We start from the raw sequence: 143,483 nt of genomic DNA on the forward strand, positions 1-143,483 counted from the left end.
TATGGGTGTGCCTGATGAAGGGGGGTTGGGGGTAGGAGTGCTGGACGGAGTTCAGGACAATAGGGGCGCTGCAACCATTGGCACACAATGCCTGGGAATCCCTGCTGGTGCTGGGATCATCCCAGTGAGCCCTGGGCAGGAACTGAAGACCCCCAATTACCAATGCATCTGTTTTCAAAACCGACGGGGGCGGGGGGAGGGCATGCCTAGGTTCAAGGATATGTGCAGGCTTGGATGACTCCGGGCCCTTAGGGAGCCTCTGGAGCATCTGGATCCTCAGACGGGCCTGATGAAACGAGCTCCTGATTCAGCAGGCCTGGGTTCGGGCCTGAGAACCTGCGTCTCCCGCGAGTTCCCGGGAGGCACGTGCTGCCGGTGCGCGGCCGGGAGTTAGGTTTCGTTTCTGAGCTCGGAGCCGCCCTCAGCACGGGGTCTGTGAGTTTCATTTCTTCGCGGCGCGGCGCGGCGCGGGGCGGGGCGGGGCGGGGCGGGGCGGGGCGGGGCGGGGCGGGGCGGGGCGCCGGGTAAAAGCGGCGGAGCTAGAGGGGAGGCCGCACTCCCGCACTGCGCAGGGACCGGTGAGTGCAGCTTCTGGGGGCAGCGCCCAGAAACCGCGCTAGGAGCGCGGAAACGGGCATTGGGAGAGCGGCTTTCGTGGCGGAGACTAGCACTCCGGAGCACGGGCACGGCGGGGGCATCTTCTCGGCTGCTAGTAACTAATATCATAATAATAATAGCAAGGGCGCTGATGGGCGGGCTCGGAGCACGCCTGATTCTGATTTCCACCAGGCTGCCCAGGCTCCTGATGACTCATCAGACACACCCCCCCCTCTAACCCGCGGCCTTCCTGCAGGAGAGGTTGGGAAGGGTTGGGGGACGGGACTCGGGGGAGGTTTCCGAGGGACTCTAGTAAGCGGGAAAGGGCGCCGGGAAAGTTTCAAATCCACGGCTGCGCGGGCCACGAGCCCACCCGAACGCCGACCACCGCTTTCCGTCGACTTCTGTTTCCTGCGAACGCGCCAAAGCAAACCCAAGTCAGAGTGCGGAGGTACCTGGGGAGGGAAGGTTCAAGGAGTCCTCGTCAATCCTGTTGAATTAAGGGGTTCCGAGCTGGGCCAAGATGGGGCCTGCGCAGGAAGACCGCTGCCCCCTGCTCCCCCGCCGCAGCTGCCCCAGTGGATGCGATGCCTGGGGCCTCCCCGGCGCGTGGGGCCGACGCACCCTCGGGGTCCAGCGTAGTTGGCCGGGGTCGTGGAGTGGGTGCGGTGGACGAAGGGAGGCAGGACAGTCCCGGGGGTGGCAGAAGGAGCCCGCGCACAGCTGAGACCTGCGCCCCCACCCTATCAACACTAACAGCGGGTGACTGCGGAGCTGGGCAATTGGGATGGCCCAAGTTATTTGGTCAAATTTTAAATCACGTTTGTTATTGGGAAGTGGAGTGGAGCGATGCTAACCACGCGTCTACCTCCACCCCCGGTGTCATCAGTCCCAAAGGGCTCCTAAAATGGCTCTGTCATCTTTCAGCCTTGGACCGCAGTTGCCGGCCAGGAATCCCAGCGTCGCCCTCGCGCCCCTGCCGCCCACCTGCTCACCCAGCTCAGGGGCTTTGGTAGGTAGCAGTGCATTCGGTCTAAAGTGCAAGATGTTCTCTCTTTTATTCATAACAAATTTAAATGCTGGTGGGGTTTGGGGGAAAAACGCTTTCAGAAGAAAAGGTGAATGTCAGTCATGCAAGAGTTAGTTTTAAAACTAGACTGGATTGGCACATGTATTACCTATGTAGCAAACTTGCACGTTCTGCACATGTACCCCAGAACTTAAAAGTATATGAAAGAAAAAACTAGACTGGATTATGTTGGGAAAGTAGTAGACTCTTGCATCTTAGGTATTTCCTAGAACGTTGGTAGTAGGTGGTGCTTATTAGGGGTTTTGGGAGAGGGAGGGGGCTGAATCCTACCTCCCATCCCTGCTCCTCTATGGGGTCTGAGCTGAGGAAGCTTCCCCACAAGGAGAGAAACCCCCTGGCAACCCTGGATGCCACCTCCACCCTCACTGCAGGAATTCTGTGGCCACACTGCTGGGAGATCGTTTCTGGGTCTGGAGGCTACAGGAAAACTCCTGCTCCCTGAACTCTGGAGTGGAGAAGGCCGCCATCCAGCCACCACCATTCCAAGAAACAGCAGAAATGAAGTGGGTTGTTGGGCTTTTTTTTTTTTTTTTTTTTTTTTAATTTGAGACAGGGTCCCACTCTGTTGTCCATGCTGGAATGCAGTGGTGCCATCTCAGCTCACTGCAACCTCCGCCTCCCAGGTTCAAGCGATTCTGGTGCCTCAGTCTCCCGAGTAGCTGGGTTTACAGGCACACTTCATGACACCTGGCTAATTTGTATCTTTTTAGTAGAGACAATGTTTCACCATGTTGGCCAGGCTGGTTTCAAACTCCTGGCCTCAAGAGATCCATCCACCCTGGCTTCCCAAAGTACTGGGATTACAGGCATGAGCCACTGCACCCAGTCAGGTTCATTTTAACTGTTAACCAGGTTTCCTCCAGCTTTGTGCTGTCACTTTCCCAAAAGGTTTCAGGATGACCCAGTAGGCAATGAGTGATTCTCAAATTCAGGATTTATTGTGAGAGATTCACACACACAATTGAGCAGACATTCACAGTGCAATGATTAAAGGGAGTGATTAGGGTAAGGACCCACAGTGGAGGCTCTGGAGGCCAGCCCACTGACAGCCACTCTAGGGAATCGGAAGTCCCTCTCTAGTGCTGGGTGGTGGAGGGAAATCTGTTCCTCCAGGGGCCTCGTCTTGGGCTGCCCAGCTGCCAAAGTCAGGAAGAAGCTTTCCAAAATCTCACTGCCAAGATTCTCAAAATGCTTCAGACATTGCCAGTCCCTTGCTGCTTTTGCGATCCTCCGTGGGTGTGCGTGCCACCGGGTCCTTATCCACTGGGGTCTCTGGTGGCGTTGGGCCACAGCAAGTGTTCCCTCATCCCCTTAGTCTACCACACACATGCTTACCACTTTGAAGGAAAACTCCCTTTACTAAGAGCGAAAGTGAGAAACATGTATGTTTATAGTTTCTAAAGAAAAAAACCTCCTGTGGGCTTAATGCCACCTAATACAAGTGCCTCCATTTTGAGACATTAGAGTCACAAGTCATTATATGTCATGGGCACAAACTTGCCCTGGGCAGGGATGGAAGGAAGCCCTTGCACAGGGGCAGTTGCTCAGGATGTGAGAAGAGCCTGGTGCATAACCCCATCCATGCCACCTAACACCTCAGGCTCTGACCAGTGGGGCTGTGCAGTGGCGAGTGGATGGAGGACTGGAAAAGAGAGAGGTGGGAGGCATGTCCAGGCTCCCTGCAGCCTCCTCTGCAAACACAGGGTGCAGCCGAGACATTTTAGGAGCATTTTGGGATGGAGAGCTAGGAGTCACCACCTCTTGGCTCTTCCAAGGCCAGAGCTGGTTTAGTTTGAAGACTGCAGCTGGATGCCGAGCTCCATGGAGGAATAAGAAACCAGTTTGAACTCCCGAGACTGCCCTGTCCCTGAAATCCAAACTGATGTTTCGAACGATCAGGGAAAGGTACAAACGTTTATGGTTTACAGACAAAACCCATAAGGTTTAGCTTTCAGAGAATCTCAATTGATGAAACAAATTAGGGAAGGGAATCTACTCACCAAGTCCTGTTTCAGCTGATTGAGTGGAGCCCGTGGTCATGAGGTGCAAGTCCTGGTCTCAATGATGCTCCGTATCTGGCTGCAGAAAGTCCAACTGAGGCAACCATAGCCCAGAAGACTGGCACTTCTGAGAGGCAGATGAAGTGGTGGTCTTTGGTATGGAGCCTGGGATGCCCTGGGCACATGATAATGGGAGTTTTAGGGAATACATTTCCAGATTGTCAGACTCTAGAAGTACTGTTTACAGTGGATTGCCTTTTGTAACCATTCCACTCCTACCTGACAAAAGAGGCAGGCGGATCACAAGGTCAGGAGATTGAGACCATCCTGGCTAACACTGGGAAATCCCATCTCTACTAAAAAAATACAAAAAATTAGCTGGGCGCGGTGGCGGACGCCTGTAGTCCCAGCTACTCAGGAGGCTGAGGCAGGAGAATCGCTTGAACCCGGGAGGTGGAGATTGCAATGAGCCAAGATCGCGCCACTGCACTCCAGCCTGGTAACAAAGCAAGACTCTGTCTCAAAAAAAAAAAAAAAAAAAAAAAAAGGAATACATCCCTTCCTTCCCATCCAAATCAAACAAGGATGCCTGTCCTGGAAGCGTTTAAACCCGGGGAAGGGAGACAGAAAAGGATAGTTTTAAGTATTGGCGTCAGGGATGTGTTCTATTAGCCAAGGCAGCATGAACCTGTGGCAGCGCTTCCCGACCTTCCTGACATGGGCGTTTCTGTGAACTCCAGTGTGACAGGAGAAATGGCATTGGCTCAGGTATGCAGCTAGATATGTTACAGAGCAGGGCGACCAGCAGAGGTGATGAGTTTGTTTTAACCTGTCCCTTCAACCCCCATGATATTGACAAAGATCATGTGGCTCTCGGGGAAGGTTCCGGTGAGGAGAAGCAAGGAGAGCATCCTTACATATTATTGATCTGGGCAGCAGATTTGCAGCAAAGCTCTGTGCTTTATTCATCTGTTAAAATAGTTAAAATAGTCAAAACATAGGGAAAGGATTCTGGGAAATCGGAATCGGCTTCAGACCTCCTGCACTTGCACGGTTCTCAGCCTTGGGAATGGGACTGGGTGGGTGGGTACTCTTGGGTGTTCTGCAGGTTTGGGTCTTACTTGTATACTTTGCTTGATTTCAAGGAGGTGCAGGAGAACAGCTCAGTGATACCATCTAACTTGTTGACGTTACTTTTATTTGAAGAAACGTATATTGGAGGTAAGTTGGTGCATGCTATTTTCTATAACATTTATTTTGAGTCATAGGAGAAAGATTTTCAGTTACTTCTATCCAAGATTATTAGACACTGTAAAATTTTGTATTTAGACACTTGTCCTACAACATTTTAAAAACGAATTTCAAATACATGTGTATTTGTAGTGCGGACAAGTATAAGGCAGTTACATGCTTTCGAGAGTAAAATGAATGACATTTCATTTCCCCCACTTATGGGAGAAAAAGAATGAAAATGTGAAGTTGATGATCCAAAGAAAGAGCGTAAAAGATTAAGAGCTCACATGTTTTTTTAAACTAACAGTTTGGGTGTCAAATTACCATAATATTTGGATTCCCTTGGCTACGCTGGAAACAGTTCTATAACAATTTTATTTTTAAATGTAAAGTTTTTGTTTTTGTTTGTTGTTGTTTTTAAGACAGAATCTTGCTCTGTCATCCAGGCTGGAATGCAGTGGTGCGATCTCGGCTCACTGCAACCTCCACCTCCCAGGTTCAAGTGATTCTCCTGCCTCAGCCTCCCAAGTAGCTGGGATTACAGGCATGTGCCACTACTTCAGATAGTTTTTATATTTTTAGTAGAGATAGGGTTTCACTATATTGGCCAAGCTACCTTCGAACTCCTGACCTCAGGTGATCCACTCGCCTTGGTCTCCCAGAGTGCTGGGATTACAGGCGTGCGCCACCTCTCCCAGCCTTTAAATGTAAAGGTTTGAATTGTATTACAATTGCATCAGAAATTGTGTCCTTTGTTATCCTATTCAAATTTATACTGAAAACATTTTTGAAATTCAGCCTAAAATTATGACAGGAGATACATAGAAAATCTTTTGGGGAACAGAGGCATATTCTTTATTTTTATTTTATTTTTTTATTTTAAGACGGCATCTTGCTCTGTCACCCAGGCTGGAGTGCAGGAGCACGATCTCAGCTCACTGCAACCTCTGCCTGCCGGATTCAAGCAATTCTTTGTCTCAGCCCCCTGAGTAGTTGGGATTACAGGTGCCCGCCACCATGCCCAGCTAATTTTTTTGTATTTTTAGTAGAGACGACTTTCACCATCTTGGCCAGGCTGGTCTTGAACTCCTGACCTCATGATCCACCCACCTCAGCCTCCCAAAGTGCTGAGATTATAGGCGTGAGCCACGGCGCCAGGCCTAGAGGGATATTCTTGAAGCGTCTTGAGCGGGGAGGCAGCGTGTGTCTCCATCTGACCTCGGCTTCTTTGGGTCCCTCTGTTTCTCTTTCTGTTAATAAAGAGTCCCAGGCACTCTTCTAGGCTCAGGACATCACCAAGAACAACTAGTCAGAGTCCCCGCCCCCAGGGGCCTTCCCTTCTGGTGGTGGGTTTGGTTCCATGGTTGAAGACACTCAGCTGCTTATCTGTTGAATAGGCATCTGCTTTATTTTAAGCTTAACTTTAGAAAGAAGGAAGATGGTTCTTTCTGAAGTGGACGTCGTAAAAGCTGATCCAGCTGCTGCATCCCACCCTCTATTACTGAATGGAGATGCTGACGTGGCCCAGAAAAGTCCGGGCTCGGTAAGTTGCTCTCTGAAAGTCGCTATCCATGTGGCGTGAGCCGTGTCCACTCGAGGCTGCCCTTCTCTACAGAGCTGCTGCTGCTGCCCCAGAGATGCCTGCTCTCTCACCTCTCCTGTGCCAGGACGCAGATCCTGACCCTCTACTTGCCAGCTTACAACCAAGTGTAGACTCATTGCCTTAGCCGACTATGGGTGGAGGTGCTGCTGGGGTTGGGGCCACCGGCTGAGCTGTTGATGGGTTCATGTAGGAATTGGCCCAGGCCCTGGGTTCAAGGAGCACTAGGTTTGTTTCTCCTGCCCACATCATGATTCAGTCTCAAGCTACAAACCGTGGGGCATCATTAGGATATTATCTCTGTAGGGAAGCCACGTGGTGCATTTTTTACCCAGAATTGACATATTTTTGGTGGGAAGCAATCATGGCCCCCGGAATCAGTCCAACCTGAGTTGGTCCCGACGCTGACACTCCCAGCTGTGTGATCGTGGGCAGTTATTCCTCCTGTTACAAGCCTGGTTTTCCGTATCTCAAATGAGAATAATAGGCTTTGCTTTATATGGCTGTTGAGAGGAGTAAGTGCAGGGAGTGTCCAGGCACTCAGAGTGCTCAGTTTCCTATTACCATGGATCACTGGTCTGTTTCAGGCTGACTCTGTTTTCCTAGGCAATGTTAAACAATTTTTCAAACAATATTTTAAAAACATTGAATCATTTAGGAAAAACACAGAGGACCACCACCTTTCCACCACCCTGATACCACTGTTGACATTTTTCTGCATTTCCCTCCCTCGTGCATCTCTTGTCTGGCTGTAAGAGATGTAATTATGTCAGGGTGTGGGGCAGGAGGAACTCTCCCTCACTCATACTCGCCTGCTTTAGAAGCAGCTTGGCCTTTTCCAGTCAAGGAGAACACAGTGTGTCTTGTGATCTGACAGTTCCACTTCTGGGAATAGACGGTGGTTCTCAAAGTGTGGCCCGCAGACCAGTCCATCAGTATCACCTGGGAAGTTGATTGAAATGCAAATGACCAGCCCTTCCTCCCACTCTCAGACCTGGTGAATTGGACACTCTGGGGCAGCGCCCACCCCCTGTGCCTTACCAGGCTCTCCAGGTGATTCTGCTGCATGCTGGAGTTTGAGAACCGTGTGTAAACTCCTGCACATCCCCCTGGGAGCCACCTGCATCGCAGCACTGTTTATAACAGCAAAACCCGGACTCTGTCCATGTGCCTGTCATGGTGGAATAGATCCTGGGAGTGTGGTACGTTCATGTAGCAGAATTCTATGCAGTAGTAAAAAGGAATGAACTAGATTTTTAGGCATCAAAATGGCTGCATCAAATGAACAATGTTGAACCAAAGAAGTGAGTAACACAGGAAATACACAAAATGATTCCACTTATATAAAGTTCCCAAACAGGCAGCGATAAGCAATACACCATTATGGGAAAAACGTATAGGTGGCAAAACTAGAAAGAAAAGCAAGATGTGATGATTGCAAGCCTCAGGGTAGAGGGACCCTCTGGAGGTGAGGGAGTAACAGGAAGGAGGTGACCAGGGAGGTGTGTGCAATGTCCTAAGTACTGGGAGTGTTTGTGTTCTTAACCCAAGTGGTTAGTACATGCGTATTTGCTTTATTATGTTTGACACACTTTTGTAAGTAGATAGTATAAAGAAATCAAAACAAAAAGTTGCAGAAGACCGAGGCTACTGATGGTATTCACGCATTTGGTAAGGCTGTGGTTCTTACTCGGGCCATTTTGCTCCCTGGAACTTGTGGCCAGGTCTAGAGACATCTCGGTTGTCACAACTCAGGGTGAATAGTGAATAGAGGCCAGATATTTGGCTAAACCTCCTACCATGTGTAGGGCAGCGCCTGCAACAAAGAATCATCTGACCCCAAATATGAAGAGCTTCTTGTCCTGATATAAAGAAGCTATTCTAGTGAAAACTCAGGTCTATGTTGAAGCATGCACAAAAATAGTCATTAAAAAGAGGTAAAAGATGAGATGATTTTCTCATATTTTCTTCCTGAACCCCAATCAGCCCACATTTGGAAAATTGTGCCCAGCTGCTGGTAGGTGGGCAGGATGAGTGTGAAGTCTGCTGCTTTTTCTGTTTTTATGCAAGTACTTCACTGTTTTGATTAACTTGATAGTAGTTATGGAAATTAGGTAATGCTAGTCCTCTGACTTTCTTCTTTTTCAAAGTCATTTTGACTAAGAATATTTAGATCATTTATATTTAATGTGACTGATAATATAATTAGGTTTGAGAATATCATCTTACTATTTGTTTTCTATTTATCCCACCTGTTCTTCATTCCCCCTTTCCTCTTTTTCTGCCTTCTGGATTAATTATTTTTTATGATTCCATCATGTCTCCTTTGTTGTCTTATTAAGTATAACTCTTGGTGTTTATAGTATATATCTTTTTTTTTTTTTTTTTTTTTTTTGGGGATGGAGTCTCGCTCTGCCGCCCAGGCTGGAGTGCAGTGGCCGGATCTCAGCTCACTGCAAGCTCCGCCTCCCGGGTTCACGCCATTCTCCTGCCTCAGCCTCCCGAGTAGCTGAGACTACAGGCGCTGCCACCTTGCCCGGCTAGTTTTTTGTAGTTTTTAGTAGAGATGGGGTTTCACCGTGTTAGCCAGGATGGTCTCGATCTCCTGACCTCGTGATCCGCCCGTCTCGGCCTCCCAAAGTGCTGGGATTGCAGGCTTGAGCCACCGCGCCCGGCCTATAGTATATATCTTTAATAAGTCAACCTTCAAGTGATAGTCTGTCCCTTCATGTATAGTGTGAGAACCTTAGAATAGTGTACTTCCATCTCTCTGCTCCCAGCCTTCCTGCTACTTCTATCATGCATCTCACTTTTGCATACATCATAAATCCCACAATATTGTTATTATTTATGTTCAAACATTCAATAAAGATAGCAAAGTAACAGGAAAAAGTCTAGTAGTTACCCCTTCTAGTATAGACTCCTTTGTGTAGATCCAGATTTCCATTCAGTGTCATTTTCCTCCTACCTGAAGAACTTCTTTAACATTTCCTGTAGTGCAGGTCTACTGGTAACGAATTAGTTAAGCTTTTGGATGGCTAGAAAGGTCTTTGTTTTGCCTTCATTTTTAAAAGATATTTTTGCTGGGTATAGAATTCTAGATTGATGGTGTTTTTCAGTACTTCAAAAATACTGCTTAACTGTCTTCTCACTTATTGTTTCTGAAAAGATTTACAGCAGATTTCTCATTTGTGTTCCTCTGCTCACACTATGTCATTCTCTGGCTGCTCCTCTCATTTTCTCTTTATTACTGGTTTTGAGCAATTTAACCCTCTTAATGGCTTGATGATGTTTATGTTTGCTGTGCTTGATGTTTGTTGAGTTTCTAGGATCTTTGGGTTTATGGTTTTCATTAAGTTTGAGGGAATTGTGTGTATTATTTCTTTGAATTTTTTTTATGTCTCTTCCATTATCTTTTGGGGATTCCAGTAACCTGTGTATTAGACTTACTGAAGTTGGCCGTCTTTAATGGAGGGTATTGGTTTGTTTTCACACTGCTATAAAGAACTGCCTGAAACTGGGTAATTTATAAAGAAAAGGTTTAATTGACTCACAATCCACATGGCTGGGGAGGCCTCAGGAAACTTACAATCATGGAGGAAGGCATCTCTTCACAAGGCGGCAGGAGAGAGAATAACTGAAGGAGGAACTTGCCAAACACTTATAAAACCATTAGATCTCATGAAAAGTCACTATCATGAGAACAGCATGGGGGAAACTTCCCCCACAATCCAATTATGGGCTCTCCCTTCATACGTAGGGATTACGGGGATTACAATTTGAGATGAGATTTGGGTGGGGACACAGAGCCAAACCATATCATGAACATGATCTGCAGGCCATGAAGAATTCTCCATTTTCGCTTCCTCCAGGTGGCTGAGAACAACCTGTGCAGCCAGTACGAGGAGAAGGTGCGCCCCTGCATTGACCTAATCGACTCCCTGCGGGCTCTGGGTGTGGAGCAGGACCTGGCCCTGCCGGCCATCGCCGTCATCGGGGACCAGAGCTCGGGCAAGAGCTCTGTGTTGGAGGCACTGTCAGGAGTTGCCCTTCCCAGAGGCAGTGGTAAGAACTTACATTCTATATTAGTCTGCTCAGGTTGCTATAACAAAATACCACAGACGGGCTGGCTTACACAACAAAAGCTTATTTTCTCACAGTTCTGGAGACTGGAAGTCCAATATCATGGTTTAGTTTCTTCTGAGGCCTTTCTCCATGGCTTGCAGATGGCCACCTCCTCACCGCTCCCCCATGCGGCCTTCTGCACACAAGCATCTCTGCTGTCTCTTCCTCTTCGTAAGGGCATCCGTCATATTGGATTGGGGCCCACCCTAATGACCTCATTTAACCTTAATTACTGCTTTAAAGGCCTTATTTTCAAATGCAGTCCCATTAGGGGTTAGGGCTTCAACATAGGAATTTGGAGGGAACACCATTTCATAACACTATCTCATTGCACATTTTTTTTTCACGTAAGTAATATGTAATCTGCAGTTTGAGGAGGATCTGAATAAATGCATTTGGGTCCCCCAGTTCAGAACTAGATCAGTGAGTGCTCAAAGAGTTCAGGCCTGGGATGGGTCTTGCAATACAGGTCAGGCATGGTAGGTAGAATATGGAAGGAGTTTACAGTAGGAGTACAGTGGTAAGGTGGCCTGGTGGCAGCAGGATACTTTCCTAATGGGGGTAGAGTGTGTATGTTGGGAGGATAATGGAAGATGTTTGGATGAGTTTGGGGGGTTTCCCCATGTGGTCTGCCACCTGAGCTCATGGCAGAACACTGGGATGAGGCAGGAAGCCAAGAGTGGTGGCTTTCAAGCGTTAGTGAGCAAAAACTCACCTGGGTTACATATTCAGAATGCATGTTCTTGAGGTCACCCAGACACAGTGCGATGTCCCCACATATCTGGGGAGACATTTAAAACTGGAAACTTTCTGATATGTGGGGACATCGCACTGTGTCTGGGTGACCTCAAGAACATGCATTCTGAACATGTAACCCAGGTAAGACCAGAAAGTTTCCAGTTTTAAATGTCTCCCCAGATGAGTGTATAAAAGTTTGAGAACCATGAGCCTAAGGCACTATGTAGGTCTTTTAAGAGCAAAGTGGAGCACTGATGTGGGCGTGGCCTCCTAGGGATGGTGACTAGATGCCCGCTGGTGCTGAAACTGAAGAAACTTGTGAACGAAGATGAGTGGAGAGGCAAGGTCAGTTACCAGGACTACGAGATTGAGATTTTGGATGCTTCAGAGGTAGAAAAGGAAATTAATAACGGTGAGTACCCCCTGTTTGGATGCCTGGTCAAGCCTTCTGACATGCCTGGGGTCAGTTTGTAACTGTTTCTACTCCCACCTCCCTGGGCCTGTGCTGTTTCCTTAGGACCCCTTTCTCCTGCACATCAGGCCCCAGTTCCTTCTACTTCTTTTACCTCATTATGACCAGCATGCTTGGATATCAGCATCTGATAGCAATAATTTATTTCTGGCCGGGCACAGTGGCTTGTGCTTGTAATCCCAGCTTTTTGGGAGGCTGACGCAGGAGGATTGCTTGGGCCCAGGCGTTCGAGACCAGCCAGGGCAACATAGTGAGACCCTGTCTCTTAAAAAAAATTAAAATAGCTGGGTATGGTGGCATGCACCCGTGGTCCCAGCTATTCTCAGGAAGCTGAGCTGGAAGAGTTGCTTGAGCCTGGGAAGTCAAGGCTGCAGTGAGCTGTGATCTTGCCACAGCACTCTAGCCTGGCAATAGAGTGAGACCCTGTCTCAAAAACACATCTATTGCTTAATATGTGAGTATCTAGAATAATGTGAATTTTGAAATGTAAAACTTGTCCCCATATATGGACGATCTGTCCTTTAATCAAGGGCTTCCCTACTTAGATCTGGCAGAAGAGGAGCCAGATGTGAGGGTGAGGGAGCCTCCTCCCCTTCTTCCTTTGTGCAAAGAGCTCCACATTGTGGACTGGATCGTCACTGAACCCCACTCAGAACCCGCACCCTTTTCCTAAGAAAGGGGAGTGCCTGGGTTTGCATAATCCTAGCTTAGGCTAACTCATGGCAGGCCTCCATAAATGCAAACCACAAGGATCAATTTGAAGTTGTCTGCAAGGGGAAACAACACCAACAGTGTAGACAGGGCAGAGTAGCTGACAAAGAGCAGCCACTGTGAGATGCACAGATGACATCTTCCTGTTGACCTTTCTGTTTTTCTAGCATGTCACATGATTAAGTTTCATTCACACTGGGAAGGTACTGAAGTGACATGAACTGATGCCCAGCAGTAGGAAGGACAAGTTTAGCATTTGTAAAGATGGAGCATTAATCACATTTGTTGACTGTTTACAGAAAGATAATGTTACTGACAAACCATGATTTTGAATTAGTTGGGATTAGGTTGGCTGCCTGCAGCAGAACACTCAAAATAACTGTGTGTGTTAGTCAGCCCTTGCTGTAAAACAAACCCATCTTAAAACTAATGGCTTAACCACTTTGATTTCTCATGATCTGATGGACCAGCTATCTCTGGGCTAGCTGGGCTGGGGCTGGTGGTCCAGGATGGCCCTTGGCTGGAGTGACCAGGCCTTCTGTCTGTGTGGCCTCTCCCCTCCAGAAGGCTAAGCTGGACTTCTTAATTTAGGTGGAGGGGTTCCTAGCAGCAAAAGAGGGCAAGACCCAGCATCTAACACCTTTCAGTCTCTCCTGGCGTCGCACTGTGTAACATCCCCTTAGCCAGAGAAAGTCAAGTGGCCAAGCCCAATTTCAAGGGACAGATTCTCTCTCTCCATGGAAGTGACAAAGGCACCCTGTAAAGTAGCGTGCATACAGGGATGGAAGGGAGTGTGTTGCTAACACAGTGGTCTAAACAATGCAGAAAGTTGCTAACACAGTGGTCTAAACAATGCAGAAGCTTTCTGTCCCTCTCATATAAGTCTGAAGGGGGACAGACCAGAGCTGACTGGGGATTCCAGTGTCAGGAACCAAGACTTATTCTGATCCCATTTCTTCATTGGGCGTGGCCTCTGTTTCCAAGGCCTCCCCCACCACTGTGACTTAGTCAGCAAGTCCACTTTGAAGCCAGCTGGACCATGGCAAGGGGCATATCTCCGCCTTCATAAGCACACTTTCTGGAAGTTGCACATAACATTTTCACATGGCCTACTGGCCAGAACCTGATCTCATGACTTCATGGCAGGTACATGGATACTGGGGGAACAATTAGTGGACCATAACCACTGTTATTTCCTAAGTTCTAAATTGATATTGAACATCTCAAAAAGACATTCTAGATGTAGAAAAGAGGAAAGTGGTGTTAGCCAACAAGTTGATGAAACAAATTCCTGTCCTAAAATTCGTGATGGAGGAAGGAGCAAAATAAAATCTTATTGGGATGTTAACAGCCAGTGCTTATCTTAGCTAAAATAAGCACATTTCCCCATATGATTTTCCAGTTTATATTTTAGGAATTTCCATATAGTTTTGTTTTTATTTTGCTTGGTTGCTGATTTCCTACTGACATCAATGAGAAGGATTTAGGAATACTACCAGGAAGAACTTCTTGCCTCAGCCCAGCTTTGAACTGGTCTAAGTGGGTGTCACTCATGGTGATGTTCTCACAAGGTCTCTGTACACACAGTGCTGGCCAACAGCAGGGAAAACACTGAGTTATCCTTTGAGATCTCTGTCGTCCCAATCACAGAAAATTGAACCTGCTCCAAATACGCTTTTATCCATGACTCACAGAGAGGAGAAGATGCTTTCAGAGCGTTCACTGTAATGAGATCCTTTCATCCTAAGCTCTGGGTTTGATTTTCCCTGCTTCTTCTCTAGCCCAGAATACCATCGCCGGGGAAGGAATGGGAATCAGTCATGAGCTAATTACCCTGGAGATCAGCTCCCGAGATGTCCCAGATCTGACTCTAATAGACCTTCCTGGGATAACCAGAGTGGCTGTGGGCAATCAACCTGCTGACATTGGGTATAAGGTCAGACTTCAGACCCATTCTGACCTTGGCGTTGGTGTGGGGATAGGGGGTGTGTGGGAGGGGTGGGAGGAGAAAGGGGGTACTGTATTAGAGTAACCGTGAGTCCAGAGCTGAGTTGGTATTTGGAGGTGTGAGTGGGGAATTTAGAGAGCCCATTGGTCAGTCTCTTCTGTCAAGTTGAATGGAAGCTGCTTTGGAGAAAGTGAGGCCAATGGGCCCAGTTGGAAACATCTTCTATGTATTTGTTTTATGTTTTATGCAATGCCATATCTAAAGTGCTGTGTATTAGGAAGGGGTCTTATGTGGGAAGACAGCGTTAAAAAGAAGTATAATGGGCCACACACAGTGGCTCACTCCTATAATCCCAGCACTTTGGGAGGCTGAGGCAGGAGGATTCCTTGAGCCCAAGAGTTTGACAGAAACCCAAACAACAGAGTGAAGATCCCCTTCTCTATGAAAGAAAGGTTAAAAAATTAGCCAGGTATAGTGGCGTGCACCTGTCAACTACTGGGAGGATTGCTGGAACCAGGGAGGCTGCGATGAGCCATGATTGTGCCACTGCACTCCAGCCTGGGCAACAGAGCAAGAACTTGTCTCAAAACAAAAACAAAACAAGCAAGAAAGAAATAGGTATAATGATATTTTAGTATCAGTGAATCTTACTTTACAGATTAAAGATTTAGGGGTGAAGTGGTGTTTTTTGGCCACCATTTTTCATTGTGACCATCAGATCTATGGTCTTGGGGGTTAATTACCTGAAACCTCGTGGTTTTCCCTGAGCCTACAGCTCTGTTTCTGCCCCAGATAATTTATTTTCTCATAATTCCAGCTTGGTAGGTACCTCCAGGGTTGCGTTTGTGGGTTCATTTCTCCAAAGTTACTTCTTTTGGGGGAAATACCCCTGGGACTCTCAGGGCCTGAAGCAAGTACAAGGTCAGGACCTGTCTCACCTCTCACTTGCCTTTGCCATACTCATGAGTCACCTCTCATTTCCTTACAGATCAAGACACTCATCAGGAAGTACATCCAGAGGCAGGAGACGATCAACCTGGTGGTGGTCCCCAGTAATGTGGACATCGCCACCACAGAGGCACTGAGCATGGCCCAGGAGGTGGACCCCGAGGGAGACAGGACCATCGGTGAGAATGGGGAAGCCCGCCTGTGCTCAGTGGTCTGCCAGTGGGCAAGTGTCCCTCCAGTCTCCATGGGCTTTGCTCAGTGGGGACCTGCCTCCACTAAGACCTGCTAAGGGGGCAGGTTTGGTGCCCACCAAGGCCAAGCGAAATGAGCTGCTTTTGACTTTCACTGGCTAGGTTACCTTGTAACCCTTATCTATTTGCTCAGAAAGGCACAGTGGGCTCAGAAGCAGGGCAAACTCAGGAAGCACATGGTATTCATTAAGAATGTGTTTGAGATGGGATGTCCATAACTCAAGGGACAAACAAAATGTGGTGTGTTCTACGGTGGACCCGGGTGAAGGAGCTTGGGGAGAGCCACACACAGTTCTGGGAGGCATTCCTGCCTTCATGCGGCTTGCCATGGAGTTCTTTTCTGGAGCGGGGCTCCACTGGCCCCATGGTTCTGCAGGGCCCATGGCCTGCCCTCAAGCAAGGATGGGAGGAAACCCTGGGAGACTGGGAGCGTGAGTGGTTGTTCGTTCACCTCTGCCTCGTGACTGGGCATGTTCTCTCTCCAAATACATCTGGCTCGCAGGAATCTTGACGAAGCCTGATCTGGTGGACAAAGGAACTGAAGACAAGATTGTGGATGTGGTGCGGAACCTCGTGTTCCACCTGAAGAAGGGCTACATGATCGTCAAGTGCCGCGGCCAGCAGGAGATCCAGGACCAGCTGAGCCTGTCTGAAGCCCTGCAGAGAGAGAAGATCTTCTTTCAGGACCACCCACATTTCAGGTGCGCTCGCCTGGGTTTCATCACGGATCAGTCCAAGCCCAGGATGTCAGGCCTTCCTGGGGAAAGTGGCAGCCATCCCACAGATGTGTGGAGTGTGTGTGTGACTATGCTTGTTCCCCAACAAGGACTATGGAATTCAGCTAGAAGAATAGAAAGGGGATTACAAAATACTGCCAAAAAAAAAAAACTTAAAAACCAATCAAAATGAAAATAGGGAGAAAACAATGTACAATAATTTAAATAGTATGGTGCTAGAACCATATTTTATAAAAACATGAATAGAAAAAAAGTAGAAAGCCCAGAAATAGACCTGGATGTATATATTTGATACATGATAAACGCAGCATTTCAAATCAAATAGTGGACTATATCAGCTTGGTTATCTATTAATGGTGTGGGGCTAATTAATATTTGGGAAAAAAATTAAAATACTGCCCTTACTTACCTCATTATACCAAAATAGTTAAAGTTTAAAGTCAAATATTAAAAGGAAGCAATAAGCATCCCAGAAGAAAAGGTAGGTGAATAGTTTATAAGGCCTTTCTATCCCTCCTGCCAAAAGTGACATTTTTTAAAAGGAAAAGACTGATAAATTGGTAAGATTTAAAATGATAGGACTATGTAGAGTTGTAAACATTCTTGCATTCAGTTCTCCCAGAAGCCTACAGAGAGCCATTACTCAGAATTCCAGAAATATCAGAAACTTACATGCTGTTCTGCACATTCACAATAGCCAAAAGATGAGATGACTCAGTGTCATTGATGGACGGATGCAGAAAGCAATGTGGTCTGTACAAAAACATGGAATACTTTCAGCCTTAGAAAAGGAAGGACATTCCGACACATGCTACAACATGGATGAAGCTTGGGAACGTTCTACTAAGTTAAAAGAACCCAGTCATAAGAGGACAGATACTGTCTGATTCCACTTAGCTGAGGTCCCTGGAGTAGTAAGATTCATAGAGACAGAAACAATGGTGGGTGCCAGGGGCTGAGAGAGAGAGAAGGGGGAGGTAGTGTTTAATGGGGCCATTGTTTCAGTTTGGGAATATGAAAAGTTCTGAAGACAGTGGTGATGGTTGCATAATAGTGTGAACGTACTTAATGCCACTCAAGTATACTCTTAAAGATGGTTAAATGGTCAATTTTATGTTATATGTATTTTACCACAATCTAGAAAAATTGACAGAGAAACTGAAGCTTAGGTATGAGTATACTCTCACAAAAAGGTACAGAAACTCATGCTTCGCTGCTTCCTTTATCCTAAAATGTCCCATAAAATGTGGGAAACCCTGTAATAACTCACCCGGGGAGCACAAATTTGGATCGGGTGAGAAGATGCTTGACTTCCTTCCTCCAGGCAGCCCATGGTTTAAGTTTTTATCTTGGACAAGATATCTTGTGTCTCTTCTCAGTGTTCTGCTACCTATTTATCTCAGTAGGCTTCAGTGTATTCGTATGAAGATATGCCTCTATCCATTATGATTACCTACACATATTACACATAGAAGGGGGTATGTGTTACATAAACGTGTCTATACATGCCTGTGTATTTTTGTGATGACCAAGTCTATAGTCAAATACCATGATACACATTTATTATATCAGCTGGAAGGGCTCATTCCATATCATTGTTGAAATATGCTAGATTGCTAAAATTCAGTCATAATCCGATTCAATCCAATTCTGAGTATCTGTTGGGTACCAATTGCAAGACATTCCATTCAGTTGTAAACAACTGAAATTCACCTTGACTTTTCCCAACAGCAGAAGGCAGACATGCATGTTCTGGCTACATCAAGGTGGAAATCAATCCTGTGTTCTCTTCTAGGGATCTGCTGGAGGAAGGAAAAGCCACGGTCCCCTGCCTGGCAGAGAAACTCACCAGCGAGCTCATCGCACACATCTGTGTAAGCACGGGCGGAGCTGTGGGTTCGTGAAAAGAATACTATGAACACAGAGCTGAACCTTGCTGGCTGCTTAAACGTCGCTGTACACACAGATCTTCTGAAGATCTTGTTAAGATGCAGATTCAGATTCTCTGGGTCTGGAGTGGGGCCTAGGACTCTGCATTTCCAGCAAGCCCCCAGACGATGCGGATACTGCTTTTCAGGGGACCACAGTCTGGGGGGATGCTGACAGACTATCTCTACTGGGCCAAAATAAAAAGTAAAATCTTATGCACAAGCTACTAACTCTTCCTTTCCCATTGACAACCACTATTATAATGTCTTAGTCATTCTAATGAATGTATTTTTTAACTTCTAAAAGCTTTGTTAAAGCTCTGTGGTTCTTTTTAAAAATCTGCCTGAATGTAGTCTCTTCCTTTTTCAAATTTTCTTTTTCCTTTTTTTTTTTTTTCTTTTTTGAGACAGAGTCTCTTTTTTTTTTTTTTTTTTTTTTTTGAGGCGGAGTCTCGCTCTGTCGCCCGGACTGGAGTGCAGTGGCCAGATCTCAGCTCACTGCAAGCTCCGCCTCCTGGGTTTACGCCATTCTCCTGCCTCAGCCTCCCGAGTAGCTGGGACTACAGGCGCCCGCCACCTCGCCCGGCTAGTTTTTGTATTTTTAGTAGAGACGGGGTTTCACCGTGTTAGCCAGGATGGTCTCAATCTCCTGACCTCGTGATCCGCCCGTCTCGGCCTCCCAAAGTGCTGGGATTACAGGCTTGAGCCACCGCGCCCGGCCCGAGACAGAGTCTCTTTCTATTGCCCAGGCTGGAGTGCGGTGGCGTGATCTCGGCCCACTGCAACCTCTGCCTCCTGGGTTCAAGCCATTCTCCTACCTCAGCCTTCTGAGTAGCTGGGATTACAGGTGCACACCACCATGCCCAGCTAATCTTTGTGTTTTTAGTAGAGTCAGGGTTTCACCATGTTGGCCAGGCTGGCCTTTTTCAAATTTTCAACTCAGCACCAGAGTGCAAGGTCTTCCACGTGGTCCCCAGGAATGTGGGTGCAGAATGGGGTTGTTTTCCAGCTGACTGTGATGAGCGCAGAGCTCTTTGGGGTCCCATTGTGTGCAGAAAAGGGATGCTTCCTTATTAGATTCCCCACCTCGAGCAAGCCCAGGGGGGTTTTTTGCCATTGTACCAAGTCAGGCACGAAGTCAGGCTCAGAGGTTCATGTTTGAGTTGTCTTACCTAGACAGATGCCCTTGTGGCTGGGATAGGCTCCATTGCTGCCTTCTTCTTGAGCCCCTCCCTGGCCACTGTTACTGGGGCTGGCATCTGAGTACCCCTCACTAACTTGTCAGTCCACTGATACGTTTTAAAGGTATGGCTTTCACATGTCAGCCGGCATTTTTAGATGTTTGCTATGGAAGTGTGAGCCAGCATATGGTGTCAACCGTATTGTTAAAAACAGAAGTCTCTGATCACTGTTTATTGATTGCAAACAACATAAAAGTTGTTGAATCTCCAATTGCTCCAAATGCCACTTCTTCAGAACCTACTAAACAAGTGGGTCTCTCCAGTCTCCCTCCAGAGAGTTTACCTAATTCAACGACAGGAGGAACTGCCCCTGGGTCGCTCTACCAGGGCCCAGCACCCATGCACAGTGGGTGCCTCATTGCTGCTCATGAGGCTGCTATCACAGGAGTGGGGAAGGGGGAAGACCTGGGCAGAAAACAGTGCCCCTAGCGTGTGTCCTCCTGCCCCCCAGGTCTGGAAAAGCTTCCTTTTAGAGGAAGCCAGGAAGTCAAACAGCCCACTATGTAGAGGGAGCTCCTATGTAGAGGGAGGCCCAGGACTTCCTTTTCATTCGCTGTTCATCTTTATAAATTCCCATTATTTTCTCTCCATTTTCCTCAGAAATCTCTGCCGCTGTTAGAAAATCAAATCAAGGAGAGTCACCAGGGAATAACAGAGGAACTACAAAAGTATGGTGTCGACATACCGGAAGATGAAAATGAAAAAATGTTCTTTCTGATAGACGTGAGTGTTGCCAGCTGCATGGAGCTGGAGAAGCACATGTCATGGTCAAAAAAGGGACCCTGGGCCTTATGCACTTCCTTCTTCACTCCCCCAAGGCTGATCCAAAGACGTCTGGCCTGTAGCACTCAAAGGGTGGACAGGGCTGAGGGAGGCAGGGCAGGGAGTGCGGGTGCGTCAGCAGTGAGGGATGCTCAGGCTGCATTGTGCCTGTTCTGTCATGATCATTGCCCAGATCCTTAAGGCAGTAAGAGGTGGGATAGGATTTTCTGGTGCCAAAACCTCTGCTTTCTTCTGATCCACAGTGTCCCATAAGGAAGCAAAGAATGATTCCCCACCTTCCACACAGGCACAGCCTCCAAACGACCTTGACCTTGGATTTGAAGTCTATCCGCTTATACTGATGTTTTTCTTCTTGACAGAAAATTAATGCCTTTAATCAGGATATCACTGCTCTCATACAAGGGGAGGAAACTGTAGGGGAAGAAGACAGCCGACTGTTTACCAGACTCCGACATGAGTTCCACAAATGGGGTATAATAATTGAAAACAATTTGCAAGAAGGTGAGTGTCTTAGTCCCTTCTTTGAGCTGCTACAACCAAATACCTGAGACTGGGTCATTTATAAACAGTAGAAACTTACTGCTCATTGTTCTGGAGGCGAGAAATCCATTCTTAAGGAATCAGGAAATTTGGTGTCTGGTGAGAGCCTGTTCCCTGCTTCAAAGATGGCACCTTTTAGCTGTGTCCTCTCATGGGATAAGGGACGAACAAGCTTCCTCAGACCTCTTTTTTTACAGAGATACCAGAGGCATACCTCAGAGAGATTGTGGGTTCAATTCCAGACAAAACGAATATTGCAATAATGCAAGTCACATAAACTTCTTGGTTTCTGGTGCATAAACAGTTCGTTTATGCCATACTGTAGTCTACTAAGTGTGTAATAACATTAGGCCTAAAAAATATGTACGGACCTTAGTTTAAAACACCTTATTGCTAAAAAAATTGGTGATACAGAAACAAAAAGTAGCATGTGCTACTGGAAAAAATGGTGCTGATTTGCTTGACATGGGGTTGCCACCGGCCTTCAATTGCAAAAAATACAGTATCTGAAGTGCCTGGAATCCCATTCGTGAGGGCAGAGTGCTCATAACCCAATCCTTCCTAAAGATCTCCTCTGTTACCATCACACTGAGGATTGAGTTTCAACATAGGAATTTTTAGGGGACACCAACATGTAGACCATAGCAATGAGTCAATAGCGTGGTGAGCCTGATACGTTGGCTTAAGACGGAGGAGAGTGGGGCAGTTGGGGAGGATGGTCAGGATAAGGAGCTGGTGACAACTAAAGCCACATTTGTTCTCTTCTATATCACTGAACCCAAATGACCATCCGCTGATGAATCGATAAACTAACTGGCATGTGTCTGTGTGTAGCAGTTGGCTCTGGCTGCCAGAACAAAGTCCCACAGACTTGGTGGGGGCTTAAACAGTAGAAATTTATTTTCTTACAATTCCGAAGGCTGGAAGTCCAAGATCAAAGTGTTGGTGGAGTTGGTTCCTTCTAAGGCCTCTCTCCTTGCCTTGCACATGGCGTCTTCTCGCTAGGTCCTCATGGGGTTGCCCCTCTGTGTGTGTCTGTGTCCTCATCTTCTCCTACAAGGACACTAGGCAGATGGGATGAGGGCCCACCCTAGTGACCTGATTTCAGTTTAATTACCTCTTTGCCTGTCTCCAAACACAGTAAGAGTCTGAGTTCCTGAGGGTTAGGACTTCAGCATAGGAATTTGAAGAGGTCACAACTCAAACTCAGCCCATAACACCAAGCCCTGGAATATTTCCAGCCGCAGACAGGCACAGAGCACTGGTCCACAGCACCCCATGGATGAACCTTGAAAACATCATGCTGAGTGAAAGAAGCCAGCCACAAAGGCCACATATCATATTCTTTGATTCCATTGATAGAAAATGGCTAGAGTGGGCAAACCCAGACAGGCGTAAAGCAGAATAGTGGCTGCCAGGGGCTGGGGAGGGAAAAGTGGGAAGTGGTCATTGATGGGTGATGGGTGTGGGGTTTGGGAGTTATGTTTGGGGATGGTTGCACAACTTGGCGAATATACTAAAATTCACTCACACATACACTTTTTTTTTTCTTTTTCTTTTTCTTTTTCTTTGGAGACAGGGTCTCGCTGTGTCGCCCAGGCTGGGGTGCAGTGGCTCAGTCTCGGCTCACTGCACCCTCTGCCTCCCGGGTTCAAGTGATTCTCCTGCTTCAGCCTCTGCCTCCCTAGTAGCTGGGATTACAGGCACCTGCCACCACACCTGGCTAATTTTTGTATTTTTAGTAGAGATGGGGTTTTAGTGTTGGCCAGTCTATTCTTGACCTCCTGACCACAGGTGATCCACCAGCCTCAGCCTCCCAAAGTGCCGGGATTATGGGCATGAACCACCGCGCCTGGCCTGAACCATATACTTTCAATAGAGTGAATTTTATACTATATAAATGATATCTCAGTAAGAAAAATCCTGACTGAAAAAGGGTACTGGATTACCATTCAAAAAGGAACTCAAACCCTCTGAACTTCTGATGGGGCTAACTCTCTCTAGTGTGGACTGTTGGGAGTACAAACAATTCCAAAAGTTTAAAGAAAAATGCAGCATCTTACACAGTGAACAGTGCTACTGTATCACATTCATACAAGTTGATGTACCTGGTTTACTCTGTTATCCCATTTGACTTGTAAACACTTTCTACACATGAATATATGATATATTGTTAATTCCAGAAAGTGTTCATGCTCACTTCTAATGGGCATGCAGTTGAGGGCAAGGAATGTGTTATGGTACAATTTCTTGGGTAAAACTAAAATTAGGTTCACAACAGTCCATACTTAAGTACGTTTTTAAGAAGGGGTCTTGGCCAGGCACAGTGGCTCACGCCTGTAATCCCAGCACTTTGGGAGGCTGACACAGGTGGATCATGAGGTTAGGAGATCGAGACCATCCTGGCTAACATGGTGAAACCCTGTCTCTACTAAAAATACAAAAAAATTAGCTGGGCATGGTGGTCGGCACCTGTAGTCCCAGCTACTCGGGAGGCTAAGGCAGGAGAATGACATGAACCCGGGAGGTGGAGCTTGCAGTGAGCCGAGTTTGCACCACTGCACTCCAGCCTGGGTGACAGAGCAAGACTCCGTCTCAAAGAAAAGGGGGTCTTACTCGAAGTTTCTGCATGTGCAGGTTCCTGACATTGTACCTGGCTCTGCACTCCCCTTCCTGAGATGACTAAGGAAAATTATCTTGAGATCTGGCTTTTTTTGTGTGTGTGCGATCCCTGAATATTTTTAGTTTACCAGTTAGATTTGATTTGATATCACTTTTTCTTGCCATTTATATTTTCAGAAAATCTAGAATGGTATTATGTTTAGAAAAATGTGCAAGATTATTTTTGTAAGATAATTTGGTGTTATTTTTTTCCTGCTATAGGCCATAAAATTACGAGTAGAAAAATGCAGAAATTTGAAAATCAGTATCGTGGTAGAGAGCTGCCAGGCTTTGTGAATTACAGGACATTTGAGACAATCATAAAACAGCAAATCAAGGCGCTGGAAGAGCCAGCTGTGAATATGCTACACACCGTGACAGGTGAGTGCTCAGTTTCACTTCTGGGCATTGATTTCTAAAGAAGGGAAAGGTTCGAACCAAAGCCAGCACCAGACTTCAGCACTTTCCTCCTGGGGCACATCCCACACCACCAAGCAAACCTCTGATTCTGCAGGTGTCAGGTTGGTGTTCAACAATTCAATTCAATTCTGACACTGCCCTGAGTCTGTATGGTTCCCATAGCTTAAGGGCTCAGTGCCCACAAGACTGGCCCCAACTGCAGACGCCAGTCACAAGTCCCAGACCTCTCATTCTTCTGATGGACTGTTTATAAATCAAGATTCTTGTCACCCGTTCCTCAGGTCAGCCAAGAGCTCTCGAACATACTTCACTAACATTTACTGGTCTATTAGAAAGGATTTGATAAGGGGCACAAATGAAGCTGTTGGAGAGGCACATAGTAGGGGCGTGAATACAAAAGCTTCTGTCCCCATGGGGTTGGGGGCACCACCCTCATGGCACAGGGACCTGGTCATCAACCAGGGAGCTCTTAGAACCTCACCACTGAGAAGGGTTCATGGAGGCTTCATTGCGAAGGCCTGATGGATGATTGACTCAATCTCCAGGCTCTCCCTCCTCTGTGGAGCTGGAAGTTCTAAGTTTCTAGTCAAGGCTTGGTCTTTCTAGTGCCCGGCCCCAATCCTGAAGCTATGTAGGGCCCCACCGGGCATCATCTCTTAAAAACACGAGATACTCTTAACAAGCCAGACATTCTAAGAGATGTAGGTTCTTCTGTGTTAGGAATTGGTGACAAAGACAAAATATTTCTATTTTTCCTATCACACCACACCTCCACCCTGTTCACTGCTATGCTGGCTTCACACTCAAAATTCACACTCAATCGGCTGTTTATTTGAAGTCTCCAAGGAGTAAAGCCAGTAGTTAAATAACTGCACATGTAGACGTGTTTGGAGCATTTTAGAGTGCTGTAGGAATCTAGGTGTGTCACAGATAGATAGGAAACTATATCCCACTGTGGATCCACTCCCTTCTTGAAATGCTTTGCTTTCTTGGTTTTCCACACGTTATTGAATCTCTTTTCTTCATCCTCTCCTTGACTGACAGCATCCTTACTCACACTTCAGCTGTCTCATCTTAGGAGTAATTAATAATCACTCATGGATCCATGAACTAAGGAGCTGGAGATAGCCTCAGAACAGCTCACTCAGAGGTGTATTTCCAGTAAAATTGACCTTTTAGCCTTAATCATCATATACCAAAACTTGCAATCATGTTGTTTTGGTCCATTGTAGACTCTTAACTCACTCCAGAGGAAAGTCTGTAATACTTAGAGCCTTATAGTCATAAAAATCAATATAGATATACCTACTTCTTTTTCAGAAATATATGACATGGAGATCAATAAGAAGTTTTCAGTCATAAAGATACTATATGCTGTATTACAATAAAATTCTGTGAGGAAGTAGAATAGAAATGAGTTTCAAAAATAAAAGATAAATAATATAAACTTTTAAATCTAAAAGCTTGTCGTATTTTTTTAAATGAATAAATTATATCAATGGAATTTGAATGTCTACATTGAGTGATTTGACTTATATTAAGAGTTGTATCATAAAATATTAATATTTATAATTTAACAGAAATTATATGATTTGCAACTGTTTAGGATAAAAAGCTTAAATATCAAATAAATGCATGCCAGGGGTCATCTGCTTTTAAGATTCTTCCAGCAAGTTATTAAGCAAAAAGAGCCCGCCTTCCTTTTTCATGGTAAAGAGAAGAAGGGAGGGGGGAGAGGGGAAACTTGACTTCATATCATTTGATCCTCATATTTTTTTTGCATCTTAGAAGAAAACAAATGATCCTACCAATATTGAACTGTTTTTCTCTCTTTGATTAGATATGGTCCGGCTTGCTTTCACAGATGTTTCAATGAAAAATTTTGAAGAACTTTTTAACCTCCACAGAACCGCCAAGGTAAAACCAACCGTATGTTATTTTTAAAAAAAAAACTAAGCTTGACACTAGAAAACAGATTTCTTGGATGAGGATTCTTTCAGTTTTATTGTGTACATTTAGAGCAGCAAATAACATCACTCACTAGTGCTTCTTCTGGTGTTACCGGTGATGTCTGGTTGAAAGCAATAAAGGAGAGAGTGCTTAAACACATAGAACAAGAGATCCACAGTTAGTGGAGAAGATGATCACATCTAAAGGCAATGGCTCCAAATCCAGAAACTCATTGAGGAAGCTACGTATAAAAATAGAATCTTTCTGGCCCGAGTGGGCACGATGAGTCTGTAATCCCAGCATTTTGGGAGGCTGAGGCCAGTAGATGACTTAAAGCCAGGAGATTGAGACCAGCCTGGCCAACATGGCAAAAACCCATCTCTACTAAAAATACAAAAAAGGAGCTGGACATGGTGGTACATGCCTGTGGTCCCAGCTACTTGGGAGGCTGACACTTTAGAATCGATTGTAGTGAGCCAAGATTGCACCACTGCACTCCAGCCTAGATGACGGAGCAAGGCTCTGTCTCAAAACTTCCCAGAGTGAAGAAAGAGCCTACAGGAAATGAGCCTGGGGGACAGACTGGGCCAAGAGACCAGACTTAGCCACTCTTAGAAATGGGCATCCCTGGCACAGATGAGGAGCCCGGCCCCATCATTCACCAGCTGGAAGCCTTGGGATGTGCCACTTCCAGTCTGTGCCCCGACTCCTCATTCATAAAATGACACTAATAAGGCCTTCCTCAGAAGGTGGAGATGGATATGGAGGAAGATGTTTAGGATGCACCTGCCACCATGCACTGTGCCTCTCATCAAGGCCTGGAGGGTCCATGTGTGAATTTTCTCCTCCTCAGGTTTTGACAACCAGTTTCTCTAAACCCCAGGAACATACAACAGAATTTGTCTGACTTAAACTTGGCTCCCCTGCTCATCCCTGTGGATTATCTGATATGACAATCCTCACCATCAGATATAAAAGCTGCTAAAAGAGAAAGGAAAGAAGCCGAGTTATAGAACCTGAAAGCAAAGCCCATGCAGGTCCCCAGGCCCCGGGATGGGGGTCTGGCCCATCTGTGGTTCAAGCCTCCTGGGAAGCTCTGACCCTCAGCCAGGGCTAGAAACCCACCTCAGATACACCCGGGCATGGCCCAGAGGGCTGTTCCCAGGAAACGTGCTGTTTCACTCACGTCGGGTAACCTGGTATTTATGGACTTCTTACCTACTTTCCTGTGACTCGGGAAACCGAGTTGTGTGTGTGTGTATGTGTTTTTTTTTTTTTTTTAACTGTAGTCCTAAAATCGAAGACATTAGAACAGAACAAGAGAGAGAAAGTGAGAAGCTGATCCGCCTCCACTTCCAGATGGAGCAGATTGTCTACTGCCAGGACCAGGTATACAGGAGTGCATTGCAGAAGGTCAGAGAGAAGGAGTTGGAAGAAGAAAAGAAGAAGAAATCCTGGGATATGGGGACTTTCCAGCCCTCCCCGACAGACTCTTCCATGGAGGAGATCTTTCAGCACCTGATGGCCTATCACCAGGTACGGCTTCGCATGGTTCAGGATGGCAGCTTCCCGTACATCTTCGTGTGGTTCAGGATGGGAGCTTCCCTTACGTCTTCACGTGGTTCAGGATGGCAACTTCCGTTCTTTCCTTTTCTTCTAAACGCCTGTCTCTTTAGTCTTGCTCTCTCTGTAGGTGACATTGGTTAGCTCCGTCATTCACCTCCTTGTTAGCCTCCTGCATTAGTTCATTTTCATGCTGCTGATAAAGACATACCCAAGACTGGGCAATTTACAAAAGAGAGAGGTTTAATGGACTTACAGTTTCACGTGGCTGGGGAGGCCTTCTACCATCACGGCAGAAAGCGAAAGGCACTTCTTACCTGGCAGTGGTGGCAAGAGAGAGAATGAGAGCCAAGTGAAAGGGGTTTCCCCTTATCAAACCATCAGATCTCGTGAGACTCACTCCCACGAGAACAGCATGGGAGAAACTGCCCCCATGATTCAATTATCTCCCACTGGGTCCTTCCCACAACATGTGGGAATTATGGGAGTACAATTCAAGATGAGATTTGGGTGGGGCCACAGCCAAATCATATCGCCTCCATAGAAGCAGCTCAACCTCAGACAGAGAGGTGGTGGCTTAGAGCCACTGACATCTGGTTTTGATGGCTGTCTAGCTCTGGCCAAGTTACTTAACCTCTCTGAGCCCCAGCTTTCTTTGTAAAATGGTGTCTCCTCATAGATTCTAGTGGCTATTCCAGGAGACAAGTATGGATGATGTTAATTGCTTACTAATGGAAAAACCAAACTCTGTTAAAATATTTGAAAGAGGTTTATTCTGAGCCAAATATGAGGGACCATGGCTCTGGGAATAGTCTCGGGAGGGCCTGAGGCTGTCAGGATGCGGTTTGATTTTATACATTTTAGGGAGGCAGGAATTGTAGGTAAAATCATAAATATGTGGGGGAGATGTACTTGTCCTCCCTAAAGAGGCAGGACACCTTGAAGGAGGGGGAGGTTACCAGTCATAGGTGGGCTCAGAGATTTTCCAGTTGGCAATTGCTTGAAAGAGTTAAACTTTGTCTACAGACCTGACATCAGTAGAAGGAAATACCTGAGTTAAGGGCAGTGTTGGAGGCCAAAGGTATGTAGATGAAGACTCTGGGTAGCAGCCTTCAGAGAGAATAAATGGTAAATGTTTCTTTTCAGGCCTTAGAGGCAACAGGTTCTCAGTTAATCTCCTAGATTCAGGGAAGGCCTAGAAGGGGAGAGGTCTGGCTGCATTAATGGAGATTCTTTACGGTACAAATTCCCCCCCAACAAAACATGGCAGGGCCATTTCGATCTGTTGGTCCTGTAACAGCCGTTTCAAAATATGTCCAAAAAATGTATTTTTAGGTAAAATATTTGTATTTCCTTTAGGGTCTGCTATCTGTCTTGTGATGCTATACGAGAGTCGGGGTGGAAAGTAAGCCACATTATACCGAGTTGATGAAAACCCATGCAAGGAGATTTTATGGTTTGTTGGGCACGTGTGACTTAACCCCTGCCTCGCATGACTTTATAATCTGGTGTCTTACTGCCACAGAGTCTTGTTTGCCAGTCTTATCTCAATTTCAACCTAAACTCCAAAAGGGGCCTGGCTTCTCTGCCTGTTAGGGCCAGGAATGCAGATCTTCAGGTTTCTCTGGGGTCCACTTGGCCAAGAAGGGGGTCTGTTGAGTGGAAGGCATAGGATTTTATTTTTGGTTAACAGGTTCCTTAGTGCAGCATTGGAATGCAGTGGTAGCAGACTAAATGGAACCTATCTCATAGACACACGCTTTGGGTGATACTGCACGATTCAGATAACCTGAAGTACCATCTAATGCATCCTGGGGAAGGAGGCAGTGAACACAGGCACAACTCAGGTAGAGCCCTTGGGATGTATAAACACCTGAGGAGGTAAAGCAAATTGTAATCTCTCGGTTTATCAGATGTCCCATTGCCTCACTATTTGGATGTTTTAAAGCAGTGCCTCTCAAACTTCACCCAGCACAGGGGCCTCCGGGGGATCTTGTGGAAATGCAGATGCTAATTGCAGATCAGGATGAGGCTGAGACTCTGCATTTTTTTTTTTTTTTGAAACTGAGTCTGTCGCCCTAGGTTGGAGTGCAGTGGCACAATCTCAGCTCACTGCAACCTCTACCTCCTGGGTTCAAGCAATTCACCTGCCTCAGCCTCCCAAATAGCTGGAATTAAAGGCACCTGCCACCATGCCTGGCTGTTTTTTGTATTTTTAGTAGAGATGGGGTTTCACCATGTTGGCCAGGCTGGTCTTGAACTCCTGACCTCAAGTGATCTGCCTGCCTCGGCCTCCTAAAGTGCTGGGATTAGAGGCATGAGCCACCGTGCTTGGCCTCTGCATTTCTAACGGGCTCTCAGGGGTCCCCATACTACTGGATGGAGACTGCACTTTGAGCAGCAAGGCTCTAAACCAAGGGTCAAACTCCGTTCCTCCAGACACTGGGAGCTGCACACACGTGAGTGAAGCCAGTTAAGGGGTAGACAGGCATGCACGTCGGCTTCTCCTGCAACCAAGCTCACACCTGTCTGCTGCTTACACTGCCTTCTAGAATGAATAGTTACCTTGAGAGTAGGTGAGGCATATACGTGCACAGAATCCAAACAATAGGATGAGTGACAATGGCAAAGAAGTGTCTGAGCCAAGCAGCTCCCCAGACAGAAGCAGCCCTTCTCCAGGTTCATCTCTGTCCTCCGAGGGCGACGCATGCATTCAGAAGCTCCCATGCATATACATTTTGTAATGGTTTTTACACAAAGATGAGCAGACGAGTAGACGTGCTGCTCTGCACCCTGCCTCTTTTGCTGTACCTGGGAGATTGTTCTGCCTCAGTTCTGATGGGGCTGCCTTGTTCTTTTCAATGGCTGCTGAGTATCCCACTGTATGGTTGTGGTGTATTGAGCCAGCTCTTTAAGCGAACAGTTTGTTTGCATCTGTTGCTAATGCAGGCGTGTTGCTGTGAATAGGTTTGTTTGTATATCATGTGTGTGGAAGCATCAATTCTCAGAAATGAGATTCCTGTTATGTTAGGATTGTGCAGGGAAATAAAACCACGGATATATGTATGTAAAGAAATGTATTTTGGCCAGTCATGGTGGCTCACGCCTGTAATCCCAGCACTTTGGGAGGCTGATGTGGGTGGATCTCTTGAGGCCAGGAGTTTGAGACTAGCCTGGCCAACATAGTGAAACCCGGTCTCTACTAAAACTGCAAAAAAAGCAGCTGGACATGGTGGCCCATACCTGTAGTCCCAGCTACTTGGAAAGCTGAGACACGAGAATTGCTTGAACCTGGGAGGCAGAGGTTGCAGTGAGCCAGGATCACGCCACTGCACTCCAGCCTGGGTGACAGAGCGAGACTCAATCTCAAAAACAAAAAAAAAAGAAAAATATATATTTCAAGGAATTGGCTTCTACCATTTTGGGGCCTGGCAAGTCCAAAATCCCAGGGCATGCCAGCAGGGAGGGCAGACCAGAAATTGCAGCAGGAGCTAAGGCTGAGTCTACAGGCAGAATTTCTTCTTTTTAGGGAAACCTCATTTTTCTTAAGACCCTCAACTGATTGGATGAGGCCCATCCACATCATCGAGAATGGCCTCCTTCACTTACAGGGGGTTACACGTTACCCACGTCTACAGAATACCTCCGCAGCAGTACCTAGATTCGTGTTTGATGGAATCACTGAGGACTTGAGCCTAGCCAAGTTGACACATGAAACAGACCATCACAGCTGGGGAAAGGATGGCTTGTTTTAGACTGATCAAGATTACCCAGAGAAGGCCTGCTTCCATCCACACTGGCCAGTTTAGTCTGCACTAAAGTTGCTGGGGTTTTTTTGTTTTGTTTTTGTTTTTTTGGTGACAGAGTCTCACTCTGTCGCCCAGGCTGGAGTGCAGTGGCTCAGTCTTGGCTCACTGCAACCTCTGCCTCCTGAGATCAAGTGATTCTCCTGCCTCAGCCTCCAGAGTAGCTGGGACTACAGGTGCGTGCCACCACACTCGGCTAATTTTTGTTTCTTTTTTAGTAGAGACAGGGTTTCACCATATTGGCCAGGCTGGTCTTGAACTCCTGACCTTGTGATCCATCCACCTCGGCCTACCAAAGTGCTGGGGTTTCAGGCATGAGCCACTGTGCCCGGCCCAGACAGCCTAATAGATGAAAATGATGTCTCATTATAATTTTAATTGGCACCCTCTTATGACGATGAGGTGGTGCATCTGTGTGTTGAGAGTTATTTCTATTTCTTGCTCAGCAAACAGTTCATCCAGGAGGAGTGTCTCGGCATGGCGAGATAGTAGACATCTGCGATTTCTGATGCAGACGCTCTGCATTTTGTCATTTGCTTTGTCATTTTTGTCTACGGTGGTTTCAGACTATGCTCAAGTTTTCTAGAACAGAAAATTTGAGCGGGATTTGGGCTTCAGTGGTTTTTGTCATACTTTAAAAGGACTTTGTCTCCCTGAGATGATAAATGAGGTAGACAATATTTTCTTTAATTTCTTATTTTAACTGTTACATGATATCTTTGGTCCATTTGGAGTGCTTTGATGTCAAGAATGAGGCAGGATCCAGATGGCAGCAGAGGTCCCAGTCCCGTCCTGGGAGGGTCGTCTAGTTCCCTCTGGTCCGCTCCGGCACTCGCTTCCTCTCTGCGTTGGGTCCTGTCTGCACCCTGTCTTCAGCCCTGTTTTCCTTCTTTTCATCCGTCAGTGTCACCCAGGTCACACTGGTACATCCCTATCCCATGTTTCACCGTCTAGTGCAGCCAGCACCCCCACATCACCCTCACTTTTTCTTTCGTTAAATTGTGCAGAAATATTCATCATGTCTATTTTATCATCTTAACCATTTTGGGGTACATAGTTCAGTGGCATTAAGTACATTCATATCGTGCCAGCATCACCAGCAGCCACCTCCAGGACCCTATCACCTTCCCACACTGAAACTCGGTCCTCATTAAACACATTCTCCATTCTCTGTCCCCGAGTCCCTGACAGCTACCATCCTACTGTCTGTAGGACTGGCTTATTTCATGTAGCATGATGTCCTCATCCAGGTGGTAGCAAGTGTCAGAGGTTCACGCCTATTTATTTATTATGAGACAGAGTCTCGCTCTGTCCCCCAGGCTAGAGTGCAATGGCATGATCTCAGTTCACTGCAGCCTCCCCCTGCCTGGGTTCAAACAATTCTGCCTCAGCCTCCGGAGTAGCTGAGATTGCAGGTTTGTGCCACTACGCCTGGCTAATTTTTGTATTTTTAGTAGAGACAGGGTTTCACCATATTGGCCAGGCTGTTCTGGAATTCCTGACTTCAAGTGATCTGCCCACCTAGGCCTTCCAAAGTGTGTTAGAGACAGGGTCTCGCTGTTATTGCCCAGGCTCGAGTGCAGTGGCGGGATCCTAGGTCGCTGCTACCTCAGTCTCCCAGGCTCAAGCCATCCTCCCACCTCCACCGCTCAAGTAGCTGGGACCACAGGCATGCACCACCACACCCAGGTGATTTTTTAATTTTTCGTAGAGACGGGGTGTCCCTGTGTTGCTCAGGTTGGTCTTGAACTCCTGGGCTCGAGCAGTCCTCACCTCGGCCTCCCGAAGTGCTGGGATTACAGGTTCACTTCTTTTTAATAAAGGCAGAATACTGTTCCGTTGATAGACACACCACATTATTTTTACCCATTTCTTGTATCGTGGATACTTGACTTGTTTCACCTTTTGGCTGTTGTAAATAGTGCTACTAAGAACATGGGTGTCCAGTTATCTGGGTTCCCACTTGTTTTTATGTAGAGATGTTTTGCCTCTTTGTGTTTGTTCAGTTTCAATATGAATTTCAGAATTAGTGTATCCAGTTTCTCATGAATGAGGAGAACTGCTGCTGTATGTACTGGGATTGCATTCACTGCATAGCCCTCTGTGGGGAGCGCTGACGTTGTGCTGGCATCATGTCTTTTTCCAAGAACATCTTGAGTCTTTCCGGTTTTTTATTGATTTTGTTTTGTTTTGTTTGAGAGAGTCTCGCTCTGTCGCCCAGGCTGGAGTGCAGTGGCTCGATCTCAGCTCACTGCAACTCCCATCTCCCAGGTTCCAGTGATTCTCCAGCCTCAGCCTCCCAAGTAGCTGGGACTACATGTGTACACCACCATTCCCTGCTTAAGTGTTGTTGTTTTATTGTAGAAACAGTGTTTCACCGTGTTGGCAAGGCTGATCTCTGTCTCCCAGGCTGGAGGGCAGTGGCGCAATCTCAGCTCACTGCAAGCTCCGCCTCACCGGTGCACGCCATTCTCCTGCCTCAGCCTCCTGAGTAGCTGGGACTACAGGCGCCCGCCACCATGCCCAGCTAATGTTTTTGTATTTTTAGTAGAGATGGGGTTTCACTGTGTTAGCCAGGATGGTCTCGATCTCCTGACCTTGTGATCCACCTGCCTCAGCCTCCCAAGTCTTTGTTTTTAAGGCCTCCTTTTGCCGGGGCCTCAGGAATATTTTAAAGTTTTCTTTGTATGAGGTGCACATCTCTGAGGTTTATGCCTGCATGTTCTCATTGTTGTGTACTGTAAAGCGGCTTTTCTCCCTCTATGTCTCCTGTTTGTTGGTGTTAGATGCGATTGTGATATATGAGCTTTAGATGTATCAATGCCACACCTCACACCCGTCCTGACTCTGTTTGTAGCAGTTTTACAGCTGATTCTCATCAGTTCTTCTGGTGAGTACTCACACCGTCTGCCCCGTCTGGGGCTCCAGCATTGCCCTGAATGCCTCAGCCTGGTCCTGTCTCCTTTCCCCCATTTCCAGGTGGTGACCGCCCCGCCTCTTGGTCACTCTGGTCACAGAACATGGATCGGGAGTTCCGCCTCAGTCTCACCAATATGAAGTGCTTATTACATGCCTGGCATCTTTCTAAACTTGCATCTTTCTAAAATTTCATCTTTTAACTCCTTTAATATTTGTAACCACCCCATGAGACAGTGCCTCACATTAGCCCTGTATTATAGAGAAGATACCAGAACCTTGCTGAGGGACCAGTACACTGCAGCTTCCTGAGATCCACCCATCCTGGGAAAGAAAAAAGTTTTGCTAATAGGTGGGACTTTGGGGAGGGAGAAAGGAAGTGGTAGAAACTGTCTATATGCAGGTAGCTCAGACAGCTCCATTCCGTGGCTTTTGAAAGCCCAATTTTTTTTCTGAGTCACTTGAGTGTTGATTAAAAAGAAGCAGTAGCCTTCAAATCTCTTTGGCAGGCTTGTAAATAATTTGGAAATGCAGTTTTTCTTTTTTTTTAATTTTTTTTGAGATGGAGTCTTGCTCTGTCGCCCAGACTGGAGTGCAGTGGTGCAATCTTGGCCTCTGGGGTTCAAGTGATTCTCCTGCCTCAGCCTCCCGAGTAGCTGGAACTATAGGCGCGTGCCACCACACCTGGCTAGTTTTTGTATTTTTAGTAGAGAGGTGGTTTCACCACATTGACCAGTCTGGTCTGGAAGTGCAGTTTTTGTACTATCTGCCTGCTTACCTTTATAGAGCATATTTTGCCCCCTTCTATCAGAGGTACCCATTTAATGGTCAGGAAAAGCTGGTGGGAATATGACTCATAGCTGGGACATTCTCTGCACTGTGCATCGTTCCTCTCTGCCGCCACCATGGAGGAGATTGATGGGTTTGAAACCCAGGGGAAGGTCCTTGCCTTGCGAGGATGTCCCTCATTGAGAATCTGGATCCTCTGATGTGCACCCGGTGAAGTCAGAGTCCCTTCCTCACAGTGTCCCCTTCCACCCTCCCATAAACTGTTCTTTCCTTCCAGGAGGCCAGCAAGCGCATCTCCAGCCACATCCCTTTGATCATCCAGTTCTTCATGCTCCAGACATATGGCCAGCAGCTTCAGAAGGCCATGCTGCAGCTCCTGCAGGACAAAGACACCTATAGCTGGCTCCTGAAGGAACGGAGCGACACCAGTGACAAGCGGAAGTTCCTGAAGGAGCGGCTTGCACGGCTGACACAAGCTCGGCGCCGGCTCGCCCAGTTCCCTGGCTAACCATGCTCTGTCCAGCCCTGTAGATGTGCACTCACACCAGTCTGCCCCTGTTCCCAGGTAACTACTGGACAGACTACTTGAGTGCTCAGTAGTCAGACTTGATAGTCACAGTCTCTGCTTATCCATTAGCCCATGGCAATTTAGCAAGAAGCTGTGAGAGCAGTTTGGTTTCCAGCATGAAGACAAAGCCCCACCCTCAGATGCACATGAGCTGGTGGGGATGAAGGATGATGTCTTGGTACTGGGAAAGGGATTTTCAGCCCTCAGAATTGCTCTGCCTGGCAGCTCTTCCCCTTCTCTGTATTCTTTGACATGGGCTGAGCATCGCAGAAGCTTATTTCCTGGTTTTTGTAATGTCCCTACACAAACCCAGTGTTTTAGGAGCATGAGTGCCGTGTGTGTGAGTCCTGTCAGAGCCCTGTCCCCCCTGTTTGTAATAAACTTATTTCTAGTGGACACCGCTCTGCCATGTTTTGTATTTTGGGGAGAAGCCTGAAACTAGCAGGTAGGACACAATGGAGCAGTCGGCGCTAAAGCTGCCCTCCATGGCGGGGCCAGGTAGGAGCGAGCAAAAGAACAGGGTCTGATGATTTCCTACAGACTGGAGGGAAATGGGGGAACACACTTTAAAAAAATGAAACAGAATATGAAGCCCGTGGTGCTAACTGTTAATGTACATTGATCAAGTGTCCAATTTGTTGAGTCACTGGGTACCTAGCATGGAGTTGAAAAGCACAAGGCCCAGTCAAGAAGAGGTTGCCAGGCCAGGTGCGGTGGCTCACGCTGTAATCCCAGCACTTTGGGAGGCCAAGGCAGGTGGATCACCTGAGGCCAGGAGTTCAGGACTAGCCTGACCAATATGGTGAAAACCCGTCTCTACTAAAAATCCAAAAATTAGCTGGGTGTGGTGGTATGTGCCTATAGTCCCAGCTACTCGGGAGGCGGAGACAGGAGAATTGCTTGAACCCAGGGGGTGGAGGTTGCAGTGAGCCCAGATTGTGCCACTGTACTCCAGACTGGGCTACAGAGTAAGACTCCATATCAGAAAAAAAAAGGTTTCCCAGTGGGCCTTTACCTGCAGAGGCTGTGGCCAGGGGAGTGGTCTGGGAAGCAGAGAAGGCAGAACCCGACTGAAGTTCTCTTTGGTCTAGCCTCGTGGGGGGAGACTCTAAGCCACACTCTTACGCCCTGAGCCTGAGAACCATGACTGCCAATCAGTGCTGCTGTTGGGCCTCCTCACCATGAGGCCAAGGCAGGCTCAAGGGCAGGAAATTGAACAGTGGACTGGATGGATGGGGCAGGAGAGGACCAAACACTGTGTCCCTTAAGGGGAGAGATGAAGGATCAGGATTGCCCGAACTTAGGAAAGAGAAAGAGAAAGACCGGCCTTGCCTCACCTTGGTCCTCTGACCAGCAGCCTCAACATCACCCCCTTACAAGGAAACGGAGGCTGGTCCTACTCACCATGCAGAACTTCAAAGATGCAGTAATTACTCTGAAAAAAAATTGCATAATTTATTTGCATGATACTCATTTTCACAATTGAACTTTACAGTTTAAAAAAGATACAAAAAAGACAAACGGTTGCTCACATAAATAAAAAGGGCAATAAAGAAGGAAGACGCTTTCACCATTACAACACCTTTTAGGATGTGTCTCGGGGGGCAGGCACCTTATCGTGCCACCTGTTTCCAAGGTCCCTGGGAATGCTGCTCTCTACAGAGGCGCGTGCACAGACGGATCCTGCAAATGGGATTGCATGACCTTCCATTTCAAGGTTAAGTCCTAGCAGTAGAATCATTCATTTCATTGCTGCAAACCAGCCTGCTTGGCCAAGAGGCAGAACCATGTTAGAGTAGTGCTCATGGCTACGGCACTTGGTAATACAAGAGGGACCCTTCCCCTGGTTGGAAACCCACAGCATTGGAAGGAACCACAGAGAGTCCAAAACAAAACACATCTTTCTCTTCTTCACCGCCACCATGGGCACTTTCCTTCAGCACATTCATTTATAGAACGTTAAGTCAGAAGCCAATCATTTTGTCAAAGTATCTCAAATAGGCCACCACTCAAACTTGGCAAAAAGATGATAGTTTCAAAGAGTTAAATGTAGGTGGACTACTTGGAGACATCAAATGCTAAGATTCCAGGAGCACTGAGGTAGCAATGTGTAGAAACATAACATGGAAACAGTGTACCTAAAACTGAGCATCCTTGATTTCTCCCATGGACCTCAATTTCCAGTGACTAGTAGGCCTGAAGAGGCCAACGTGGTGCCAGACTTGGTCCCCTGCCAGGACCAAGGGGCATGTGCAATCTCCAGGGTGCTGGCAGCAGGGTCGGGGAGGATGAGGAGGAAGGCTGAGTCTCCCTCCCAGGAGCCCCACCCAATGTGCAAGTGGAGACCTGCACCAGGAGTGCTTAGGGCAAGTTCCTCCGCAATTGCTTCCCTTGCACCAAGGGCACTGTCTACATTCTCACCCTGTAAAAACAAAAATGTTTCTGTTGCCCTTACAAGTGACTACCATGTCACCACCCATGAAGGGCTGGTTCCTTTCTTTATTTCCAGCCACCATCCGGGGCTGCTAAGGCACTAAGAACCAATCATCAAAAACCCCCTATGGAGAGCTAGGCTGGGGACACTACCCAAGTGGCCCCAGAGGGCAGCCGCTGCAGGTGCCACCTGGCTGTCTCCCTTTCCATGTCTCTCCTTTTCCATCTCAAGCCATCCAGCAGCTGAGAGGCAACAGCTCCATGCTCATCCAAAAGTGGCCCCTGGAAAGGACTCAAAAGGAAGATCTCAATGGGGTAGCCTCCACCCTTCTCGTTCACACTTGACCGCCAGTGTCCACAACCAGCCGGCCATCACCCCCACCCCTTGTGGACAAGGGGTTAGGGAGAGCAGGCTGGGCAGTGGAGCCACTGCAGACTACACAGAATGGCAGAGAGTGCCAAAGCCAGACAAGTTCACTGTTTAATAAAAATGAAGTGACCTCTGAATCATCTGTAAGAGTAAATCATGCACGGGGAAGCAAAACCAGCCGCTTTGTTTTCTCGTAGAACGACGTCAAGGACAGAGATCAGGAGGATGAGTCGTCTGCCTGTTCAAATAGGAAAAAAAAAAGTATTATTTTCTTAAGACAAAGGTGGAAAATAGTTTTTTTCCTCTAGGTTCACATGAAGCACTTAGAAACCAAATAAGCAAGCTTAATAGCACAAAGGATCATTTTTCTCTCCAGCATGGAGGTCAGAGTTAGGCTGAGCATGGTGGGGCAGGAGCTCCTGGAGGAGCAGGCAGCATATGTGTAGGCCAGCCCGAGGGACATCGCTTCAGCAGAGTCTGGGCTTCCCCCAGCTGTTCTCCTCCCACACAGTCCCTCCCCGCACAGCCACACGGACCCACCTGCAGCCGCCAAACATACCCGGCTCATTTGCTAGCTCCATCCTGGCGTGAGTCCGCCCCTCAGCCTGGCTGACTGTCCCAGCCCTGCCAGCTTCCCTCCTGCCCTGCCTCCCCTGGGATCATCTGTTTCCAGCACTGGGCCCTGTGCCAGGCGAGGCCAAGCTGGGCCCCATGGTCATGGGAAGGCCCTGAGTCCTGCGTGTCATCTGAAGGAGACACAGGTCGGGCCTTAGCGGGAAATGCCCCCTGGTTCTGCTGCTCCTCCAACAGACTGGGCATCTGGGAGACTTGAGAGGACACAGAGCATTTTCTTCCACTAGTAGCCCAGCCCTGGAAAACAGCAATCTGAGAAAACTACAGGTCTGAGGCCCTGGAGATGAGAAGATCTGGTTCTCAACCTCTATCCGGGCAATGCCCAAGGCCAGGGCTCTGCTAAACAGAGACGTCCGTGAGGTTCACGGGGAACCCCTGGGACCTTCCCTCGTTCTTGAGTCTGGGGCATCAGAGAACCCTGGCTGCTCCTGCACTTCCTAACCTTGGGGGCTGCCCAGGGGCCACTCGATAGCCTCAGAAAAGGATGGGCACAGTCGGTTCTTCCCTCTGCTCTCTATAAATCAAAAGCTTTATGTGAGGCCAGGCGCGGTGGTTCACGCCTGTAATCCCATCACTTTGGGAGGCAGAGGTGGGTGGATCACCTGAGGTCAGGGCTTCGAGACCAGCCTGGCCAACATGGAGAAACCCCCATCTCTACTAAAAATACAAAAAGTAGCTGGGCGTGGTGGCGGGTGCCTGTAATCCCAGCTACTCGGGAGGCTGAGGCAGGAGAATCACTTGAACCCAGGAGGCAAAGGTTGTAGTGAGTTGAGATCGTGCCACTGCACTCCAGTCTGGGCGACAGAGTGAGACTCCATCTCAAAAAAAAAAAAAAAAAAAAAGTTTGATGCGAGGTGGCCTGCGTGGAATAACTGAGTCAGCTGACCCAGAACTAAGTGTGGTCAGCAGAGCACGAAGGAGTTTCACACAAGCCGAGCCCCAGCGCTTTTCATCCAAGCACCAGGGGAAATACGCAAGTGAAGTCAGTGAGAGGCAATGAGCAATGGGTGGACACCAGGGGGACGGGGCTGTGGCTGGAGTAAGTGGAGTTTGTTTCATGCTGACCAGTGGTCAGCAGTCAGTGTCCGGCAGCAGAACCATGCCTAACAGATGTCTGGCTTTGGCTTGAGGAATCAGAACACAGTCAGAAGGAGGACAGGATAGTTACCCTCATTTGTCGATAAATCCAGTCCGTGAATACGGTCACATTCCCGTACACTCCTGGTCTGTAAGCTTTGGCACAGCCAGATCCCCAGCTTGTATCCCCGATCAGCCACCAGACATCATTCTTCAAAGTGACCAGAGGCCCTCCACTGTCACCCTGGGGGACACGGCAAGGTACAGAGAGCAGAAAATCAAATCACAATCCACTGCACACCACTGACCAGGCCTAGAGGAGGTGGGGGTGTGTGTTGCAGTGTGAGTTACAAGTGACTGTGTGGGCTTCAAGTCTCCACCATCAAAGGGTGACGGTAACAGAGATGTAACCCCCAAAGAGACAGCCCCCACCCTGAATTTTAATCTGTACAAGCTAATAGTTACCAAATAAATTGCTGTTCATAATTTAAAATAGTCTAAATACTTGTTTCTGTTCCACTGGCACTTTTACCAAATAACAGTTTTTCAGAGGGCACGTGTGATTTGCTGTTTGTACTTGCTTCTGCCACCAGAAGTGTTCACACTGTTTGTGGCCATCACTTCCCATGACTGCCCCGAGCTGGCTCCATGTCACTGCGGAGGCTCTGCTGACCCCAAGAATGCCCTCTCTCTCATGGGGGGTTCAGTAGGATCTGGTAAGGGTCAAAGGTAGAATAAAAATGTTGAATTACCTGGCAAGAATCAACGGTCCCCTGCAGGAAGCCGGCACAGATCATGGCTGGTGTGATCAGGCTGTCATAGACATATTTGCTGTTGCATCTCCACGGCTCAATGAGAGGCACCATGGCAGCATTCAGCACGTCTGAGGTCTTCCCTAAGGACAGGGAGACTTGTTGAGCTCCCTGTGTTGCCAGCAGCTATGGCAGGGAGAGCACACTTCCCTCCCTGAGACCTGCACACACACTACACAGATGGTCACAGCTCTCTCTCCAGCCCTGTCCCCGTCAGCTCATCCTAGCACCAAGCCCTCTCCTGGGAAACCTGGATTCTCCTTACAGCTGGCAGTGCCTGTGCTGAATGCAGCTCTGGAGTTCAGCTTTAGGGAAAGAACTTCCCAGTTCTGAAACCACAGGGTTCTATCAGTGCCGTGGAATCCCCCTCTCATTCACCAAAGGCTTGGTTCTGCCAAACCAATTTCCCGCTCCTCACTGAACACTACCCAGGACACAGGCTCCTGTTTCCCCTCTGGCATGCACACACCCTTCTGGAGCACCCACAACCCTCCCTAGGCCGCCTGCTTCTTGGCTCCCCTGCACATTAGAGCTTCTCAAGACACGGCCTGCACTTGCTACCTCTGCATTTCCCACTCTCACTTCGCCTCCCCTTGGGTATCTTCTGGGCACCGTGGGCTTAATGTGCAAAACCAGAACCCTCCATCACAGCTTCTCCCACCCCAAATTCTCACCAACCAATATTCCCTGGCTTGGAAGATGGCAACACCCGCCACCCTGGGACTTCAGTCAGAGCGGAAAGCCATCGTCCCTGACTTCTCACTCTCTCTCCCACAGACGTGCAACCCATCAGCAAGTCTGGTGGCTCTAGCCCAAATGTACCCTCATCTCTCCACAACCATGCCCACACTCTGCTATGAGCTGCCTTCCTGTCTCAGGGAACCATAGCAATGGACTCGTCACCATAATCCTCATCTCCATCCATTCATCTCCACTCCCCGCACAACTGCCAGATCATGGCACTCCCTGGCTCACGATCTCGCTACCTCAAGCAGACGAGAAGCTGGTGTCTTCACCATAATCTATAAGGACCTATGCAATCTGGCCCCAGCCCACCTTCTTGGCCCCTTGACCACACCTTAAGATACACGCACTGGCCTTTTTGATGTGTACACATTTCTACCATTTGAGTCTCAGCTCAAATGCCACCTCTTCCGACAAGCCTTCCCTGACCACCCCTCCAAAGTAGCCGGGACCTTGCTCCCCACCCTCAGATATTTGGAAGTACCTCACTCAGTTGTTTGTCTTCTGTCTGACCACACCTGCCCCCCGCCCCCGGCCCCCACATCCACAAGAGGTAAAGCTCCTGACAGCAGAGATGTTTGTCTCACTCTGTTCACTGCTGCATTCCTGGCACCTGAGTAGCACTCAGCCCGTACTAGGTGCAGGTGTGCACGCATATTTGTCGCTATTCCCTTCATCTTGGATTCCATGAGGCCTTTTGCCCAGCTTGTGGCTCCACTGCAGTAAGTTTCTGCTGATGAGGAGCCAGGATGCCCTCCACTACCTTCCCTGATGCTCTCCCCAAATCACCCAACCTTTGTAGTTCTCCCCTTGTTTGAACGGATTTGCTGTCTGTATGGCCTAGATGCTTTTGAGAAGGATGTAAACAATATGTAAAATGAACCTTGGTGCCTGCCACTGAGCTCTTCCAACCCTCCATAAAAATGAAGCAGCCAGGCTCCTTTCATTTGAAAGACTGTCAGAGAGAAATGCAGATTGCAATTGAAGGGGGCCGAGACAGCCTCGCTCTGTGGTTATCAGGGCAGAGGACAGGCTTAGATGTGGCCACCACAGGTCCAGGATGCCCGTCCTCACCAAGCGCCCTGTCACTCAGCCATGGAGGCCTTGGTGGGATCTCCAGGGCAGCTCTAAACTCACAATGTGTGCAGCACAGGAGATCCTGCACCTCTAAACGCGTATGACCCAGATACCTCAAAAGCCATTCCACATGCTGCTCCGTGTGATCGTAATAAGAACACAGTGTATTAGGTAGACTGGGCAGGATTTCTCCTATTTAGCAGATGGAGAAACTGAGGCACAAGGACTGGGGGAATCATCCAAAGTCATCCAATCATTGAGTAGTAGAACTGGGATTAAAACCTGGCCTCCCACTTCCGAACCCAATGCTCCATCTGTGGGCCCTGCAGTCCTACATGCCCAGGAGCCTCACCTTTCTCCTGGGTGGCCCCCCACCCAGAAATCCAGCAGTGCTGTTCTGGCTCCAGCATCATGCCTGGGTTGGGCAGACATACTGGTTTCACTAACTCTGTTTTAAGAAGAGAAAACACAGTGAGCCAGGCTGGTATCACCCAAGGCCTCGGGCTATGTCTCCACCTGGCCTTCCCACATGCAGGCTGCTGGGCCTGGCACCCCGGCCACCCTGCCCAGAGGACCCTGCATCCCAACAAGTCCCACATTCTCACTTTCTCCCCCTGCCGGACCCCTCCTTCTGGCAGGCAAGAAGTTATGCTACTTATAAGTAGAATTATTTGCTAACTCTGCTTCTAAGAGGAATTATTTGCTAGCTCTGCTTCTAAAATTACACTTCTCCAGGTGACCAAGATGGGAAAGACACACAGGAAGCAACAGCCAAAAAGCCGATGGAGTCAGCTTTTGCCCCAGAGGCACCACGCCGTTGCTCACGTGTTCGCTCTTCTCTATGTGAACCCTTTCCCAGTGTGAATACAGACACGTTGTGGGGAGGGCTGAGGTTTTGCTTCTTCTCCATCCACATGGGGCTAGAACATTCCAGACCATTGGATGGACCACAGTGGGACCGAGTAAGAGGCTAAGAGAAAGCATGTTTGTCCTGAATTAAGCAACTTGGTTTTAGAATGTACCTTTAAAAATCAAGGATCTTTACACATCTCAATAGTAGTTCTCAACTGGAAGTGAGTTTGCCTCAAAGGGGGTGTTTGGCATTGTCAGCAGACAACACTGGTTGTCACAACTTGGGAGCTACTGGCCTCCAGTGGGTAGAGGCTGGGGGCGCTGCTAAACATCCTACAAGGCACAAGAGAACACCCAGAACAGAGAACCACCTCAGATGTCAAGAGTGCTGCAGTGGGAAAGCCCTGTTCTAGCCTTTTCCACCCCTGGCTTGAATCATCACCACTCAGTATAGTACAGAACAGATGTGGTGGCTGCTGCCTCCCCCCAAATGCGGCAGGTGCTCTTAGCCTCTGTGAGCCTCTCCCACTGGCCACCCACTGCACACCACCCTCGCTCAACGCAAATGCCTCCCTTCTATTTGGCACAGCACAAGTGTCATTTCCAATCAACATCTCCTTAAGATTCTGCCAACTTGCTTGCCAAGCCTGAGCCACGTGTACCGTTGAAAGTCAGAGGCGTATGCAGCTTCATCAGCGCTATGTCATTGTTCTTGGTCTTGGAGTCATAATTTGGATGAGAAATCACTTTTTCTACTCGGTGTCCTTTTTCATAGAGCATGAAAGATTGTCTCAAAATCCCCGCAAATGCCGTCCATTGCCACGGATTGTTAAGAGGTCTGGGAGAGAAGAAGGACTCAGTATATCAGAGCCATAAACACGGAGCTCTTGGTGGATGAACTTCCAACATCAGAAGCTGGAGGCAAGACACCCAGAGGCGGGATGATTCACCAAAAACCACACAGGGAGACAGTGGAGGAGGGGCTTGGCCTCCCCTTCTCCCCCACACTCCCTCCACTCCGACTCCCCACCTCAGCCCCCGACATCATCCCTCTTTCTGGCTCTTGTGTCACCTTCAAGGAATCTGCAGCACCCACCATGGGGCCGACATCCCTCCCTGGGGTTTCAAGGCCATTTCTAGCAGGACTGGCCCTTATTTTCCTTTGTATGCCAAAGCATTTCCTTGCACATAGTAGGTGCTTAATAAATGGGTACTGATGAACAGACTTGAAGTCCAATATCAATCAAACCATTTCCTTTATATCCAGGTGTTTCCCTTTTAAGATAATCCCAGCTCCTAGTGGACCCAGAGCATTTGGGAGTAGGAAGAGGGGGAGAGAAGGGCGCACCCTTGGGTAATAGCCCTTGAGAGAAACCCAGCTCCTAGAGGGCCTAGAGCACACAGGGGTGTGAAGATGGGCAGAGAAGGGAGCACCCTTGGGTAACAGCCCTTGCTTCCTTGACCTTCATAACAGCCCGAGAGGAGAAGGGCGTGCCCATCTTATAGCTGCATGCACCATGGGTCAGATGTTGAGTGAATCTAAGGCCACGCAGCCAAAGAGGGCGGGGCCAAGAGTCAAACCCAGTTCAGCCTCTCTCTAAGGCAGAAAAATACATCCGCCGAGTGAGGCCTCCCCCAAAGCAGCATGTGACCAAACGCACTATGTGTTTAAGAAAAAGGAGGGGGTTAGTAGCTTCCATAAATGCTAACACTGTCACAGCTAGCCTCACCCCTACCTAGCCCTTTGCATGAGCAATGCTGTGGCCAAGAACACTTAACCCCAGGGACTTTCCAGCAGGGCAGCCTGAGGCCCCTGAGCCTGTCTGAGTGTGTCCTCCCCTGGGACTAGTGTCCGGGAGAAAGGAGACCTCAGGGGGCAGGGGCTTCACTCAAGGGCAGGACAGAGCTCAGAGGACAGTGGCTGAAAGGAACGCTGGTCATGGCGACATCGTGGAGAATGTTCCACCTGCACCCTGTGTCCCGCGTGCAGGGGACACTCAGTGCATACGTGCTGAAGGATGACACAGCCATATGCTGCCCGGCATGAGTGCACCTGGTGCCCCACGAGCCTAGGAAGCAGGCGCAACACTCTCCCCATTTAAACACAAGGACGCCCGGGCTGCAAGGGTTGAGATCCTGCTCAAGGTCACAGGGTGACTGGAGGCCAGCCCGGAGATCCCACCCAGCCCGCGCCGCCCCTGGCATACTTTTCCACGCAGTGGGCAGCTGTCACGATCCACTCAGGGGTGATGATGGAGCCTCCACACACATGGATGTTCTGGACGTGCAGGCTGACCTGCCAGGGCCAGGCCCCCGGGAACGCGTTCTGGCCGCCCACGATCCTGCTCTGGAGGCTTGAGTTTGAGCGGACCCCACAAGCTGAGGAAGATCAACAGGAGGCCAGTGGGGTGAGGTCAGCAGAAGCCGCCCAGCCACCCAGCGCCCTCCCTTCCCGAGGGTCTCCCAGGCTGCAAGGACAAGGCAGATGGCACCGGCACCACTGCTGGGGGCAGACTCAGGGGGCTCCTGGGGGCCTCCTCTTGCTTGGAGAAGGGAGGACGCCCCTTCAGCCCACCCAGACCCAGGAAGCACCATATCCCTGAACACTCTTGTGTCTCCTGGGACCCAGGTCGGGGTGTTCTGGATAACAAGGCCCTGGGGACTCCTTGAGTATTGGAGGGACTGACACCACTCAAGGGCCCCAGATTCTCACACAAAGAAAGGTAAGATGGGAGGGGCAGGCTGGGAGTGAGGGGGTGAGAAGACGAGCGGTGAGTGAGACGGTGAAGGGGTGAGTGAGTGAGGAGGTGAGGAGGTGAGGTGGTAAGTGAGGAGGTGAGGGGGTGAATGAGAAGGTGAAAGGGTGAGTGAAGAGGTGAGTGAGGAAGTGAGGGGGTGAGTAGGTAATTGAAAGGATGAGGGAGTAATTGAGGGGGTGAGGGGGTAATTGAGAGGGTGAGGGGGTAATTGAGGGGGTGAGGGGGTAATTGAGGGGGTGAGGGGATGAGTGAGGGGTGAGGGGGTGAGTGAGGGGTGAGGAGGTGAGGGAGTAAGGGGGTGAGTGAGGGGGTGACAGGGTGAGTGAAAAGGTAAGGGGGTGATTGAGGAAGTAAGGGGCTAGGTGAGGGGGTGAGTGAGGAGGTGAAAGGGTGAGGGGGTAAGGAGGTGAGTGAAGAGGTGAGGGGGTGAGTGAGGGAGTGAGGGGGTTGAGTGAGGAGGTGAGCAGGTGAGTGAAGGGATGAAGGGGTGAGTAAGGGGGTGTGGGGATGAGTGAGGGGGTGAGTGGAGGTGAGCGGGTAGGTGAGGGGGTAAAGGGGTGAGTGAGGGGGTGAGAGGGTGAGTAAGGGGGTGAGGGATGAGTGAAGGGGTGAGGGGTTGAGTGAGAAGGTGAGCAGGTGGGTGAGGGGGTGCGGGGGTGAGTGAGGGGGTGAGGGGTGAATGAGGAGTTGAAGGGGTGAGTAGGGGGTGAGTAAGGAGGTGAGGAGGTTAGGGGTGGGTGGGGGTGGGTGAGGGAGTGAGTGAGGGGGTGAGGGGTGAATGAGGAGTTGAAGGGGTGAGTAGGGGGTGAGTAAGGAGGTGAGGAGGTTAGGGGTGGGTGGGGGTGGGTGAGGGAGTGAGTGAGGGGGTGAGGGGTGAATGAGGAGTTGAAGGGGTGAGTAGGGGTGAGTAAGGAGGTGAGGAGGTTAGGGGTGGGTGGGGGTGGGTGAGGGAGTGAGTGAGGGGTGAGGGGTGAATGAGGAGTTGAGGGGGTGAGTAGGGGGTGAGTGAGGAGGCGAGGAGGGGGTGATGGAGTGAGGGGGTGAGGGGGTGAGTGAGGGGGTGAAGGGTGAGGGATGAGGGGGTGAGTGAGGAGGTGAGTGAGGAGGTGAGTGAGGGCTGAGGGAGTGAGGGGGTGAGTAAGAGGGCGAAGGGATCGGGGTGAGTGAGGGGGTGATGGGTGAGGGGGTGGGGGTAAATGAGAGGTTGAGGGAGTAGAGTAGGGGGTGCGTGAGGGGGTAAGGGGTGAATGAGGGGTTGAGGGGGTGATAGAGGGTGAGTGAGGGAGTGAAGGGTGAGTGAGGGGTGAGGGGTAAGTGAGGGGTGAAGGGTGAGTGAGGGGTGAAGGGTGAGTGAGGGGGTGAGGGGGTGAGGGGTAAATGAGAGGTTGAGGGGGTAAGTAGGGGGTGAGTGAGGGAGTAAGGGATGAATGAGGGGTTGAGGGAGTGATAGAGGGTGAGTGAGGGAGGGGTGAGTGAGGGGGTGAAGGGTGAGTGAGGGGGTGAGGGGGTGAGTGAGGGAATGAGGGGTGAATGAGGGGTTGAGGGGGTGATAGAGGGTGAGTGAAGGGGTGAGGGGTGAAGAGGCCTGCTGCCTTCCCTGCTTCCTGTGTGCGAGTGTCTTCTCCACCAGGAGGTGAGTACATGGGCAGAGGGCAGGGCGGGTACCACGTGCCCTTGGAGCTGTGCTGGACCCCAACTCAGGACCTAAAGAAGACCTGAGCCAGCCCTGCTGAGATGACTGTGTCAGCGCTTTCCACCTCTTCAAATGAAAAGCTGAGCTCAGGACCATGGCCCCACAACAGCACTGTGCCATCCCAGAGGAGGAGGGGACGGCGGCTTCCACATTTGCTGTAAGCACTCCAAACACAGAGATGGGTACACCCAAGTCTAAGCCACTGTCCAAAATTCAGGAGAGAAGAGGCAAGAGCGCTGTTGTTCTCCGGGTTTGTCCCTCTTCCCAGGTCCCACTGGCTGATGGGCGCCTGGTGGCCACACCATGGTGCTGGACCACAGCCCTGCAGATGCTCCAAGTCCACATTAGGTGGCTGCCAGGGCTCACTAATGCCACTCCCTTCACTTTCTGGAGAAAGAGGCCTGCTGCGCCTCCAGCTCATGGGTGGCATAAGGCGTAAGGCTTTGTCAGCTTCCTCAGTGTGCCTGACCTCAGGGGGTGTCCCTTGGACCCAAGGCTGAAGGTGTCTACAGGCCATGGAAATCCAAACCAAGAGCTCCTTGGAAAGAGTGAGAGGCCGCTGGGCACATCCCAACCCATGACCCCACCTTCTTCCTTCCCACGCCCCCAGAGACACAGGGAGTACTGTTCTGAAAGTAGAGAGCCCCCTAGTTAGAAGTATCAAAAGGGGGACTCCAGATGGACTTACCTATACAGCGTAAAGAAACCACTGCTTTTGAAGAACAGGCATCACTACAAAAAGAACAAGGGAAATTCTGGTCACGATACTGAGGAGTCACCTGCCTCTCGCATACTCAGAAATCAGTCATTTCTTCTGATGTTCCCTCTCCTGTCTTCTGAGACGTAGAAGGGTCTGCGATTTACAACCCCAACAAGGTAAGTAAATCCATATAGGGACAGTGGCAAAGACCGACACTGAGCCAAAGTACATATCCCCACTCATATCCCCACTGTGTGACCTTGGGCAAGTTACTCAACCTCTCTTAAAATTGTACCAACTCCTAAGGTGGTTGTGAGGGTAAGCATACGATAACGCTACTTTTTCTTTTTCCTCTTGGAATTTAAAGTCATCTTCTAATTTTGTAAGGAAGCCATTTGGAAACTTCTGGGCTGCTATGACCGCTTTACATTTGTAGTGTTGAAGGCAATATAACCAATAATTTCCCTAGAATTAGAAGAAACATAGGAGTTACTCATTTGGGAGTCAAACATCCCAGGTTATGGATGAAGAGGAAGTCATTGATGCCTTCTGTCCTTCAGTGAATTCCCCCGGCTATGCTGAGAAGGAAAGTCACAGCCCGTGGCATGCAGAGCTGGCCCGCCCCGCCAACTGGGCCGTGTGCTCTGCGGAACATAAACAATTTCACTGAGCATCAATATCGGACTAGGCTTCCCATGCCCGAGATGGGGCAAGACACAAGGAGCCTCCTCTGAAATGATGTCTGAACAGGAACCTGGTGGTCAGAACCACAAAATCACGACCTGAACTCTCCTCCTGTCCTGGCTAACTTGAACGATGGAAGTTTGTTTACCAATCATAGCTTTAGCCTAGCCTCATTCCAACCTCCTCCTAGAAAAAAAATAATAAAGCAGCCATCACAGAATTACCCCTGCTTCCTGATAGCATGCAATCCAGAGCAAAGCCCTGCTTCCTCCAGCCGCCCCTAAACCACCTCTCAGGAGCCCAGGCCCTTCCTAACACCCTCTTACTGACGCACAACCCCCGGGTTCCCAGTGACTACAGGTGCATTCCAGGTGGACTCTGGCTCTGGGGCACTGACACGGCCAAGCAAAGACATGTTCTCTTCAAGAGAAGACATTTCCTAAGAATCCTAAGGTCGGTAGAGATCACCCTGTGTGGTCACAGCGTCAGGGCACATGTGGCTATTCACAGAAGCCCAACAGAAAACAAGCCAAGAACTCAGGCATCCAAGGGCAACTCCTGCACAAAAAGAGGAAAAGAAATGCCTCCTCCGCCCACCACCACCGCGGAGGCAGAATAGAGCCTACCAGACAATGGCCTTCTCTTCTTTCTTCCAAGCCCTCCAGCCTCCTTGTGAGTTCCCAAGGCTCTTGCCAAGGGACGGCAGCACCTCCTCCCCTCCCCCAGCCCTGCCCAGCTGGACTTGGCTCCCTGATTCTGTGTGTAACCCAGGAAGACAAAGAACCACTCAGCATTTACAAAGTGCCCAGGCAGCTGTGTTTAGCTTCTCCACAGGGACAAACCGCAGCCCTGCTGTTTTGATGGGTGCACCTGGCCGCGCACAGCCCTCCCCACTGGGCTTGCCCTGCCACATTCCCCAGGACAGCAGGCTGCGGTGGAAGTCAGGCCCCCAGACACCTCTGCCAGCGGCCACCAGGAATGCAAACATGCCCCAGGCTCCCACTCAGAGGAAAGGTGGCACAGGGTGATTAGTTCATCCTCCCCCGAAACGCAGCACCTGGCACCTGGCGGGCAGGGAGGTGATGCCTAGACACCAAGCATAAGCCCTGGGGACCTGGGAGGCAAGGAGAGTTCATGGGCATAGGACACTGTGTATCTTTCACGTCAGAAAACATTCACATAACAGCAACAATCGTAGCAAACATCTTAAATATGTGCAAAGCAAAAGGAATAGCTAAGTCTATCCCCTCTTCCGCCCTCCCAGTCAGGTCAGCCACTCATCATGTGACCTGTGGCTTGTGCCTACTTCTACCCCCGGACACACACAACTCATTCCCAGGCCGCCAGAATGCTGCCCACCCCTCACAGAGCACCGTCTGGCACTGCTGTCCCAGGGTTGGGGCTAAGGGGACCAGCCAGCCCAGCTGCCTGGAACAGAGTAGGACTTTCCTTGCACAGTGAAGTCCCTGGCAAACTGGGATGAGCCAGTCACCCCGGCTGGGACACCGAGATATTCTCTTGGATTCCTAGAACCACGCTCTGACACAATAGTACATCTCTAAATGTCTGAAGAGCAAAGGAAAATAATAGAGTTGAATGTCAGTGTTCCAGTGTTATCCGGTACCACCGAGGGCAGACGGTAGAGGCTGAAAACGAAATAGCAGAGAAACCTCAGCCACTTCTTATGAATAAACCAAGGGCTGCTTAGAGTAACCAGGCCTCGTCAGACTCTAATCTCCTCCCAATGCAAAACCCATCCAGACCGAGTATTGCAGCTTAGAGAAATGAGACTCAGGACAGCGATTCCCCATGGTGTCTCCTAGTTGATTTCATTCCAAAATGTTTCAAAGAAGAAATCACTGCATACCTGTGGTACAGTTTTTTATAGATATCAACATTGCCGGCACTTGTGTTCAGTTTCATAAAGCTGGTGGCTCCACTGTTATCCGCTATTCCTTGGCTAGAGTAAAAACTATTCCTAAAAAAGACAGAAAACCTTATTTATGTAATGGTTAAGGCATAAGCAAATACAAATCCTATACTATGTCATAATACCTCTCATATGACATTCAAAATAAGAGGGAAAAACCTTAGCATTTAGGGAAAAAAAAATCACACATTCTAACCAAGTGTAACGATTTTTCGGTTCAATAACCCTAAAGTGTCAGGTAAAATTTTTTCATTGGTCGTGTTTCTTATCCAGGTTAGGATCAAGAAACTATGAGAAGGACATAGCAGTGTATAATCACACATACACTTAATCTTATGAAAGGTACAGATGTTAAAATGTCCCCAGTTATCAATTCCACCAGGTTCCTGGACTGTGACTGGGCGCTTTGCTGTGTAATTCACTCTTGCTGTTTAGGGATGGCGGAGTGACTAGCTAAGATGCCAACTTTCTCATCAAGTTGTAATTCATTCTGAAAACTGGCATATTGAATACCCTAAAGTTGCATAGAAATCACCTGGGGACCCTCCCATGGAAAATAAAGTGGCAGTAGAATCCTACCACCCTTTCCCCTGATGCCTGAGGGCGGCCCTATCTCCCCAAGCAGTGCTGGTCAGTGGTAATCGCCGCCCCCCAACCCCACCCCGCCAGGAACCACTGGCAAGGGACACAACCCCCTTAAGCCTTCCCACCTTCCCCTAGAGCTACAAGCAGGAATGACATTTTTTAAGTATAAATCTGATTGATTGATTCTCTCCCCAGCTCAAAAGCCTTCCATGGCTCCGAAATACAGTGAAACTGGCACAGGATTGGTCTCTGCTGCTCTCCCCAGCCCAACCCTCCTCGCCGGCTGTTCTGGCCCAACCTCTACCGAGCGGGTGAATGGACCCTGGCTGAGAGGCATCTTGGAAAAAGAGGCACCTAATGCCCTCAGCCTGCACCCCTGACCAGATGATCACAGCACTGGGCACTCTCGAGCAACTAGAAGTCTATAGAGGCCAAGGAGGAGGCAGGGCAGGGTGTCAGTGAGCCGAGGTCCATGTGCTGGGCACAGCCCTAGCAGGACAAGTTCCACCTGCTGGTTACAGGGCTCAGCTTTTGGAAGGTGACAATTGTCCCCAGCACTCATGTGCCAGTACTTTCACGGCGAGGCAGAGAGAGGGTCTTCTCATGTTTCTGCTGTCTGTTCCCATCACCAGGCGGGTGCTGCCCCGTACTCACTTATAGCCCATGTCCCTGCAGGCCACCCGCCCGTAATTCTCATTCCAGTCGTCTCGGCATACAGGGTGCCACGACTTCCTCTGAGATGAGTACACCTGAAGGATGAAGTTTGGTCCATAGAGGCGAACTGCACGAGAAGGAGGATTTTCTGTGAGTTTCTTCCTTTTTTTTTTTCTTTTTTTTTTTTTTGAGATGGAGTCTCGCTCTGTTGCCTAGGCTGAAGTGCAGTGGTGTGATCTCCACTCACTGCAGCCTCCACCTCCTGGGTTCAAGCGATTCTCCTGCCTCAGCCTCCTGAGTAGCTGGGATTACAGGCGTTCACCACCCCGTCCAGCTAATTTTTCTATTTTATTAGAGATGGGGTTTCATCGTGTTGGCCAGGCTGGTCTCAAACTCCTGACCTCAGGTGATCCCCCTGCCTCAGCCTCCCAAAGTGTGGGAATTGCAGGTGTGAACCATTGCACCACGCTTTGTCCCAACTTGTATTGTTCTAGCTGCTACCCGAGCCCTGCGCTCCTCGAGACTCCGGAGGTGGCCGCATAGAGTTTACTCTTTGCGAGGCACTGACCACACACAAAGGGAGCCCACAAACTATTCTTTTTCTGCAAAAAGTGTTCTCTACACAAAATAATGGAAACAGACATTGGGTCAAAAACTTGTACGAACGTTCACTGCAGCCCTCTTAAAACAGCCAAAAGGCAAAAACACTCCAAACGCCTACCAACAGCTGGGTGAGCAGAATAGGATATGTATATCCAGAATAGGATATACAATGGAATATGATTCAGCCAGAAGAGGGAATGAAATTCAGACCCAGGCTGCAACCTGCATGAGCCTTGAAGACTTTATGCTCAGTGAAAGGAGCCAGACGTACTGCATGAGCCCACATATTGCATGATCCCACTCACATGGAATGCCTACAGTAGGAAATCTATAGACACTAAGTACATTAGTGATTGCTTAGGAGTAGGAGGGATGGGCTGGGAGGAGGGATACGGGGTGATAGTTCAAGGGCTTGGGGTTTCTTTATGAGCTGATGAAAATATCCTAAAATTGACTGTGGTGATAGTTGCACATATTCATGAACATATAAAAGCCAGTGAATTATACATTTAAATTTGATGGTACATAAATAACATTTCAATAAGCTTTTTATATAAAAAATTATATCTCAATAAGTTGTTTTATATATATATAATGTTTGATATATAAAAGCACTGAATTATATACTTGAATTTTATGGTACATAAATTAGATCTCAATAAGCTATTTTTAAAAATAAATAAGATAGGCCAGTCATGGTGGCTCATGCCTGTAATCCCAGCACTTTGGGAGGCCGAGGCGGGTGGATCACCTGAGGTCAGGAGTTCGAGACCAGCCTGACCAACACGGAGAAACCCCATCTCTACTAAAAATAGAAAATTAGCCAGTGTGGTGGTACATGCCTATAACCCCAGCTACTCGGGAGGCTGAGTCAGGAGAATCTCTTGAACCTAGGAGGCGGAGGTTGCGGTGAGCCAAGATCGTGCCATTGCACTCCAACCTGGGCGACAAGAAAAAAAAAAAAAAGAAGAAGAAGTGTATCTCATTTCAGTTACTTTTAAGAAAGTGAACAGACACATGTGTGTGTGTGTCTGGGGTATAAGGTGGGGGATGGGGGTAGATAAGTAAGGAGAGCAAGGAAAAAGAGATTTTTCACAGCATATCCTTTTGTACTTCCTTGATTTTGACCTACCTGGGTGTACAACTATTAAAGTATTTAAATAAATACGACTTAAATATTGAGAAGAGAGCAACTCTTCAGGCAGCATAAGGACTTTGTTGGTGTTTTATTCACCCACATGTGCACACAGGAGAACATCAAAAGCCAGGTGCTATGGTTCACGCCTGTAATTCCAGCAGTTTGGGAGGCTGAGTTGTGAGGATTGCTTGAGGTCAGGAGTTCGAGACCAGCGTGGACAACATCAACGAAACTCCATTTCTACAAAAAATACAAAAATTAGCCAGGCATGGTGGCGAGCCCATGCAGTCCCAGCTACGTGGGGGGCTGAGGCTGGGGGAATCGCTTAACCCCACGAGGTTGAAGTTGCAGTGAGCCGTGATCATGCCACCGCACTCCAGCCTGGGCAACAGAGTGAAACCCTGTCGCCAGGGAAAAAAAACAAAAACAAAAACCACGTGCTATCTTAACTACAAGCTACTCAAAAACTCCCCACTTTATTTAAGAAACTAAATAAAGCAAAAGAACTATGTTTAATCAGCAAATGCATCATTTTCAAGTGCAAACCCTTCTCTGGGAAGCAAGGCTGTGCTGGAGGAAAAGTATCAAGAACACAGAACGCTTGGGCCGCTCAAGACCGGCACAAGGGCCGAGCTCCATGGCCCAGTGCTCCTCACCAGGAAATTCCACAGCCAGGACTTACCATGAGGGCGTAACAGGAAGCCAGTCCCCACCAAGGATGGCCCTTAGGAGAGGGGGAATTACTTTAACACAGAAAACTCTGTGTAGAATTCTCAGCCAGCTCGGAGGCTCATGGTTTACAGAAAACCCCAGGAGGTTAGGACTGCACTTGAGGGAGGGGAGGAGAACTACCTAAGAGATTTCTGGTAAGTCCTCTGACTCTACAATTCTGAAATTTCTATTTCTAGAAAAAAAAAAATGGTTCTAGTGTAAACATGTCAGAGTGATCTTAGCGGAAATGTGAGAGCACACACCACCACCAACGCTGATCCGCAAGCCTGGAATACGTGGCAGTGCTTGGGAAATCACTTTTTTTTTTTTTTTTTTTTTTTTGAGATGGAGTCTCGCTCTGTCACCCAGGCTGGAGTGCAGTGGCACAATTTCGGCTCACTGCAACCTCCGCCTCCCAGGTTCAAGCAAATCTCTTGCCTTAGCCTCCTGAGTAGCTGGGACTACAGGTGTGCACCACCATGTCTGGCTAATTTTTGTATTTTTAGCAGAGACAGGGTTTCATCACGTTGGTCAGGCTGGTCTCAAACTCCTGACCTCATGATCTGCCCACCTTGGCCTCCCGAAGTGTCAGGATTACAGGCGTGAGCCACCGCGCCTGGCCGGGAAATAAGTTTTAAAAGAAGAGGAAGAAAGTAAAAGGCAGCCCTTGAGAAATGAGCCAGCTCCATGCCCCCTGCTGAGCCCCGTTCAGTACACAGCGGGCAGGAGGGGGATGATCAGCACAACCCTCATACTCAGGCTCCTTTCCCTGTTACAGCCACTAACTACCCTTGAAATCACCCTCAAAAATTCATGAAAAATACAAATAAAAATGCAAATGAAAACCACAATGAGGTATCATCTCATACCTCTAAGCATGGCTACTATCAAAAAGATGGAAAATAACAGGAGTTGGTGAGGATGTAGACGAGAAATGGAGCCTTTGCACCGGGAGTGGAAGTTGCTACGGCCATTATAGAAAACAGTATGGAGTTTCCTCAAAAGGTTAGAAACAGAACTGCCATGTGATCCAGCAATCTCACTGCTGAGTTTATCTCCAAAGGAAAGGATATCCGTGTGTTGAAGAGACCTGCACTCCCACGCTCACTGTGGCATTTTTCACAACAGCCAAGATATGACATCAACCTAAGTGTCCGTCGGTGAATGAATGGGTAAAGAAAACGTGGTGTATATGCACAATGAGATACTATTCCGCCATAAGACGGAAATCCTGTCATTTCCGACAACACAGATGAAGCTGGAGGACATTACGCTAAGTGAACAAGCTAGACAGAGGTACAAACACTGCATGAGGCCACTGACATGTGGAATGTAAAAACATCAAACTCGCAGAAGCAGAGAGAATGGCAGCTACCAGAGGCTGGGGGCGGGGGGTGATCACACTGGGGAGATGTTGGTCAGAGGTCACAAAATCTTAGTTAGACAGGAGGAGTAAGTTCCAGAGATCTATTGTCCATCATAGTGACTGCAGCTAATAAACTCTATGTTGCATATTTGAAAATCACTAATGAGAATAGGTTTTATGTGTTCTTCATAAGACATGTATGCGAGGTAAGGCCCATGTTCTAGCTTGACTTGGCCATGCCACAGGCATACACGTATCCAAACATCATGTGGTATGCCATAAACAGGTGCAATGCCTCCTCGTTCATTAAAATAAGTAAATAGATAAACCACAGAAAATAAAGTAAAACAGATGAACCCACTCTGTGACAGGAGATAGAATTTTAAAGGCAGCTTGTTTTGAAAATAACATAGTGCATCTCCAACTTTGTTTTTAATTAATTAATTAATTAATCTTTTGAGACAGAGTCTGGCTCTGTCTCCCAGGCAGGAGCAGTGGCATGATTTCAGCTCGCTGCAACCTCCGCCTCCCAGGTTCAAGTGATTATCCTGCCTCAGCCTCCTGAGTAGTTGGGATTACAGGCACCTGCCACCACACCTGGCTAATTTTTATATTTTTAGTGGAGACAGGTTTTCACCTTATTGGTCAGGCTGGTCTCAAACTCCTGACCTCAGGTGATCCACCTGCCTTGGCCTCCCAAAGTACTGGGATTACAGGCATGAGCCACCATGCCTGGCCTGCATCTCTAACTTTATAAACAGTTTGCTCATCTTAACTGACTTCCTGTGGCAGTTCAGAGCACGTATGGTTCCAATGACGCAGTCCTCAGTGGCCTGTCATCTCCCTCCCACCTGCTGTGTGAGGTTGGGCCAGAAACACAGCCCCTCTGAGCCCCAGGGCTCAGCCTGGAGCAGGAATTCAATGGCATCGTGTGTCAGCGTACTGGACACAGGCCAGGCCCAGCCACCCAAAGGCCCCTGGACCCGGCTGCTGTCTCTAAGGTGAGCAGAGCAGTCCCTTCCCAAGGCCAAGGCCGACTCACCACACCGGTTCTCGTCCTCCCCGCTGGGGCAGTGTGACACGCCATCGCACCAGTTAGAGGAGCTGATGCAGGTACCTGAGGAGTCGCACTCTATCCCAGAGTCGGAGCACTTGCTGCCCACTTGCAGAGAAAACAGAAGAGAGGTGCCCATCAGGCTGAGAAACCCAATGAGCCTCATGGAGTGAGGAACACAGTGGCATTACTGTAGCTCTCTGCAGCCTCCAACTTTTTTTTTTTTTTTAGACGAAGTCTCACTCTGTCACCCAGGCTGGAGTGCAGGGGCACAATCTTGGCTCACTGCAACCTCTGCCTTCTGGGTTCAAGTGATTCTCCTGCCCCAGCCTCCCAAGTAGCTGGGATTACAGGTGCGTGCCACCATCCCTGGCTAATTTTTTGTATTTTTAGTAGAGATGGAGTTTCAACATGTTGGCCAGGATGGTGGTCTCGAACTCCTGACTTCAGGTGGTCCACCTGCCTTGGCCTCTTAAAGTGCTGGGATAACAGGCGTGAGCCACCGCACTCAGCCAATCCCCCACTTTAATAAGGAGGAGAAGTGTCCTTGCCACCAGCAAGTATAAGTGGAATTAGCACGGGGGCACCTTACTTCCGTGGGGGCAATGGGAAGGACCCTCTCAGTGTTTGCGTTTGGACGGCACTCACACGTCCTCTCTATCACACAGGTAACTCCAAGGATCCACAATGGCGCATGGGTCTGCACCACCCCAGGCTAATGGGAAAGGCTCAGGCTGCAGTTGCAGGAGGTAGGACAGGGAGGGGCGGGCCTGGCCCCCAATGGCCACTGCTGTGCAGTGAGATACAGGTAACTGAGTGTGGCCCCAAGGTAGAAGAACTTGTGCTCACGGTGCTGGGTGGCACTAAGCACCCCAAAGCGCTGGATACATTCTAAATGCTTTCCCCATGATGTGTCAATCTCATAGCTGAACAAGAGAAGGGAAGAGAGACAGCCTCGTTATGGAAGAGAGGAACCTCATGGAGGGCCTCGGAGGTCTCAACAGCCCAGAGAACAGGGTCTGGCTCAGAGCACTGGGGACTGCAGGAGCACATGGTGGGAACGAGGCTCCCTGCACTTACTGAACTTCCAGAGCAGGCCAGCGGCCAGCGCAGCTCCCACGAGGACGGCCCCCAGGGTCATGGCGACGCACAGTGCTTTCTTAGTCTCTGGAAGAAGGAGGAGAGTGCAACGTTCAGACCAGAGTTGTTTAGAAGTCATGCTCTCAAATGTTATCTATTATTTTTATACACCATATTAAGAAATAATTATTTCTTAAAAACGTGACTTTTAATTTTAAGAAATATGATGGATGATTCTGCTTCTTCCATAACACTAAACCTTATGCAATTTGGAGACCAACAGGAGGAAGCTGTGATCTTCAGCAAAGTACACAAAGGTTAGGCTCTTTAAAAAGTATGGTATGCGTGGCCAGGCGCGGTGGCTCACGCCAGTAATCCTAACACTCTGAGAGGCTGAGGTGAGTGGATTGCCTGAGGTCAGGAGTTCGAGACCAGCCTGGCCAACATGGTGAAACCTCGTCTCTACTAAAAATACAAAAATTAGCCGTGTGTGGTGGCAGGTGCCTGTAATCCCAGCTACTTGGGAGGCTGAGGCAGGAGAATCACTTGAACCTGGGAGGCAGAGGTTGCAGTGAGCTGAGATCACGCCATTGCACTCCAGCCTGGGTGACAGAGCAAAAACTCCGTCTCAAAAAAAAAAAGTATGGTATGCTAAAAGAGGATCTTAAAATAGGCAGATGATTAATGTAAAAAGAAAGAACTAAGACCTCATCCTAGTAATTACAAGCACAAGCAAAATAATAATACTGTCCTCAAAACTATCATCACTCTGTCAGCGGTCCTCAAAGCAGAATAAGTTGTCTTACCCAAGGTTGTTTAGCAAATGGATGCTACTGTCCCATTCTGACATCCACCAGCCACATGTGGCTATTTAATTAATGTTCCATGGAATTAAGTAAAATGATGTAAATTGAGGTGCTCAGTCATCACATGTGGCCAGTGGCTACCATGTCAGGCAGTGCAGTGGTAGAACCTTCCCATGGCGTCCCTAAGTCCTGCTGGACAGCACCAGCATAGGCCCTTTGATCCAAGGGCAGAAATACCAAACTCAGAGGAAAGGCACATTTCAGATAAAAATTAAGGAATTTGGAAGAGGTCACTGATTTTCTCTAGTAAGACATGGCATTGTGGTCAGAGGGTAAGCCAAAAGTCACACAGAGTTCAGAGGATAGTTACAGGCACCAGAGAGGCATGGCAGAGTCAGACGCTGGGCTCAGCCAGCTCATGGGCCAGGAGGGAGGGCGTCCATCCCCATCACCCCACTGATGCCCGGCAGCCCCAGGTCCAGGAGCTCCCGGGAGCTTTCCCTGAAGAAGGGTGCAGAGGTGGAGGAGAGAGGAGGAGAGGGCATTTGAACAGACCCTCCTGGGCTGGAGAGGTGGCATGGCAGCCTGGAACTCCCGCACCTGGCCACACCTGTGCCTCCGGAGGTCTGCCAGTGAGACAAGCTCAGAGCTGACCCAACTGCTGAGGGCTCAATGCCACGCCTCTCACTTTGTGACACCATTCTGATAATCCTACAATCACTCTCAAACTGTTACAGGCTTAAGAATTACCTGGAGAATGTGGTGGTTCCCATCACCAGAGATTCTGTTTCAGTTGGGGATAGGGCATGAATCTGCACTGCTTTTTTTCTTTTTTTTTTTTTTTTGAGACAGGGTCTTGCTTGTTGCCCAGGCTGGAGTGCAGTGGTATGATCATGGTTCACTGCAGCCTCCACCTCCTGGGCTCAAGCCATCCTCCCACTTCAGCCTCTCGAGTAGCTGGGACCACAGATGTGCGCTGCTCTGCTGGGCTCATTTTTGGTAGATGAGATTTCACCGTGTTTCCCAGACTGGTCGCAAAATCCTGGGCCCAAGTAATCCATTCGGCTCAGCCTCTCAAAGTGCTGGAATCACAGCTGTGAGCCACCGCGCCCGACCTGAATCTGAATTTCTAACAGGCTCACAGATGATGCCAGCACCACTGGTCTGAGGACCATGCGCAGGCACACAACGTTCTCATAACTCAGCTGCAATGATTATATATGATGGAGGCAAGCTAGGGCCAAGGTAGTTCATGAGAGAAATTCCAGATGGCCTCTCTGGCCCATTACCAAGGACACTTTCCTCCACAGACGGCTTCCCGACTGCCATTTTATCCAAGATAAAATAACTGGTCTGAGTTGAGGGCTATTCACTTAGGTATCCTGAACCTCACACTCAGCATGTGCTGACCTGTACAGGTCTCACCAGAAGCGTGTGCAAACCTAAGTTTACTTTGCTGGACAGGCATCTGTAGTCAGCGCATGGACAGTAACAGACACCACTGGGTCCTGGCTTGACATGGCTGCTGTTGCAGAGTTTAATTATACCCCACCGGCTGGGCACAGTGGCTCATGCCTGTAATCCCAGAACTTTGGGAGGCCAAGGCAGGCGGATCACCTGATGTCAGGAGTTCGAGACCAGCCTGGCCAACATGGCAAAACTCCGTCTCTACTAAAAATACAAAAATTAGCTGGGCGTGGTGGCACACCTGTAGTTCCAGCTACTCAGGAGGCTGAGGCAGGAGAATTGCTTGAACCCGAGAGGCAGAGGTTGCAGTGAGCCGAGATCGTGCCACTGCACTCCAGCCTGGCGACAGAATGGGACTCTGTCTCAAAAAACAAACAAACAAACAAACACGCACACAAAACCCACTACGCATTTCCCTCAATCATGACCAACTTAAGGTAGTCAACTCAGCCCTATGGTTTCTTGCGTTTAACTGCTTGTTTCACACACACATTTGGAGGACTTTTGACCTTCAGTTCCCCAAAGCCTAAGCTTTAAGCTGTGTGTCTGCTCCTATTCAAGCATCAACCTTCTATGGCTGTTGCTAAAGCAAATAAATACATTAAGTCTAGAAAAAGTTCCTTATACTCCTGATGCATGCTTCTGAATGTGTGCTACTCAATAACTGGGAGAAGAGTTTCAAAACCAAACATTACACTTTCAAAATGTATACATTTCTATATATTAAATGCCAACAGTGTTTTCTTAAAAATAATACCAGCGTAAGTTCAATTACTAAATTATTTTTGAGTTTATGAATTTTATAATGCGAAATCATACATGTAGGTTCATATTCTTCCCTTATGAAAGCAACTGATAAGGGATTGATATAACCTGCCCAACTCTGTCATCACCTAGTCTTTCCCTGGGAAAAGTGGAAATGTGTCCATCAGGTGGGCCAGAGGTTCATTTGCCCTCCTGGGTTTGGCCATCCCTGGTGGGAACACCACCGTCTGGAGGTGCTGACTTCAGGAGAGGACCTTCATGCTGTTTCTTTGGGAGGTAGCTCATACAGACAGTTCCTTAACCCTTTCACCCTGGCTTCCTTCCATCCCCATAATGGACAAAGACCAGGAGTTCCCAATCTCCACACTAAACGATATTTTGCCTGGAGCATTCTTTGCTGTCGGTGGGGGGGTTGTTTGTGCCTTGCAGGAGGTTGAGCAGCATCCCTGGTGCTTACCTAGGAGCAGCACCCCCTCCCCACTTGTAACCTCCCACACTGTCTCCAGACACTGCCAATTGTCTCTGGTGGTCCAAATTGTTCTGACTGAGAACCATTGGCTTTGACCTACCCAACCACCCCCAGAAGCAGATCAGTGCAAACACAAGTACTTGCTTGGTGGGGGGCATTGAAAGGAGGGAAAGAGAGAAACAGAGAAGGGAGAGGAAGAAAGGGAGGAAGGCTCATGAAAGGGTAGAAAACTCAGAGACAGGAGGTGGCCAGAGAGGAACAGGGTGGAAGAGCCATTTGTGAAGGGTGAGGGGTTGAGAGGAGGGGCAGAAACACAGGAGTGACAGCACTTGTCCTGAGTGGGGGAGAGGTGGGGACAGACAGAGCTTCACAGAGTACTGGCATTAATCACGTCGATGACTGATTATGTAATGGTGGACCCATGGAAATTCACATTCTGACGAATCTCTAACTGTAGAAGTTGTAGAGACAGGATGCACATTTCACAAAATAAAATAAAAACACTATCAATTAAAAGATCAATGTGAAAGATCTTTGGTGTAGCCGCTGCTGTGCGATTTCCACCTGGGCAATTCTTAGCACTGAAACTAGCCTGAATTAAAAACTGGGAGGCAGTGCAAGAGGGGGCGGTCTGGAAAGACACGAGACCAAACGAAATGGCAAAGAAAGGAGATGAATGGAAGGGTGACGAAGAGGAGGGACTGAAGTGACAATAAATAAAATGTAACCTCCAGTCCTTCCACGCTCACTCTGGCCTGCTCCAGCCACCCGCAAGACCCTGAAGCCCACTGAGACAGCTCAGACACTTCTGTGCCACAACCACACCAGCCAGGTCATTCACTAAACACAAAGAAACAAGGAGCATCTTAAACATGACCTGTCATATCCAGGGGACTGTGTGACAAAGAAAGATAAGATAGTTGATTTCTGCTCTTGGAAGCTTACCAGTTATTCAAGAGCAGCCATCAATAAACCACACACCCAAGAAACCCAGAGAAGGTGATCTCAAAAGCCTATGCTGAGTAGAACAGGCAAAGCTGTACAGGAGAGTTAACGGCAGACAGAGGCCTCTCTGCAGGCCCTGGGCAAGAGGCTAGAGCTGGTGGCGACAGCTTTGATCCAGCAGGAAAAGAGTGGAAAGCCATGAAGACAGACTGGCTCCAGCAGATGGAGGAGAAGGGTCAGACCAGGAGAGCTGGCGACAGTGGTGGTGGGAGCAGAGAGCCCCCTGGGGAAGCTGACCCAGGACCTCGGGTTTATTACAGGAAATAAACACAGAGAATCCTACTTGAGGTGCACACTGTCCCCGACGGGGATTTGGGCTGCGTGCAGACGGTGGGGTTGGAAGCATGCGTCAGGACCCTCGGGGTGTACTGGGGTACGGGGTACAGGTAGTACTGAGCCGGATGCACCTCGTAGACATTGGGGGCCACAGTGGGCTGTGCAGGATAGGGGTTTTCCGGTTGGTATCCACGGTTTTCATAGTAAGGTCCAACACCTGGCGGTGACCCCTAAACAATTGAAAAGAAGATGAATAATATAAAACTCTTATTTGCACTAAAGGGTTAAATATAAACTATCACATCATATCACAGCTGTACCAATGATCTTTTAAATTGATAACTGTTTTTGTTTTATTTTGTGAAATTTGCATCCTGTCTATACAACTTGTACAGTTAGAGATTAATAAGAAAGTGACAAGTTATTAAAAGGTACTACAAGGCTGGGTGCGGTGGCTCATGCCTGTAATCCCAGCACTTTGGGAGGCAGAGGCGGGTGGATCATGAGGTCAGGAGATCGAGACCATCCTGGCCAACATGGTGAAACCTCATCTCTACTAAAAATACAAAAATTAGCTGGATGTGGTGGCGGCGCCTATAATCCCAGCTACTCGGAAGGCTGAGGCAGGAGAATGGCTTGAACCCTTGAGGCAGAGATTGCAGTAAGCCGAGATCACGTCACTGCATTCCAGTCTGGGTGGCAGAGCAAGACTGTCTCAAAAAAAAAAAAAAAAAAAGTAAAAGAAAAGGTACTACAGATTCTCCCTAGGTGTCTACAACTATGTCAAACATTGAACTTATTTACAATAAAAACTAACCAGAACTTTCAATTACCAAAGTTTTTTATTTCGGTTTGGTTTTACTATTATTCCTTTTTTCTTACATGTCCATTTATTAAACAGGAGTTCCTTCATGACAGTTTAATACAATATTATTCATGATTACAGTTGAGAAGATTATTTCCCTCTACATACAAAAATACAGATTTGGCTGGGCGCAGTGACTCATGCCTGTAATCCCAGCACTTTGGGTGGCTGAGGCAGGTGGATCACCTGAGGTCAGGAGTTCGAGACCAGCCTGGCCAACATGGTGAAACCCCATCTCTACTAAAAATACAAAAAATTAGCCGGATATGGCGGTACGCGCCTGTAGTTCCAGCTACTTGGGAGGCTGAGGCAGGAGAATTGCTTGAACCTGGGAGGTGGAAGTTGCAGTGAATGGACATTGTGCCACCGCATTCCAGCCTGGGTGACAAGAGCGAAACTCCATCTCAAAAAAAAAAAAAAAAAACACTACGAAAACAATCAAGACAAGCACCATGAAAAGTCGGTCCTTCAAAAGAAAGAGGGAAAATTGAGGTCATTGTGAGGCTTTGTCTGCTGTTGGGGAGAAATCAACGGCAGCAAAGCTCTGGGGCCCCTGACCCACTCCAGACGTACAGACTCAAACTCGAGAACCACACAAGCCAGGGCATACCCACCCCAGGGCTTTCCGCACCTGCTGAAAAGCCAAGCACACAAACCCAAGTTTGCCCAAAAGGCTATGTATTCTTTGAAATTTAAAAAAAAGTGGCAGACATTGGGATTTAGTAAAATATAGTAATAATTTTAAAAAGTTGTGTAGAGTCTGGGTTAGAATCCATTAAGCCAAAATCCTATACTTTTAATTCCTCTAGTCTTTTCCTTGAGTATTGATATACAAAATTATAAACTAGCAATACCATAATTATAATGGGAAGAATAATAGCTAACATTGGAGAACTCAGCAGCTGTCAGGCCCCTGTACTCATAATCCCCTTGAACACTCACCATAACCCTTCCCGCTACCAGCAAGACTGGCACAGGTATGAATTAATACAACCATTTTGCAGGGAAAAAAAACTGAGTGAAGAAATTTGCCTAAAGAAGCATACTCTCTGTGTTATCCTGAAAATACCTCTTCCACATCCTCTTCTCTCATATAAGGAATGTATCATCATTCATTCACCATCTCTTATTAATGGACATTTGAGTGGTTCACAATGTGGGCTGTTAGCAGCTGTGCTGCAAGAAACGTTCTTACAAAGCACATGCATTTTTGTGCAGAGGGCAGAAATGTGTAGCTACATCCCTTTAAATGAAATTTCTGGGCCAGAATGTGGCCATACATAAATGTGAAAGGAACTGCCCAGAAGTAACATTTTATTCTCAGCTCCGTCCTTCAGTTGGTGCCTATCTTCTTAGAATGTCCATCTCCCCTTCCTCAGCCTACTTAAAAATTGCCTTCCCAAGGCCTACCCTGTCAAGACTCGCCCTGAACAGGCCACTGTGGGCCCCACCAGCCCACATCTTCCCCTTCTTTCAGTTCTCCCCAGTTACCTGTTGGCTGGGCCACTCTGGGAGGCCACATTTTTCCTCTTATCTGTATCTAAGGGCCCTCATGCAAAACTTTTACCCATTCATTAATTTCTGCCCCTTGTCTCTCTCACTCGCTCCTTTTTTCTTTTAGACAGTATTTCCCTCTTGTTGCCCAGGTTGGAGTGCAGTGGCATGATCTTGGTTCACCACAACCTCTGCCTCCCAGGTTCAAGCAATTCTCCTGCCTCAGCCACCTGAGTAGCTGGGATGACAGACATGCGCCACCACACCCGGGTACTTTTTGTATTTTTAGTAGAGACGGGGTTTCTCCATTTTGGTCAGGCTGATCTTGAACTCCCAACCTCAGGTGATCTGCCTGCCTCGGCCTCCCAAAGTGCTGGAATACAGGTGCGAGCCCCCGTGCCCAGCCTGCTCCTTGTCTCTTATTGACCTCAGAGAATGACAGCAAGTTTGTACTCAATGGACAGGTGTTCTGAAGAGGCAGCATAGCTCTTAGAACTTTAAATGAGGCCTCCAGGGAAGTTGATTATCATGGAATGAGCCAAACAAGGCTTGCAGAGTTCACCTGCACTTAATAACTCACTAATGTTATTCAAAAGTCCGAAGATTACAACTCTGAACCAGAGCGGCACACAGAGGGAAAATACAAGGTAATCTCTCATCTAAATGAGGGAGCCAGAGGCTGCAATCTCAGCCATCTAAGAATTCGCCATCCACTAGCAAGGAGGTTTGTCCCTGAAAATTCCTGAGCAGTGGACTTGAAATTAAACACAGACCCAGTCAAACATGAAGATCAGTAACAAATAAAGGAGAAAACAAGGTCTGTTTTCCAGATATAGAATCTATGAAGTGTTTCAAAACTCTTTACTAAGTGCACTTACTTTAGGTAGAAGGCACTTAGTAAATGGGTCAGTTACAATGGGGAGCAGAGATTAGCCACATTTGTCTCCAAAGGCAGTGGGCTCCAGTGAGGGGGAGGGGGAGGGGGAGGGGGAGGGGGAGGGGGAGGGGGAGGGGGAGGGGGAGGGGGAGGGAGAGCCCACCCATGCCTCATGCAGTTATGACTTTTCCTAGTCCTTCAGTTGGGCGTCAATAGGATCCCACATGGGTCTCTTCCCTGGAACATACCCCCGCTATCGCCATCCTGCCTCATCTGTCCCCACTCCTTGTCCCTGCCCTCTGCCTCACAAAGCAGGAAGGGACGAGGTTAAGGTGAGAATGCATATCACTCATGTCTACCCAACAGCCATGGCTTTTGCCACTCACCTGGGCAGCTGTGTGGCTGCGCCCCAAATCACTATTTCTAGAGGGTGCCTTGAACAGCATCCGCATGGCCCAGCATTCCCTACACATAGCCCTTGCAATTGCTGACCCATAAACACCATCGGAAATAACAGAAGGGACAAGGGAACAAAGAAAAGGCCAGGAAGGTAATAATTAACCACTTACTGAGTTCAAAGCCATCTTGCTTTTATCAACAGCATCGAGTAATGATAGGTATCTGGAATGTTCAGTATGACCTAGAACAAAGAATTACAGCACTGTAATATTTCCATATCAGTTCGTTTTTAGAAGATAAATCCAGAAAGAACTAGAAGAATCTCTAGATGAAGATTACCTAGAACAAAGGCCAGTGCTGCCTGCTGACCTTTGGCCTGCATCTTCACCACTGCTTCCCCACATCCCTCCATATTTGAGGACTTTGGGACCCACTTGTACCTTAGAGGTAACAGCAGAAGCACTCTCCTCAGGGATCAGAGTGGGGAGGAGGATGGGTGCAATTATAAGTGCTGCGGCCAGGACAGCCTGACCGGGAAGAAGAAGGAACCCACTCAATGACTTAGACATCCATTGGGAAGGACTCTCAGGGGACTGCCTGGGACTCAAGGCCACCCACAACTCCACTGCCACTAAGCCCAGGCATCCTGCTAGATTTAACCCAGTTCTCACCAGGCAGCTGTGATTTCCCCTGTACAGGACATCTACTCAAGGGAGACTGCATGGGATAAAAATGCTGAAGAAACACAACAAGGTGACTAAACCCATCAAGGTTGACAGAGGTTAAGGACAAGATGGGCTCAGGAGGGAAAGGCCTGGGCCAGTTCCTGGCAACACAGCTCCCTGGAAGTGTCATGGGTGAGTTACTGAACCTTGTTGAAATCTCAGGGTCCTCAGGGGAAAACGGACAGAGCAATCGCCACTGTTGTGTTAAGCTGAGGGTTCCAGGAGAGTGGGGAAGGAGTGCCTCACAGTACCAGGAACTAAGGAAGAACAGGTGCAACCAGACTGTCTTTCCCAGAGAACATCCACAGGCACTGCCAGTAGCCGCCCACCGCCCAGCGGGTGGTCCAGGGCTCAGCACCAGACACAGCTCAAGGTTGACGTTTTAAAGCTGGCCATGTGGGCCCTCTCAATTTTTAATAGATACATACATTTAAAAGAATCCATAAAACATGTCCATAGTGACTCCATTTACTACCCCAAACCCAAAAAAGAAAGAAATTCAGAGCCAACCATTTTGACCATTTCTTTTTTTTTTTTTTTTGAGACGGAGTCTAGCTCTGTCACCCAAACTGGAGTGCAGTGGCCGGATCTCAGCTCACTGCAAGCTCCGCCTTTCAGGTTCACGCCATTCTCCTGCCTCAGCCTCCCGAGTAGCTGGGACTACAGGCGCCCGCCACCGCGCCCGGCTAGTTTTTTGTATTTTTTAGTGGAGACGGGGTTTCACCGTGTTAGCCAGGATGGTCTCGATCTCCTGACCTTGTGATCCGCCCGTCTCGGCCTCCCAAAGTGCTGGGATTACAGGCGTGAGCCACCGCGCCCGGCCCATTTTGACCATTTCTAAGATTAGCAGTAATGAAAAGAAAGCTGTGGGCCATTTCGTTTGCTGTCCTTTGTGCACAGTTAACAATAATAGCTAAAGATGCCTTCAACACGAAATGCTTTATAGTAAAGCCGCATTCTGACATCACTCTCCACAGACAAAGATTCTTTGCTTGATCAAACTTACATCAGGCTCCTGAACCTTCTAGGCCATCTGTGCATTTCCTTGTAAAATCCGGCTTTAGCAAAAACACCTTGCTCAGTCAGTTAAGCCGGAACCTCCCACCCTCGGTATGTGATCACTCTTGATATCTGATCGGGTTCCTCAGCTGCCGCCATGCCACAGGTGATGTCTGATCACCCAGCCTGTCTTCAGCAAGAATCCTGTTTGGTTGGTTTAGCCAGAATCCCCCTTACCCTTGATGCTTTCTCTTAGTGATTTTTCCACCAACCCCACCCTGATCTTTGGTTATAAATTAACTCCCACTTGCCCATACTGTGCTCAAGTGGATCCCAGTCTCTTTCCCACGGCAAAATCTGCTGGCTGTGATCCCTGTACCTGTCTCCGTGATCCTGAATAAAGTTGGCCTCGCCATCTTTAACAAGTGTCATTGAATGATTTTTTTTTTCTTTAACAAGCACTTCGTGAGCAAACAAAGGGCTTTTTTCCACCCCTACCCACTTGACTTTAAATGACCAAAGAATATTTTAAGAAACGGGGTTCGAGATTATCCATCCAGAAGACCATGTTCCCAATGAAAGAACAAGAGCCTGGAGGAGGCTCTGGGCTTTGGAGCTGGCCAGACCAGGGCCCACTCCCTGTGACATGCTCGCAGAAGAGTATTTCCTGCCTGCTGGCACACAACTGGTGCTCAAACAGCAGCGGGCAGCACTGGGCAGTGGTTCAGCCCCTGACCTCTGAGACCAGACTCTAGATCCAAACTCAGGCTCAGCCATTCAGTATTCATGACCTGGAGGAAGCTATCGGTTCGGTCCCTCAGTTTCCCCATCTGCAAATGCGGATAATAGTAACACCTACCTCCAGGGCATTAAATGAGTTAATACTAATGAAGTGCTTCGTGCTTAGCATAAAATGAGTACTATATAACTTTCCATTCAATAAGAGGAATTATAAAGCTGATAAACATTTAACCACCTGCTGAAGGAAAAGAGGGCTGTCTTGATTTGCAGGTTTGCATTCGGTAAGTATTCCCAGGCTACCAACATGAAGCTCACCATGGAGCCAGGTACGGGGGGCTGGCTTCAGCACACCATTGCTTTCCTATGTCCTAAGCAGAACTAGCTCCTGAATCATTAAACTACAAAACCCCAACAACCCGCCATGAATGAAAATGAGTATGACTTTTTAGTCTCCAGAAACCTCACCAAACAGGTCACAACAAACAGACACTGATCATTTATTTACTCTTCACGTACAGATAAAAATATAAGAACCAGGTCATGTCACAGCTTTGGGATTTTTTCTAGGATTAAAACTAAAGTTCACATCTTTCTGGGTATGAGGAAAGGAAAGTGACTAATATACAGGTGGGAAGGATCACCACTTAAAATATATCAAAAACGTTTAAGCCTTTTAGTCACATCTTAATAGACCTTACCTATGTCTGCTTTGTGAAGAGAGAGGATCCTCAGGCCCAACGTCAACACAATAAATCCCGCATTCTTGTCTCATAAGCAGGAAAGAACTCGGTACCGTCCTAAGATCGCTTTCAAAGAGTCCTGCCTAACCAAACACATTCTCACGCCTCTGGTTTCTCAGCTCTCCTATCTCCCCAGTTATAGGTTTGGTTGAAGTTTCAGGAAGTGAAAATTCGATCCCATTGGCGGCTCGCCCAGCTCAGAAGCCCTCTGAAAGCAATGAAGAATCAATGCTCAAAACCCACACTTGCTTTTCATTCACGATCCCTAACAAGGAAGCCAGGGAAGGAAGGAACACCGGGAGCCACCACCATTAATTGTCAAATAAAAGCCACGGGACCCAGAAGCGGTGGCAGGATAATCCTATCTCTTCCAGCAATCAGAACATGATAAACAAAAATATTCAGTGTGCCCAAATCAGCTACCATGGACTTTGGAATAGAAGACCAGAGTGATGCTGCCAATAACATTCTCCAGCTGGGTCGGGCGTGATGACTCACACCTGTAATCTCAGCACTTTGGAAGGCCAAGGCGGGCAGATCATCTGAGGTCAGGAGTTCAAGACCAGCGTGGCCAACATGGTGAAACCCCATCTCTACTAAAAATACAAAAATTAGTTGAGTGTGGTGGCGGGCGCCTGTAGTCTCAGTTACTCGGGAGGCTGAGGCAGGAGAATCGCTTGAACCCGGGAGGCAGAGGTTGCAGTCAGCCAAGATCAGGCCACTGCACTCCAGCCTGGGCGACAGAGAGAGACTCTGTCTCAAAAACAAACAAACAAAAAACAGAAACAAAAACAACAAACAACAATAACATTCTCCAGCTGAAGAGAAAAGAAGGGGCGAATGTCCTGCTCTGACATTTGATCTGAGAGGGGAAGCGCTGCTGTCCTGAAAAGACCCGGAACTCCCACTCAGTCCTGTTCATCTTTAAAACAGACATTTCCTCGTTCACACAAGCTTGTACATCTCATTAACTAGTTTCTGAAAGGAGCAAGATGTAACGTAGATGAGGAGAGACAATGCTGTTTAGCGAGTGCTTACTCCTGTCATTTAAAGGACTGTGATGACGGCTCTCAATTCTGGAAAGCCAGCCATCATGAGCACTTGGGGAAATTTTCCTTTAAGTGCAAAAGAGCAACAGCGGGTGGCCCTCAGGCCCCATTCCTGGATGGCAGGGAGCTCCTTCTTCAAAACAGACAGTGTCAGCCACTTGAATCTCACAATGGCACGCAGCTGTCCTCACACTGTTTTGGTCCATCCTGGGCTGAGAGTTGAGTCAGCCCATGAGTCACCTGCCTGGCCACCATGCAGCAGGACGATGCTGTGATATCATATCTGCATCCCATGACATGATGAAGTTACTGCCAAAACAAGAATCATTTCTCCTAGTTTCTCTCCTCTGGAGATCTCAGGACACGTTTGCTGGAGACTTACTTTCCAAATAACCAAGTCAACGCGGATGAAGTCAGGCTCACAGACACTGACTCCCACCCAAGATCCAGGGGTATTCTCTGCGGTGAAGTCTCCACTGACCTCACCATGCACCACTGTGCACACACCTGCTCCTTCTCGAAGCCCCCACGTGTGACTGGTACTGTTCGAGTTGCTGGAGGTGTGAGAGGGAACAGACAGGCCAGCCTCAGACTCAGTGACCCTTCTTCAAACTCCAGACAGCACTATCACCATCCACGGACACGTCCCAGCCAATGACCAAATGATCAAAAAGAGCCCCTTCTGCCAAAATAACCGCACTAACATCACATTATACAACGGGATGTTCTATCTTCTTAAGGATAGAATGCACAACCAAATGAAAGTTAGCCAACAGTGGATTTCAGTGGCTGTTGAGCAGACACTTGTTTACGTGTAATCAGGTAAATTGCATACACAATGATTGGCACAAGAGTTCTACTGAGAGAGAAAGGCTGAGCGAGAAACAGAAAGATCACCTCAGGAGAGGTACTGCCTGCATCATCCAAGTTTCTTTTCTTGTGAATGACTCATTGTCCCAAAGAGATTATAAACTTTTTAGGGCAGAAATCAGGTCTGGTTCTCTCTCTCTCTTTGTTTTTTAAATCTAGCTTTGTAGCTTACAAAGACAGTATTTAAATGTTTTTATGGAGCTCCTACCACCTGTACCTCAAAAACTATTGGGGAAAAAATTAATAAGCATGTTTGACAAAGTTGAGGGATACAAGATCAATATAAAAATCTATGTGTTTTTATACACAACAACAGATGATTGGAAATGTAAATTTGAAATACAATACAATTTGCAGGAAAAAAATATATTTTCTCAGTTCCAAAGGCAAAATGAGTACGATGAAATTTAGCAGAGGGAGATGAGACGCCCACTCCCAGACAACACCAGCACCCCAAGTCAGGACAGTGGGTGACCTCCCAGGAGTCCAGGTGCCCCAAACTGAGTGCAGCCTGGCGTGACAGGCAGGCAGGTGGCAGAGGCCCCCAGGTCACTCCAGGCAGAGACCTCAACACCACACACAAGCCACTGGCTAAGGTTTAAAGAACTTGTCCAAGTCAGTCTGTAAAATGGGGATGATACAGAAATAGGGTTGTTGCGGGATTAAGGGAGAAAGCAAGGCCGCAGCTCAGTGCCTGACACATGACGAGCACTCAGTAATAACATAATGATGGCAGATAAGATTTATCTTCCAACACCTAAGACCCGGCTATGTGGAGAAGGAATTCAATTTATTCTGCGTACATCCAAAGGACAATACCAGAATCATGATCAGAATTTCCAGAAGAGTAGACTTGGATTCCATCTGGGGAAATCAAGTTTCCAACAATTAGAAAGTTCAAATGCAACCTGAGGCTGGGCGCGGTGGCTCACGCCTGTAATCCCAGCACTTTGGGAGACCGAGGCGGGTGGATCACAAGGTCAGGAGATCAAGACCATCCTGGCTAATGCAGTGAAACCCCATCTCTACTAAAAATACAAAAAATTAGCCAGACGTGCTGGCAGGCGTCTGTAGTCCCAGCTACTCAGGAGACTGAGGCAGAAGAATGGCGTGAACCCAGGAGGTAGAGCTTGCAGTGAGCTGAGATCACACCACTGCACTCTAGCCTGGGTGACAAAGCGAGACTCGGCCTCAAAAAAAAAAAAAAAAAAAAAAAGGAAGTTCAAATACAGCCCGAAGCTACCTTAGAAAGTACCAAATTCCTCAAACCTAAAAACATATGTTTCAAGATTCCTCAAACCTAAAAACGTACGTTTCAAGACTGGAAGATCATTTCTCTAACATATTCCAGAACAGAATTAGGCTTGAGTGTCAAGACCAGACATGGTGATCTCTCAACATTGCTCCCAACTCCTTATAAATGCATCACCAGTGAACTTGAAAATGTCAGCGAATTCTCTGTCAGCAGAAGCTTGCAGAAAGAACTCTAAGCCCATTGTCCCTAGAAAGCATGCTCTCCCATAACCCCTGGGCTGTACCGCAGTGGGGTCGGGCTAAGTGCCCTGCCAGGACAGCCCCTTGGAAAGCAATGGCCTTAAAGGGAATTTGCCACTGCATTGTGCACCTCGGACAAACAAACAATAATAAAAAGCCTCAGCTTAGTTCCATCTGCCAAGTCAGACCTCACTTGAACATATTTTTCTAACAAATCCAATGGTCATAGCCTCTCTTCTGAGTTCCACTTGACAGCCTCAATTTTTCCACCTAGTCTGCCCTTGAGTGAACTTCCAGACTTCTGCTGCTGCAACCACAAGCCAAGGTGCCCTTCAAACACTTCCTGCTTTCTTATCACAGTTCTGTGCCCTAAACCCCTCCTGCTCTCCTGCCATCGATGCCCAATGGCTCAGCGCTATCCACACACAGATGTTGGAGCCCTCGCTTCCCTCTTGTGGACTCACCTCCAGGAGGATGAAAAGCCTGTCTTTGAGTTTTTTGCCCTCTCAAACTTCACTCTGTTAACAACAAAAGTAACTACCCACACCCCTGCCAGAAAACCAACCTTGACACCCAACCAGTGCATTTCCGCTCATTCAGTTCCTCTCTCCTGACCATTGCCAAGCGACCAGGAATAACCAAGTCCCAGGTCAGGCTCTGCCTCCTCCTGGAGCCCAGTCTCTGTTCTAGGTCATCCTGAAGAGCTGCCTGTGTGCTCAACCAAGCTGCTACCCTGTCACAGATCCCCTTTTGCTTCTCCCTGGGTGTCCATAGGCTAGGTGGGGCCAGGGTGGTCAATGGCCATGGGGACATCATAAGCCCCCTCCTTCACATGCAGGCCCATATCTAACTTGGTGCTTGCAAGTCAGGGCCTTCCAAATCACCCTTAGGGCCAGCAGGGGCCCCACAAAGGCTGACCCCATTCAGGCCTCAGCTCTCAGGTACATAATGCTCCTGCACCCCAGTACCGAGGCCATGCAATGCATCTAGTATTGGAAGACCCCCTGACAGGTGTCCTGGAAAGTAAGGCGGGGCCGGGAAGAGTAGCAAAGGCCTGGTGACTGCGGGATGAGGGACACTCAGGGAGTGCAGAGCAGGAGGGACCAGAGAGCAGAAATGCACCTGGGCCTTCAATGCCCCTGGGCTCTCTGGATCCCCATAGGGAGTCTCCCTGGCCTCACTCTCCTCACCAGGAAGGCCACTTTCCAAGTCTTCAGCAACCAAAACTGAACAACCACTCCATTGACCATTCACCTTTCCTTTCTATCTCAATGCTCAAGGCTTAGATCTGCTCAGTGCTCCCCAAACCCAGAATTTTCAAGAGGGCTTAGAAAAAATAAATAAATAAATAAATAAGCTTCCTGGGCCCCATTCTCAGAGTCTGATGCAGTAATGGGGACCAAGGCAATGATCCCACATTATTATGAAGATCCTCTAGGGAATCCTGCCACAGATTCAGGTGGGAAAGAGTAGGCGTTATCAGCCAGACTTCTGGTGTACATTTCCTGGTAGGGCCCTCACCCTTAGGTTGGACCCAGAGTAGGGGGACAACACACTCCCATGATGATGATGGTGGTGGTGGTGGTGGTGGTTACTGGCATAATGTACTGCATGCATCTACCTTTTCACCTACAGGACATGTGCACCAGCGTCTTGTCACTCAATGCCCCCATGGCCCAGGAGGTCAGCCCTCCGCAGGCCCCCTTTCAGAGTTCTAGGCACTCTGACCATGTTATACTGCTAGAGGGGGCAGCACGGAGCCCAGGTGGGGCTTTGGGCAGGGACTAGGCTTTCAGGTCAGGGAGAACCAGAGCCTGGCCCAGGAACAAGCCCTTTTCAATCAGGATTCCAGGTGCGTTGTTTTCAGCTTCCTTCCCTCCTTTTCTCCACTTGCTGGTAACATTCCAACATCCCGGAGGGGGGACCCAGGGAAAGAGCAAAAGGAATCGATACTGTGCAGATTGTCACTAAAGCCCCTTCTAGGCATCCTGTGTCTCCGACTCAGAGCCCAACACTGGAAGCCCTGACCTGTGGAGCCAGATAGGCTGTGTTTACCCCCAATTCTGCCCCTTACAGGTTAAAGACCTTGGACAAGCTACCCAATCTCTCTTCCCCAGTTTCCTTACAATTGAGTTAAGTATATTATAAAGGGTTTGCAATGATGCCTGGCTGAAAAAAGAAAGTGCCACATCAATGTCTGTGGTTATTATTATAATGCCAGTGCAGCCAAATGTACTCCTACAATTAAGGTGACTTGAGTTCAAGATAGAGTGGCCAAGGGTGTGGGGCAGGCCAGCACCTAGCAACCTGGGAGGCCTTGCCTGAGGCTCCAGCAACAGCACAAGCTTGTTGTTAGAAGGTTGTCCTTCCCGGGTGGGAATAAGGGAAGCTGCTGGGGACCAAACAAATGTCCAGGCAGAGAACAAAGGCCCAGCCAGTTCACCAGCTGATCATCAAAAATAACCAGAGGCCGAGGTGCAGATGGCCACCTCCAGGCAGAGGTCTCAGCCCATAGGATGCACCCCTAGCTCTCCAGCCTAATGTGTCCTTAGCTGAAGGTGTTGCTAGATTTCATTCTAACCTCATCTGTCCAGTAGTCCCGCAGCGAGCAGGGCAGGTCCCACTTCTTCAAAAGCACTCAGCAAAGGTGGGGAGGTCCCGAGCAACCTCCAGTGACTTTCTGGGGGAACTCCTGGTTACCTGGCCCACCAGGCCCTCCCTTCACAGCAGCAGCTAAGGAGCCAGGACTGACTTAGCTCCCTCCCTCCCCAAGTCTCTTTGCGCTGGTAAACGCTCCCTGCCACACTCCCAGGCCCCGTCCTTCCTGCAGGGGAGCTGGCTCCATCCCCACTTCCTGGAGTACCTTCCCAGACTCCTGGGACAGGTCAACAGCCATAGTCTCACTTTAGGTTTTTCAAACGCCTTGTGACTGGGCTGCGTAGCCTTTGTAATTTTCCATGATTCGGGAGGTTCTTGCGGTGAAGTCAGGCATTGCCTTGGGCGCGATGCGCTCATCTTTCCTATGGGACCACCGCACAGGTTCGCACCGAGGGGAGGGCTGCGCAGCCTCGAAGTCAAGCCCTTGGTGTCCCCTGCCCAACAGGCTCACCTCGGGCCGCCGTGTTATCCTTTCCTTCCCAAACAAGCCACCAGGATTCCTCGTGACTAGGCCTGCCATCAGGGCGTTCTGAACAGGACTTAGGGCCACCGCGCTGTGCCCTACCGCGGAGCGGGCGAAGGCCCTCCTCTACCACAAGCGCTCAGGGCTCTCGGCGCACAAACTTTCTGGACATGGCGCAGTTTTTCATCTGGACCCGTGCTCGAGCAGAGCGCCCATTGCTAGGCTGGAGCACTTGACCACTCAGGGTGCCACTGTGCTGAACCCGGCAGGACAGGTTGAGGTGGACCGAAGCGACCAGGTGCCCCGCCTTCCCCCCAACCCGGCACGCAGCGCAAGCCAAGGAGCCTGACGAGTTCCTCCCGGGCGAGTAACTGCGGGTGCCAAGTGTCCAGGCGGCCCCGGCCCTGATCGCAGCCAGCGGGTCACCGCAAAGGGGCCTGAGTCGCGAGCAGTCCCTCCCCGGGACTGACGGGCAGTTCGCGCCCAGCCCGGAGGCCCTCCCGGAGCCTGGCCCAACGGTCCCCGCCGCGCGGGCCCTATCGTTCCCGGCATCTCAGCGAGTTTCCAGTTTCTCCCTACCTCTGTAGGGAACCAAGAAGCAGAAGGAGTTCAGGTAACACTGCGGGACTGCAGAGATTTCTCCCAAACAAAGAAGCCAACGGACAGCACTCCCGGTCCTCGTCCCCAAAGAGAAAAGGTTTACCGGTGCTCCCAGGCGAGGGCCTTGGGGGGCAGGCGGACGAGGAGCCAGCTTCGGGGACCCAGTAGGACCCTCTTCCACCGACTGGCTAGGGACTCGCAGGACCACCTGCCCCAGCCTCGCGACGCCAAGCCAACAGGGGCGGCCAGGGCTCTCGGTCGCACGCAAGGAGTCCCAGGCGCCCAGCACTCTCCCAGCGCCCCTGGAGGCGCCCTGCCAGGCTGACCGCAGTGCTCCACCCTTGGGCGCACTCACCTGCCGCGCCGCGCTCCTCACACCCGCTTTCACCTCCGGGCGGGGCAGGGGGCATCGGCGGGTCCCAGGCGCCCAGGTTCCCCTCCCCAGCCCCACTCCGAGCCGGGACCCCGGTACAGGCGCCGCTCACCTGCCGAGCTCCAGGCGGCGATCCCCGCCCCTCGCCCTCCTCCGCTGCCTCCTGCTTAGCTCGCGCCTTCTCGACCCGCCCGCCCTGGCTCTCACTTTAATCTCAGGAGGCGGCGTCCCAGGGCCCAGGGCAACACCCCCAAATGCGCGTCGCGGGTCACCCCGGGCGGGTGGGGGCGGGTGCGGCGGGAGGAGGCGTTTCCCAAGGGAAGCTCGGGACGGGTTCCCAGTCTAGCTCAACCCCGGATGCGGCGGGACCCAGGAGGGACTCTGGGGCACTTCCCGGGCCCTGCCCCAGCGGCCAGCCTGCCCCACTCGGGTCCGCGGCGCAGCGCTGCCCGAGGGCTCGAGTTTGGGTTAAGGAGGGGGATTCCGGGGAGCGCTCCTCGAGTCCTGGGTAAGGCCCCGGAGCTGCTACCTCACGAGCTCCTGCAGGCGGCCGGCCCCGTCCTGGCCTCCGGGGAACCCACTGTGGCCTCTGTGCAATGACCCAGGAGTCAGCCTTGGGGGACCGCTGGCCCAAGCACGAGTGGCGGGGACACAGCGCCGGGCGCCCAAGACCCTCCCCAGTCCGCCTAGGCTGGCCTTTCTTGGCCCCCACCAGCGTCCAGTGGAAAGGGCTCCCCAGGAGGGTCCCAGGTCTCTCTGCACCACTGTCCAGGGCGGGAGTGAGGAAGCAGTGGAACACACCTCAGCTAGGAAGACGTGGCCGTTCCCGGGCACTTCAGAGGTTCTTTCCAATGTTTGCAATTGCGGGGGCTCAGAATTCACCAGAATTTAATAGGACTGGAGGAGACCAGAATTCACCACCCCAAGTAGGACTGGAGGAGACCAGAAGCTGCTACCCCAAAATAGTCCTCTTTGGCACACTGATGATTTGGAACTGGTTATGTTGAGAAACTGCAGACACCGGAGTACCTCTGAGAAACTGCTCTTTTGTAAAGGAAATTTGCACCTGTAAAGGAAATGTTCATTAGTCAACATATCTGTACCAGGAAGAGAGCTGTTCCCGACGACTTCTGTCACCTGGGAAACTTTTATCTGCCTCACTGGGCAACCTGTGTTTGCCAGACACCTCCTCTCCTTACGCTCCCCTCACTCCTCCACCACTCCCCAGAAGCCTCAAACCCCCATTTCTTTGTGTCACTCAGAGTGACAAATCATCTGGCTGCTGTACCTTTTTTTTCCCCAGAAGGGGTCTCACTGTGTTGCCCAGGATGGAGTGCAGTGGCTCAATCATGGCTCGTTGCAGCTTCAACCTCCCAAGGCACAAGTAATCCTCCCACTTCAGCCTCCCGAGTAACTGGGACTAGAGGCGAGTGCCACCACACCTAGCTAATTTAATTTTTTGTAGAGATGGGGTCTCCCTATGTTGCCCAGGCTGGTCTCCAATCTGGGCTTAAGTGATCCATCTGCCTTGGCCTCCCAAAGTGCTGGGATTACAGGGGTAAGCCCTGGCACTGGACCCCCCAATCACCTGGCCTGCTCTTTAAGTCTCATATTCTTGTGGGATTCCCATCTGTGAGTACATACATTGAAACAGCTTTCCTCTTGTTCATCTATTTGATGTCAATTTAATTTGTAGACTTCCTGAAGAATCTGGAAGGGTAGAGGGGAAGCATGTTTTCTCCTCCCTTGCATTATATACAAATCAACATGATTTGCTTTAAAATGAGGTGAAAGCAGAAAAAAGCCCCATTCGGTCCCATCCCAGGCTGCCTTGGCTCACTGTTCCCTTCCTAGGAAGCTCTCCTGGAAGTCTCTTGTCTGGCAGGACTTTCCTAGTAAACCCTTCCCTCTCACTCCCTCCTTTGGCACCTTTTGTGGTCTGCTGGTGGCACCCACAACAGGGATTGTCCCAAATATGCCCCAGCCCTCCCCATCCCCCACACTGCCCTGCTCTCCTGTCTGCCCCAGTGGGAGACCCTCAAAGACCCCCTCCAGCACACAGGTCAAGTCCAGTTGTCTTTCAGCAGCAACTCACTTATTTCTGTCTTGACAGTGTGTTTGGTGCCTGCTAATTCCACCCACAAACCAGGGAGTAAGTGCTGCTACAGACTCAGACCTCTTGTAGTGGTTGTTCAATCACGGTTTATCTTTCCTTTTATATTAACAACCAGGGTTCTCCAGAGAAACAGAAACAACAGGAGATATACAAATATTTACACACACATATATATGCACACACATGTATATACACACATCTATATTTCCATATATTATTTATAAATATAAATATCTTATATATTATAGATAAATACATATAAATAATATACACATAAACATGCATATTTATATGCATAATATAATACAGATATGATATATATTATACATAGCTTATATGTAATAAATATTATCTACAATATATATAAAGATTTATTATAAGTAATTGACTCATACAATTATGGAGGGTGAGAAGCTCTACATTCTGCCATCTATAGACTGGAGACCCAGGAAAGCTGGTATTGTAGCTTTCAAAGTCCTGAGAGCCAGAGAACTAGAGAGTAGATGGTACAGATTCCAGTCCAGGTCTGAAGGCCTGAGAATCAGGAGTGCTGAGGGCAGGAGAGGATCAAAGTCCAGCTCACACAGTCAGGCAGAGAGCAAATTCAACCTTCCTCCCCTTTTCTGTTCTGTTCAGGCTCTCAACAGATTGCCCAAATTGAGGGCAATCAGTGTTACACAGTATATTCAAACATTAATCTCTTCCAAAAACACCTTCACACACAGATACCCAGAAATAATGTTTAACCAGTTACCTGGGCATCCCATGACCAAGTCAGCTTGACACATAAATTTTTTTTTTTTTTTTTTGGAGACGGAGTCTCGCTCTGTCGCCCGGGCTGGAGTGCAGTGGCGGGATCTCAGCTCACTGCAAGCTCCGCCTCCTGGGTTTACCGCCATTCTCCTGCCTCAGCCTCCCGAGTAGCTGGGACTACAGGCGCCCGCCACCTCGCCCGGCTAGTTTTTTTTGTATTTTTCAGTAGAGACGGAGTTTCACAGTGTTAGCCAGGATGGTCTCGATCTCCTGACCTCGTGATCCGCCCGCCTCGGCCTCCCAAAGTGCTGGGATTACAGGCTTGAGCCACCGCGCCCGGCCTTGACACATAAAATTAACCATGGCTGGATGCAGTGGCTCCCACCTGTAATCCCAGCACTTAGAAGGCTAAGGTGGGAGGATCTCTTGAGCCCAGCAGTTTGAGACTAGCCTGGACACTATAGCAAGAATCTGCCTCTACAAAACGTTTTCTAAAAATTAGTCAAGTATGGTGGTGTGCACCTGTAGCCCAAGCTACTTGGGAGGCTGAAGTGAGAGGATCAGTTGAGCCGAGGAGTTTGAGGCTGCAGTGAGCTTTGATTGTGCCACTGCACTCCAGCTTGGATGACAGAATGAGATCTTAGTTTTACCTAAGCATGAATATATATATATATACTGCCATAAGTTGACCCCTTGTCAACTTCGCACCCATACATCTCCTTACACCATACTTTATCTCTAAAGACAATAGCAAAGTAATAATTTTGCCTAATGTGATAAAACTCTTCTGCATACAACCAAAAAATGCACTAAGCCCTTCCCCAGAAGTGGATGTAAAATTCTCAAGTGTTTACACTTCTCCTTGGTATTCCATAACTTAAGCACCATAACGTAAAATTAACAATACTTAATACAATGATATAATGTCAATACACCTTAAGTTATGTAATAAGGGAATATGAGAGAAAAGAAAACAGAGATATATACTGTATATACAAATATGTGCACAAATGTATTTAGAAAAAAATGAGAAAATATTCATGACAATCTAAGGCTTTGTAACAGGTTGCATGGGCAACAGCTGGTGTTTGTAACTGTCTTCTTCCACTACCCACTCTGCGTTCCCTCTGCCTTCGGAAAGCATGGCAACTGGCCATGGTTCTTAACCTGATGGAGTGATAAAACTTGCATTCCTTAAGGGTCTGGGCCATTAATAGCCCTGCCTGGATTGTGTTGTAGTTTTCCATTGGCTTTAATCACAAGCATGGTAAAACTAAAAGATGCCCTAAGGAATCATTGTATTCCACACACACTCTTCCTTACCTTCCTGATAGAGCAGTAGTAGTCTAGCTTCTCCTTGGTAGTCCAGATCGGTCTCCCCAGCCAATGCCATAACTCTCTCCTTGCCTGTTGATTCAGAGGCATGTGGAGCTCAATGTGGCCAGGTGGCAGTCGTAAATTCTAGTTTAACGGAATCACTGTTGTGTCTCCTGGTGGCAGCATTCCTCCCTCTGGAACTAAGACGTCTAGGTCAGCAGAGCATAAAGTCACAGAAACAGGAAGCAAAAATTTTGCTAGTGGGCCACTTGGAGTAATAGTGTGTGGTGCCACTCCCATTTCCACCCCTTGATTCCTGGACCCGTGAATCCTGGCTATGGGAGAAACAGCTCCGCATATTGGATGCTGATTTGGAGCATACACAGCCTTCTGGAGAACCTTGCCCCAGCCTGCAAAGCATTGTCACCTAGCCGGCACTGTAACTGTGTCTTCAAAAGGCGATTCCACCATTCTATCAAGTCAGCTGCTTCATGGGGGTGGGGAATATGGGAAGATCAGTCGATTCCATGAGGATAAGCCCATTGCCATGCTTGTTTGAGAAGTCAGTTCCTTGGTCAAAAGCAATGCTGTGTGGAATACCATGATGGTGGATGAGGCATTCTGTGAGTTCCACCAGAAGCACTGTGTGCAGGGAAGACAAATCTGTATCCAGACTGTCTATTCCAGTAAGGACAAAATGCTGCCCCTTTCATAGTGAAAGCGGTCCAATGTAATCCACCTGCCACCAGTTGCTGCCTGATCATCCTGGGGAACCGTGCCATATCAGAGCCCTGGTGCTGGTCTCTGCTACTGGCAGATGGGCACTCAGTTGTGGCTATAGCCAGTTCAGCCTTGGTCAGTGGGAGTCCATGTTGCTGAGTCCATGCATAATATCCTTCCCTGCCACCGAGGCCACTTTGTCCATGAGCCCACTGGGTGATGACAGGAGTGGCTGGGGAAAGGCTGACTGGCATCTACACAATCGGTCATCCCATCCACTAGAATTTTTTTTTTTTTTTTTTTTTTTTTTTTTTTTTTGAGACGGAGTCTCACTCCGTTACCCAGGCTGGAGTGCAGTGACACAATCTTGGCTCACTGCAACCTCCACCTCCCAGGTTCAAGCGATCTCCTGTCTCAGCCTCCTGAGTAGCTGGGATTACAGGCACCCCCCCCCACCATGCTCAGCTAATTTTTTGAATTATAGTAGAGACGGGGTTTCACTGTGTTGCCGAGGCTGGTCTCAAACTCCTGAGCTCAGGCAATCCACCCACCTTGGCCTCCCAAAGTGCCAGGATTATAGATGTGAGCCTCTGCACCCTGTCCCACTTGATGACTAAAGTCCTCTCCTGGCTGGGTACGGTGGCTCACACCTGTAATTCCAGCACCCACGAGGGGGTTGGATCACCAGGTCAGGAGATCGAGACCAGCCTCAGCCTCTAAAATCCAAAGATGCCCCCTAAGCATTGTGCCTCTGTTTTGGATTTCAGAGGCAAAACAGTTGGATGTGTTACTCTGGCCCACTTACTGAGCGACCTGAAAAGGTGCTAGTTTTGAGCAGGCCCCAGAACAGAAGAAGGCTCTACAACAGGCCAGGCTGCTGTGCAACCTGCTCTGACACCTGGGCCATAGGACCCAGCAGATCCAATGGTGCTTGAAGTTTCAGTGACAGAGAGAGATGTGATATGGAACTGTTGACAGGCCCTGGGGGTGAATTGTAGCACAGGCCCTTAGGATTTGAAGCAAAGCCCTGCCATCCTCCACAGATAAATACTTACCTTTTGAGAAACAGCTCTTTGCCCAGGTACCAGGCCTTAGTAGAGATGGAAGACTTGATCGTGGGCCAACAAGTTACCATGTGACCTGAGCTCTTGTCATGGACTGGATGTTCCCTGCCCCACCAAGCCATAAAGCTGAGGATGCACAGCAGCACTCCATCATCAAATGAAATGCAGCATACTTCTCTATGGGTCACACTTTGGACCTCACCTTTAGGAGCCTGTTATAACTTGAGTTCGGTTACAGGTCTAGAGCAAAGGGTGGTAGGATGGGTCTTCAGGGGAATCAGGATTGTTTAAAATTACCTGGCAGAATTGCAGAGAAAAAAACTAAAGAGACATTCTAGAAGAAAAAAGTTGAAAGTTTTCAATAGCTGAAGAGGGAATCAGTGATATGGAATATAGACCAGAAGAAATTATTCAAAATTCACCTAGGAAGACAGTTATTTTGTTTTAACATGAGAAAGAGCTTAAGTGGTATGAGGATAGAGTAAAAAGATCTAAAATATGTCTGATTAGTTGCTTGGAGAGTGATCATTGAGATAATAAGGCAGAATCAATATTTAAAACAATAAATGATCAGGAATTTTCCAAAATTGATAAAAGTCAGAAAGTCTTAGATTACTGAAGCACAACAAATCCCAAGCAGAAAAGAAGAGGAACCTGTAGAAACACATACTAGTGAAACTGCAGAATCCCTGAAGTGAAGAGAAGACCTAAAAAGCATTACGGACCTGATGTGGTGGCACACACCTATAATCCCAGCTACTCAGGAGGCTGAGGCACAAGAATCACTTGAACCCGGGAGGTGGAGGCTGCAATGAGCTGAGACCATGCCACTGCACTCTATCCTGGGCAACAGGGTGAGACTTTGTCTCTAAATAAATAAATAAATAGAAATAAAAAGCATTATAAAACAAAAGACTTGACAACATCCAGATGGAAGCTAGAATATAGTGGAATAAAATATTTAAAGTCTTGGGGGAAAGAGGCTGTCAACATAGAATTAATTTATTAATTAATTTATTTATTTCTATTTTTTGAGACAGAGTCTCACTCTGTCACCCAGGCTTGAGTGCAGTGGCTCGATCTCAGCTCACTGCAGCCTCTGCCTCCCAGGTTCAAGGGATTCTCCTGCCTAAGCCTCCTTAGCAGCTGGGATTATAGGTGCCTGCCACCACGCCTGGCTAATTTTTGTATTTTTAGTAGAGACAGCGTTTCACCATATCGACCAGGCTGGTCTCAAACTCCTGACCTCCAGTGATCCATCCATCTCAGCCTCCCAAAGTGCTGGGATTATAGTGTGAGCCACCACATCAGGCTACATAGAATTTTATATCCTGCAAAATATACTTCAAGAGAGGGAAAAGACATTTATAGGCAAGACAAAACAGTGTTGACCATAACAGAAAAACTTCCAAAGGATATAGCTCAGGAAGAAGGAAAATAATCCCAGGAGAAAGTCTGACATGCAAGAGAAAATGGTGAACCAATAAAATCCTGAAAATGTGGGTAAATCTAAGCTAATATTTACAGCATAGAGCAACTCCAGTAGTAATGTTTAACTTGTAAAAGAGCAACAACAATACCAACAACACAAAGATAGAACTGAAGTCTCGGAAAATCACACCGTGAAAGCCAGTAGTGCGATGAACACAATTAAAGCCTTTTAACGGTTGTATTATTCTGGTGGAAAAAAGACTTACTCATTAACTTTAGGCTTTGTTGAGTATGCTTACTAAAAGCATAATTACAAAAGAACAAAAGAAGCCAGGCATGGTGACTCTCACCAGTAATGCCAGCTACTTGGGAGGCTGAGGTAGGATCACCTGAGGCCAGGAGTTTGAGTTGGATGTGTTACTCTGGCCCACTTACTGAGTGACCTGAAAAGATGCTAGTTTTGAGCGGTTCTTAGAACAGAAGAAGGCTCTACAACAGGCCAGGCTGCTGTGCAAGCTGCTTTGACCCCTGGGCCATAGGACCCAGCAGATCCAGTGGTGCTTGAAGTTTCAGTGACAGAGAGAAATGTGATATGGAACTGTTGACAGGCCCTGGAGGTGAATTGTAGCACAGGTCCTTAGGATTTGAAGCATATATAATAATAATAATAATATGATGAGCATCCAAACCCAAATAATTAAAAAATGGGATGAGAGGAGGGAGGAGGAGATGACTCAGTGAAACCAAGCAAAAATAAAGCAAAGAAGAATGCCTAAATCTGCAACTGCTCCGCCTTCCCCTGGATGTTCCATCAGCTCGTCTGATTCCAGGGCCAGGTGTGTACGTTCAAGATGATGAGCTCCTGCCCCAGGCCCAGCTTGACCCTCTTATCACTGTTACAGGCAGTAGTCTGGCCTTGTGGGCTCCAGCTCATGCTCATTGGTTCCAGCTTGTCCTTGGTCTTCCTCGTTTTAGAACCTTCTTCCCTTCCCAAATGCTTGCCTTGTGGACTTCAAGTCCCAACTTCAGATGCAACGACAAGAGCCACTGAGAGACCACTTAGTCAGATCCCACAGTTTGACCCAGAAGGCCAAATCCTCTAAGCAATCCCTTTTAAAGACACACACACACTCACATACACACCCCACACCACATCATTATAGCAAGTGGAACACAAAACCAAATGAGTGCTCAGCGTGGAGGAACCTTGAGGACACTATGCTCAGTGAAATATGCCAGTCACAAAAAGACAAGTACTGTATGATTCCACTATTATGAGGTCCCTAGAGAAGTCCAAAGTAGTTAAAAAGACAGAAAATAGAATGGTAGGTGGCAGAGGCTATGGGGTGAAGGTGGAGGGTTGGGAGTTAGTGTTTAACGGGTAGAGAATTTCAGTTTGGGAAGATGAGAATGTTCTGAAAATAGATGGTGGTGATGATTGCATGACAGTGTGAATGTACTTGATGCCACTCACCTGTACATTGAAAAATGGTAAAAATATAAATTTTATGTTATGTATATTTTACACAATTTTAGAAATGAGCTACCATTTTATACACACCAGACTGGCAAAAATTGAAATTGCTCAGTAGTACGTATGGCCAAAATGGGGGATCTGCTGGGGGCAGAGGGAATGAGAGGAGCATATAAATTGGTACAACCACTTTGAAAACCTTTTCAGCATCATGCTGTAATGTTGAAGACATGAAAATCTTTCACCCGGAAATCCCGCTGCTAAGTATGTGCCCTAAAGAAACTCTTGCAACATACCAAAAACCTTCATATGTTCAGAGAAGTACTATTTCTACTGCAAAGCCTGGAGAAAAAGAAAATAAATACTGATAGGAAATTCTGTCAGTTCCTACTGATAGGAGGAAAGATAAACGTGCAGTGATGTATGCATGTGATCCAATGCCCTCCAACAATGAAAGATGGTGCACTAATGTTGCATCCACACGGATAACTCTCAGAAACAAAGTATTAGGCAAGAAAACCAGTTGCAGATCTTATTTAAATAAAGTTCATTAACAACCAAAGCTAAATTATGTATAGTCAGAAATATATACTAAATCTATGAAAAAGGGAAATAAATTGATAAACACAAAATTCAGTAAGGTGATTCCCCTAGTGGAAATGCATGGAGATTCAGTGGGCCTGGGGGTACAAACTGGGGAACTGGGCAAAATAGTATTGCAATAATCTGTTTCTTAACCTAGATGAGAACCTAGGTAAATACATGGGTGTTCACTTCGTTTTTTCTTCATTCCTTTTTTGTATTTTATATATATATGTTCTTGTATGTATGAAATATTTCCTAATTTGAAAAGTGACATTTGGCCGGGTGTGGTGGCTCACTCCTGTAATCCCAGCACTTTGGGAGGCCAAGGCGGGTGGATTGCCCGAGGTCAGGAGTTTGAGACCAATCTGGCCAACATAGTGAAACCCCATCTCTACTAAAAATACAAAAAATTAGCTGGGCATGGTGATGGGTGCCTGTAATCCCAGCTACTTGGGAGGCTGAGGCTGGAGAATTGCTTGAACCCAGGAGGTAGGAGGTTGCAGTTAGCCAAGATCGTGCCATTGTGCTCCAACATGGGCAACAAGAGTGAAACTCTGTAGCAAAAAAGAAAGAAAAAGAAAAGTGACATTTGATTCTTCATTAATGGGTTTTAAAATGTGTGTACCTGAAAAGGAATAATGCAGCTATTCATGATGTCAGCAATAAAACAATGTTTGTTCCAGTGTTTGTCCCAGTGTCTGTACTTTAGTTTTGATATGAACCAGCTGTAAGATTCCCACAAGTACTCGTAGTCAGAAGGCAAGACAGAGAATTCACGAGTTCCTTGTAAAGACAGGATGTGTAGAATGCTATACATGGGATGATCAGCTCTTACAAGAGCCAGGTGAAGCAAATCTCTTGAGTGCTGAGGACCTTTGGCCGTGTCCTCAAGGGATGAATGAGGTCCCTTATTTAGAAAAAAATAAAGACTGTCTTAGTCTGCTTTGTGCTGCTTTTACAGAATACTACAGACTGGGTAATTTACTAACAATAGAAGTTTATTTGGCTCATGGTTCTAGAGGCTGGGAAGTCCAAGATTGAGGGGCTCTGTCTGGCGAGGGTCTTCTTGCTGCATCATAACATGGCAAAAGGTATCATATGGTGAGACAGCAAGAGCTGGAACACATAACCTCAAAACCTCAAGCCCTCTAATCATCATTAATCCATCCCTAAGAGTTAAGCCTCATGACCTAAACACCTCCCATTAGGCCGCTCTCCCAATACTGTTCCATCAGGGATTAAGTTTCTAACATGCATACCATAGCAAAGACTTTCATGGATCTCTTCATACAACCACCAAGCTTTCAGCAAATTCTTCAGGTGAATTCCAGATGCCAGTTGTTCAAACAAGGAAAAGGTTGTTTAATATTTGTTGTTTTTCATGGTTGAAATGAGTTATAAGGCTCAGCTCCAAGGCTTACTGTGTATGCTATAAAAACAATTACCTTTTACTGAATATTTGCTTTGCCAGTCACAGTACAAGATGGATATGCTGATTTCCCCATTTTACAGCTGAGAACGCTGGGGTTCAGAGAGGGCACTTGACTTGGCTGCACCACATAGCCCCTAGGAGATGGGCAGCTGAGTTGGAATCAGGAGCTGGGGTACCTGGGGACAGGATTTGGGAAGGAAACCCTGTCGGTGGGGTTGTTCTGCTCCCTTTCTGTCCCCAGGGGCCCCAAGTCCTGCAGGCTCTCTTAGCTCCAGAACCCAGAGGGAGGCAGTTGCAGGGGGAAAGGTGTTTGGGAGAGCATGGGGAGTGCAGCAGCAGCTGAGGGTGAGAAGATACCTGGTCTGCTTCGTCTCCTGCTTCCCTCTCTGTGGGCCTCCTTTTCCTCCCACCTCACTGCTGTCACCTCCACATGGAAACCCCTGTGTCTAGGATGGGTCACCAGCTGCTGAGAAATCCTCTCACTGGGTAGGCAGGTCTTCAGGAGGTGGCTCTGGGACCTCTGTCATAATTCTAACTGGTCCCAACACAGCGCATTCACAATGATAGGGGGACACAGGATCATTGCAATAAGAACTCCTCCCGTGAAAAAGGTGGGGAGGAGGCTTATATGTCACTCTAAGTGACAGAAAGGAATGGAGGTTTGAGGCCTCTGGGGAGCCCATTCTAATCTCCTCCAGTCCTATTAAATCCTGGAGAATTCTGGTCTCCAGTCCTATTAAATCCTGGAAAATTCTGGTCTCCTCCAGTCCTGTTAAATACTGGCAGATTCTGAGACCCCGTGATTGCAAACATTGAAAAGAGCTTCTGGAGTGCCCGGGAAAAACCACGTCTTCTGGGCTGAGGTGTGGCCCACCACTTCCTCACCCCTGCCCTAGTCAGTGGTGCAGAGAGACCTGGGCCCCACAATGGAGTGCACTATCCTCTGCCTTGCTGTGTGAAAGACTTTTTTCATCATCCAGGACCAACATTTTCATTACATTGTTGAATGCCAACATTTTTAGACAACAAATGGCCACCTGGTGAAGTGCAGATGCTAATCAGATATGAGTACCTGCCGTACCCTTTAAAGTTTTTAATAGATGCAGCACTAGCTCCAGCAATAAGAGTTTATGATTAAACAAACTTCATTAAAGGTCAGCTTCCAGAATTACCTTTCAAGTTCACATCCTGGGCTTTTTGAAAAAGCACCATTTTGAATGAAAGGCTATATAGGTCAAAGATGGGTGAGGTATCACAAGGCTTCTTTCAAAAGGGCCTACAAGGTAATATCACTGCCCCAAATCTTTCCCAGAAAGGCAGCACCTGCTTTCCATGGTTTAAAAAGTTATTCGAAGACCCTTGTTAAAGATGGAAAGGCAGATTATTCAGGACCATTGCAATAGGTATAGGCTCCACGGCAATGGGACTTTGCGGGGTAGGAAAGACTGGGCTCCACTCTGATTATAGCACAGGCAAGTGGGAACTGATAGCCCAGGAGAAGAGGGGGGTCCATGGATAGAAAATCACTAAGAGGAAACATCAGGGGTGAGGGAGATTCTGGCTAAACTGCCCTTGCTGAGGACAGGCTGGGGGGATCAAACATCATCCGGGGGATAGTGGAGGGTGAGGTAACCCATCAGATATTGAGGGTGGAGTTCTCACCAAACTGACTTAACAGGGTTCTTTGCTGGAGCTGGATTTAGAAGGAAGTTCACATATGGACCCTAAAAAAACCTCAGGAGATTGACTGAAGTTCCATCAAGCAGAGAATCTTTTAATTTTAAGTCCTGGTGAAACTTTGCAGGATATGCAGGTTTGTTATATAGGTAAACATGTGTTATGGTGGTTTGCTGCACCTATCAACCCATCACCTAGGTATGAAGCCCAGCATGCATCAGATATTTTTCCTAATGCTCTTCCTCCCCCCACCCCACTCCTGACAGGCCCCAGTGTGTGATGTTCCCCTCCTGTGTCCATGTGTTCATTGTTCAGCTCTCACTTATGAGTGAGAATATGCAATATTTGGTTTTCTGTTCCTGTGTTAGTTTGCTGAGGATAATGGCTTCCAGCTCCATCCACATCCCTGCAACGTACATGATCTTGTTCCTTTTTATGACTGCATAGTATTCCATGGTGTATATGTATCACATTTTCTTTATCCAGTCTGTCATTGATGGGCATGTGGGTTGATTCCATGTCTTTGCTATTGCAAATAGTGCTGCAATGAACATACACGTGCATGTATCTTTGTAACAGAATGATTGATATTCCTTTGGATGTGTAACCAGTAATGAAATTGCTGGGTCAAATCAAGCAGAGCATCTTTGTCATCATCTTGTCCCTTGGGAGTTCTCCACGGCCTGGGAGTTCCCTGCACTAGGAATGGATGAGGAAAGGCAGCCAGGGACTCCAGTGTGGGGCAGAGGGACTTTGGAGGAGACACTTCTCCCTCCCCAGGACAGGAGCCCTGGTACCTAGCTCTGTCTGTGGTGTGGGGCAAGGAAATCCCACGGCGGTGGGGAGGGGATGGCCGGGGTGGAGGCCAAGGGAGGGCAGGCACCAGCAGTCTGAACACCCTCTGTTATCCACCTCAGCTGGGGCCCATTTTGAAGAGGGTGTGCAAGATTTCGTCTGCAAAATGGAGGCTGCTGCTTTCAAAGGTTTGAAAGTCCCTGCTGTTTGAGGAGGAGGCAGGGATCGATGAGACCCTGGAGGTATCGCAGACTCATCCAAAGAGCTTAGTTTGACCTCAGGGCAATGGCATCCTGGAAGGGTTGAAGAGGGAAGTGACTTCCTTTCTCAATGTATGGAGGTAGAACGTGTGCCTCTGATTTCTCCTGCCCCCTCCCACCTTCTGCCCACCCCAGCCAGGTCCAAAGTAGGAAGGGGCACATGCCTGTGTTCTGGGGGCTGAGATGCCAGTGTGGTTGGAAGCCCAGGAAACTAGTTTAGAGCTTCATTTCATAGACAAAAATGTACCTCTCCTATATTTTTAACATCTTGCTAAAATGTGTTTCTAAATGAGTAGTACAGCTTTTATTGTCTGTTTCAGAAGCTGTTACCTACGGTCTGTCAAGAGAAAATAAAGTAAGTCTGTTGCCAAATGCAATGTTATATCCAGAAAGGTGGCTCTGATAGAATGGACCTCACTGAAGCCCTCCCCTAAGGCTGGGCCTTCACCCTCCTCCACTCCCACCCAACAAAGAGGAGTCTCTTCATGGCTGAAGATAATCTGGGTCATATTTTTTTTCATTGCTTAGAAAAATGAGAAACATTATTCCACTTAGAATAAGTTTTTAAAGATCTAAAATTCAAGGTTTGTTCACAAGTTGTTTGTTTGTTTGGTTTTGGTTTTGTTTTGTTTTTTTTTGAGACGGCACCTCGCTCTGTTGCCCAGGCTGGAGTGCATGCAGTGGCACAGTCTTGGCTCACTGCAAGCTCTGCCTCCTGGGTTCACGCCATTCTCCTCCTCAGCCTCCTGAATAGCTGGGACTACAGGCGCCCGCCACCACGCCCGGCTAATTTTTTGTATTTTTAGTAGAGACGGGGTTTCACAGTGTTAGCCAGGACGGTCTCGATCTCCTGACCTCGTGATCCACCACCTTGGTCTCCCAAAGTGCTGGGATTACAGGCGTGAGCCACCGTGCCTGGTTGTTCACAAGTCTTTATAATCATAAAATATGCTTTTTGATCCTTGTACATTTCTTTTTTCTAGCTAAAATACATGCACGTAACTTTATAAAAATAGGTTAAGCCAGCCGGGCATGATGGCTCGCGCCTGTAATCCCAGCACTTTGGGAGGCCGAGGCAGGAGGATCACGAGGTCAGGAGATCGAGACCATCCTGGCTAACACGGTGAAACCCCGTCTCTACTAAAAAATACAAAAAAATTAGCCGGGCGTGGGGGCGGGCGCCTGTGGTCCCAGTTACTCTAGAGGCTGAGGCAGGAGAATGGTGTGAACCCGGGAGGCTAGCTTGCAGTGAGCCGAGATCGCACCACTGCACTCCAGCCTGGGGGACAGAGAGAGACTCCGTCTCAAAAAAAAAAAATCCCACGGATGTTCCCGCAGTGCTCACGCTTAAACGCCTTTGAGGCTCTGGGTTACTTTGGGGCTCCCAAAGCCTTGACGGCCAGGCACTGCTTCTGCTGCTGCACTTACCCCACTTCAACTCCTCCCAGTCCCAAAATCCCGCGGCGCAGTCCATTTAGGGAACTGCACCTGTTTTCCGTTTGTTTTGTTTTTTCCTGAAAACGGCTGACCCAAAGGAAGGTTCATAAAACCCTCGAATCGCTGCGTTTGCAGAGAAACAAACACGAAATGTAGCTAAACAGGGACTGAGCAAAGCGTCCGTGAAACATGCAGATCCATAGGGATGGGGGCGATGGGCTTCCGCGCTGAACAGGAGTGACCCTGGGGTGGCTGCACATCGCAGATGGCTAGGTCACTCCTCTCTCATTTCTTCAGGGACAAAGAAGCACTACACTGTGAGTCTGCTGTTATCACTCCCAGCATCCAGTCAGGAGCAAGCCAAATGACCAATGAGCAACACAGTTCATCCTACTTGAGCACCTCTGCTTCCAGATTCTGGGATATATCACATGCTGAGAACAACTTAATTATCTATGCACATGTATGTGTATGTGTGTATGCACGTGTATACACATATGTGTACAAACAGGCACATATACAGTATGTATACATAAATATAAATATAGTTAAATATATATTTATATTTATAAATGTGTATAGTTAAAGATTCAAATACACAACTGCCCATTTTTCCCACTGATTTTTGGAAACCATAACAGCTTTAGTAAATCTGTCCTTTAAGAAACAAGAACTTTGGCCAGGTGCAGTGGCTCACGCCTGTAATCCCAGCACTTAGGGGGGCCAAAGTGCGTTGATCGCTTGAGGTCAGGAGCTTGAGACCAGCCTGGCCAACATGATGAAACCCTGTCTCTACTAAAAATACAAAAATTAGACAAGCGCGGTGGTATACACCTGTACTCCCAGCTACTTGGGAGGCTAAGGGAGGAGAATCCTTAAACCTTGCAGGCAGAGGCTGCAGTGAGCAGAGATCGCGCCACTGCACTCCAGCCTAGGAGACAGAGTGAGACTCTGTCAAAAAAAAAACAAAAACAAAAACAAAAAACCAGAAATGAGAACTTAAACCACCTGTGCCCCGCACCCCAGACAGTTCCCTGTGTAATTAAGGAGAGACTTTGCTCTTCCACTGTTTTCATTCACGTGACTGGCAAAGTCATTCCAGGAGACTCCAGCCCCGGTAAATGAAATGGGGCAAATTTCTCGTGGAAACCTCCAGAAAGATTCATCAGCTCTTCAATGGAAAGCAGCAACTCTGTGCCCTAAGATTCTTTGAATCTCTCACCTTATACCCCTTGTCTAGCTGTTCCCACCAAGCCTGGGCTGGTGTAACATGGTCCACACCCACTCCTCGACCCTTTGACCCCTCGACAGGGAATGTTCCACCTTATCCCAACTCCAATCTTCAGGGAGTTCCAACCTTGCCCTCCTGCCTCCCAGGCACTGCGTGACTTCGTTTATCACTGTGACTAATTAGCCAAATTTGTGTTGGTGTGTTAGGGATCTGGAGAGCCTATGCCTGCCAGTAACCAGTGCCAACTATACAGTGATAAACTACTCAATAAAACCAACAAAGAAACTAAAACAGTGGCTATGTTCCTGGTTGTAAAAGTCTTCCAATCATGGGAACAAAATGTCTGCTGTAAAACAGTGAAGAATTCTACTTATAAAAAGACCGGGCACAGTGGCTCACACCTGTAATCCCAGCACTTTGGGAGGTCGAGATGGGCGGATCACCCAAGGTTAGGAGTTCGAGAACAGCCTGGCCAGCATGATGAAACCCCATCTCTACTAATAGTACAAAAATTAGCCAGGTGTGGTGGTGGGTGCCTGTAATCCCAGCTACTCAGGAGGCTGAGGCAGGAGAATCACTTGAACCCAGGAGGTGGAGGTTGTAGTGAGCCGAGATCATGCCACTGCACTCCAGCCTGGGCAACAAGAGCAAAACTCCGTCTCAAAAAAAAAAAGAAAAAAAAAAAAGAATTCTACTATAAAAAGAAAACGAGGGGTGGGGGGTGGTGCGGAAGCTACTTCCTTCTTTACCTACTCTGTCCTTCAAAAATCACCTGCAATCCCTTAGGCTAATGGCAGTTTGAAAATCGTTTTAATATCTGAGATGCTAAAAAAAAAAGGGTCAGGAATTTCAAGATTCCTGCTCAAGGTGAGTTAGACCTTTTAGGTGATGAGGTCATCACAGGTGACAAGAGGTCACAGGCATGTGTGCGGTGAGTATGCTCGCCTCCTGGGAGTCACCCAGCCCTGTGTGTGAGAGGCATGTGGAAGGTGAAAGCACCTGTGCTCAGCGCCTGTGAGCCGGCTCGGCCTGGCATTTAACTGCTCACTGAAACACTGGTTCCTGGTCACCCCAGGCAGCACACTGGGAGGGACTGGACCTCACCCCCAGGGTGGACTGTGGGTGCTGGGGTGGGAGTGAGGATACCCACCTGCCCACAGGATAAGGAAGATGCACCAAGTCATGCAGGGTGGACCATCTCAGCTCCAGGGACCCCTTAGATCAGAGCACAGCTTTGCCCCTCACTGTACCTGTAACTAATTCTGTAATCTCAGAAAAATTGCTCAGCTTCCCCGAGAATTAGTTGCTTTATCCATAAAATACGCATAATACATATTTCTGGGGCATGAAGGATTAAATTAACCAATGAATAAAGAGAGACTTGTGAACTACAAAGAGCTAGCCAAATCCAAGGTATATTTTCCAAGAAGTAGAGAATTCAGGCAACTTGCAAACCAGTCTAGAGCTGGACTGGGCTGGAAAGAGATATCCATACCTAGGGTTGCCATGTGTAGTTGTTCAGGTTGTATACTGCACAAATGTAGGGATGACTTTCACATTCGTAGTAATGAAGGATATGTATATTTAACATGACGCTTTCCTGCAGATGCCTTAAAATGTCTATGGAAAGGATGATGTATTCATATTCATAAGATAATATTGAACAAACTCATGGTGAAGTTATCTGTCCAGATCCTATTTTGTAAGATGAAAGAAACTAAACCTTAAGACTGAACTCTCTTCTACATGGGTTGTAACATTGAATCACAGTTCTGTATCTTAATTGTTCTTTGACTTACATATATGGCTGGAGGCCAGAAAAAAAAAACATCAACTTTTAAAAATGCATCAATTAACTTTAGATTGACCCAGAACAAAACTGTCAGTTGACTGTAGTGGGCCAAACCAGGTGCAATGTGTCTTACTAGAAATACAGAAATTTACAAACATTTGAACTGACATTTTAAAACTAGGAGACTTCACATAAGATTCAGCTTTCCAGCTTCTCTTTAAAATATGGGAGACCTGGCTCACTGGGCCACCTTTTAGAGGAGCAGGAAGGAGCTCCCCAGCCCTGCGGGCATCTGAGTGGCAGCCCTGCAGGGAACTGAAATACCATTGTCCTAAGCTGTTCCAGGAGGCACTGGGATCTGGTTAACCCCTGATGCCCAGCAGCAAGCTCCAGAGACCTGTCTCCCTGCAGGATGGAGGTCAGAAGCTGCCGCCAAGCACATGAACCACCTTGGCTTCCCTCTGTGCACCCTCTCCACTTCCTAACTTCCCTAGCTTGGAAACAATGAGGAAAAGGCTGGGCGCGGTGGCTCATGCCTGTAATCCCAGCACTTTGGGAGGCCGAGGTGGGCAGATCACCTGAGATCAGGAGTTCGAGACCAGCCTGACCAATATGGTGAAACTCCATTTTTACTAAAAATACAAAAATTAGCTGCGTGTGGTGGTGGGTGCCTATAATCCCAGCTACTTGGGAGGCTGAGGCAGGAGAATCACTTGAACCCGGGAGACGGAGGTTGCAGTGAGCCGAGAACACGCCATTGTACTCCAGCCTGGGTGATGGAGAAAGACTCTGTCTCAAAAAAAAAAAAAAAAGAAAATGAAAAAGAAAAAAAAAGAATGAGGAAAATGATGGAGACCCCCACACCTGCACCCCTGCATCTGCTCTGCAGGGCGGCTGCACACATTTACTGCCCACCTGTGCCTGGAAGTTCAAAGAGAGCAGAACACGCAGCTTCCTGCAGCTTCTGTCCCAGCAAGGAAGGCAGAAACTAACAAATAATGAAAGTGTAGTGCTTGTACTAAAAAAAAAAAAAAAAAAGTAAAGCCAGGATAAGGGGCCAACCTGACTATTGAAGGGGCTTCATCTCGGCAGGAGTCTGGGAGGGTGCCCATTTACAGGAGAAGCAGCAGGTGCCTCTGCATGGGAGAAGAGCTTTCAGGAGGGCAGTAAGAGTGCATTATGGAAGGCCCTGAAGACTGCAGGAAGAATTCAGGATTGTATTCTGGATGGCTGGGACCAGAAAAATTATATACCCTGGTTAACACTTCAAAAGAAACAGTCTGCTCTCTGCTGTGTTACATTTTTTTTTTTCAGTAGAGACAGAGTTTTGCCATGTTGGCCAGACTGGTCTCGAACTTCTGACCTTAAGTGATCCACCCACCTTGGCCTCCCAAAGTGCTGGGATTACAGGCGTGAGCCACCGTGCCTGGCCTATCTGCTGTGTTACAAGTGAAGTGCTGGGAGCAGTACCAAGGAGGGGAGGTCCTAGCAGAAGGCTTATTCAACAGTGCCCAAGACATCCTAGAGCGGGGGATGGGAGTGGAGGACTAGCAAATGGAATGTGGGGGCTGAGGATAACTGGGCAGTCAGAGGTGACCCCAGGAATTTTAGTCTGAACAGCTGAAGGAATGGGGCCGCCACTGACGGAGATGGGGAAAGCGGATGTGCAAGATGACATCAAGAACTTGGCCTTGGACAGGTTCAACTTGAGGTGCTAATTAAACAGTGAAGTGCAGGTGGAGTTGAGGGGATGGAGATGTGAACTTGGGGGTCGTCAGTAGGGAAGTGCTACTTAGAGCCGGGGCCCAGAGGAGATACCCAGGGAGGGAGGGAGGGTCAGCCGTGGACAGAGCTCTGGGGCTGCCCACGAGAGGCAGAATGCGGGGGTTCCAGGAAAGATATGAATGACCAAGAAGCTGTGAAAACAATGTACGTCCACCTGAAAAAAGTGCACGGCACAGACATGGAAGGAAAGGAATGAGGACAATATTAAAGTATTAAAATTCCATGTACTTCAGACAGTAACGAAAAATAAAAATAAACCCAGTGTTGCCAGGGATGTGAGAAATAAAAACATTATTTTGTGGCAGGAGGGGCACTGAAAATAGATTTAATGTTGTCGAGAGCAGGCACCAACTATGCGGCAGGAGTTATAAAACTCTATCTCCAGAAATATTCTCTGAGTGGGGAAGTGGAAAGTTCAAAAAGGAACGAATGATAACGGCCTTCTCAAAGCTCTGAAAGCGGTGCTGTCACACTGGGCAAAGGCAGACTTCATCTCAATACCCTGTAGCAGGGGACCCCTAACCACACAGAGGCTGGGTCTCAGCAGGTGGGCATCTCAGTCCGCAGGTGCAGGGGAGCCAGTGGCCTTCGGTCCCACAGCTCAGCGGAACTCTGGCTCCCAGCTCCCAGGCGACCTAGCTAGCCAAGGAAAAGCCAGAAAGACCCATGGGTCACTCTCTCCAGCTCCCACCTCCTTCTCCTGAGAAATAAAGTCCACAGCCAGCTCCAGTCTGCCAGAGGGAGAGAAAAGGGAAAAACAAAAGAAAAATATATAAATTAACATCCAAAACTAACTGGGCACATACAAAACCACTAATAATGTCACAGCATAAGACCAGACAGGATCATAGGCCAGGAACTTGCCTATAGTGTGACATTAAGCAAAATAACAGAATTAATAATAATAATAATAATAATAATAATAATAATGAAGTATGTGCTGTTCTAGATGGAGTGACTGACAACGCTGTTGCCCCAAAAGTTGAAAGTAATGACATAATTGCTTTCTCACCATAAAACTGCAAAGGCAGTTCACGCAGGATCAGAGCATAAGTATTCAAAGTCATGTTTAAAGGATAAAAATAGCTTAATGCCAGCGAGATCTTATCTTCATGGATCGAAAGTATGCATACAACTAAACACACAAACAAAACCAGAAGAATATACCACTGACGAGCAGGGTTGGCTGGCCACAGGAGTTTAGAAATGCCATCGTGGGGGTCAGTGCTGGCTGGGCCGGCTGTCAGTGAGGGAGAGGGGACCCAGATGGGAAGCAGGGTTCCCCTGACCAGGGTGGCTGTAACTGGAGACAGAAGCACCTCATATAAGGGACAGAATGCTCAAGGTTCTGGTCAGAACAATCATGTGTGTGTGTATGCATGTGTGTGTGTATGCATGTGTGTGTGTGTGTGTGTGTGTGTGTTGGGGGTGTATATGTAATACCTCCAGTGATTCACAAATGTCATTCCATACAAGAGTTATTGAGAAAGCCAGACTTTTAAACAATGCAAATTTCCAGGTCTTTTGCCTCCAGCGAGGCAGGCGTTCTTCGGGTTGAGGTGAAGCTAAGGTCGGTGGTCCAGACCCCACTTGCTCCTCTCCCAGTGGTCTCTGGGCTTGGGGACCGTAAGACTGTCCTCTTTTTACCTCTGGTGGGCTGAGAAGTCAGATCTCAGCCTGGAAGAGTGAGGAGCAGCTCTGCATTGTGACTTCTGGGGGGTGTCCCCCTGTCCTCTATGAGAGCCTCACCTGGGGGGCGGGCCCAGGCCACCTCTCCCCACAAACCCAGCCCTAGGTGCCTCTGCCTGCAGGTCACCTGGTGTGAGACGGTCTGTGAGCCCCCTGCACCCTCTTCTTTTGCTTCCATTGTTGATAAATACATAAAAACAAGGCCACGTGTCAACGAAAACTGTGAAACGCTATAAAACATTTGAAGAATTTTGGGGGGCGGAGCAAGATGGCCAAATAGGAACAGCTCCAGTCTCCAACTCCCAGTGCGAGCGACACAGAAGACTGGTGATTTCTGCATTTTCAACTGAGGTACTGGGGTCATCTCACTAGGGAGTGCCGGACAATCGGTGCTGGTCAGCTGCTGCAGCCCGACTAGCGAGAGCTGAAGCAAGGCGAGGCATTGCCTCACCTGGGAAGTGCAAGGGGGAAGGGAATCCCTTTTCCTAGCCAGGGGAACTGAGACACACAACACCTGGAAAATCGGGTAACTCCCACCCCAGTACTGCGCTTTAAGCAAATGGGCACACCAGGAGATTATATCCCACACATGGCTGAGAAGGTCTGACGCCCACGGAGCCTCCCTCATTGCTAGCACAGCAGTCTGTGATCTAACCACAAGGCAGCAGCGAGGCTGGGGGAGGGGCGCCCGCCATTGCTGAGGCTTAAGTAGGTAAACAAAGCCGCTGGGAAGCTCGAACTGGGTGGAGCTCACAGCAGCTCAAGGAAACCTGCCTGTCACTGTAGACTCCACCTCTGGGGACAGGGCACAGCTAAACAACAACAACAAAAAAAGCAGCAGAAACCTCTGCAGACGCAAACGACTCTGTCTGACAGCTTTGAAGAGAGCAGTGGATCTCCCCACACGGAGGTTGAGATCTGAGAAGGGACAGACTGCCTGCTCAAGTGGGTCCCTGACCCCTGAGTAGCCTAACTGGGAGACACCCCCCACTAGGGGCAGTCTGACACCCCACACCTCACAGGGTGGAGTACACCCCTGAGAGGAAGCTTCCAAAGTAAGAATCAGACAGCTACACTTGCTGTTCAGCAATATTCTATCTTCTGCAACCTCTGCTGCTGACACCCAGGCAAACAGGGTCTGGAGTGGACCTCAAGCAATCTCCAACAGACCTGCAGCTGAGGGTCCGACTGTTAGAAGGAAAACTATCAAACAGGAAGGACACCTATACCAAAACCCCATCAGTACGTCACCATCATCAAAAACCAGAGGCAGATAAAACCACAAAGATGAGGAAAAAGCAGGGCAGAAAAGCTGGAAATTCAAAAAATAAGAGTGCATCTCCCCCTGCAAAGGAGCACAGCTCATCGCCAGCAACGGATCGAAGCTGGTCAGAGAATGACTTTGACGAGATGAGAGAAGAAGTCTTCAGTCCATCAAACTTCTCAGAGCTAAAGGAGGAATTATGTACCTAGCACAAAGAAACTAAAAATCTTGAAAAAAGAGTGGAAGAATTGACAGCTAGACTAATTAATGCAGAGAAGGTCATAAACGAAATGACAGAGATGAAAACCATGTCACAAGAAATACATGACAGATGCACAAGCTTCAGTAACCAACTCGATCAACTGGAAGAAAGAGTATCAGCGATTGAGGATCAAATGAATGAAACAAAGCGAGAAGAGAAACCAAAAGAAAAAAGAAGAAAAAGAAATGAACAAAGCCTGCAAGAAGTATGGGATTATGTAAAAAGACCAAATCTATGTCTGATTGGGGTGCCTGAAAGTGAGGGGGAAAATGGAACCAAGTTGGAAAACACTCTTCAGGATATCATCCAGGAGAACTTCCCCAACCTAGTAGGGCAGGCCAACATTCAAATTCAGGAAACACAGAGAATGCCACAAAGATACTCCTCGAGAAGAGCAACTCCAAGACACATAATTGCCAGATTCACCAAAGTTGAAATGAAGGAAAAAATCTTAAGGGCAACCAGAGAGAAAGGTCGGGTTACCCACAAAGGGAAGCCCATCAGACTAATAGCAGATCTCTCGACAGAAACTCTACAAGCCAGAAGAGAGTGGGGGCCAATATTCAACGTTCTTAAAGAAAAGAATTTTAAACCCAGAATTTCATATCCAGCCAAACTAAGTTTCATAAGTGAAGGAGAAATAAAATCCTTTACAGATAAGCAAATGCTTAGAGATTTTGTCACCACCAGGCCTGCCTTACAAGAGACCCTGAAGGAAGCCCTAAACATGGAAAGGAACAACCGGTACCAGCCATTGCAAAAACATGCCAAAATGTAAAGACCATCGAGGCTAGGAAGAAACTGCATCAAATAATGAGCAAAATAACCAGTTAATATCATAATGGCAGGATCAAGTTCACACATAACAATATTAACCTTAAATGTAAATGGACTAAATGCTCCAATTAAAAGACACAGACTGGCAAACTGGATAAAGAGTCAAGACCCATCAGTCTGCTGTATTCAGGAGACCCATCTCACATGCAGAGACATACATAGGCTCAAAATAAAGGGAAGGAGGAAGATCAACCAAGCAAATGGAGAACAAAAAAAAGCAGGGGTTGCAATACTAGTCTCTGATAAAACAGACTTTAAACCATCAAAGATCAAAAGAGACAAAGAAGGCCATTACATAATGGTAAAGGGATCAATTCAACAGGAAGAGCTAACTATCCTAAATATATATGCACCCAATACAGGAGCACCCAGATTCATAAAACAAGTCCTTAGAGACTTACAAAGAGACTTAGACTCCCATACAATAATAATGGGAGACTTCAACACTCCACTGTCAACATTAGACAGATCAACGAGACAGAAAGTTAACAAGGATATCCAGGAATTGAACTCATCTCTGCACCAAGCGGACCTAATAGACATCTATAGAACTCTCCACCCCAAATCAACAGAATATACATTCTTCTCAGCACCACATCGCACTTATTCCAAAATTCACCACATAATTGGAAGTAAAACACTCCTCAGCAAATGTAAAAGAACAGAAATTATAACAAACTGTCTCTCAGACCACAGTGCAATCAAACTAGAACTCAGGACTAAGAAACTCAATCAAATCCGCTCAACTACATGGAAACTGAACAACCTGCTCCTGAATGACTACTGGGTACATAACGAAATGAAGGCAGAAATAAAGATGTTCTTTGAAACCAATGAGAACAAAGATACAACATATCAGAATCTCTGGGACACATTTAAAGCAGTGTGTAGAGGGAAATTTATAGCACTAAATGCCCACAAGAGAAAGCTGGAAAGATCTAAAATTGACACTCTAACATCACAATTAAAAGAACTAGAGAGGCAAGAGCAAACACATTCAAAAGCTAGCAGAAGGCAAGAAATAACTAAGATCAGAGCAGAACTGAAGGAGATAGAGACACAAAAAACCCTCCAAAAACTCAATGAACCCAGGAGTTGGTTTTCTGAAAAGATCAACAAAATTGACAGACCGCTAGCAAGACTAATAAAGAAGAAAAGAGAGAAGAATCAAATAGACGCAATAAAAAATGATAAAGGGGATATCACCACCGACCCCACAGAAATACAAACTACCATCAGAGAATACTATAAACACCTCTACGCAAATCAACTAGAAAATCTAGAAGAAATGGATAATTTCCTGGACACTTACACTCTTCCAAGACTAAAGCAGGAAGAAGTTGAATCCCTAAATAGACCAATAGCAGGCTCTGAAATTGAGGCAATAATTAATAGCCTACCAACCAAAAAAAGTCCAGGACCAGATGGATTCACAGCTGAATTCTACCAGAGGTACAAGGAGGAGCTGGTACCATTCCTTCTGAAACTATTCCAATCAATAGAAAAAGAGGGAATCCTCCCTAACTCATTTTATGAGGCCAACATCATCCTGATACCAAAGCCTGGCAGAGACACAACAAAAAAAGAGAATTTTAGACCAATATCCCTGATGAACATCGATGCAAAAATCCTCAATAAAATACTGGCAAACCGGATTCAGCAGCACATCAAAAAGCTTATCCACCATGATCAAGTGGGCTTCATCCCTGGGATGCAAGGCTGGTTCAACATTCACAAATCAATAAACGTAATCCAGCATATAAACAGAACCAAAGACAAGAACCACATGATTATCTCAATAGATGCAGAAAAGGCTTTTGACAAAATTCAACAGCCCTTCATGCTAAAAACGCTCAATAAATTCGGTATTGATGGAACATACCTCAAAGTAATAAGAGCTATTTATGACAAACCCACAGCCAATATCATACTGAATGGGCAAAAACTGGAAAAATTCCCTTTGAAAACTGGCACAAGACAGGGATGCCCTCTCTCACCACTCCTATTCAACATAGTGTTGGAAGTTCTGGCTAGGGCAATCAGGCAAGAGAAAGAAATCAAGGGTATTCAGTTAGGAAAAGAAGAAGTCAAATTGTCCCTGTTTGCAGATGACATGATTGTATATTTAGAAAACCCCATTGTCTCAGCCCAAAATCTCCTTAAGCTGATAAGCAACTTCAGCAAAGTCTCAGGATACAAAATTAATGTGCAAAAATCACAAGCATTCTTATACACCAGTAACAGACAAACAGAGAGCCAAATCATGAATGAACTTCCATTCACAATTGCTTCAAAGAGAATAAAATACCTAGGAATCCAACTTACAAGGGATGGAAAGGACCTCTTCAAGGAGAACTACAAACCACTGCTCAGTGAAATAAAAGAGGACACAAACAAATGGAAGAACATACCATGCTCATGGATAGGAAGAATCAATATCGTGAAAATGGCCATGTTGCCCAAGGTTATTTATAGATTCAATGCCATCCCCATCAAGCTACCAATGAGTTTCTTCACAGAATTGGAAAAAACGGCTTTAAAGTTCATATGGAACCAAAAAAGAGCCTGCATTGCCAAGACAATCCTAAGTCAAAAGAACAAAGCTGGAGGCATCACGCTACCTGACTTCAAACTATACTACGAGGCTACAGTAACCAAAACAGCATGGTACTGGTACCAAAACAGAGATATAGACCAATGGAACAGAACAGAGTCCTCAGAAATAATACCACACATCTACAGCCATCTGATCTTTGACAAACCTGAGAGAAACAAGAAATGGGGAAAGGATTCCCTATTTAATAAATGGTGCTGGGAAAATTGGCTAGCATAAGTAGAAAGCTGAAACTGGATCCTTTCCTTACTCCTTATACGAAAATTAATTCAAGATGGATTAGAGACTTAAGTGTTGGACCTAAAGCCATAAAAACCCTAGAAGAAAACCTAGGTAGTACCATTCAGGACATAGGCATGGGCAAGGACTTCATGTCTAAAACACCAAAAGCAATGGCAGCAAAAGCCAAAATTGACAAATGGGATCTAATTAAACTAAAGAGCTTCTGCACAGCAAAAGAAACTACCATCAGAGTGAACAGGCAACCTACAGAATGGGAAAAAATTTTTGCAATCTACTCATCTGACAAAGGGCTATAATATCCAGAACCTACAAAGAACTCAAACAAATTTACCAGAAAAAAACAAACAACCCCATCAAAAAGTGGGCAAAGGATATGAACAGACACTTCTCAAAAGAAGACATTCATACAGCCAACAGACACATGAAAAAATGCTCATCATCACTGGCCATCAGAGAGATGCAAATCAAAACCACAATGAGATACCATCTCACACCAGTTAGAATGGCAATCATTAAAAAGTCAGGAAACAACAGGTGCTGGAGAGGATGTGGAGAAATAGGAACACTTTTACACTGTTGGTTGGATTGTAAACTAGTTCAACCATTATGGAAAACAGTATGGCGATTCCTCAAGGATCTACAACCAGATGTACCATATGACCCAGCCATCCCACTACTGTGTTTATACCCAAAGGATTATAAATCATGCTGCTCTAAAGACACATGCACACGTATGTTTATTGTGGCACTATTCACAATAGCAGAGACTTGGAATCAACCCAAATGTCCATCTGTGACAGAATGGATTAAGAAAATATGGCACATATACACCATGGAATATTATGCAGCCATTAAAAAGGATGAGTTTGCATCCTTTGTAGGGACATGGATGCAGCTGGAAACCATCATTCTTAGCAAACTATCACAAGAACAGAAAACCAAACACCGCATGTTCTCACTCATAGGTGGGAACTGAACAATGAGATCACCTGGACTCGGGAAGGGGAACATCACTCACCGGGGCCTATCATGGGGAGGGGGAAGGGGGGAGGGATTGCATTGGGAGCTATACCTGATGTAAATGACGAATTGATGGGTGCTGACGAGTTGATGGGTGCAGCACACCAACATGGCACAAGTATACATATGTAACAAACCTGCATGTTATGCACATGTACCCTAGAACTTAAAGTATAATAAAAATAAAATAAAAAATAAAAAAATAAAAAACATTTGAAGAATTTTATTCTGAGCCAAATCTGAGTGACCGTGGCCCGTGACACAGCCCTCAGGAAGTCCTGATGACATGCGCCTAAGGTGGTCGGGCACAATTTGGCTTTATACATTTTAGGGAGGCATGAGACATCAATCAAATGCATTTAAGAAATACATTGGTTTGGTCCAGAAAGGCGGGACAACTCAAAGGTGGGGGAGGGTTGGGTGGGGGGTGCTTCCAGGCTCTAGGTGAATTTACACTTGTTTGTTTGTTTGTTTGTTTTGAGATGGAGCTTCACTCTTGTTGCCCAGGCTGGAGTGCAGTGGCACGATCTCAGCTCACCGCAACCTCCGCCTCCCAGGTTCAAGCGATTCTCCTGCCCCAGCCTCCCGTGTAGCTGGGAGACTACAGGCATGCACCACCACGCTGGGCTAATTGTGTATTTTTAGTAGAGATGGGGTTTCTCCATGTTGGTCAGGCTGGTCTCAAACTCCCGATCTCAGGTGATCCGCCCGCCTTGGCCTCCCAAAGTGTTGGGATTCCAGGCGTGAGCCACTGTGCCCAGTCAAATTAAACATTTTCTGGTTGACAATTAGTTGATCTTGTCTAAAGACCTGGGATCCTTAGAAAGGAAATGCTCAGGTTAAGATAAAAGATTGTGGAGACCAAGGTTCTTGTGAAGTCTTTTAGTGGCTGCCCTTAGAGGCAACTGATGACAAATGCTTCCTATTCAGACCTTTAAAAGGTGCTGGGCTCTTAGTTAATCTCTTCAGGATTGAGAGGGCCTGGAAGAAAAAAGATCTGGCTATGTCAATAGAGATTCTTTACAGATGTAAATTTTCTCCCACAAAGGACATCTTTGCAGGGCACTTCAAAATATGGCAAAGAAACACGTTTCAGGGTAAAATACTTTGATTTTCTTCTTTGTCACATAATGTCATGCCAGAGTTAGATTGGAAAGTAAGTCACGATTTATAGGGTTAAATAAAACCCATCTGACGAAAATGTATGGTTTGTAGGAAATGACTTCCCAGACCACTTAGATAGGAATTTGGGCAAGATAAAAAATCAGAGTTTCGTCCTTAGTTCACCAAAGATGAAGAGTTTATAATTTAATGTTACCTCTCCTTTTTTAAGTCATCTGAGTTAGATCAGCTGTAAAAATAACCTTACACCACTGGCTATTGGCTCCTTCTCTTCTTAGACCTGGACACAGTGCCAGATGTCTACGGCTGAAATGGTTTAGAAACATGACTTTAAGGTAAGACAGGGACTCCAATGACAGCTGCTGAGTCCACTGAAATGCAGGGAGGGGTCCTGGGCTTCTCAGAACCCCACCTAGATTTGGAGAGAACCTCTCTGAGGGGTGCACCTCCATGGACCAACTCCTGGGGTACCTGGGGAGTGACATTCCCCAGAGACATCTGTCTTCCTCTGCTGCTGTTGCTAGGAAGCTGTAGGCATCCTGGAGTCTAGGCCCTGCCCCTCTTAATCCAGAAAATAAAGAGGGTGTCCATGCGGTCACCAGAGAAGAAAGTCTTGGTCATTTCCTCAGTTTCTTTTCCACCATCAGGGAAAGAAATATCACCTATTTCATTTGGAAAGACCCTGGAACCCACCCCTGCTTCTAAACATTTGCTTTACGGTTTATTTATGTATTTCTTTATTTTGCATAGTACCTGCACCCAGAGCTTACTGTCTTCCTGGATTTCTGTTTTGTTTTGGTGTTTTTTTTTTTTTTTTTTTTTTTTGAGACAGAGTATTACTCTGTTGGCCAGGCTGCAGTGTAATGGCACTATCTCAGCTCACTACAACCTCCATCTGCCAGGCTCAAGCAGTTCTCCTGCCTCAGCCTCCCGAATAGCTGCAATTACAGGTGTGTGCCACCATGTCTGGCTAATTTTTGTATTTTTAGTAGAGATGGGGTTTTGCCATGTTGACCAGGCTTGTCTCGAACTCCTGACCTCAGGTGATCCACCCTCCTCAGCCTCCCAAAGTGCTGGGATTACAGGCATGAGCCACTGCGCCTGGCCCTTCCTGAATTTCTTGTGTTACTTTAAACACACACACACACACACACACACACACACACACACGAAAAGAAATGATGTATTCAAACCCTGTCCTCTGCTTTGTGGCTCTTACACGGATGCTGGGATTGTAAGCTTGAATTTTGGGTCATAGGCAATTTTCTGACAAAGCTCCCCACTCCTCCCTGAGCCTGCTGCCCCTGCACCGTCCTCACCATGAAGCTTAAAAGGGAGAGAATATAGATCCCACCCCAAGGGCAAAGAGTCAACGGCTCCACATCCAAAAGTCATAAGCAGTCTTGCATTTATTTCACAAGTTGGTGAAAGCCAATGAGATCTCCCTTTCCGATGGTGCATGGGAGCATTGAGAAGCAGCCAGAGAGGTGTCACCTGGCCAGGCGGCTGGATGGCATATGGGGGTGGCTGTGACCACCTGAAGGGGGCTGCTGGGCATGGTGGGGGTAAGGGGCAGAGGACAGCACCTGAAGGATGCTTGGAGAAGGGATGGGGAACAGAATCCATCCCAGTTCAGTAGCAGGGACTGTGCTGGCTGCTGGGGTGTAAGGCAATAAGAGAGCAGGGAGAAATGCAGTCAGCGACCAGGAGGATTTCTGGTAATCAATGCCACAGTTCTTTACTTGGAAGACAGTTTTGTTGGGGATAAAAGCTCCTGGAGTCCAGACTCTATAACCCTCTTGACACCTCTTGATTCCAGGAATTCACTCTGTGCTTGGAACGATTATGTGCTCTGTAAAGAGGGACTGGCTGACCAGTGTGTTGTGCTCAGATTTGTTACAATCTTGATTTTGACATCAGACAAGTGGTCTTAACCCTTGGAACTGTCATTCCTGAGATGTGTAATCTAGAAAAGTTGCTTAAATTCCCTAAGCCTCGGTTATCTCATCTGTGAGATCAGACAAAGGATGTCTATGCTGTAGGCTGATTGAAAAGATGAAAGCCCACGAGGTACCTAAGGCAACAGCATGGTGCTCGCTGGATTCTGAAGAAGCACAGCCTCTCCTTGTCGTGCTTGGGCAGCATCTGACAGTGGTCAAAATTCTTTCACGTGTGTTTTTCAGACCCGGATCAACCCCAAGATAAAGAGACAAAGAAAGTGTTTCTACTTTTAGAGAATCCCCATGATGATAGCTTGACGTAAAACCAAGGGGTGGGAGAGAATGGAACCAGCTGGAGGAATTAAAATGCTGAGGGCCAAGACTTGGGAAAGAAGCCTGTGGCTTGATCCTCAGCATTTCTGTCTGTTTTTTCCCTAAACCTTTCTGGTCTTTTTAGAGACAGAGTCTTGCTCTGTCACCCAGGCTAGATGCAGTGAAATGATCACAGCTCACTGTAGCCTCAAACTCCTGGGCTCAAGTGATCCTCCCACCTCAGCCTCCTGAGTAGCTGGGACTATGGGCATGCACTGCCACACCCAGCTAGGTTTTTTGTTTGTTTGTTCGTTTGTTTTTGAGACAGAGTCTCGCTCTGTCTCCCAGGCTGGAGTGTGGTGGCGCGATCTCAGCTCACTGCAAACTCCACCTCCCGGGTTCACGCCATTCTCCTGCCTCAGCCTCCTGAGTAGCTGGGACTACAGGCGCCCGCCACCTCGCCCAGCTAATTTTTTGTATTTTTAGTAGAGACAGGGTTTCACCGTGTTAGCCAGGATGGTCTCGATCTCCTGACATCGTGATCCGCCCGCCTCAGCCTCCCAAAGTGCTGGGATTACAGGCGTGAGCCACCGCGCCTGGCCCCAGCTAGGTTTTTAAAAAATATTTTTTGTAGAGACAGGGCCTTGCTATGTTGCTCAGGCTGGTCTTGAACTCCTGGGCTCAAACAATCCTCCTGCCTCAGCTTCCCAAAGTGCTGGGATTACAGGTGTGAGCCACTGCACCCAGCCCAGTTTCTTAATTCTAAACTCATTGGCCAGACGTGGTGGCTCACACCTATAACTCCAGCACTTTGGGAGGCCAAGGTGGGTGGATCACTTGAGGTCAGAAATTCAAGACAAGCCTGGCCAACATGGTAAAACCCTGTCTCTACTAAAAATACAAAAATTAGCCAGGCGGGCGTATGCCTGTAATCCCAGCTACTCGGGAGGCTGAGACAGGAGAATCACTTGAGCCCAGGATACAGAGGTTGCAGTGAGCCGAGATCATGACATTGCACTCCAGCCTGGGCGACAGAGACTCTCCCCAAAATAAATAAATAAATAAGTTTTAAACTCATACTTTCACCCATGGCATCGATGATGGAGACATGGAGCCGGACCCCCACCCAGTGATAGCTTAATCTTCATATGGAAAATGCCTTCCCTGTCCTGAAATTCAATAAAGAGAAAATGACAGAAGAACTACATGCACTACTGATTTTACAAATCCTAGAGTAATATAATTTCCTTAAGAAAGATATTATTAGCTGAGTACCATTTTATCAGGAGGAGTTGGGAGGATGAGTGGATTTCATGGAGCCACATCAGCTCTGGTTTTGTGGCAATCAATACAGGACACCCAGAGCAGGCCGGGCGCAGTGGCTCACGCTTATAATCCCAGCACTTTGGGGGGCCGAGGGGAGTGGATCACCTGAGGTCAAGAGTTCATGACCAGCCTGACCAACATGGAGAAACGCCGTCTCTACTAGAAATACAAAAAAATTAGCTGGGCGTGGTGGTGCATGCCTGTAATCCCAGTTGCTCAGGAGGCTGAGGCAGGAGAATCGCTTGAACCCAGGAAGCGGAGGTTGTGGTGAGCCGAGATTGCGCCATCGCACTCCAGACTGGGTGACAGAGCGAGACTCCGTCTCAAAAAAAAAAAAAAAGACACTCAGAAAAACAGGAGCAAAACCATAGAAGAGAGAGTTTATAGTCAATATTTTTGATATGTAGAACCTGCGATACCTACTATAAAAAGTAATTACAATAAATATTCCAATTTAAAATGTTCATCATTCATAATAGGACTGTAATCCAATAGGTTTGATTTTTAAGCGATGTGTCATAGGTCCAGTATTTTGATAAATGTTTCCTGCATATTCTCTCATTCCATCCTTGGAATAATGCTGGGAGGTGGCGTTAGTAGCCCTGTTTTCCAGAGGAAGCACAGGGTCTGAGCGTGTTGTTCAGTGTTGCCTGGTATTTGGGGGCTGGGCTGGATTTGGAGGGGGGAGGGGGACGGGCTGTGTTTACCTTCAGTGTAGTTGGGCTGGATACTGTGTAGCCAGGGACCGTGCAGTCAAGGTGGGTAGGGATGCGGAGAAGGCACCAGTCAGGCCAGTGCCACCCTGAGTGGGTGCCAGTAGACCTGTGCCTGGGCATGAACCCTAGGGGTGATCCATCTGCACCCAGACAACCCAGCATGAAGGGAGGGGGGGGTTCCCAAAACTCCAGCTTTAGTTTTGGATCCAGAAAGAAGCACTGGCCAGGGGTAAGGTTGTTGGAAGCGCATTCCCTGCATTCCCTGTCCCACGTGGGAGCTGTGTTGGTAGCCAGGGGCAAGCTGAGAAGCTGGGAGAGCTGGCAGGAACAGGGGACCCAGTGAGGAAGTGGAAGGACAGAGGTGGAAGTGAGTCCTGACCCGTCCTCTTCCCGCGCCTGCGTGCTGTGCATCCACTGCCCTGGGGGTCGAGGTGATGGCCCCAGGATCCGCTTCTTTCATTCTATCCGCTGGGATTGCAGTGATTTGACCACTTGTTGAACGATTCAGCATTTTTCTTTCTGCTATTTTTCTCACTACCTGCATCTGAAAATACTTCTCTTCCCCGGTCAGCCTGAAGTCACCCCAGGGGCTTGGCTTGCTGGTTTTTCCAGTTGGACCAGACGCACCCACGGGAGCTACATCAGCCTCTGGGCCTGGAGGAGAGAATGTTTCCTTAGGCACATCTTGGTTGCCACCGGAAATGCCTGCCTCGCCAGGCATTTATGTGGACTCGTGCACATCCAGGCAGGGACCAGAGCCCAGGATGTTTGCGTTCAGGCTCCAGGCCCCCAGTTTCGAGCGAGATGGCTGTCTGTCAACCACCAAGCCCTCGGCCTCAGCCTCTACCTCTGTAAAGTGGGGATTTGGTGATCTACCGAGCCAGTGGCCATGTGAAATAATAGATCTGAAATGCTTTGAAGAGAGAAGGAAGCACCAAAGAAGTCCACAGCTAGCTGGGTGGGCCGGTTTTTCTGTGCTTTTGGCTCTTTCTCTGTCAGCACTGGCAAGACGCACCCACTCTGTGCAAACTCTGGGCGCTCAGTGCTGCTGGAGGGAGGATGAGGCATATTTGTAAGAAGCCTACAAGGGGCCTATGCAAGTTTTGTAGAGGATGAAGCTTATACAATGTGGGGGACTTTGCCTAAGAAATAGTAGACACGATTATAAATACAAGAGCAGATCCAAAGCAGATCATATTTGTTTAAAATGAGAAAATAAAATAAAATGGATTACACATTCTAAAAAGCTAACAGTATCATAATATCACAAACCCACAAAAATAATATAATAATTGTATTAATATTATAATTCCTGTTAAACTACAGCTTTGAGGTACATGCACTTTGCTTACTTCTTAGGACAATCATTACAAACACAGCATTCCTGCTGAGCACTTGGAAGGACACTTCAGCCTTCTCTTGACATGGTAGCTTCTGGCTCTGGAATTCTAACACTCTCTTCTCTACTCCATTTCCCGAAAACTTCAAGTGCTGGGCACCATGGGGCATACTGTACTTCTGTGGTGGGGAGACACCTGGCCCTGCACCTTGCCACCCAGCAGGCACTGTGTGTGTTACATGTATTCCTGGAAGCCATTCCCATGGCTCAGAGTTAACCACAAATTACCTGCACATGACTGCCGACAACATAAGAACTACTCACTGGTCCCAACTTCTGTGCACCTCCCACTCCCTTAGCACCGCTCCGGTGTGCCTGAGGCCATTGCACTATGGCCAGGACACCCAGAGAGGAGAGAGAGCATGAACAGAAACAGACAGCCGTCCTCAGGATTGCAATGAAAATAGCTTACTCTTGCAATGTTCGCAAAATGCCATGGCCATGCAGCTTTCTCCCAGGACTTCTAGGCTCCAGCTTTCCAGAAAATCTCCCGTTTGAGCTCACAGGAAAATTCTGGAACCATCCTAGCTTCTCTGCAGTGCTTGGGAAGTCTGAACTCATTGTTCCCAAGCCAGTGAGACCTGGGTGGGCCCTTTACCTGGACTCCTCCAACCTGGACCCCTGCAAGCCCATCTGTCTCTGCTTCTGCAGGTAAAGCAGGAGGAGGAGACCAAGACCAGTGCAGTCCACCCGCCCTGCACCAGTGCACAGTTCTAACCCTTTTTCTTCCTTTCTGTGCCTTTACTTGTCTGCCATTTCATTTGATTCGTTCAGAAGAGGCACAGGTAACTCATTGCCTTTCTCTCCTTATTAGTGAAGAGACAGCACTTGGTGTTTCTAGTCCAGGAGGGATGGAAGCACCATCCCCGAGTGGACAGGGATAAGTTGGGGGTGAAAGGATCACTGGGGTTCAAACAAGTTAGATCTGATATTAATTCTGGATCCCCAAAGGGAGACATCAAAGAAGCAACTGAGTACCCAACTCTGGAGTTGTGGGGAGGCCCGGGCTGGGAGCAGGAACGTGGGAGTCTTTCCCATGTGGGTGTCAAGACAAGATTTAATGCAGTAATGCTGGCTGGGATCTCTCAGGAAATGCAGCTGGAGACAAGAGCCCCATGTGGTGCCCTGGGGCACAGCAGAAAGTTCTAAGGGGGGACAGGAGGAAAATAAGGTCAAGGGGTTCTTGGGCTAAATTGTGTCCCCCAAAATCCATATGTTGAAGTCCTAACCCCCATACCTCAGAATGTGACCTTATTTGGAAACAGGGTTTTTGTGGAGGTGACCGAGTTCCAATGACGGCATTAGGGTGGGCCTGGTCCAGTCTGACTATGTCCTGTAAGACAAGGAGATGAGGACACAGATGCACACAGAGGGATGACCCTGTGAGGACACAGGGAGGAGATGCCGTCTGCAAGCAGAGGAGAGAGGATTCAGAGGAACCAGCCCTGCCAATAATTTCATCTCGGATTTTCAGCCTCCAGGACTTTGAACCAATAAATGTACATTGAAGCTCCTGGCCTATGGGATTTGTTATTGCCGCCCCATACAGGTGGGGACCTGGGAACCTGGGAAAATCATGCGTCTCAGAGTGGGGCCCAGGAGGCCACTGCTGCTGGAGGTCAAGCAAGGGCAAGGCTGGGAATGTCCCTCCTTCCCCATGACCGTTCTGAATTTCTTCGGATAAAAATGGAACAGATATATTTGGAAATAGTTTAAAACCTGGTACCGTGACTGGTGCTTCATAAATTTGTCTCAAAACACACAGATAGATAAACTGTATAAAGAGAAAACAAGAAGACACAGACTGGAAAACAGATCTGATTGTTACCAAGGCATTTAGAGTGCAATTTCTCATTTGCTGTGGACACATTGATAAGAGAATTCCACACTGGGTTTTCTGTCTGCCACCTTGCTAGCGATCGGCCCACTGGGAACATTTTATTAACCCTTTATTCAACTTTTTTTCATTTTACTTCCAGTGCCTAGATAAGCACTGTCCAATAGAAATATAATGCAAGCCAGAAAAAAAACCAAACTACCAAAAATCCAGATGGACACCTTTTGTGGGGCAGAGATGGAACAGAAACGCTTAGCAGCAGCAGCGAGGGACATTGCAGCCACCAGCTGAAGAAGGGCTCCTGCCCCAGGGGTCCTGGGTGGTTTGGGTCTAGGGGTCACGGGGCCCAGAGGGCATCCAGAGAGACAGGGAGTCAGGGTCAGAATTGGGAGTGCAGGTTGAAATAAAAGTGCTGCAGACCTCCCTCCTAAAATGTTTGTAGCAAACTGGTCCCAAGCAGGCCTGGAGACAAGAGAGTGTCTCAGCAGGATGGGAAAAACTGAGATGCTAGGCCAGGGACACTCCACTGACTTCTAGGCAGGGGTTGCGAATGTCACGGTGAGAACTGGTCCTGAACGGAGACCAGCAGGCAGGCGGAGGCAGCCATGGAAATCCACAGAAAGAAAAGAAATTGCATAAGGAGATGGCACTCCTCAAATGGGGTGGGGCACCACAACTCCAGAATAAACGCCAATGCAGAGGAAAGATGAGAAAAGCCATCATTAGAATATGCATCTTAGCTGGGCCTGGTGGCTCACACCTGTAATCCCAGCTACTCAGGTGGCTGAGGCAGGAGGATTCCTTGAGCCAAGGGGTTGGAATCCAGCCTAGGCAATATAGTGGTAACCCATCTCAAGTTTTTATTATTTATTTATTTATTGAAATGGAGTCTCGCTCTGTCACCAGGCTGGAATGCAGTGGCATGATCCCAGCTCACTGCAACCTCTGCCTCCTGGGTTTAAGTGATTCTCCTGCCTCAGCCTCCCAAGTAGCTGGGACTACAGGCATGTGCCACCACAACCAGCTAATTTTGTATTTGTAGCAGAGACGGGGTTTCATCATGTTGGCCAGGATGGTCTCCATCTCTTGACCTCATGATCCACCCCCTCGGCCTCCCAAAGTGCTGGATTACAGGTGTGAGCCACTGTGCCTGGCCAATTATTTATTTTTTGTAGAAATGAGGTCTCACTATGTTGCCCAGGTTGGTCTCAAACCCTTGGGCTCAAGCAGTCCTCCCACTTCAGCCTCCCAAAGTGCAGGGATTACAGGTATGAGCCACCATGCTTGATTTCAATTAAAAAAAAAAAAAAAAGGCATTCTTTCCAGGAATATTAACTTTATGAGAAATCTGACATAGACTTTAAAATAGGTATGTGAAGTCCACTCACAGAGATAAATTCTATTTCTCTGTTTGGATTTCATGGTGCCGTGGAGTATCTTTTACACTTACGAAAGACGATTTGCAACGACTTTTTAAAAAAATTTAATATTTGATTTTTCAACAGCTACAAATTTTAAAACCTGGTTTTTCCTTAGGCTTTTATGTTCAATTCCTCTTTTTCTACTTAGAAATCTGGAGAATTTTGATAATCACTCAGAAAAGGGGCTTTACAGTTTTTGCTTATTAAAAGTTCTTAAATATTTTGAATTGCATTTATCGTTTTAAAATATTTTTAGTTTCATTTTAAGTACTTCAGTTGTCTAACAAAACTTTTTCAAGTACATATATAATTTTAATAGCATTCATTTATAAATATGGTTATGTTTCAAGAAACAGAAGAGATCTGTTTTGAGCTTGATAACAAAGATCTAAATTAATGCCTCAAAAACATACTAAATTGCAATCACAAGTCCAATTTGTTATATTTTCAAGTAGTCCAAACTGTCTGAAATATTATAAACATTTCAAACCCCTAATCTACACAGGTTATTCCTTAACTTAATTTTTTTCTTTTTCTTTTTTTTTTTTTTCGAGACGAAGTCTTGCCCTGTGACCCAGGCTGGAGTGCAATGGCGCTGATCTCGGCTCACTGCAACCTCTGCCTCCTGGGTTCAGACAATTCTCCTGCCTCAGCCTCCTGAGTAGCTGGGATTACAGGCGCCCATCACCACGCCCAGCTAATTTTTGTATTTTTTGTAGAGATGGGGTTTCACCATGTTGGGCAGGATGGTCTCGATCTCCTGACCTTGTGATCTACCCGCCTTGGCCTCCCAAACTTAACTTAATTTTTTAAGTGTTGGTACTCTTGTTTTTTCCTTGTCTTTGTTGGGGATTTGATAAAATTCACCCTTTTTGGGACCTGCAGCTTGTACAATTTAGGAGCTCTCTTTAAGAGAAAGAACACACGTTCGTGACTATGATGCGAACTTCAGGGACTCAGGGACTCCTCCTATCCCCGGAACTAGGCCACAATGGCCATTAAAGACACTGTCCTATGAGAAAATCCATAGACAATTTAACAATGTGGATTAGTCCGATCTTTACTTAAAATATAAAATGTGTTAACTTCATGACACACATTTAAAAGGTCAGATGTCATACGTATATAAATTCCAATTTGCCACATTGTTTATTTCCCCAAGCTCTCATTTGATGACACCATTCCATCCTAACTCTCCTTGTCTCTATGACATACAGCCTTCTCGTCACAGACGTGCCTTTTGAGCTAATCTTTTCCAGAGAACATTATAAAGTCTTCAGTTTCCTCTAATTTCTTTGAGCTCTGCTGACTTCAAGATACTGTTGCTGGAAACTTTTGTGAGTACTATTTATATAACATTAGAACATTGTTTCTTTTTCATTCCTTTTGTAAGAGAATTTATACAACATAGACAACCTATTGCTCTTAATGTGGTCTTTACACGGATTTTTTTTTTTTTTTGAGATAGAGTCTCACTCTGTCACCCAGGCTGCAGTGCAGTGGTGCGATCTCAGCTCACTGCAACCTCCAACAAGGCTTATTTTTAACACACTACACCTCTGAATATGAGGCCATACCTCCTGGAATAATTCAATGTGTGTTAAATATCTTTTCTTCTTTATCTACCATTAGTGATTCACCCCCCTGGCCACTCTGGACACCCCCGACAAGCACAGATTGAGGTCAATCCAGGCTACTGTGCCTCCTGGAAAAAGAAACTGGCCTTTGGCAGAAAAGCTATTGATGTTATGTTTTACAATAAAAACATGAGTTTAAAAAGCAAGTATAAGAATGCCGTATAAAAGACTTAATGAGAATTTAAGTGGAAAGCAACCTACTAATCTCTTAGAAGGTTATTTTTTTGAGGAGGAAGAATATTTAGGAACATATTCAGTGATTGTGATTGCTGAAGATTTTGAATTTGTTTTTATCATTGGTGTTGTTTTCAGTTGGCTGTGGTTTTCCACTGCTGCTTCATGCTTTCTGCTTATAAATTACCCTTAATATCAGCCTTAGTATTATCAATTTGATTTTACTCTTGAGTTAACAAATTGTTAATCAATTTGTGTTATTTGGTTAACTCAAGAATAATATGTTAATAGAACTGTCTAGGATTTTCCTGTAATTAAGCCTGGAGTCTTGTACCGTTTGAGGTCCCATGTGCTACCCAAACTTTCTCTGCCAGATAAACATATGTGGATGCAGCCTAATCCCTACAGGTCTTATTCAGGCATTAACAATGTACTGCCTATAAATCTGCACAGATGAAAATATTTGCAAAATTTTCTCACAGTGAGTATATTGAAAGTATCAGATTATTTGTAATCGTATAGAGTGTTGTTCATAATTCAAGTAATATATATAAGTTGATATTCTGTTCTAATGAAAGCATAAATAAGTCATTCATATACATTTCTAGGGAAAGTTGAATATTTCCTTCTCTCCATTTTGTTGTTATCACCAAATTCTTTTTCTGACACAGCGTGAGCATGGGTAAATATTGGCAGACCTCTAAGTCTTTTGCTCTAATTAAGTTCATTGTGATCAAGGAAGATTCTGAATTAGTTGATGTCTAAATTTTATCTAGTTTTGATTTCTAGGCACTCAGGAGATGTATGCAGTGGGGTGTGTGCAACTGTGCACTCCCATGCACACAAGCTCACACACTCAAGTCACATGTATACATATTAAGCAGGAAGGCACAAGTACGTACAGGTACACATAGACACACACTTTCACACAGGCACCCCATCATCCTTTGTTTTCTCTTCAGCAATTCTATTCTCTAGGTCAAGATTCACCCAGGAAGAGTGAGGACACTTCAGTCTCTACTGATGGTAGAAGGGAAGGAAGAGAGAAGGAAAGGTGGTGAAGAATCATTGAAAGTTTCATGTGCTCCATTAAATAATCGTATTTCTGTAGTCAAATAGATTGATCTGAAATGGTTCATGTAATCTCTCATTTCTCTTCTCAGGAAATAAAAAATGACTTAATAATGAAGCCCAAAATAAACTGAGAGGCCTCACACAGTGGCTCACGCCTGTAATCCCAGCACTTTAGAAGGCTGAGGCAGGTAGATCATTTGAGGTCAGGAGTTTGAAACCAGTTTCGCCAACACGGTGAAACCCCGTCTTACTAAAAATACAAAAATTAGCTGGGTGTGGTGGCGGGCACCTATAGTCTCAGGTACTTGGGAGGTTGAGGTGGGAGAATTGTTTGAACCCAGGAGGTGGAGGTTGCAGTGAGCCAAGACTGCGCCATTGCACTCCAGCCTGGGTGATGGGAGTGAGATTCCATCTCAAAACAAACAAACGAACGAGCAAACACACAAACAAACTGCCTGAGAGCCACGTTGCACAGAAAGGTTGATCCTCAGCTGGCATCTGACCCACTCTGAGCAATCCCCCGACCCTCACAATGGTCCTCTGGAGTGTGGTCAGACTTTGACTCATGGACGAAGCAGGTTGGGAGGAGCTGGTCGCAGAGCTGTGCCTAAACCAGGCCAGCCGCCTCCCCACTTGGTGTGAATGACACACGATCTCATTCAATCTTTCAAGCAGTGCTTTGTCTTTTAGTTCTGGCTCAGGTAAGGGAACTGAGGGCATTTTGGGTCTGGATAATTGTCTTGGGTCTGGAGACTGATGAAAGTTTTTAGGGGCCATTACTTTCAAATAACAAATGCCTTCTGAACTGTAAATTTCTGTAGACTTCCAAGCAACACAGCAAAGGAGAATGCACAGCAATCATCCAAGGTTCACTCTCAGGTTCACCACTTCATCCTCTGTCCTCCCAAACTTAGCAGAAACGGTAAGGTCTCCCCAGAGGATGGATCTCAGCTCTAGAGAATCTAAACCAACCACTGAAATTCCAGCTTCCTTGAGAGCAATCGGTCAGAGCCCCCAGGTGTAAGCCAACGAACACAAGGCATTTCCCTAGTAGCTAGGAATCGGCTCAGAAATGGACAGGAGACGAATTAAAGCCAATGAAACATTGGGGAGGTTGGCTGGAAGCTGCTGGAAAAATCCCTTGCACTGTAAAGGGAAGACGTCTTTCTCTGCCACTGAATGTTACCATGTGTATCCACTATGACTGCTGCGGCCATCTGTCAACCAACCACTTTTAGGATGAAGCTCAGAGACACAAAAATACCTTGACATTTGGTGACCTTTTAAATTAATCAAACTCCCAGTAAAGGGTACATTGTAATTGGGAAAATTTGGGGAAAGTTTAATAAAGTGACTGTTTTAAAAGGTGTAGAATGGATAAGGGAAGTACTTACTTGAAGTTAGTGACCGTGGGAGGAGGTGTCCCCATCCTGTTCTCCACCACCAAGTTCTGAAAGCGGGGTTGGGAGGTACCTTCCCAGAACCTGAAGACTGAGAGCCTCATGGATAGGCCTTCTGGGAGGAGACTGCACCAGCCTGGCCGTGGGGGTGCCTGCAGGGAGACAGCTGGGGGAATAAATACCCAGACTCACTTTGCTTTCTACTATGATCACCTGCTGATGCTCCCAATTTGCTGAATTCAAATGGAAGTCTGTAAGTTCAGCTTGCTGGGACAGAGAGGGCTGTGGAGGCAACCTGGAAGGACAAGTGCAAGCTAGGCGCACAGCCTCTTAGAGCAACCAGACACTGCTGAATTTGCAGTTGCATGATGCCATCAATTGCTTTATTTTAAAAACTTTGAATTGCAATTTCTGTTTCTTGCACTCAAAAGTATCTTAACATGCATACAGAAAATATTCTACCTACAAAGCCATCGTAAAAATAAAAAATGTTATGGGTTAGGAAGGGAATGGATATGCACAGAAGGGGCAGGCAGAACCCACAGATGTAGAAACGGGCAGAGCCACCAGGATCCCAGCTCCTAAATGGGAAGGGGCTCCTGTGGTACGTGCTTCGGGAGCCTGGAGTCAGCCTCTTTAGGAAACAAAGAGTAGGAGTTGGACTTTGCTCCCGGGAGGAAAAGGCCAGGTTGCTTTGATAAGGACTGCTTGGCTGACCTTGGAAGGAAATGAAGTTCGGGGTGGAGTTAAACATAGGCCTACCAGCCAGGACAGAGAGGTGAGAGAAGAAGGAGAGCTAAACAAACCAAGCAATGGGAGCTTGCAAAAAAGTGTTTCAAAGTCAGGGGAAAAATACACGGCTTGAAAAAATTTACAGTAAATGCGACAAATTGGAGAGCGCTTCTGAGGGAATCTAAATGATAGACCAATCATCAGAGGGTTTATTTAACTGTTCAAAGAGTTAAATAAATGTTCAAAGAGACGAAAGAAGGGACAGCCATAGGAAAAAACAAAATAGGGTGCTGTGAACAGCTGGAGCAGCTATCAATATGAAGACATGGACAAGATAAATGAGGGATAGGAGATTCTGAAAATAAAAAACTATAAATATTGAGATAAACTATAAGCAAGTAAATGCAGTTAAAGAGAAAAAGAGCAGATTGTACCAAGGAATTAATGCTAACAGGACAGAGAGACAAAGAAGTGAAAACCTATGAAAGAGACCAAATAATATGGAAAGTAACATAAGACACTCCAGCATACATCTAATCGGCATTCCAGAACTAGAGAATACAGGAAATGGTGGAGGACATATCCAGATTGAAATACCTGACAATTTTCCAAAATTGAAGAAAGACATGATTTTCCAAATAGAAAGATAACATTGAGAGACAAGGAGAATAAATAAAGATAAATTCATAGGCAGATGCAGTGCATTAAAAATGCAGGATATCGAGGAAAAAGAGAAAATCTAAAGCCTACTAGAGCAACAAAGATTAAAAAAAAAAAAAAAAACCTACACAAAGCCAGAAAGTTTAGGCTAAGAGCTGACATCTCAACATGAAGAATGGAAGGTGACTGCTCAGGAGGCTGAGGCAGGAGGGTGGTTTGAGCCCCAGGAGTTCAAGTCCAGCCTGGGCAACATAGTGAGACTGTGTCTTTAAAAAAAAAAAAAAAAAAAAAGAGGAAGGTGGTGAGTGAAAATATTCAAAAGTCAGAGGAAAATGACTTTCAACCTAAAATTCTGTAAGTCACTAAAGTTTTATTAAGATTGAATTCAAAATAAAGACTTCAGACTAAAAAAGACTGAAGAGTCTATCAGCCGGACTTTTGATGAAAACGATAAATCAGTAGTTCTCAATCTTGCGTGCCCATTAAAACCACCAGGAATGTTAAAAAGATTCCAACGTCCAGCCCACACCTAGACGCAGGTGGTGGTGGTGCGTTTTGATCTTCCCAGGTGATTCCAATGTTCAGCCAGGGTTAACATCACTGCTTCACCTAATTACTTCGGAAGAAGAAAACTGAATTCTGAAGAGGTTACCAAGAGCACCTAAATCAGTCAACTGCCCGTTAACAATGAACTATTATTTGGGGAGGGGATCCTCTGTGTGACAGTTTCATTGCTTGGTGTGAGAGTTTTTGAACAATCTGAGTTTCATTTGTCTTATTCTCTCCCAGCTGAGCTTTTCCCATTCATTTTTCAAGTACCTTATGTTTGTTTTGGGGAGAAGGGCCGGTTGGTGGCCTAATGTTATTCACATCAGTGGATTGCAATCTCACTGCACATTAGAAACTCCTGGGAATTTTTTTTTTTTTTTAACTATTAATGCCTGGGGCTCAGTCCCTGTGGTTTCACTTCAATCTGTAAGCCATGAAGCTCACGGACAGGAGTTCTCAAATCTCTCCAGGGGCAGCTGAGTTTGAGAACCACCATATTAGTTCTCTGGGTCAAGGACACCAGAAGAAATGAAGAGGAGAAGGGAGCGTTGAGTCCTCTGAGCAGTTGTGGAGACCACTTAGAAAGAACAGCACTGAATTCTTTAGAAGGTACAGATTGGGCTCATTTTCACAACTATCTTGGGTAAAGAATCCAGGCATTAAACAAATTATTGTTTTCTGAACAAATTGGCAATATCGAGAGTGTGTTGGTAATTTAGGAAATTGCTTATTTTTATTTCTTCTTGGCCTATTTCTACTATTCACATCTGGAACAGTCAGCTCATTGGAGGGTGTTGGTGGTTCAGAAACCTGGTCTCAGCCAAGCTTTTACTGGGGAGGACTTTGGACAAGTCAGTTTATTGTTTCGTGCAGTTACTTCCTTAACTGTTGTGGGGAGACCCAACCAATCTTCTGGGTGTGTGTGTTTTACAATTTGATACCGTGCTCTGGGCAAGGCCCTGGGCGGTTATTGGACGATAAGGTGATTGCATGGGGCTTCCTTGAAAGCCTGGCGACCTTCATTCAAGCATTTCATTTTCGTTTATTTCAACAAGCATTACCTGGAGCATCTGTTAGACATATGCCCTGAAGCCCAGGATGAGTAAGACACCATCCCTGCCCCGAAACTTGAAATCTGTCTTAAATAATTATTCTTGGAATGGGAGTTGCCAATGTGAATGCCTAGGGAACAAGACGGTGATGCTGTAAGTCCAGAAAGCAGTGAACAGGAAAAGGGTTATTTATGTGCACAAAAAGCAAGGCGCTCATTAACCCAGCTGTCTACACAAGGGCATCTCCAAGTCAACTTTCAAGAGACCTTATCACTAAAATAAAAGCTAGCCAACTTTGGAGGAATTAAAGCATTCCCTTCTAGAATCAAACTGCTGCCCAGCCTCTCAGGGTTTTCCACACTTTCATATGCATAAAAAACACTGGCACACTTGGTGTAAAATGCAGATTCCCTGGTCCTACCTGCACAGACGCTGCGTCAGTGGGTCTGAGGCAGGGCCCAGGTATCTGCATTTTAAATCAGCTCCCAGGAAAATTGTTGCAGGGGTGGGTCACACTTCGTTAAACCTTGTGGGTGTGGGCACTTCTCCCTGCAGCTCCTTCCTCTAACAGCCGGGTGTGTCTACTGGGTCCCTGCTGGCCAACCTCCTCTGGGCAAAAGTCACTTCTCTACTGACCTGAAATCTACCACACAGCTCAGTAATGGCTCTGATAAACAGGGACATCTTATTTATTGTTTCTTTCCTGGAACACCTTATGGTCATCAATGAGCTATCACCATGAGGACTCATCCAGTCTCAAGGCAGGGAGCCTTCCCGGCCATCAGCAGTGGCCCAGGGACCCAGGCAGCAGTATCCTGCTGGCAGGGCCAGGTGACTAGTTCCCTGCAGAGTCTCTAGGTGGGTGGGCTTTAGAGATTCTCTGGTTTGATTCTCTCATTTTACATATGGGGAAACTGAGAAACTGAGGCTTTAGAAAGGCCATGTGCTTCCCTGGGTCCCAGCACTGAGGTGGAACCAGGCTCCGCTCGGGCTTCCTGCTCCCTGCCTCTCTGCTCCAACCTGCTCCAGCCCCTTTATCCTCGCTTTACCAGATTCTGCCATGTTTGGGGGTGTTTGAGGAGTGCCACATTTCGCAGGATTCTCCATCAGCACAGTGTGCCTGTCATGTGTCAATGCGCAAGGCCAGCACACCTGCACCATTGGACATGTGCCTGAAGCCTGGCTCTATGGCCTTAGAGTAGTGTGGAGGAGACCCCAGTTTTCTCTCCACCTGGGGCAGGATCACTTGCCTGACTTGCAGGGGGATGGACGGCTGGTGTGTGTTCTCTCTCTCACACACACACGCATGCACAGACACAGACACACATGCACACACACACACACACACAGCCCTCACAGATGAAGAGCACCATTGGATTGGTCTGCTCAGGCCAAGATCACAGTCGGGGAGAGAAAGAAACATGACCCGAGATAGCATCACCATCGACCATGAGGCACCATCACTGCCTCCAAAATAATACCGACAAGGGAGGGCTGGGGACTCCGCTTTGGGGTCACCACCATGGGGGCCAGAATGAACCTTTGTCACCCGGGTTTGCAAGGTGTGGGGTGGAGGAGCACCGGTGGGCAAAGGCTGCAGTAGGACCGCCGAGGAGACAATGGTTTCAGCTGCCCAGACACAGAGACACATGGCAGGCAGCATGTTGAATTTCAACCAGATTTGAATGTAGGCAGTTTTAATTTGTGCCTTAGAAGTAAGAAAATAAACTAAAAAAAAAAAGAAAAAGAAAAAAGAAAACAAAACAAAGCAAACTACCACTCAACAGAATAGGAGAAATGCCACACGGGGTTTCAGTCTCCACAAATGTGGCCTGGCCCGGCTCCTCCAGCCTCCCAGAGGCAGGCAGCTGGCAGGCGGATCCTGGCCTGGAAGGTTCTGGAGGCAGCTCTCATGAAGGAGTCACCTTCTGCCAGTGAGAGGCCATGTGATGCTCCCCAGTGTTTCCCAGCCCTGCGGTCACCCAGGGAAATCCCCAGGCAGGGAGCTGCGGCTGCTGGTCCCCTTTGGCCTGGAGTTTGTCCAGGTTGGGGCAGCACTGGGTGAATGGCCTGGAACCTGAATGTCCAAGGGCCTTGGCCAGCTGTACTTCCTCTCACATGGCCTCTCTAAAGATGAATCATGAAGTCACCCTCCCTCTGGCCCTTCCACCACTCCAGCTCCTAAAGCGCTGGCTTGGTCAAGCTGCCTCGGAGGGTCACCAGCCATGGGATACGACACCTGCAGGCGGCGGGCACTGCCCTGGAGCCATGCCATTCCATCTGCTCTGACTCTGTCTCACGCTGTCTCCTTCCTCCCCTTCTCGGCCAAATTTCTCAAAATAGCATCTGCTGCTGAAAGCTTCTCACCGCCTCCTCATCTCTAGTGCCCTGTAGCCTGGAGTCCACCTAGAAATCTACAACCACTGCTCTAAGAAGGCCCATGCCCTCACGTTTTCACCCGCTGGCCCTGGTGTTCTCACCCTCAGATTTTGGCAGTGCATGCCCCTTCTTCAGATGGGTGCCTTCTTTTGCCTTCTCTTCCGCCGGGACACTCATTCCCCCTCCATGCCCCCAAGTGCACGCACCTGAGAAGTTTCCAGCTCTTTGCTCTGCATCTCTTCCCCCTTGGCACTCTGTGTGCTGGTGTCTGCCCCTTCTGAGGTGTCTGGATGAGCGATGCTCCATCTACCCTCTCTCCTAAGCTCCATCCAGCAGGCTTGGGACCAGGAAGTTGGTCCTGCTGGGTCATTTGCAGAGTTGCTGCGGCACCCTGGAGAGAAACAAGGTGACGCAGGGGGCCAGCAGCAGCAGCACAGCCAAGTCTTCAGGTGACAGTGCTGAACGGGGGTCTTAGGGGAGCTGGAAGAAAAGTCTGTCCTTTAGGCCACTTGGCACAGCTCCAGCCAGAGGTGGCCTGCCTTCCACCTCCTCTTCTTCATCTTCCCTTTGCTTCTTGACCTGCCTGAAGAAGACCCCTGGGTCTGGACAGCTGGGCCTCTGGCTGCCCCAGCAGGAAGCTCATGGCCCTGGAGTCCTGGGGGTCTAGGCTAGAAGATGTTTACCCTCCAGGTGTCAAGCACCCTGGGCGTGTCCAGGTGGTGGAGGAGGAACTGGCTCTTGAAGGAAGATGTCCTTCCTGTCTCTTCCCTCCCCAGCAATCTCCACTGAATTCTAGGTGGACGCCAGATGGCAAGAGGCAGAGTGCAGGGGAACGGTAAGAAGCTGAAGGTAGCGGATGTGATTTCGAGAAGTTTGACAGGGAAAGGTAGGAAGGAGACCCTGCGAGGACTGGAAGGAGCTGTGAGTATGAGAAGGGGGCACGGAGAGATTGAAGGGGACGGGTCCTGGAAGAGCCGGGAGGACAGAGAGTCCGGGAAGTCCTGGGTGCGTCCCCCACAATCTGAGTGAGGGCCATGGAGGGACTGCAGCAGCGGCTCAGGGTTGTATTTAAAATTAGCTGGCAGAGTTCACCACTGGGCACTGGGATGTCCTGCAAATGGTTCAACATGCCGGATGCAGAGGCTTTTTCACAGAATTGTTTGGAACCATGTGCCTCTCTCTCTCCTGAAATGAAAGATTAGGGAACGGTGACAATGCTGAATTTTCTTCTTCTTCTCTAGATATTCTTTCTGCTACATGTGATGGAGCTTCCAGGAAAAAGTAGATAGTAACTAATATTCTCTTTGATTTCGGACTTGATACATATTTTCAGCTTGAGGATCCTGATTTCTCTGTTTAGTAAAAGGTGGCTGGGCGCAGTGGCTCATGCCTATAATCCCAGCACTTTGGGAGGCCGAGGAGGGCACATTGCCTGAGCTCAGGAGTTTGAGACCAGTCTGGCCAATGTCGTGAAACCTAATCTCTACTAAAAATACAAAAGTTAGCTGGGCATCGTGCCAGGTGCCTGTAATCCCAGCTACTTGGGAGGCTGAGGCAGGAGAATCGCTTGAACCCAGGAGGTGGAGGTTTTGGTGAACTGAGATGGCACCACTGCACCCCAGCCTGGGCAACAGAGTGAGACTCTGTCTCAATAAAATAAAATAAAATAAAATAAAATAAAATAAAATAAAATAAAATAAAATAAAATAAAAGTAATAAAGAAAACACGTAAAAATGTGCACTTAGGCGTAGCTGGGAATTGTTCACGGTTGCCCGTTAGAAAGCAGCAAGGCAGAGAGAAAGGCACGTGGAGTTTGCAGTCAGATGGACCAGACTGGGTTTGAACTAGGAGTCTGGTCATTACCCACAGGTGACCCCATTGCCTTCATCTCTCTGAGTCTCAGTTTCTTCCTGAAAACTGTTAACCATTCCAGGCCGGGCAAGGTGACTCATGCCTATATTTTCAGCACTTTGGGAGGCTGTGGCAGAAAGATCACTTGAGCCCAGGAGTTCAAGACCAGCCTGGGCAATATGGTGAAACCCCATCTCTACAAAAATATACAAAAAAATTAGCTGGGCATGGTGGTACACCAGTAGTCCCAGCTGTTCAGGAGGCTGAGATGGGAGAATCGCCTGAGCCAGGGGAGGTCGAGGCTGCAGTGAGCCTTGATCCCACCGCTACACTCCAGCCTGGGCAACAGAGTGAGACCCTCTCTCAAAATAATAATAATAATTGTTCCAATAGTGCAGGAAATGCCTAGAATCACACTCGCCCCACATGTAACACCTTCCTGTATTCCCGCTGCGTTTAGCAGACGGTTCAGTTTCTGGTGGTAACCAGCGAGGCTTGTGAGTCACTTGTTCCTGAAAACTAGAGCAAAGCGTTACTCTCATATGCCTGGTTGTTTCCTTGTTGCTAAATCTTTTTCTTTGTTTTTGTTTTTCGTTTTTTTTACAGCTTTCTTCTCAACCGACATCTGGAGGCTATTCAGTGCTGCATACACTTCCTGCAGGCTGCCCCTCTGTTCTCTCACCCTCCTCATCTCACGTGATCGATCACCCGACAAGCTACCTGGATTTCCTAGTGCCCAAGAGTTGCCCTCAATCAACACACAACACGTTCCCATGTAGAATCTTCACCAAGTGTTCATTTTTTCCATTACAGGAAATCTTCTCTTCCTGGCCCCAAAACATTGCAGTAAAGCCCCCTGACAGTCTAGGTCAAATGTCAGTCATGAGACGGCTGGCTTTCTTTTTACAAGACTGGGTGAGTCCCCCGACAAAAAAGTCAAACTGAATTTTATCACATGATATCTACTATAGTCCATCAAGCAATTGTCACTGCATCTTTTTCAGTTATGGTTACCAAAGGTTGTGTTTAAAATTAGCTCGCAGAATTCACTGCTGGGCATGGGGATGGCCCGCAAATGACGCAAATGACCAAGATTCAGTGTTGTTTAAATTGTGTATGTTCTGGAAAGGGAGTCACTTTGTCTACTTGAACTTGGAATTTATTTACTAATGTTGCAGTGTGATAAAAGTGATCACAATCTAGGCTGGGCACTGTGGCTCATGCCTGTAATCCCAGCACTTTGTGAGACCGATGTGGGAGGATTGCCTGAGCTCAGGAGTTTGAGACCACCCTGGGCAACATGATGAAACACCATCTCTACTAAAATACAAGAAGAAGAAAAAAAGGCCAGGCATGGTGGCTCATGCCTGTAATCCCAGCACTTTGCGAGGCCGAGGCGGGCAGATCACGAGGTCAGGAGATCGAGACCATCCTGACTAACGCAGTGAAACCTCATCTCTACTAAAAATGAAAAAAATTAGCCAGGCATGGTGGCGGGTGCCTGTAGTCCCAGCTACTCAGGAGGCTGAGGCAGGAGAATGGCATGAACCAAAGAGGCGGAGCTTGCAGTGAGCTCAGATCGTGCCACTGCACTCCAGCCTGGGCGACAGAGTAAGACTCCGTCTCAAAAAAAAAAAATAGCTGGGCGTGGCGTTGCTTGCCTGTAGTCCCAGCTACTCAGGAGGCTGAGGCATGAGAATCACTTGAGCCCAGGAGATGAGATCATGCCACTGCACTTCAACTTGGGCTACAGGGTCTCACACTCCATCTCAAAAAAAAAAAAAAAAACACTCTGGGAGGTTGAGGCAGGTGGATTACCTGAGGTCGTGAGTTCGAGACCAGCCTGAACAATATGGAGAAACTCGGCTCTACTAAAAAAAAAAAAAAAAAAAAAAATTAGCTGGGCATGGTGGCACATACCTGTAATTCCAGCTACTCAGGAGGCTGAGGCAGGAGAATCGCTTGAACCCGCGTGGCGGAGGTTGCAGTAAGCCAAGATCGCACCATTGCACTCCAGCCTGGCCGACAAGAGCAAAACTCTGTCTCAAAAAAAAGCAAAAGTGATCACAATCTAATGGGAAAATACCAATTTCAGATTGATTTTTAAATTTAAAGAGGGAAGATAGCATGATTGGGGGGGTGGGAAATGGATGAACTCTGACATCTGAACAAGTCTCCTTGTTAAAACCCAACAGTGGTCTGGAATGCGATAAACCCTCTGCCTTGAGCACATGCCTGGCCTCTCCCAGCTCCCCCTTCACAGTGCCTCCTGCCTGGGGAACCTGGCACACCTGTTCCTTTTAGCTGCATGCTCTTTCCCCCTCCTTGCCTGGTTAATGCTGCCAAATCCCCCTCAACTCTGGCCTCAAAGCTCTCCTTCCTTGAGGAGGTTTTCCCTGACCTCTCTGATGAGCTCACATCCCAGAGTTCATGCTTTTATACAGTTGCTCTGGGGGATGAGCTGATGACTGCCTGGTATCTCCAGGAGACTTATCTACCTGCTCCATCCCAGGTGAGCCAGGCGTGGGTTGTAAGTGAAGGCCTTGCCATCCTTAGCGTTTTGCAACTCATCTCAGTGAGTTTACATAACTAGCCTGCAGAGGAGGTGCCCCCACCATCTCATTTTATGGGATGAGGAAATTGAGGCTTACGGAGATTAAATATATTGTCCAAAGGCCAATGGCTGATAAAGCATAGGTTTACCATCAAGCTAAATCTTTTTCGATACTTCCTTAAATCAGATCTGGCTTCGACTGAGTTATCCAGACAATTGTCCCAGACTTGGCTTCCCTAGGGGCACCTTGAGCCCTAATTTGTAATCCAGAGGGCAAAGAGGCCACAGAGTCTTTCTTTCAGGGCGGCTCCTGGAGATGAGGAGCCCAAGAGCTGACTTTCCGTTTCCTCCTCAGTCACCTGGGTGAGATTGGTTGGGGGAGCTGGAGAACAGCAATCAGGTCCCCCCACCACTAGGAAGCCTTGCAGAAGGTAGGGCAATGGGGGACCGCATCCCACTCAGAGGGAAAGCATGGTCTGTGTCCTGCCATAGGAAGGCAGCAGCTGATGACTGGGAAAGGGGAGGGAGTTTCCTTCGCTTCTCCAGCAAAACAGAATGAATGAATGAATGAATGAATGGATGGTTGGATGGATGGATGGATGGATTCTATCAGCCTTGCCAGTCATGGCTTGGGTGCCACTTTTAGAGACTAGTTTCCATGTTCACTGGGGCTGTCTCATGAGTTACTACAATCCTTGTCAGTCTTTCATGCTGGAGTGACAGTGAGTGTCAGCTCACCCCTGCCCTGACAGCTAAGACAGTCACATAGAAAGAAGAGTCGCTGGCGACTGAGGGTTTAAAGTGCCAGGAGGAAGCACAAGGGCCCTGCAGACAACCTGTGTTCAGCGTGGAAACTTTTCTGTGTCAGCCCTGCCCCAGTTGCAAGTCCCAGAGCAGCAATTTGGAAGAGCAGAGCCATAAAGAGCGGTGCTCCTAGAAGGGACCGAGCCTGCCTTCAGGATCAACTCCTCTGCTGGGGCAGACGGTGGCATGCAGCCGAGGTCCTAGCGCATGGATGTGAGCATGTATGAGAGGTCCTCCTGGGGACCTGAAAGGGCTTCGTGAATGCCTGGGATCTGCCCTTCTCTGAGGTCTCTTTCTGGAGGGAGAAGAACACACCTGCAATTTGTCACCCAAGACCAGTCCACTTCCGTCGGCCTTGCCCTCAAGTCCTACTTCCTCATGACGGAGTACCAAAGGCATGGGCCACTCATGCCTTCAGCAATTGTTTGCATGCCAGGCACTGTCTGGGAAGGAGGACGTTGCTGTGAGCCCACAGATAGTGCCCTGCCCTCTCCCAACACCTGCCGCGGATGTACTGTGCCCTTGACTTCTCCACGGCTCAGTGGGTGAGTCCAGTCCTTCTAGCCCTCTGTATCGTCCCCACCACAGATTCTGCCTCCTGCAGAATCTTTGCCTTGTCTGGCAGGCTGTGAGGCTTTGCATAGATGCTACCACCCACCCACATCTTCCTAATGTGGCTGTAAATTGCCTCAAGCAAAGCTTTAAGAGCACACACCCACATTCATTCTTGGACCTAATCTTTGCTCAGTTGGTCTGGATTTGGGATATGAACTCTTTGATTTCGAACATTCTGGGACCACAAACCAGTTGTAAATGCTGATGACAGCCAGAAAAGCCTGGAACAGGAGGAACATAAAAAACAAGAAGGAGAGCAGAGGGTGGGCTCTCCCAGAGGGAGAGAAATGACAGGAGGCTGGCACCTCCTCCAGGCAAGGACTGGACAGGGTGCTGCATGGATTGTCCAGGTATGGAGCAGAGCCAAAACCTGGGAAAGGACAGGAGGGACCGGAGCCGTTTGGGAGAAGTGGAAGCAGTTTGGCACCACTGGCATTTTCTGGGTGTCTCGAGGTGCGATGCAAGCTGACATTCTATTAGACAGCATTTGAATTGTAGCTTAGAGTGTCAGACTATTTTACAATGCTTTAAAATCCTACCTTTGTTTTACAATGTTCCTATAAAGCAGACAGGGAGCACTGTTTTCATTTTATGGACTGAGCCAAGCACACAGCCGACTCGCTCCTGGTTGGGTAGAGTTAGAGAATGAGCAGAGATGCAAACTCCGCAACTGCTGCTTCCCCGTGTCCGCAAAGTCCACAGGATGGGTCCTTGCAGCTGGGGCCTTGGGCTTGTCACCGATTCCTTTCCAGACCCCACCCTCAGGCTCCCTCGTGAGCCAAGATCACGGCATTGCACTCCAGCCTGAGCGGCCAGAGCTAAACTCCATCTCAAAAAAAAAAAAAAAAGTAATAATAATAATAAATAACCACACTGTTCACCTCACAGTTCTTTTAATTGTGGTAATAAACACATGACATAAAATGTACCATTTGAATAATTTTTAGATGCACAGTTTAATAGTGTCAACTCTATTCACACTGTTGTGCTCTCTAGAATTTCTTCATCTTCCAAAACTGAAACTACATTATACACGGACTCCTCATTCCCCCTCTTCCCAGCGCTGACACCCACCTTTCTACTTTCTGTTTCTGTGCGTTTGGCTACTTTAGATTCCTCATGGAAGTAGAATCATAACAGTATTTGTTCTCTTGTGACTGGGTTATGTCACTTAGCATCATGCATTCAAGGTTTGTCCGTGCTGCCACATAGGACAGGATTTCCTTCTTTTTTTAAGACCGATTAACATTCTCTTGCAGGTGTATGTCACATATTGTCTATCCATTACACTATGTAATGGATTATTTACATTACACTACTTATTTAGTTTCACACTAGGTTTTGGGTGTTCCTTGTGGATTGGCTAATTTGAACAGTTCTGCAGACTGTAAGGCACAGGGGCTCTCCCTAGTTGTCTGGTACCTGGCTCTGGGGTGATTAGGGCAGGTATATAGCAGCCCCTGAGTGTGAGAGCCTAATCAGCTGCTTACAAAGGAGAACTGACTGGCCTCTGGCCAGGGCCTCAAAACTGGGGCAAGACAGCGCTTTAAAAATACACGCATGTATGTTATATGAAATATACATCAGTGTATTCATGTGTAAAACTCTCCCTATAGTCAAGATAATGAACATATCCACCACCCCCAGAAGTTCCTTGTGCCCCTTTGCAATGACCCCCTGTCTTCTCACACCTTCTCATCCCTCATCCACTTCCTGTCTCTGCAGGTGAGGTTGCATTCCCTATCATCTTGTACAAATGAAACCAGACAGTAGGTGCTCTCTTTCTGCCTGGCTCCTTTCACTCACCATAATTACTTTGAGATTTGTCCATGTCATCTCCTGCATCAGGGATTCCTTTCTTTTCATTGCTGAGTAGAATTCACTGAATGGAGATACCACATTTTTTTTATTCACTTGTTTAAGAACATTGTAGTTCGCCTACAAGAGTTTGCATGAGGCTGGGTGTGGTGGCTCACACCTGTAATCCCAGCACTGTGGGAGGCCCAGGTGGGTAGATCACGAGGTCAGGAGCTCGAGACCAGCCTGGCCAATATGATGAAACCCTGTCTCTACTAAAAATACAAAAATTAGCTGGGCGTGGTGGCACATGCCTATAATCCCAGCTATTCAGAAGGCTGACACAGGAGAATCACTTGAACCCGGGAGGCAGAGGTTTTAGTGAGCTGAGATCGCACCATTGCACTCCAGCCTGGGCGACAAGAACAAAATTCTGTCTCCAAAAAAAAAAAGAAAAGAAAAACAAAGAAAGAAAAGACTTTGCATAGACACGTGCTTTCATTTCTCTTGGATAGACACCCGGGAGTGGCATGGCTGGATCATATGGCTGGTATATGTTTATTTTTATATGGTACAGTCTCTAGATATGAAGTATGTTTTCATTTTTAAGTTATTATACAGCAACATTGAATTTGGGGGCTAGTGTACACCCCATGAATATTAACAGCTATATAGATTCATGTAACTACCACCCTATGCAGGATATAAAACATTCCCTGTAATCCCAGCACTTTGGGAGGCCGAGACGGGCGGATCACGAAGTCAGGAGATCGAGACCATCCTGGCTAACATGGTGAAACCCCGTCTCTACTAAAAAATACAAAAAACTAGCTGGGCGAGGTGGCGGGCGCCTGTAGTCCCAGCTAGTGGGGAGGCTGAGGCAGGAGAATGGCGTAAACCCGGGAGGCGGAGCTTGCAGTGAGCTGAGATCCGGCCACTGCACTCCAGTCCGGGTGACAGAGCGAGACTCCGCCTCAAAAAAAAAAACAAACAAACAAACAAACAAAAAACATTCCCATCACTCCAAAACTCCCTCATTCTACCCCCTAATAGTCACATCTTTCCCTATCCCCAAGCTCTGGCAGTCACTGATTTGTTCTCCATCACTATCTTTTTGTCTTTTTGAGAATTTCTTTTTAAATTTTTTTCACGACTGATCAAAAGGCAGAGATTTTTATTTAAAGGTGTGTGCCAGTAATCCCAGCTACTCCGGAGGCTGAGGCAGGAGAATCACTTGAACGCGGGAGGCAGAGGTTGCAGTGATCCAAAATCGCGCCACTGCACACCAGCCCTGGTGACAAAGCAACACTCCATCTCAAAAATAAAAATAAAAATAAAGGGAACTGGGCAGCATGTAGCATGTAACAGGCTTCTTTCACTAATCCTTTGATATTCAACCCGGTTGTTGAGTGCACCAACAGTTTGTTCTTTTTTATTGCTGGGTAGTATTTCACGCTATGGATGGACCACAGATTGTTCATCTATCACCTGTTGGAGGACATTTGGGTTTGTTTCAGCTTTTAGCAATTGTGAATAGAGCTGGTATAATAAATGTTCATGTTCAGGCTTTTGTGTGAACAGAAGTTTTTATTTTTATGAAATAAATTTCAGGAGTGAGGTTGCTGGATCATATAGATGTGTGTTTAACTTTTTTTAAAAAGACTTTATTTTTTGGAACAGATTTAGATTCACAGCAAAATTGAGCAGAAAGTACAGAAATTTCCTATATGGTCCCTCCCCCTCTCCTCCCTGACATGGCACAGGCTTCCCACTATCGATGTTCTGTGGCAGAGCATGCATTGTTACCATCTATGGCCTACATTTATACGTCACAATCATCCAAAGTCCATAGTTTAGGGTTCACACTTGCTATTTGTATTTTATGAATTTTGACAAATGGATCATGATATGTCCACCCTGATACCGTTATACAGAATTATTTCACTGCCCTAAAAATCCTCTGTGCTTCACTGATTCATCACTCCCTCCCCACTAACTCTTGGCAACCACTGAGCTTTTTACTGACTCTGTAGCTTTGCCTTTGCCAGAACGTCATGTAGTTGGAATCATACAGTATACAGCCTTTCAGTCTGCCTTCTTTCACTGAGTAATATGCATTTAAGTTTCTTCCATGTCTTTTTATGGCTTGATAGCTCATTTCTTTTCAGTGGTGAATAATATTTCATTGTACGGATGTACCACAGTTTATTTATTCATTTACCACTGAAGGGCATCTTAGTTGCTTTCAAGTTTTAGCAATTAGGAATAAAGCTGCTATAAATGTCTGCATGCACAGTTTTGTGTGATCATAATTTTTTTATTATTATTGTTTTTGAGATGGAGTCTCACTCTGTTGCCCAGGCTAGAGTGCAATGGCACGATCTTGGCTCACTGCAACCTCCTGGGTTCCAGTGATTCTCCTGCCTCCAGAGTAGCAGGGATTACGAGCACCCGCCACCACACCCAGCTAATTTTTGTATTTTTAGAAGGGATGAGGTTTCACCATATTGGTCAGACTGACCTTGAACTCCCGACCTCAAGTAATCCACCCACCTCAGCCTCCCAAAGTGCTGGGATTACAGGTGTGAGCTACCATGCCCAGCTGATCATAAATTTTTAACTCATTTGAGTAAATACCAAGGTAAATACCATGATTGTTGGATTGTATGGTAAGAGAATGTTTAGTTTTACAAGAAATTGCCAATTTTTCTTTTTCCAAATTTGTTGTAGCGTTTTGCATCCCCCTAGCAATTGATAAGAGTCCTCACCAGGACTTGGTGGCGTTGACTTTTCAAATTTTGGGTATTTGAATACATTTGTAATAATATCTCATTTTGTTGTAATGTTTGACTTTTTAAGGAATTGTGAAACTGTCTTCTAGAGTGGCTGTACCATGAGCAATGCCTGAGAGCTGCAGTGGCTCCACATCCTTGCCAGTATTTTGTGTGGCTACTCCTTTTAAATTTTAGTAACAAAGTTTCTGTCCATTTGACCCAGGAATCTCATTATGGGGTATATACTCAAAAGAATATAAGTCATTCTACCATAAACATACATGCACAGGTATGGCTATTGCAACACTATTCACAATAGCAAAGGGAATCAACCTAAATGTCCATCAGTGATAGAGTGGATAAAGAAACTGTGGTACATATACACCAGGGAATACTATGCAGCCATAAAAAAGAACAAGATTGTATCCTTTGCAGGAACGTGGATGGAGGCCATTATCCTTAACAAATTAATGGAGGAACAGAAAACCAAATGCTGCACATTCTCCCTTATAAGTGGGAGATAAATGATGAGAACATGGGGACACATAGAGGAGAGTAACAGACATTGGGACCTACCTGAGGGTGGAGGGTGGGAGAAGGTAGAGGATTAGCTAGAATAGCTATTGAGTACTAGGCTTTTGTACCTGGATGACTAAATAATCTGTACAATAAACCCTGTGACATGAGTTTACCTATATAAGAAACCTGCACATGTACCCCTGAACCTAAAATTAAAGTTAAAAAAAAAAAGAAACACAGTTTCTTATCAACTTTTTAATGCTTAAATAATAAACACAGCACAGGCATGTTTCACTGAGTCCTCCGCCTGGGTCTCAGCCACGCTCTAATCCAGGTGTCCGGCTGGCTAAGTTTGCATCGAGCTTTTTTTTTTTTTTTTTTTTTTTTTTTTTTTTTTTTTTTTTGAGACGGAGTCTCGCTCTGTCCCCCAGGCTGGAGTGCAGTGGCCGGATCTCAGCTCACTGCAAGCTCCGCCTCCTGGGTTTACGCCATTCTCCTGCCTCAGCCTCCTGAGTAGCTGGGACTACAGGCACCAGCCACCTCGCCCGGCTAGCTTTTTGTATTTTTTAGTAGAGATGGGGTTTCACCGTGTTAGCCAGGATGGTCTCGATCTCCTGACCTCGTGATCCGCCCGTCTCGGCCTCCCAAAGTGCTGGGATTACAGGCTTGAGCCACCGCGCCCGGCCATGCATCGAGCTTTAACCAGAGAAAAGATCCACTTCCAAGCTCACTCATCTTGTTGGCAAGCTTCAGTTCTTTGCAGTTGTTGGACTGAAGGCTTCAATTTCCTGTTGCCCAGAAGCCACGTCGACTCCTAGAGGTGCCCTTAGTTCCTGCCACGTGGGTTATCCAACATGACCACTTGCCTCCTCAAAACCAGCAAAGCAGAGAGAGAGAGCCCAACAAAACTGATGTTAAATTTTACATTATTGTAATCATGGACATCTGGCCACTTTTGTGGTAGTCAGTTGGTTAGATGCATGTCACAGATTCTTCCCACACTCATGGGGGAGGAATTGAACAAGGTCGTGAACTCTAGGGGGCAGGTTACTGAGACCATTTGAAGGGTCTGTCCACCACAAACCTAAAGCCAGGAAAGGCTATAATATGCCAGTGAAACCAAAACAAATAAAAAGAATTTTAACATGTAAAGGACAAAGAAATTATTTTGGGAATAGAAGAAATCGTCAAAAAATTATCATGAATTTGTACATTCTTAAAACCAAAGCAGCATGATATAAAAAAAGTCATTAAAAATAAGAAAGCACATATGAAAATATTAATCCAATAGTTGAAGTATTTCAATAATCAATCATAAATAAAGACAGGAAAACTTCCAAGGAAGTAGAGACTCATCATGTTTCTATTTTTTTATCAACATATTCAAAATTTTTTTTTTTTTTTTTTTTTTGAGGTGGAGTCTGTCTCTGTTGCCCAGGCTGGAGTGCGGTGGCCGGATCTCAGCTCACTGCAAGCTCCGCCTCCTGGGCTTACGCCATTCTCCTGCCTCAGCCTCCCAAGTAGCTGGAACTACAGGCGCCCGCTACCTCGCCTGGCTAGTTTTTTGTATTTTTTTTAGTAGAGACGGGGTTTCAACGTGTTAGCCAGGATAGTCTCGATCTCCTGACCTCGTGATCCACCCATCTCGGCCTCCCAAAGTGCTGGGATTACAGGCTTGAGCCACCGCGCCTGGCCTCAACATATTCAAAATTAATTGAAAAATAAATAGAATGTATACAGGACTCAAAAGTTATGATGGTAAATTCCAGAAGAAATGAGGAGTGATCAATTGTCTTTCGGTATTGGAATTGTCGGCGGTGGCGGGGGAGTAAAAGAAGGATAAGCTGTTTTAGGATATGTTTTAATAGTAGATACAATTCTTAAATATATGATTATGTTGCTTTAACTTTTAAAAGAAATAAATAGCCAATGATGGTGCCAGGGCTTTAACTTAAATAATGAAAAACAAATCTAAGGGAATCATAGAATGGCATTACTTTGACAAATATAACCTGTTCTATATTTTGGCTCCCAGCTCTATGGAATCAGACCCCTGGCTTTTGAGTGAATGCATCTGTAGCAGTAGACTCACATTAATCAATGTAACAGAGACCGATGTATAAACCGTAACACTAACTTACAATTTATAGTGAAGCACACTATCACCAAAGACCATTTTTCTTTATGGAGAGAGCCTAGGAAGCCAAACCATAATCAGATAATTACAATGGTGGATCTGGGATCACAGCAAGGGAGTAGTTGGATAAATGAGATGTATGGAATCTTTTGATGTAAGAGTCTTGTTTGGAGTATGGTAATATTCATTGTCCTTGCCCCTAGACTAAGCTTTTATAGGCCGAGCCAATGTTTGTCTCTGTGACCCTCCTTCTACTCTGCTTGCTTTGCTGATAAAATTGCCCCTTCATTTACACACCTAATTGACTAAGACATGACATCATTCAGGTCGTTTTCAAGTGAAGCTTTCCTGGGCACTACTCTGTGTAATTAAGAAAGGTTTGCATATCTTTGCCCTGATCAGCTAGTTCTGTATTGTAAGGTTTAACGGTCAGGGGACAATCTTAGTTTCCCTATTTTCAAGTGGTTAAGAAACCATTCCACCATATTCTCAAAGTACCAAAATAGATATTAACAGAATATTTGCTAAGATAAACCTATTTCCAGTATTAATTGATTAGTCAAATTAAAAAGTGATATTTTAATATAACTCTGTTTAGAACTAGTTTAAGTTTAGAACTACTTTAAGTCCTATTTTCTTATATCTAAAACAGAGGCTTTTATTCTCTAGTTATTTGATAGTGATTAATGAGCACTTTAAAAGTACTCCATCTTCCTAAAAATTAAGCTCAGAAAAAACTCTGAACTCCCCATAAAATAAAGAAAAGAAATAAATTATTTTCTCAGCTGCTATCTTCTCAAATATTGCTTCTGCCCATTTTCTTTCTTCTCTGCTTTTGAAATTCTAGTCCTTTCACCATGTCTTCCAAGTCTAATATTCTTTCTTGTCTTTCTCATTTTTAGACTCTTCTTGCTTCAATCTGGCTATCTTCTTGTGGCCTATCTTCCAGTTTAATCATTCTCTCTTCAGCTATTTCCATTCTGTTATAAAACATGCTCCTTGTGTTTTTAATTTGTTACTGTATTTTTCAGTTCTAGAATTTCTTTTTTTCCCCCAAAGCTGCTGTAATTTTCACAAATGAATATGTTTGGTATTCTATTGATATCTTAAATCTTGTTTTTCATATCCTTGAACACATAAACACAATTATTTTAGAGATTGTGTCTGATAATTCTTTTATTTAGGGTGCTTGTGTACCAGTTCCTTCTGCTAGTTCTAAGTTAGATTGTCACACCTCCTGTGCTTCTGGCTATCTTTGACAAAATGCCAAACAAGTATTTAAGAGATTGCTTAGAAATAATTTGAGGCCTGGTAGGATGTTGCTTTCTCCAGAGATGAATTTCTTTTATTTCAGCCAGGTGCCTGGAGACACCATTAATCTGGGATTACCTTTATACAATTTCAGTGGTGATATTTTTTAGGGCCTCTCAGGTGACTTGAAGCTGAGACAAGTATATGTAAGAACAGGTTTACCTTTTGTTCCTCCTTACTGCTCAGTAAAAAGAGTTGGGCTCCCAACTCAGTTTAAGGGCGTTATGAAGGCCTTAATCTTGCCAGGACTTGGACTCCTGCACTTGACCTCCTGCCTCATGAGGCAGTCAAAAGTGTTGTTCAGTTTCCCAGACTCCTCTTCCTGAAAGAGCAGAAACCTCCCGGACTCAGGCAGCACCCGATGCCAGCTGCATTTCTCTATATTTCTTTCTTTTCCTAGATATTCATCCAGACAGTTTTATAACCTTGCTATGGCTCCAAGTCCTTTAAACACTTTTAAAAGACATTTTATCCAGCTTCAGAGTTGTTTTCATTGGGATTAGTGATCAAAATTACCTATTCAGTCCCAACAACTAGAGGTGGAAATCACTTAAAACTCTGGTGAATAAAGATGAGTTATCATATGTCCTTTTTCCGTGAATATATTTCTCCAAGTCTCAGTTAAAAAATGTTCTATACTTTAAATATTTACACCTCAGTTTACAATCGATAACCATCCACTTTAATAAGCTCAAAGTGCAAAGTGTTAATTAGGACTCACACCACAACAACTTTGTTTTTTCTTTTATTCCTTGCCATTCGTTCAGCGTTATTGCCCATAACCTGCACTTCCTCAAACAAGAAATGAGCCTTATTCATAACAAGAAAAACACTTAGATGGATAAACAGTTGTGTCTATTCAGGTGAGACACAGCTCAGAGTTTTAAGAGAGGGTTCCTAATGTGTGAACACACCCATGCACAACTCCGCTGTTAGATGTGGGTTGTGTAGGATCATGAGGAGATCTTTGGCTTTTAGCATGGCACAGCTAGCCTTTACCAGATGTGGGGAGTGGGAAAGAGAGGGCTTGAAGTGGATGTATCTGATGGTAAGAGACGGCCTCAGGCCATGCCTCTCCCTAATCTCTCTCCTCTCTGCTCACAGAAAACCCATGCCTGCTCCATGAACCCAGCTTTTCTCCCCTAGCCATTGGCAGCACTAATTCATGATGTACAAAGCTTAAGGGGGTCAAAGGTTGGAAGTGAGATCTGGGGTGGGGTACAATGAAAGGGCTTGGCGGCCAGAGTAAATGCTCTTCTGAAGTGGTGAACAGACATATTAGGAGGCGGTCTGTTTCTGTGATGTCAGGAGAATAGCTTTAGCAGCTGTGATTGTGCGGTCAGACAAAGCTAGGAAAAATTCCTGTTTTCAATAGCATTTCATTTTACAATCTATAAGGTGTGGGGCCCTAAAAGGGAAAATGGAAAAATACGGGATTCTCATTCAATTCAAGAGTCTTTAGAACTAGTACTAAAGCAAAGCCCAATCTAGTCAAAGAAGCATAGTGCAGGTGGAGAGCTCAGACTTCTACAAGAAGACAGAGGAATTAATAACATGTATCTTTCCTGAGGACTTTGGCTGACGACTTGCCCTTTGCTTAACTTTTGGGGTCCATGACATGGTGCCTCCATGAAGAGATTTAGAGAGAGGCCAGCACAGCCAGCAGCTGGGGGAAGCACAGGGGAGATTTTGGGGAGTCTTTGAGCCAGTACTGAGAGGGAGGAAGAGAATTTGGATTTTAAGTATTTTTCTGTGTGCTATGGAATAGAAAGACATACAGAGCTTCTTCCTTTCTTCCTATGTACTTTTGGTCATCTGCCAGTGTTTTCTGAATATCAAATCTTGTGAAGATGAGCATTAGGAAAGGAGTAGGAAGGTCCCAATTTTGAATTTTGACATTATCCTAAAAGCCCTGGATGCCAGAGTAAGTAAGCTGGAGGGTATTGTGTAAAGACCTCAGAGACTGCAGCAGAGAAACCGATTAAAAAAATCAAGACTGGCGAGAGGAAAGTGATTGCAAGGCCATCATAATAGTCTAGAAAGAGGGGACAAGCTTGGATTTGGCAGGGCAGGAGGGATGCAGAGAGGGGACTGATGTGAGAGTCCTCAGGAAGAAGCCTTCTGATGGAAAGGGTGCTTGGCTGTGGACACGAGGGACAGAAAGGGGTCGAGGCTGTCACTGAGATCCTCAGCTTCAGCAAGGGGATCCATGGTGCCTTAATTTACTGTGAGAACATGGAAGAGGCACAGATTTGGGGGGCGATAAGGAGCCCCATTATGGAAATGCAGGGTCTGAGGAGTGCCTGGCCTTCTGGCGTTGCCCAGGAGAGCACTGGAGGAACAGACATGGCCTCCGAGAGATACTGGGCCAGGGCTGAGGACAAGGACATCTGAGCAGACATAGATATTTCCAGTCGTAGGGCAAAGCTCTGCTACACTCGGGGTTTTCTAGTGACTACACATGACATTGGGGCCCATCATCCCTACCTTTAACTCACATCGTGTCAGCTAAGTTTGCTTGTAGATGAGTGAGAGAAAGTCAGAGCAGGATAGGCTCCAGAGATCAGGTGCACATGTGCCATGAGCTCCCCTTGGCAGGCAAGGCCCTGCAATCCACAGTCTGCTGTTTCCCCACAACCTCTCAAACACACTTGTGACACTGTTCAAAGTACTATTTGCAATTGCCTTTCCTTACAGAAAAGGTTTACGGTACATATGTTTTTATAGCTTATGTCACTGTGGTGTTCAAAACTTTAAAAAATTGGTTCACTCTTTCATGTAGAGTCACTTATGCTTCAAAAAAGTGCCCAGGCTGACTTCCTCCTCTGTGCTGAGATGAATTCTCTGGTTGAACCGCACCAGCTGGGGAGCCCAAGTCCCTCTGGAGTGGGCGCCCCATATGGCAGGGAGGTACCTGGTTTTTCCAAGTTACTGTCACCGTCTCAGGGCCAAGAACAAGGTTCAGCACTGGCAGCCTTTGCAGAATCCTGGACAGAGGTCAGTCGCAGGTCAGGTCGGTTCACAGGTGGCTTCTCTGGGGCAGGGGCAGTGGAAGCCAGAGGCACTTGGGCTGTGGGGTCTCTGGGGATCTAGGAGCAGCTGCCCCCCAGTTGCTGCCTTTCCCCCAGGACACGACTCAGGAGAAGAGGCTGGATCATTCCTCCTGCGGTTGTGGTAGTTGGGCTCAGCAAACCCAGCAAACCCCACCATGAAATCTCGGCCTGAGGCCAGATGATATGGTTTGGACATGTGTTGCCTCCAAATCTAATGTTGAAACGCGCCCTCCAGTGTTGGAGGTGGGCCTGCTTGGAGGTGTCCTGGTCATGGTGGCGAATCCCTCATGAATGCTTGGTGTGTCTTGTGATAATGAGTGAATTCTTGCTCCGAGATCACACGAGATCTGGTTGTTTAAAGTCTGGGCTGGGCGTCGTGGCTCACACCTGTAATCCTGACACCGGGAGGCCGAGGCAGGCAGATCACTTGAGGTCAGGAGTTCAAGACCAGCCTGGCCAACATGGTGAAACTCTGTCTCTACCAAAAATACAAAGATTAACCGGGCATGGTGGCGTACTCCTGTAGTCCCAGCTACTCAGGAGGCTGAGGCAGGAGAATCACTTGAACCTAGAAGGCAGAGGTTTCAGTGAACCAAGATCGTGCCACTGGACTCCAGCCTCGGCGATAGAGCAAGACCCTGCCACACACACACACACACACACACACACACACACACACACACACACACACACACACACACGAGAGACAGAGAGAGAGAGAGAAAAGGAAAAAAATGTCTGGGACTTCCTCCCTCTCTTGCTCCTACTCTCACTGTGTGCCATGCCTGCTCCCCCTTCACCTTCTGCCATAATTGTTGGCTCCCTGAGGCCTCC

At 47.3% G+C, this 143,483-nt stretch overlaps 2 protein-coding genes and 1 non-coding gene across 5 annotated transcripts; 2 read left to right on the top strand and 1 right to left on the bottom strand.

Annotated features, from left to right (window-relative positions):
• Positions 1–498: 498 nt before the first annotated feature.
• On the top strand, positions 499–36,013 carry MX1 (MX dynamin like GTPase 1). The gene is made up of 17 exons (XM_030914603.1): positions 499–578; positions 1,525–1,609; positions 4,833–4,908; positions 6,337–6,463; positions 10,393–10,585; positions 11,658–11,795; positions 14,348–14,502; positions 15,503–15,641; positions 16,216–16,414; positions 18,246–18,324; positions 20,220–20,342; positions 20,762–20,903; positions 23,826–23,984; positions 25,864–25,940; positions 27,220–27,221; positions 27,263–27,509; positions 35,325–36,013. Exons 4-17 carry the CDS (start codon positions 6,359–6,361, stop codon positions 35,553–35,555), a joined length of 1,989 nt encoding a protein of 662 aa, XP_030770463.1. The 5' UTR covers positions 499–578; positions 1,525–1,609; positions 4,833–4,908; positions 6,337–6,358; the 3' UTR covers positions 35,556–36,013.
• A 1,032-nt stretch (positions 36,014–37,045) lies between these two features.
• Positions 37,046–77,889, bottom strand: TMPRSS2 (transmembrane serine protease 2). 3 transcript variants are annotated; one of them, XM_010354509.2, is made up of 14 exons: positions 77,818–77,889; positions 67,164–67,234; positions 63,366–63,588; positions 58,571–58,657; positions 57,479–57,598; positions 52,619–52,745; positions 51,317–51,427; positions 48,754–48,797; positions 45,821–45,992; positions 44,276–44,451; positions 43,114–43,209; positions 40,881–41,023; positions 40,220–40,372; positions 37,046–38,656 (listed from the first exon to the last, which is right to left on the bottom strand). In XM_010354509.2, exons 2-14 carry the CDS (start codon positions 67,176–67,178, stop codon positions 38,636–38,638), a joined length of 1,488 nt encoding a protein of 495 aa, XP_010352811.2. In that variant the 5' UTR covers positions 67,179–67,234; positions 77,818–77,889; the 3' UTR covers positions 37,046–38,635. The 3 variants fall into 3 exon arrangements, with proteins under 3 accessions (XP_010352811.2, XP_010352810.2, XP_010352812.2); XM_010354508.2 differs by having other exon boundaries at positions 38,512–38,656; positions 77,688–77,883; XM_010354510.2 differs by lacking the exon at positions 77,818–77,889 and adding an exon at positions 77,312–77,406 and having other exon boundaries at positions 38,512–38,656.
• A 36,247-nt stretch (positions 77,890–114,136) lies between these two features.
• LOC115893054 lies at positions 114,137–114,257 on the top strand. The gene has a single exon (XR_004053010.1). It is a non-coding gene; the product is annotated as a small nucleolar RNA SNORA32 (small nucleolar RNA).
• The last annotated feature ends 29,226 nt before the right edge of the window (positions 114,258–143,483 follow it).

Source organism: Rhinopithecus roxellana, chromosome 13, assembly GCF_007565055.1.
Source record: "Rhinopithecus roxellana isolate Shanxi Qingling chromosome 13, ASM756505v1, whole genome shotgun sequence".
NCBI lineage: Eukaryota > Metazoa > Chordata > Mammalia > Primates > Cercopithecidae > Rhinopithecus > Rhinopithecus roxellana.

Coding starts and splice junctions, on each gene's coding strand:
- MX1 (XM_030914603.1), top strand. CDS start 6,359: ATGGTTCTTTCTGAAGTGGACGTCGTAAAAGCTGATCCAGCTGCTGCA. Junction 6,464..10,392: donor CCCAGAAAAGTCCGGGCTCG/GTAAGTTGCTCT, acceptor CGCTTCCTCCAG/GTGGCTGAGAACAACCTGTG. Junction 20,904..23,825: donor TGAAAACAATTTGCAAGAAG/GTGAGTGTCTTA, acceptor TTCCTGCTATAG/GCCATAAAATTACGAGTAGA.
- TMPRSS2 (XM_010354508.2), bottom strand. CDS start 77,742: ATGCCCCCTGCCCCGCCCGGAGGTGAAAGCGGGTGTGAGGAGCGCGGC. Junction 67,235..77,687: donor TGAGGAGCGCGGCGCGGCAG/GTGAGTGCGCCC, acceptor TCTTTGTTCTAG/GTCATACTGAACATTCCAGA. Junction 45,993..48,753: donor GGTTTCTTTACGCTGTATAG/GTAAGTCCATCT, acceptor GATCTTCCTCAG/CTTGTGGGGTCCGCTCAAAC.